Source organism: Mustela nivalis (assembly GCF_964662115.1).
Source record: "Mustela nivalis genome assembly, chromosome: 12".
Classification (NCBI taxonomy): Eukaryota; Metazoa; Chordata; class Mammalia; order Carnivora; family Mustelidae; genus Mustela; species Mustela nivalis.
The window spans coordinates 66875431-66994712 of NC_139031.1; the positions used below are offsets into that span (position 1 = coordinate 66875431).

At 37.9% G+C, this 119282-nt stretch overlaps 2 protein-coding genes and 1 long non-coding RNA gene across 7 annotated transcripts; 1 reads left to right on the plus strand and 2 right to left on the minus strand.

Annotated features, from left to right (window-relative positions):
- Nucleotides 1-14955: 14955 nt before the first annotated feature.
- PEG10 (paternally expressed 10) lies at nt 14956-28414 on the minus strand. 2 transcript variants are annotated; one of them, XR_014301328.1, is made up of 3 exons: nt 28141-28414; nt 23833-23892; nt 21329-21467 (listed from the first exon to the last, which is right to left on the minus strand). XR_014301328.1 is itself a non-coding variant. In XM_082693630.1 (2 exons), exons 1-2 carry the CDS (start codon nt 28143-28145, stop codon nt 20234-20236), a joined length of 1239 nt encoding a protein of 412 aa, XP_082549756.1. In that variant the 5' UTR covers nt 28146-28414; the 3' UTR covers nt 14956-20233. The 2 variants fall into 2 exon arrangements, 1 of the variants encoding a protein (XP_082549756.1); XM_082693630.1 differs by lacking the exon at nt 23833-23892 and having other exon boundaries at nt 14956-21467.
- Nucleotides 28415-28579: 165 nt separating this feature from the next.
- Nucleotides 28580-94600, plus strand: SGCE (sarcoglycan epsilon). Of its 4 annotated transcripts, XM_082693627.1 has the most exons (12): nt 28623-28751; nt 54822-54944; nt 56564-56721; nt 62258-62330; nt 66781-66979; nt 76868-77030; nt 79410-79621; nt 80553-80579; nt 81316-81504; nt 91458-91501; nt 92380-92414; nt 94306-94600. In XM_082693627.1, exons 1-12 carry the CDS (start codon nt 28643-28645, stop codon nt 94354-94356), a joined length of 1383 nt encoding a protein of 460 aa, XP_082549753.1. In that variant the 5' UTR covers nt 28623-28642; the 3' UTR covers nt 94357-94600. The 4 variants fall into 4 exon arrangements, with proteins under 4 accessions (XP_082549754.1, XP_082549752.1, XP_082549753.1 ...); XM_082693626.1 differs by lacking the exon at nt 80553-80579 and having other exon boundaries at nt 28598-28751; XM_082693629.1 differs by lacking the exon at nt 92380-92414.
- A 6191-nt stretch (nt 94601-100791) lies between these two features.
- On the minus strand, nt 100792-118748 carry LOC309845785. The gene is made up of 3 exons (XR_014301512.1): nt 118324-118748; nt 101337-101401; nt 100792-100946 (listed from the first exon to the last, which is right to left on the minus strand). It is a non-coding gene; the product is annotated as an uncharacterized lncRNA (long non-coding RNA).
- Between the last annotated feature and the right edge of the window lie 534 nt (nt 118749-119282).

The window sequence follows — 119282 nt, forward strand, 5'->3', positions numbered from 1 at the left end:
CCCTCTGCCCCTCTTCCTGTTTGCTCTCCCTCTCTCTCTTTTTTTTTTTTTTTAAAGATTTTATTTATTTATTTGACAGAGAGAAATCACAAGTAGATGGAGAGGCAGGCAGAGAGAGAGAGAGAGAGGGAAGCAGGCTCCCTGCCGAGCAGAGAGCCCGATGCGGGACTCGATCCCAGGACCCTGAGATCATGACCTGAGCCGAAAGCAGCGGCTTAACCCTGAGCCACCCAGGCGCCCCTCTCTCTCTCTTTCTCTTAAAATAAATAAAATCTTTAAAAATATCAATTAGTGCAACCTATTATGTCAACAGTTTAAGAAAGAAAAGTCACATGATGATCAATCAATGCAGAAAAGGTGTTTTATAAAATCCACATGCATTCATGACAAAAACTTTCAGCAATCTGGGATTAGAAGGGTGCTTTCTCAACTTGATAAAGAATACCTACAAAAATCCTACAGTTAACATTGTGCTTAATGGTGAGAAACTTGAAACTTTTCTGTTAAGATCAGGCACAAGGCAAGGAACTTTTTTAGAACTTTTTAAGCACTGTACTGGAACTCCTGGTTAATGCAATAAGACATGAAAAGGAAACACAATATATATATATATATATGGATTTTTAAGGAAGAAATAAAAATTGTTCTTGTTAGCAAATGCCATGGTCATATATATGGAAAATTAGAAAGAACTGACAGAAGGACCATTGCCACTAACAAGTAATTATAGCAAGGTTTTAAGATACAAGGTTAATGTACAAAAGGTAATAGCTTTCTTTTTACTGGCAATGAACAAGTGGTATTCTGCTATTCATACTTTGAAAACGAAGTGGTTATATAAGATTTGGACATATTTAATAAAATACCAGGATAAAGATACACTTCAAAGTGTTATGGTTAAGATCATGTGAGTTTTAAGGTGACAGAATTATTTTAATTGCAGGGCATGAAGGACATGTAAGAGTTATCAGGACTTTTAACACAGGGAAGATAAGGAACATCACAAGCAAGCCCAGTCACAACAGTTTGAGTTTAATCCTCAGCTATGTGTTGGAATGCTGGGAAGATATTTCCTTTGTGAAGTTATTCAGCTTGAGTTGATGAGGGTAGACAAAATTTATTTGAGCAATAGATGCTTTCTGAAGACAGTTTTTACTTCATGTCTCCCACTAGGGGTCTGCTGCTATGGCCCCCCACCAAGAAAACCTAAATATGCTAGAAGAGAAATGTCAAACTTTCCCCATAAGTGCTAGGTTTCCTCTTGATAGAAAAGAAAATGGAGCAACCTTAGAAGCAGGTAAATGTAAAATGTAAAATATAAAATGTAAACACTCAACTATGTAAAAAATGTATAGTGTAAAAACTCAACTGGGGAGGTCAAAAAGAAAGAGTTCATGACAGGGAAAACCAAATGAACCATTGAAGGTTTACCCCACTTGCTGCTGCAAAGGGGTGTTAAAAGGGAATATCTTTGATGCGATCAAAGCAGCAATAGTGACTCTAGACCTGGAAAGTTAAGTGTCAGAAGAGTGCATAGAGGAGGCCAGATCAGATTGGTCCTTGTTGGATCACTGAGGATAGGCTTTGGAGCTATCACCAGCAGCTGTAGCTCTCAATTCTACTGAGTTGGATTCTCTGGTTGACTATAGGGTGAGGCAAGTAAGAAACTGCCCCAGAAGATCAGATTCAAAGACCCAAGAATTTCCAGGGCAATAAGAAAAGAATGAAAAATGCTTTGGGAACTTTGTAGGAAATGAAGAAGTACTGACAGTAGGAGATTTGGAGAAAGGAGAAAGCAATGAAATGAATCGTACTTAAATAATTTCTTGATACAAATGTGGAGAAATATGTTCAAAACAAGGTATGGGGCATTGCTCTGATTTAAAGCCCATTCTCAGTTCAGTCCTGGGTACAAACAGTAGAAGGTACAGAAGGGGGAAAAACGTAAATGCTTTAACAATGCATGATAGATCACATGAACAGATCACACTACAAATTTTTTTTAAGATTTTATTTATTATTTATCTATTTGTCAGAGAGAGAGAGAGAGAGAGAGAGAGAGAGCACAAGCAGGCAGAGGCAGAGAGAAGCAGGCTCCCTGCAGAGCAAGGAGCCCAATGCGGAGCTCCATCCCAGGATCCTGGGATCACGACCTGAGCCGAAGGCGGCAGCTTAACTGACTGAGCCACCCAGGTGTCCCCACATTACAAATTTTTGAATTTTTCAAAAACAAGAATGAGTCAAATGAAATTTTTGCACAATAAAACTATGTACAAAGTTAGGTATTATCCCCCAAATATGTTGAAAACGTGGCAGCAGAATTAACATCTTTTTTAAAAAAAATTTTTCCAGTGTTCCACAATTCATTGTTTATGCACCACACCCAGTGCTCCACGCAATACGTGTCCTCCTTTTTAACCACCACCAGGCTCACCCAACCCCCCACACCTCTCCCCTCTAAACCCTGTTTGTTTCTCAGAGTCCACAGTCTCTCATAGTTCATCTTCCCCTCTGATTTCCCCAATTCACTTTTCCTTTCCTTCTTCTAATGTCCTCCATGTTATTCCTTATGCTCCACAAATAAGTGAAACCATATGATAATTGACTTTCTCTGCCTGACTTATTTCACTCAGCATAATCTCCTCCAGTCCTGTCCATGTTGATAGAAAAGTTGGGTATTCATCCTTTCTGATGGAGGCATGATACTCCATTGTATATATGGACCATATCTTCTTTATCCATTTGTCTGCTGAAGGGCATCTTGACTCTTTCCACAGTTTGGCGATTGTGGTCATTGCTGCGATGAACATTTGGGTACATATGGCCCTTCTTTTCACTACGTCTGTATCTTTGGACTAAATACCCAGTAGTGCAATTGCAGGGTCATAGGGTAGCTCAATTTTTAATTTTTTGAGGAATCCCCACACTGTTTTCCAAAGTGGCTGCACCAACTTGCATTCCCACCAACAGTGTAAGAGGGTTTCCTTTCTCTACATCTTCTCCAACATATGTTGTTTCATGTCTTGTTAATCTTTGCCACAGAATTAACATTTTAATAGAGGACTACTTATAATTGAGGTGATTTTGATAGATTTGGGACTCAGAAGATCTGGTTTTGAATTAACTACTGCCATACAGGCAGAGGTCAAACCAAACTGTTTTCTCTCTCTCTCTCTCTCTCTTTTTGTTCCTGATTCTCTTTCCTCACCTTTCTATTCTTAATACATGAAAATCAGAAACAGTGTGGATCTGGACTGTACTATGTGTCAGGACCTGAGTGGTCTACTCTAACTTCATCTGTTATTTTCTTTCTCCTTAGAAGCAGATGCCTGAGTTTTAGCTGCATGTGAAACATGGGAAATGAAATTTTTCTTTTCTATCTTTCTACACTTCCACCCCAACACATAACTAAGTTCCAACCAATGAAGTATTAGTAAAAGTGTGTGTGATTTATAGCTTAAAGGGAGCTGACTCAGCAGAGGGAAGGGCCCCTTCTGTTTTTCTGCCTTTCCACTTCTTCTGGCCAGTAGCTACCTAAGACTGGGAGACAGTGGAGCAGTGGCTGAAGTCTAGGTCTCTACTGATAATACAGAGACACTTAGCAACCCTAGGTTCTTTCTTTCTTCCTTTTTCTTCCTTTATCTTCCTTTCCATCATTCCCTTCCTTCCTTTCCTTCTTTCTCTCTCCCTCCCCCCTCTCCCTTTCTTTCTTGTGTTATTTATTTGAGAGAGAGGGAACAAGAGGAGGGGAGAGGGAGAGAGAAGCTTTTTAGCAGACTTCTTGCTGAGCTCAGAGCCCATCTCCATCTCAGGACCCTGAGATCATGACCTCAGCCGAAACTGTTCAAGACTTGTACGTTAACCAACTGCACTGCCCAGGGGCCTCGAACCCCTGGACTCTTTCTTTTTGATCTTTTATTTAAGAGAGAAATAACCTCTCTCTTGTTTTAGCTACTGTTACTTTGGAGTTTTCTTTTATCTGCAGCTAAAACTAATACTGACTGATGCATACCACACATTTAGGCTTAAGAACATCATTTTGGGGGCACCTGGGTGGCTTCAGTGGGTTAAAGCCTCTGCCTTCAGCTCCGGTCGTGATCCCAGGGTCCTGGGATCGAGCCCCATGTCGGGCTCTCTGCTCAGCGGGGAGCCTGCTTCCTCCTCTCTCTCTCTGCCTGCCTCTCAGCCTAATTGTGATCTCTTTCCATCAAATGAATAAATAAAAAATTAAAAAAAATTAAAAAATTAAAAAAAAATAAAATAACATCATTTTTCTTGGTTAAAATTTAAGGAGTGTGGAGCCTAGTGTGTGTATGTGTCTAACTGTAATAGAGGCGTACCCTGGACATATTATTATCTCCAGACCACTACAATAAAGCAAGTCAAATAGTGTTTCCGTTCCCCAGCGCATATAAAAGTTATGTTTATATTATACTATAGTCTGTTAAGTGTGTGATAACATTATGACTTAAAAAAATGTACCAGGTACATACCTCAATGTAAAAACTCCATATTGCTAAAATGGCGGCGGAGGAGTAAGAGATCTAAATTGTGTCTGATCCCAGGAATTCAGCTAGACAGCTATCAAACCATTCCGAATACCTACAAACTCAACTAGAACACAAAGAAAAGTACAGCAGCAGCTCTATGAACAGAAAAGCGACCACTTTCAGGAAGGTAGGAGGTGCGGAGAAGTGAATCTGAGGCCACGTATGGGAAGACAGAGGGCAGGGAGGGTTGGGGAGGGAGCCTCCGTGAGCCACTTACCAGCAAGTGAGAGGAGCGAGCAGAGGAGCACAAAAGCGGAACTTTTAGAAGTCTGCTCCGGTGAGGGATGTCGCTCTGGAGGATAAGTCGGGGATGGAGCCCTTACTAGGAAAGTGTGGTCTCGGGCCCCGTGGGGTCACAGGAAGACTGGGGTTGCCTGAGTACAGCAGAGCTCCCCGGTATCAGAGTGGGGAAGCTGGCGGCAGAGATGTCACCGAGGAAGGGGCTCTCAACTTGGGGTGGCCATAAACCAGGATCCAAGACATAGTCGGGAGCAGATCTGAAGCAGCAGATCTGGAAAGACTGCCTTTCTTTCCTGGGAGGAGCAGCGCAGGAAAGTGCCACTGGAATCCAGATTACTGCTGGGTTTGAAGACACCAAATGAGAACGAGCACCAGAGACAGAAACGCTGGGTCACAGGCCGGGTGAGCAGGGAGTGCAGTCGGAGGACAGGGAGGCGGGAGTGACTGACTGCTTTTCTCTGAGGGCCCGCTGAGGAGTGAGGCCCTGAGCTCTCAGCTCCTATGGGCTGGAGACTGGGAGGCCGCCATCTTCATTCCCGTTCTCCAGAGCTCTACGGAAAGCGTTCAGGGAACAAAAGTTCCCGAGAGCTCGAACTCAAGCAGATTACTTAGCCTGGCCCCTGGCAAGGGCTGTGCAATTCTGCTTTGGGCAAAGACATTTGAGAATCACTGCAACAGCCCCCTCCCCCCCCAAAGATTAGTGAGAACATCCAACCAAGACCAAGTTTACTGATCAATGAGAACTATAACATTCCAATGCTAGCAGAATACAGCACATAAAATTCATGGCTTTTTTCTCCATTATTCTTTAGTCTTTCAACATTAATTTATAAATTTTTCTTTATTTTTTCCTTTTCCATTTTTTTTGAATTATTCTTCTTTCCTTTTACAACCAACTTCTTATCAATTCCTTTTTAAAAAATATTTTTAAATTTTCATATTACAGTTATATTCTATCTCTTCATTATGTTGAACTTTATTTTTTGAATGTATACGTAAGTTTTTCTTTCTTTAGTATTTTGGTATGCAGTTCTTCTACAAACCAAAATGTACCCGAAATCTAGTGTATGGCTCTGTTCTATTCACCCATCTGATAACATTCTCTTTCATTTTTATTTTTTTAATATTCTTCTTCCTATATTCAACCAACTTATCAATTCCTCTTTTAAAATCTTTTTAAGAATTTTTCTTTTTTACAGTCATATTACATTTCTTCATTTGTATCTAACCTTATTTTTGTATACATACATTTTTCTTTCTTTAAAATTTTGGGATGCAATTTCTCCTAACAGGCCAAAATACACCCAAAATCTAGTGTATGACTCTGTTCTATTCACTGGCCTGATCATGTTTTTTTTTTTTTTCCCTTTTTTCTTTTCCCCTTGGTTTCAGGTATTTTATGATTTATTGATTTGTTAGTGTTATTTTTCCTGCGTCATTTTTACCCTTTTAGATTTTGTTCTCTTATTTATCTATTCTTCTCTCAACAAAATAACAAAATGGAAAAACTCACCTCAAACAATAGAATAAGAGGCAGTGCTATCAAGGACCTAATCAATATGAACATTAGTAAGATGTCAGAACTAGAGTTCAGAATAACAGTTATAAAGATACTAGCTGGGATTTAAAAAAAAAAAAAAGTACAGAAGACACCAGAGAATCCCTTTCTGGAGAAATAAAATCTAACCAAGTCGAAATAAAGAAGACTATTAATGAGGCGCAATAAAAAATTAGGACTCTAACTGCTAGGATAAATGAGGCAGAAGAGAGAATTAGTGACAGCGAAGACCAAATTATAGAGAATAAAGAAGCAGAGAAAAAGAGAGATAAACAACTACTGGATCGCTTGAGAATTCAAGAGACAAGTGATACCATAAAGTGAAACAGTATTAGAATAATTGGGATCCCAGAAGAAGAAGAAAGTGGTGGGGGAGGGAGGGAGAAGGTATGTTGGTGCAAAATTAGAGTAGAGAACTTACCTAATATGGGAAAGGAAACAGGCATCAAAATCCAGGAGGCACAGAGAACCCCCCTCAAAATCAATAAAAATAAGTCAACACCCTGACATCTAATAGTAAAACTTATAAATCTCAGAGACAAAGAGAAAATCCTGAAAGAGGTTCAGGATAAGAGGTTTGTAACCTACAATGGTAGGAACATTAGATGGGCAGCAGACCTATGCACAGAGACCTGGTAGGCCAGAAAGGACTGGCATGATATATTCAGGGCATTAATGAGAAAAATATTCAGCCAAGAATACTAAATCCAACTAGGATGCCTTTGAAAATAGAAGGAGAGATAAAAAGCCTCCAGGAAAAATAGAAACTAAAAAAATTTGCAATCACCAAGCCACCCTACAAAAAATGCTGAAAGGGGTCCTTTAAGCAAAGAAAGAGCCTAAAAGTAACAGACCAGAAAGGAGCAGAGACAATAGACAGTAACAGTCACCTTACAGATAATACAATGACACTAAATTCATAACTTTCAATAGTTACCCTGAATGTAAATGAGATAGATAAATGCCCCAATCAAAGGACACTGGGTATCAGATTGCATTAAAACACAAGACCCATCGATATGCTGTCTGCAAGAGACTCATTTTATTTTAGACCCAAAGACACCTCCAGATTGAAAATGAGGGGGTGGAAAACCATTTACCATGCTAACGGACATCAAAAGGAAGCTGGGTGGTAATCCTTATATCACACAAATTAGATTTTAATCCAAAGACTGTAATAAGAGATGAGGAAGGACACTATATATTATTTAAAGGGTCTGTCCAACAAGATCTAACAATTGTGAATATTTATACACTTAATATGGGAACCAGCCAGTTATATAAGCCAATTAATAACAAAATCAAAGAAACACACCAACATTAATAAAATAATAGTAGGGAACTTTAACACCACCCTCACTAAAATGGATAGATCATCTAAGTAAAAAATCAAAAAGAAAAGAAGTGTTTTAAATGACACACTGGACCAGATGGACTTCACAGATATAATCAGAGCATTTCATCCCGAAGCTACAGAATGCACATTCTTCTCGAGTGCACATGGAACATTCTCCATAATAGACCACATAGGGTCACAAATCAGGTCTCAACCAGTACCAAAAGATTGGGATCATTCCCTGCATATTTTCAGACCACAGTACTTTGAAATGGACTCAAACAGAAGAGGAAAGTTGGAATGAACTGAAATATATGAAGGCTAAAGAGCATGCTACTAAAAAATGAATGGTTTAACTAGGAAATTCAAAAAGAATCACCATAGCAAATACAATAATAATGAAAAAATTTGAAATTTGCAAGAATTACCAAAATGTGACACAGAGACACACAGTGAGCTTATGCTGTTGGGAAAAGGCACTGATAGACTTGCTTGATGTAGGGTTACCACGATCCTTCCATTAAAAAAAAAAAAATACAAGGGCACCTGCGTGGCTCAATGGGTTAAAGCCTCTGCCTTCGGCTCAGGTCATGATCCCAGGCTCCTAGGTTCAAGCCCCGCATCGGGCTCTCTGCTCAGCAGGGAGCCTGCTTCCTCCTCTCTCTCTGCCTGCCTCTCTGCCTACTTGTGATCTGTCTGTCAAATAAATAAATAAAAATCTTTAAAAAAAAAAAAAAAAAAAAAAAAAAACAGTATCTGTGAAGCACAGTAAGTAAAGTGAAGTACAATGGAATGAGGTTTGCCTGTCTTCTTATGTGTTCTCTTGCTTGTTTTTTCAAAGGGACACATGAGAGACTGGGATTGAATCTGAGGGATTCCAAAGAATGTACCAGCATCCCTTCAGGGCCAGACAGTCCAAACGTAAGTGACCCCTACTCCGCTCAGAGGGCAGTGACATCCCATTACATAGACTGAATGGAATAAGAAACTAGGCAGAACAAATTGTGAACTCTTATTCCAAAGGGCATTTCTTTTTGCTTTAATTTCTCCTAGAAGTAGTAGTGGGTTCACACATTCTAATGTGGCTTTCACATCATATGGATTTCTAAATTGTCAATCTAATATAATGTGTGTTTGGGGGGGCATAGTTTGAGGTTAAAATAATAAAGGGAATGAAATTTTGGCCTCGGCTATGAAATGTTTTGGAATTAATTAACATCTTATTATGACTGATTCAGAGATTTCTGGGAATAAAAAATAAACTGTCCACCACTGGGCATAAAATAAACAAAGAAGCAGTCTCCGTTGTTGGAGAGATGCCCAAGGGTAAGTATAGGCTTACCTTGTCAAGCTACTGGTGGCCCCTTCTCCAAATGTTGACAGGCAATCCATAGGTCTGACTGTTAATCCTAACCAGATAGTAGAATGAGAAGCTGGGGAAAGAAGAGGGAAACCAGTCTCCATCTTATCTCACTTCATACAGTGGCTCATCTAACAAGAACTTGCCCTCCTAGGGGCATTCAGGTGAGGAAACTCTCCCCTGTAGTATTAGAAAGATGAAGGTGACAGTTATTACTTCTTCATGACCCAAAACTGAGGGCTGCCGGCAACAGAATGCTATCCATTTCTTTGCTCTAGCTCGTGAATTCCAGAAGTTTCACTCGCATCAATGTGAAGAACAAGTGGTAAAGCTGTGGGGGATTCTATCACCTGTTGTGAACTGTACTATAGATATTCCACTAGTTTTGATATAGAAATACAAACATCAACCAGAAAGAGTGTATTTATATTACTTATATTTGTTTTAGCATAATAAACACCAAATATATGCATATATTTATACTTGTTATACCTATATTTATATTTTTACATTTATTTTAGCATTCTACATTTATATTATGATGTAGAACACATTAAATAACAATAGAATATGACACATAATACATCCTATTTAAAACACTATTTTATGGGATGCTGGGTGGCTCAGTGGGTGAAAGCCTTCCCTTTATTATACAGAGCCTTCATTCCCTTTATTATACAGAGTCCTGGGATTGAGCCCCACATCAGGCTCTCTGCTCAGCAGGGAGCCTGCTTCTTCCTCTCTCTCTGCCTGCCTCTCTGCCTACTTGTGATCTCTGTCTGTCAAATAAATAAATAAAATCTTTTAAAAAAATACTATATTATGCTTACATTTATTATACTCTACTACTCTGTAATTATAATAAATATAACATTTTTAAATATTAAAATTAAAAATTAAAAAATAATAAATATAAAATTTATGGAACATAATATACAATATTCTGTATTGTATATACAATATTATGTATTGGTCTTCTAGGGCCGCCATAATAAAATACCACAGGCTGGGTGACTTAAACACAGAAATGTATTTTTTCACAGTTCTAGAGGCTGGAAATCCAAGATGAGGGTGCCAATAGGATTTGTTGCAGATGACATCCTTCTCCCAGTCTTCACCTGGTCCTTTTCTTTATGTGTATATGCTATCTCCAAATTAGGAGTTAGGGCTTCGACATACGGATTTTGGGGGGACAAAATTCAGCCCATCACGAATATTTCATGTAGATTATAAGGATTAGCCATTTATAGAACACATAAGTAGGAAGTTAATCAACACTTTAAGAATCCAATAGCCCCTGGGGAAAAGGCTTAAATCTAATTCTCAGAATTGGGCATTATTTCAGTGTTGGACAGATGGGGTAATTTGATATGCCAATTTTGTGGTCCTAATGCTAGTAAAATGCCATCACCCTACTGTGAGTAATCTTAAGAACTGCGGGTAGTGTTGAAACTTGGGGTGGTACTTAGATGACTCAAAGTTATAGAAATGAGCAAAACATAGTCTTAAAATAAATTCTGGCATAGAATGTAGGATGTTGTGCTTTTATTGGACTTTAAAATAAGGTTGATGTAAATAAGATTTAAATAAGCTGAAACTTCTTAGTAATAGAATAGAAAAATGTTTTTATTATTTTTAAAAAGAATTTTTAGCTATAATAAAGTTTTATGAGGATGTTTCCATGAGGTTTTTGAGTAAAATGCCCACTTGTTTCTTTCATGGTTTATGACATGCAGTTTGAGAAGGATTAGCCAATAATACAAAGTTATGCAATTGATAATTAATTTGAATTCAGTAATTTTCTTATCTACGGTCTATAAGGCCAGATATAAAACAGTCATTAATGATCGTCAAGAGGTTCTCTTGCTTTCTCTTTGGGATTATTGTCATAAGTCAAAATGGTATTTTGTAAATTATACTGATTTCCTGGAAAGCAAGATTCTAGATGTACCTATGTCACCTATCTCTAGGGATTACCTGGGAATAGAATTAAGGAACTTTATTGTGTGCTAAAAGAGTTCCTTGTGTGGAAAGAGCCATCTAGCCTCCTTTTCTGTTATTGATCCTTTCTAATTCTCAAATAAACACTAATCAAAATACAGGAAAACATTTCAAAAATTTGGTATAGTCCACAAAAATAACTCAAATGCCAAAATTAATAAAGATCCTTTGTTTGCACTAAACAAGGATAATGTAGTGCCTGTTCACAAATGTCCTGGACAACTATGGTACTAAGAGGAGTTGGGGTCTTTGGGCTGGAGAACCCTTGGGTGCTCATCCTTCAGGGTATTAGTCCAAAGTCTGTGCCCAGCACTGTGTCCTCCAAATCCTAGTCTAGTGTTTGGCATAAATAAATAAATAAATAAATAAATAAATAAATATTCAGGCACCCAGACACACTGACTTATTTATTTATTTATATACATACCTACTTATTTATTTCCATCCAGATTTCAGATGCTTTTCTGTGTTATACTTAAGTAGGACATCAATAAACACACATACACAGGCAAACACACACATACTCACTATTTATTTCTTACTTCCATCCAGATTCTTTTCTACATGCACTCGAAGAACCCAGAAATCAATACATACACATACATATACACACTTATTTATTTAATCTCTAGATTTTTTTAATATATTTAAAAAAGCTAGAAATCATTAAATATACAGACACACATATAGACACAGTCATGCATTTAATTAATTACTTAATTTTCACTGAGATTCTTTGTATGTATATTCAAAGAGCCCATAAGTCAATTAATATGCAGACACAGTGGTGCCTGGGTGGGACAGTCAGTTAGGCAACGAACTTTTTTTCTGCTCAGGTTGTGATCTCAGGGTGGCAAGATCAAGTCCGTGGTTGAGCTTAGTGCTCAGCGTGGAATCTGCTTAAAACACTCTTCTCTCCCTGTTCCTATGCCCCTCCCCCTAATCTCTATCTCTCTTAAATAAATCCTTAAAAAATAAATCTTAAAAAAAAAAAAACAGACACAGACACACAGGCACACTGCACTTTCTTTTCTATATGTATTTAAAGAAGCCAGAGATCAATAAATATACAGAGACACAGAGGCACCCTTTATTTATATTTATTTAAAGATTTTATTTATTTATTTGACAGAGAGAAATCACAAGTAGATGGACAAGCAGGCAGAGAAAGAGAGAGGGAAGCAGGCTCCCCACTGAGCAGAGAGCCCAATGCGGGACTCGATCCCAGGACCCTGAGATCATGACCTGAGCTGAAGGCAGCGGCTTAACCCACTGAGCCACCCAGGCGTCCCAATTTATTTATTTATTTATTTATTTTCATATTCTTGTCTGTATATAAATAAGCCAAAAATCAATAAGTATATAGACACATAGATACACACACACACTCACACACACACACATTTATTTATTTATTTATCTTCAAATTTCTTTTCTGTATATATTTGGAGAAGCTAGACATTCACACACACACACACACACACACACACACACACTTATTTATTTAATTAATTAGTTAATTAATTTCCCCATATTTTTCTATATATATATTTAAGGAAGCCAGAAATCAATACATATTCAGATATATACACAAAGACACACAAACACACACACACATTTATTTTTTACATCCAAACAGATTTTTTACATATATTTAAAGAAGATGGAAATCAATAAATATGTGGACACACATGCACATACACTTATTTGTTTATACCTAGATTTTTTCTATGTATATTCAAAAAAGATGGAAAAAGAGTTCAGGGTGGGTGTTGGGTTTGGGTATTTACTTCATTTCTTCAATAAAATATTAGATGCCTGAATAATAAGTTATATCTCATATTTTATAGGTATGTACCAAATATTTCCTTATTATGTTGTACATGTTATTTATGAATCCAAAACCATTCATCTTAGTTTTGATTATTATTCCATGAATAATTTTATCTTTCCCCACCATTATCATTTCTCCCTTCTCATATTTTTGATTTATCTGGAATTTATTAGTGTATTTTTTGATGTATGGGACAAAAGTAATTCTTCTTAACACCCATATTTAATTACTTTTATGTGTTTTTAGAAGTTGTATATTTTCCCATTGTTGTGTAACTTATTTTATATTACTAATATAATTTATTCAAGAAAGTAAGAGCTTTAATCAGTGAAACATAGATCTTTCTCAGGATTGACCAGGGTACTTGGGTGGCTCAGTCAGTAAGTGTCCGCCTCTTAACTTCAGCTCAGGTCGTGACCTCAGGGTCACGAGATTGAGCCCTGTATCAGGCTCCATGCTGGGCGTGGAGCCCAAGATTCTCTCTCTCTGCCCCTCCCCTCCCCCTCTTACTGCTCCCCCAACTCATACTCTCTCTCTTAAAAAAAAAAAATAAATTGACCAATGAAAGGATATTTATGAAAATAAAGTATATTTATGAGTTTTAACTTAAATAGTGTAGTCCTTATTTTAAACAATTGTTTTGATTAATTATTGGCCTCAACTATGCTGGATAAGAGGGATTCTTTATGTAATTCGTACAGCTACAAAACAATTGCTATCTCTCTGGGAAGCCACTTCTTTTGTAAAACTGTTCATGGATTTTAACAAATATTGCCATTGCTGTACAAAATAAGTTTAATGTTCTAGAATACCTTTGTGATCCAGTTGCATAATCTAATTTAATACTAACTGGAGACTCAGAACCTTTTTGTTTCCCCCAAGCTTTGTTTAATCACATGGTTTAGGCAGAGAGGTGGGGGTCAGGATGAGGAGGAGCCTAGGTGTCGCAAAACAGGGATGCATAGGATATTTCCTTTTTTTTTTCAAAGTGATTTGGTTAATAGCTTTTCACCATATTGTTTAAATTAAAGTAACTTCCCATGCAGGCATTTAAGAGGCATCTGGTTGTGCCCCCACTCTCAGTTTCCCCAATTCCACCCACCACTGTGGAAGTTTGTGTACTGGGCTGAATGAACAACTAGCCAGGGTCACCTGCTTCCCAGGGGAGATGATTTTTAATTGTGTATTTTCATCATTAGCTCTAGCTCTTTCCATTTAGTCACCATCTTCTACGTACCATTCTCAATAAACCATCGTGTTTATGTGACCAGTATATCATATGAATCCAGCAACTCTTTGAAACTGGCACATTAATGTCCCCTTTTCAAGTTTTCTATATGCAACCTATTACTGCTCTGATGTCATTATGTTTTGAGATATGCTGAGTGCCTCACAGATCCCACATTTTGTCACTTTTCTTCATATAACTTTCATGATCACTCTTTTAGTGTTAATTGGTATTTTGAAAATCCACACACTCATTTCCAGCACATCACCATCTTACTTCAGTAGTATGTCTTCCTTTCAGCCCTTACTAATGATTGGATAATTTTTCTATTAATAAATATCAAGTAGGCCATGAAGGATTGATATTAAAGGTTTTTTTTTTATTACGTCAATAGAACCACTACTAATTATGTGGCTTTATTTCATATATTAAGGTTTTGCATCTCAAGGATTTTATATTGTATCAATAGAGAATTAATTGTGTTGCTTTGTTTTTATTTTATATGTAGTTTTGAAGCCAGGAATAATTCAGTTGATCCCTGGAATATTTTGGATAATGGATACTCAGTTGTTTGATGTGTTCTTTATACCACCCGCCACTTCCGAACCTACCCCAGACCCTCCCTTTAGACTCCCAGACCCTCCCCACTGTCCCACCCCTATAGCTCCACCCTTCCCTTTCCCTGCCTTCCTCCACCCTCCCCATTATCCCACCCTCATTGCTGGCCCCCACTCCCTTCCTCCCCCAACCCTCCCTACCACCCCACCCTCACTGCTACAACCCCACCTTCCTCCCCCCACCCTGTTCCTTTGATGTTGGTGGAGGACGCTGAAATGATAAGGACACAGTTTGCACTTAACCACTAAATCTTTATTAATTGAATTTTTATTATGACATCAATACAATATTAGTAAATAGAGAGAAATACAGCAATAAAATGGGTAGGGAGGTGGTAGGGGTAGGGAGAAAAGGCAGGGAGAGGTAAGAGGACCACTGACAGGGTTCTTCTTCATCACTTTTCTGTAACTTCCATGAATATTTACCATCCTTCATTATCAATTTCATTCCAGCAAGTCAAAGAGCATCTATCTCCTCATCCTGTAACTCTCCAAAGGCTCTGCTCACAATCTGGAGCCCTGGACTTAATACCCAGGGCAAAGTTAAATTATTTATTCAATCACCTTTGAAGTTTTTCCCACTAGAGTTTTACTCATGTCCAATTTGCCCTAAATAGTTTGATCTCCCTGCAGTTCCCTCTGAGTTTATTTGAAATCTTTAAGGGTAGCAATCATAGGGTAAAGGATCACAAGTAAGTACACATGTCCACTTATAGAGTTATCTAATACCTATCATGCTAACTTTTAAACTAACCCCACCGACTTAATTACTTAATAGTCCCTCCCACCCTAAAATACTTATGATTACATATACCCCCTATTACTTAAACAGATTACATAAAGAAATAAAAACAATGCAATTTCCACAGACCAATTCCATCAATCACATTCTACAATCTGAAACAACAAAGAACTTTCAGTCCCACTAGATGTTCACTCTTTTCGATGAAAATGCAGTGTGGTTCCCACCCAGCTCTTCGTCTCGGCAGGTGGTCCTTCATTTCTGCTTAGGTCTTTCCAGCAGAGTGTTCTCTGTTGCCAACCTTGGAACTGTAGCTGACGTTCGACGTCTGTGGTGGATGACAGGCAGATCAATTCAGGAGCCCAAGAGGTACCTGCAAACTTAAACACAAATCCACACTGCACCATATAGATGTGCCCCTCTTTATTTTGTGCACCTGCAAGTTCCTTATGTCACCTCACATGATTGAATCAAACTAATTCTTCATTTTCCAGCATCGAGTACAAATACCTCATTGCTCAAACTAAATTGACCCTTCAGAGATGTATGTAAACTTCCTCCATTTCAAGATCTTAGCACAACGCCTTTACTAGTTCTCTCCAGGTTTGCCTAACAATGGGAGCTCATACCTTCTTCCTTGATTTAATTAACACTAATAATTTGGGTCAAAAGTCAATCAAAGTTGCCAATTTGTTTTAAAAAGGTTGAATACTGGCTTTAATAATTCTGATGTTTTGATATATGTCCTTTATGCTTTATTTTGCTCCCTTTCTAACTCCCTTAGAGATTTAATTTCTTTGCTCCTTCCTTTCTTATGAATGAAGGCATTTTGTGGAAAAAATGCCAAAAGAAATCTAAAGTATCCAATTAACATAATCAACAAGAACAAAATAAATTCAGTAAAAGGAAACTTATTAAATTCTGATACTATAGAATAAATTTGAAATTACTTATCCTTAACACCTACATTTATAGATAGTATATATAGCAATAAAGCATAGAGCACACTGCCAACAGTTTTTTCACAAGCTTTACTAAACAGCCAAATGTGTGTCAGGGTCTTCATCCATGCGCCGCTGACCCACACCACCATGCTTTCCCTGACCGCTGCTGTCGTTGGTGGACATCTCCAGACTCTGCTTGCAGTGATGGCAAATGTCCGTGTGCTCATGCCGGGGCCACAGACAAAGACCCATTTCTAGGCCCTCTGCAGCTTGAAGATCAAGTGACAACTGTAAATTTGACACAAAACAACTTGAATTCAAATGTATGGATGATGGGTTGATTTGAGGTAAACTGAAGTGACACTTCAAAATAGTCCAGAAGCACAAACGCACCATTTTAAAGGTAATTACTCTAAAACACGTGAGTGACTGACAAGCTTTCGGATTCCATTGAAGGAAAAAAAAAAAAAAAGTGGGGGCGGGGCGCAGGGAGCGGGGAAGTCATTTAGAATCAAATAGCCAATTAGGTATCTTTTTTTGAATTTGTAGATCTTTTTGTGTGATTTTTTTAAAAGGCCCAATTGATAAAATTGATGTCACATATGACATTAACCTAGCAGATTGAAGAAGAAGGGGATGAACTATTACACCAATACTCCAGCTCTGAGGAGCCTCTCATTCACAGTGTTGTAAGAGAAGTTCACAGTAAAGAAAAACTTTATACTATGTTATGTATCAATTTTAATTAGTTTAACAATAAGAATGGGATTGTACTTTGTAATTCAATGGAAATAATTTCTGAAAGCAGTCACCACTTTAAAACACTGTTAAAAGACACTAGTAACCTACAGCTTAAACTTTTAAGTATTTTAAACATGCAAGAATAAGGGTGGGGGATAATGAATGGGTGAAAGGTGATGTGGATGAAAAATGAAACTTCACCATTGGACTCCTCTTCATGATACGCAATTTGAAATCTATACCATGTTGTCTACTGCTCAAACTGTGTTTTGGCAATTGGAGGTTGTGTACTGAAACACAAGCCCCTTGAAGCCTGCCTCTTTCTTCTCCGTGCGTGGCAGCAAAATGGAGTCTCAGCAACCAGGCAGGAACGATGACACAAACCCTGCAGCAGGGATAATGGCAGCAGTAAAGAATTAAACAGAAAGAGAGAGGTTAGACAGTTCAAGGTAGTAGCAAAAGACCAGGCTAAAGAAGTCAGGCAGTCCCAGGTTAGCACAAAGCATCCAGGAGACTAGAGGTTGTCTCTGGACTGAAGACAATGCTTGTATTGTCTGTTGCTTTGAGTCATTTGAGATGCTTTGAGGCCTTTCATTCATTGGCAGCTTCTTTTCATCTCCATCCTCTAGAGGGGACCCCTTTGCACTGTGTGAACTCTGATCCTTTTAAAGTGAGGTTACCCATCAGGTTACCCTCTGGATTTAAAGTTCACTGAAGAAGTCCGTATCTTCAAGACAGTGTCCAGTGCCCCAAGTCCTCTTCTTCAAAGATAACCCTCGCAGGCATAGGAGTGTGGGTCTGGGTGCTAAATTCATGTCCCCTCTCTAAGCATCCTAATGCTACAGTCTAGTGAGGGGACTGATGATGAAATGCCCAGATGTATATGGAGGCAGACGCATGGAGAGATGCTTCCAACACTTCAGGTGATCCTCTTCCAGCCAATTAACAACACTCCTGAGCTTTCTTCCGAAGAACCAGGACAAGTTGGTAACATTAACTCAGAGTCTCTTAAGAGTTGGGTACGGGACTGCAAGGTAGTCACGCCTCATAAACATCTAACATACCTGAAGCCACCAACAGTCTCTGGTTACCAGGTTTAACTTTTTTTGTGGAAGCCATTACTGGCATGATGATGGTAAGGTGTTGTGAGAAAGCCAGAGTTCTTGGGTACATGAGATTTGCACCAGGGTGTGAAGGCACACTCTAAACATGCAAGAGTCCCTTCTGAGAGAGCACTTCCTTCTGAGGCCTGAGGTGTTTCTGTTGCAGGGGTTTTGCCTGCTTCTGGGAGAACCGGTCGAGTTGCTGCTCCTTGAGAATTAACGGAACCATGAATGCAGAGTTTGAAGATGGTGAAGTTTCTAAGGGTGCAGCAAAAAGATCACGGAAGCCGTTTTACACTGCACCAACAATTCTGGCTTCCTTAATAAGGCGTCGGTCCTCCAGTGATGTAAAGAGAGTACCGAGACTGCAAGAAAAGTCATGTCCTCCTCCTCCTCATCTCCCCCTCCATAAAGAAATCAGCATCTCCTGTGTTTGCATCAGCTTCTCTGTAAATGTTAAACGTGGAATCTGGCAGCCTGTTAATTTAGATGGTGACAGAGGTTTCAGCAGGTAAAACCCAGGCTTCCAGGATTCGCTGGGAAGTAAACTTGTCAGGACTTTTAGTTAAATTGGCAGTTAAGGTGGAAAACTGAGAGAGAAAATGTGTTGGTAAATATTCTGTTGCTCTCAGAAAATGGTGGAGGTCTTTTGGTGCTTTTTTAGGATGTGTGCCAGTCCAGGGTGGCCCTGACCATTCCGAAGCCATTTCAGAGAGGGCTTGTGCCTCAGGTTGGCCTGAAGATGCAGTAGCCGAGTTTAGCACACAGTCACTGATTGAGAAGCTGAGCAGGAGTAAATCTGAGGGTAGAGATCCTGAAGGACATGACAAGTGTCTACATGGTGCTGTAAGACGGCGGCGGCGGCGGCGGCGGAGGTGGCGGCGGCGGCTGCGGCGGCGGATACTGGGGTACCGGAGGCTGGCGGTACCAATGTGGGTTCCAGGTGATCATCACGGGGACATAGAGCGATCGTCCATGTCCATCTCGCCCCACTGGGTACCAGGCAAATCCTACTGGGTAGGTCGGGTACGTGGTGTATGTGGGGTAGGTCTGGTATCCAGGTAGTTGAGGTACGTATTCAGTGTACGTTGCCAGGTGAGCCTGGTCATCCAAGTTTGGAATAGAGAGTCGAGGATACTGATTCTGAATGGTGAAGCTGTTGGGAGCTCGGCAGTCGTAGGAGACTTGCAGTTTCCATCCCCTCTTCACCTGGAGAACCTGGGCTCCATTCGGGGCGATTGTCGGAGTAATCAGCCCGTCTTTCACGTTTCTGGCCACAAAATCTCGCAGGGCTGCCATTTCGGGTTCGGACAGTGAGTACACGTGTCCGCTGGGAATACTGTGCGCTCCAGGTATCATTTCGATGGTGGGGTCAACCAGGCGGTGATCCGGGTAGACGTTTTCGTCCACTGGAGTGTACACATTCTGGACATAGTAATACCTCACTGGCTGGTAAACTCTGTATCCATCCACCGGGTAGTAAAACGACGGCTGTGCCGGTGGTGGGAGCGACGGAGGTATTGGGGAATACATCCGGCAGTGGTATCGGCAATATTCAGAATCAAAGACGATCGATCGGGTGCTCCATGTGATGTTGGGATCGTGTGTGCTCAGCCAGCGCACCCCAAGGACGACGGGGAAGAACGGAGACTGAGTCACATCGAATGACAGCACCTCGCGGTGATCTCCCAGGTCGACTATCAGGTCATGCGTTTCGTGGACAACTGGGCCCGATGCTATGGGGCGTCCATCAATCGCTTCCACCAGTATTGGCCAGTCCTTGACCCTCAGAGGAATTCCGTTCTGGGCAACATATTCGTGATCGATGAAGTTGCCAGAAGCACCAGAATCGATCATGGCTCGGACGAACAGGGTGTGTCTGCCCGGGAGATGAATCTGGAGCATCACTTGCAAGTGTGGAGATGAAGCATCATCTTGTGGGGACCTTATTAATTCTGGCCCGGTCGCTGAAGGTCCCTCTACAGCGGGGCCGGGGAGTTTCCCGCCGGCGAAGCCTTTGAGGCCTTGGCAGGACAGTTGTCGGCGTAGTGACCTCCATTTCCGCAGTAGAGGCAGAGGTTCAGCTTTCTGCGTCTTTCTTTTTCCTCCTGGGTCAGGCGCATGCGGGCGCCGCCCACAGGCTCGGTGGGATCTACCTGGTGGTGGCTCGTGATGTGCGGCAACACCAGCGCGCGCGGTGGGGAGCGCGGCTTGCGAGCAGCGGCCGCTCTGGCCAGCCTTCTCTCGATGTGGATGCACTGGCCGATCAGCGCCGACAGCGACTTGGCCACTTCGAGGCGGGACAGCTCTGCCTGAATGTGGTCGCTGAGGCCCTCGTGGTACTGGTCGATCAGGGCGGGCTCGTTCCAATCCAGGTCCTGCGCAATCATCTGGAAGGCGTTGGAGTAGTCGATGACTGACCCCATGCCCTGGCGCAGACGTCTGATCTTGCGTTTGGCGGCCTCTCGCCTCTGGGGGTCTTCGAAGACGTGCTTCATTTCGGTCATGAAGGCTGGGTAGTTGTGCATCAGGTAGTGGGATCTCTCCAGCTTCGCGGAGGCCCAGCGGGCAGCGCGACCGGTCATCATGCTGGTCACGAAGCAGACGCGGACGCGGTCGACTGAGAAATCTCTGGTGCTTTTCTCCATGAAGAGCTGGCACTGGGCCATGAAAGGAACCAGCATGTCTGGGTTGCCGTCGAACTTCTCAGGAAGGTCATCTGGGCACTCTTCCTCTAGGGGAGTGGGTGGGGCAGCCGCCGCCGCAGCACCGCGGAGCTCGAGGTCATCCTCCTCATCCTGAGGGGGGGGCTCCACTTGCTCACGGAGGGTGGTGTTCTCCTCAGTGAGCTTCTGCACCTGGTTCTGCAGGTTGTTGTTCTCCTCGGACTGCTTCATGACCTTCTCTCGGAGGTTGTTGATCTCTTCAGAGAGATCGTCCCGCCTTCGTTCGGCCAGGTTGGGGATGTACTGGCCCCTTTGGGCGCTGCGTGAGGAGGAAGAAGAGGAAGAGGAGGAGGAGCAAGAGGAAGAGGAGGAGGAGGGGCCGTTGGGGGGAGGAGGAGGAGGAGGAGGTGGGCAGTCGGGCCCCAGGGTGAGAGCTGGAGTGGGAGGAGACCTCCCAGATGTAGCTTCGCTCCTGTGGGGATGGAGGCCCGGATCCTGGCCTCCTCTTCCACCCTTTCTTCTTTTTGTTTTCAAAAGCTTTTTGTTTCTGTAAACAAAGATAAAAGTATAAATTTAACATACATATTCAAAGCAGCACATTTCAAAAAACACTTTAGCATTTTAAAGTAGCCACTAAAATACTTTAAATACATGAGTATTTAAAGTATGCCCTAAAATACTTTAAATACATGAGTATTTAAAGTATCCCCTAAAATACTTTAAATACATGAGTATTTAAAGTATCCCCTAAAATACTTTAAATACATGAGTATTTAAAGTATCTCTTTGTTCTACTTGCTTACATTAATAATTAATAAACAAACACAAAGCTTGCAAAAGGGAGAAAGAAGTTAATCAATTAAGACAATAGATAACAAAAGCATCCTACTTTTTCATGTTCAAATGACCTTTTCCTCCTCAAAGGTCACCTGTTTATTATGTATTTAACAATACATAACTATATCAACAGCACGTTTACCTTCCCTAACTATAAAAGAATGCTGAGACATTCTAAGCAACAGTTTTGTACCAAGAGAGTATGGCAAGAAACTTTCAAGTCAAAGATAGAGACCTAATAAAAACACGCAGGTAAAGCCAGAAGGATAACTGTTACTAGACAAGTTACCTGAGAAATAGCTAATATTCCAGCCAAGAGGGAGCCAAAAAAAAGGGCGGGGGGATTAGAATCACAATGCCATATTCATCAATATAGACACTACCTCCAAGGAGGTTGCCAAGTCATTATCAACATTAACAACTGTCACAGAGCCCAAAGGATTGTCTAAATCCAACCATAATCTAACCATAATCTGATTTCCCAAAGAGAATGCCCTATGGGACAGAAGTGGCACTGAGCAGTTCCCTCCTTATTATGCAGTCAATCCACAATTATCAATTGATGCCCCCCAGGAAGAGCTGGGCTATAAAATGGGACGTTCCAAGAGGCCCAATAATAGTACACCTCAAACTTATAATACAGATTTAATTAAATAATGTAAGTAAAGTACTGAATATTCAACAACTGTTAGCTAATATTAATAAAGTTATTAATAACGAAGGTAACTTTCTGTGTAAAGAGGCTAAAATTAAAACAGGGAGGGGCTGCAATTATGGCAATCTAGCCATGCATTTCCCACCTAAAGACATTAATTTATTTTGGATACACTGTTGGCCAAATCCAGGGCCTCATTTGATTTGCAGGTCATCAATTTGCAACTTCTGGTTTTTAAACAAGTTTTTGTTAGCACAGTCCCACCCAAAAGTTTAGAATTTAGAGCAGGACAGGGCTGTACCCCTTGCTAGGTGGTGAGTAGCTATATGGGGGGAGTTGGGGGGATTTTGGGGGGTTGGGGATTAAAGGTCTTATTATGGGTATGGAGACAATAAATCACACATACAATAAATCATACAACAGTGCCTATGTACTTCTTAAAAAGAGGGTTAAATGCATTTATAATAATTTATTTATAGTAATTTATTTATAGTAATTAGTATAGTAATTAACTTTTTAATATTTTTAAATGAGCATTAAATTCTCATATTTGGAAAACTTTAAGAAAGTGCTCCAAAGTTTAAAAACATAACTTAGAAAGCAGGCAGACTGCTTGTTCACCAAATGTTAACTTGGCAGTCCTGGCCGCCTATTCCTCTCTGACCCATCAAGGCAAAAATGGGACACTAAATTAATTATATTAATTAAAAATCACAAAGATAAACGTGTTATTCAAAGAAGCTAGGTGAAAAATACCTAATATTTCAATCAGTAGGGTATAAGGGGAAAAAAAAGGTAATGGTAATCAAACATGATACCTGTACCCTTGTCTCCAGCTATAGGGAAATACCCCTTTCTCCTCCTTCTTTGAAACCCCTCATAATCTTTTAGGCCCTTCCCCTGCACCCCCACTCCCCTGCACCCCCAGCCACTTTATGCTCTGCTCTGTCCTTGGAGTGGCTATACAGCAAGCGGAGTCTTTAAAGGACAGAATTACTGTGCCATTTTAATAGTTTTAATTGGCATTCGAGATAAAATATTCTAAATAGTCTAAAAGTTTAGAAAATAAATCATAACCTGTGACACTGTTTCATTTCTAACTCCTTAAAGATAATTGTATTAGTGACACTCAAAAGATCACAAAATAGTACAATTTTTATTTATCAAAAAGTTTTTTTATTTAATAAATATGTAATAAAATAAAATTAATTAATAAAAATTTTTATTTAAGAAACATCCCATTTATTAAAAGTTTTAATGTCCCATTAAAAACAACTAGTAAGCATAAGTCAGGTGACTCAGGTGCCACTTTTGTCATCTAGACATTAATAGTTTGAAAACTTAGAGAGAAGACTTCTGGAAAGGCATTCAGAGCATGGCCTGGGGCTGCCTGACCCAGGTCATGAAGTTAACAACCTACATGTCAATCACAGTCACTGGGGTGTGCTTTATTGAGGCCCAAGTCTGAAGGTTTTAACATCTGCAAAACACAATAATAGGACAGGTATAACAACATGTTCAGAAATCAGCAAACAATCATTGTATTGTTTAGGGAATCAGAAGATCAATAAATGTTTAAAATTCAAATGCTTTTGGTAGACAGGAAGATAACATAAAAGTGAGAAGAAATTGGAGTTAAGACAGTAAGAAGGGGGCTGTGACTATGTAATGTGGGGATGCATGTCCCCTCCCCAAAACACTGAAATCTTTAACAAATATTTAATTCAGTGCTGGTCAAATTAAGGATCTTATCTGACCTGCAAGTTCACCAGTTTGAGACCCCTGACCCTTATCGAGATCAGGCATCAGGTACCCACCCATGGGATTTTTAATTTTGGGATGGGACTCCAAGTCCTAAAGGAGATAACTGCCCAGAGAAGAATAGTTTAATCTTTAAAAATGGTAGGATAGTGGGCAGGCAGATTAACATTCAGTGTAAATAAAGTTTTAAAATATTTAAATAGTAACTAAAGCACAAGTTAACTTGGAAACAGGAGCAGTGTGACTTTATTTGAATTACAGAACTCTGGCTCCTTCAATCCCCCCTTACTAGGGGCTGGACTGCAGAGGTGAGGTCAAGAGGCCCCATTCCTAAAACCTGAAAGGACGCACAGCACAGAGCCAAGCCCATGGGACAGATGTCACCTTTAGACATGGAAAAAAAAATTCAGTGTTAATCTATATAGGAATTAAATACATTGATTAATCTTTGACTCTTCATGATTACTTCTAAAAACTTCTATTCCCCAAACACACCAAAGAGTAACAGTAGCCAAAAACCACTGCACATTAAATATCTCATTAGAAAATGACACTTCATTAATCAACTCTTAATTGCCTTACATATTCAAACCCAATTTCTTTTTTAGGACCTTGCGTGTTATTTGTGAAATGCAAATTATATTAATATGCACATTTTTACCATTGTTTTGAACTTTAAAAGAATGCAAAAGAAGATAACAAATTTCCAAAGGGAGTGGGGGTGAGGGTAGCAAGGTGGGCCTGGGGAGTAATTGAAAGCTGTAATTACTCTAAATATAAATATGTAAAATATATAAATTATATACTTGTTGGGGGGAGATGACAGATATTTGGGAGTTCAAGTCTTGGCTCATGGCTTATAATATAGGAAACCAGGTTTTAAAATTTCTTCCTTTAGTTAGAAACATAAATGTAGTATATCTAACTGGAGGTAAGGCATCAATTTGTTTTATATGCATGTTTTATAATGCCAGCTAAAACCCTCCAATCTATATTTTGTAATGTTGATGTTACATTATACAAATTTCAAATATGACAATTATGTACCACCATTAAGTATTCCACCATTAAGTATTCACCCCAAATTTAAATAATTAGCTTATGCTTTTCATTTTTAAAAAGCTAATTATTTTGAATATCTTAAATATAGTTTTGTCTTATAATTACAGCTTACATTACTGGAGTTTAAAAATGCACTTTTTTTTTTTTCATCCTGTTAAGTGTGAGAGATAACGCAAGCAAGCAATGCCTGGGACATTCCAGGACAGCAAACACCATAGAAAACAAACCAGAAAACCCCTGCAGACTCCAAAGAAGGCAATGAATAAGCCAATTCACTCTGGTCATTTAATACATATTTAATGAATGCCTACCATGTGCCAGGCACAATTAATAAATATGTAGGCAAGTTAGCCAGGGCTAATCTCCTAGAGTTCCAAAGGAAAAAAAAAACCAAAAACCCAGCTTCACAGGCACACAGATGAACACCTCATCCTTGCCTCAAGACCAAGCCAATAGTACCAATAAACCACTCCTATGAAGCACAGTTCAAAAGTTGTTCCTTATTTTCTGTCCACCAAAGAATCTGATTTCAGTAAGCCACCACAAATGTCCATTAGTGTCTCTAAAAGCCCTTAAATGTGAAAGTATTTAAAACAATTTAATTTCATTTGTAGTAAAAACATTTAGCTGGATTGCCCTTAGGGGCACCAGTCATGTCTGCTCAGTAGCACTTTTCATAACTCACTATCAGGAGTTTAAATTGTGGAATTATATTACTTAATATACAAAGCACTTGTAAAAAATGCTTATAAATCCCAGGTATAATTAGCATTGTTGCTAATTGTTTTGATTTTATTGTTGTTTTTTATTTATTATTCTTATATTTGTTGGACACTAATGGATAAAAAGCAAAATCTGCGCTGCCAAGAAACCGCAGGAGGGAGGGGCTGTGCAGCCAGGCTCAGGCAGTGAAAGCAGTGAAAGCGTGCAGGCGCAGAGGATGTGGGCCTGTAGGGAGGGGCTGGGGGCTCACACTGCGCACGCGCAAGAAGGCTCTGGGAGGCGGGGCCATAGGCCACCTCAGAAGAGGCGGGCTCAGGGAGGGGCCAAGCTTTGGAGAGGCGGTGTCTGGGCAAGCCATCTCAGAGGAGGTGGGCATAGGGAGGGGTGCTTTCTGGGGTATCGCCTCAGAGGAGGCGGGTTCAGGAGGAGGTGGGGGTTCTGAGGGGACCCACCTCAGAGGAGGAGGGCTCAGGGAGAGGCGGAGTCTGGAAGAGCAGCCTCAGAGGAGGCAGGCCTAGGGAGAGGCGGGGTCTGAGGGAGGGGCCTCAGAGGAGGCGGGCCCAGGGAGAGGTGGGGCTTGGGAGAACGGCCTCAGAGGAGGCGGGCTCAGAGAGAGATGGGGTTTAGGGGAGCCGCCTCAGAGGAGGCGGGCTCAACGAGAGGCGGGGCTTGGGGGGGAGCAGCCTCAAAGGGGGCGGGCTTGGGGAGAGGCGGGGCCTGAGGGGGCGGCCTCAGAGGAGGCGGGCTCAGGGAGAGGTGAGGTCTGTGCGAGCCACCACAAGAGGAGGGGGCTCAGGGAGAGGCGGGGCTGGGGAGAAAGTGTCTAGAAGGCGCGCTCTAGGAAGGCGCGCTGCAGAGGAGGCGCGCTCTGAGTAGGCGCTGGGAGGCGCTAAGCACACTCCTAGCGGATACTGCAGAGAAGGCGCGCTAGAATGGGCGGGGCAGGTCTGAGACTGGCTGTTTGCCTCTCCTAGGAACCCCCTCCCCAAACCCCTCCCACCGGCCTCCCCAGCCAGATTCATTTCATGCAACAGCGCAATCACCCCCAGATCCAACCCCCCCCAAACTAAGCAAACCAACAGTTTCCACAAACTGTTGCTGGACGCCAATTCGCGCCACCTTTACAACTACACCGCCACTTCGATCCAGCGCAACTAGGCAAGGCAGCCCGCTCTGCCACCACCAAAAGATTCCCTTTTGCACTCAAGTCAGCGCCCCTCCACTCCACAGCTATAGCTGGAATGGTGTGGGCCGAATGTTAAACACTAATTTTTGCCCGGGGCTCCATTTTGTCTAACAGCACCATCATGCAGACAACCGTCCTGCAGAAAAACATAGTGGGAGCCATTCCAAAAGGTGTGTTAGACACAAAGGGTGGGGTCCCCCTCTAAGACGACAGAGTAATCTTACTCTACAGCTCTTGCCCCTTTACAGCTGGTTTCTTTGTAGCGCAAAACAGTGCAGCTTGTGTACCCCTGCAGCTGTTATTACTTTGTAGTGCGTTTTAGGTGTAAATTCTCTGCAGCTCATGTACCTCTGCAGTTCCTGTGCCTTGGAGCACAATGAAGCGCTGTTGTAGTGCTAGTGGTATCATTCTTGTAGCGCTCATCTGCTGCAGCTCAGGTTTTATAGTGCATTTAAAGCGCAAATCAGTCATCAGTCTGCAGCTCATATACTGCTGCAATTCATAATGGTTTGTAGCGCATTGAAGCGCCCATCAGTTTGTAGCGCAACTGAAGCGCCCGTGCATCTATAGCGCATTTGACGCGCTTATCAGTTTGTAGGGCATTAAAGCGCCCAGTTTGTAGCGCTGTTGAAGCGCCCATCCATCTATAGCACATTTCAAGCGCTTATCCGTTTATAGCGCATTGAAGCGCCAATTAGTTTGTAGCGCCTATCACTATGTAGCGCTTTTGAAGAGCAAATTGCAGATTGGTCTGTAGCTCATGTCCGTCTGCAGCTCATGTCTGTCCGCAGCTCATGTCTGTCTACAGCCCTTATCTGGACTTGAGTCCTGGAAATCAGAGCCCTGAAGGCTTGGTTTCTCCACTCTGTTTTGGGGTACTGCCAGTGAAGGCGTGACAAGATTTGCGTGGAGACATTCAGGGACACTACTCCATCTCCCGCAGCTCCCGAAAAGGACAGGGAAGGAATGTGATCTTAATAAAAGAAACATCCTCACCGCATACTCACCACGCGAGGACTCCTCTGCGAAGACAGGAGGACGGGGTCCCACACCTGCGCCAGGCGTGGGTTCCGCTGGGTGCTCTGCAGCCCGGAGTGGCTCCGGACGCGAGCCCGCTCAGCGGACCTTTCTCGAGGCTTGGTGGACCCTCTTCGCTGTTCTCCCCAGGTCGCAGTCAGGTTTCTTCGACACACACCAACCGAAGTTGAAGCGCGTGTACCAGGAGCGCCGACTGGGAGCCTTATATAGGCTGAACAGAGGAGGGGGGCGCCAAATCCCAGCGTGCTCCGCGGGCTAGGGGGGCGGAGGGGAGCGGGGGCGGAGGGGGGATGGGGGATGGGGGTGGGGGCGATGGCCACGCTACACTGGCCCGCCGCTAGAGGGAGTACAGGATTAAGGAGGGGGTGCAGGATGCTGATGCTGAACTGGCCAAGCTGGGAGGAAAGAAGAAAGGGAGGGGAGGGGAGAATCGAGGACGGCCGGCCTAGCCAGGCCAAGAATGCAATTGCCCCGGTGGTGGGAGCTGGGAGACCCTTGTGCTTGGACGGGACAGGGTCGGGGGACACGCAGGATGAGCCCCGCGACCACTGGCACCTTCTTGCTGACAGGTTAGTGGCCCGCGCGCGACGGGAGGTCCTGGGGCCAACAGGCCGCCGCCTCCCCATCCCCCGCCCGGGTTTTGGGTATCTGGGCGCATTCTCTGGGTGTCAGCCCCCCTTGCTGCCCCTGTCCCCAGTACACCCCTCTTCCAGGACACCCCGTACCCCAATTCTCGGACCTTGTGAGTCCCTTTCCAGGCTTGACCCCTGGCCTTTTCTTTTTCTCTGCGCCCCCGCGGGCCCCTCCCTGCCCAGAGCGCGCAGAAATTCCATCTCCAATTTTCATTCCTACCCGAACCCCCCAATTCCCAGCCCTGGTGATGGACCTCTCCCCATCCCTGCAGCAAAGACTTGGGGGTTGTCGCCCATTTTTCTGGGGGTCGTTACCACACGAAGGGGGCACTGCGGCCCGGAGACAAGCCATAGGAAATGGGTGTCAAGCCGCGTCCCTTTCCACGCAAACACATCCTTTTCTTTCCTTTCCTTGAATCCGATCGGGAGAGAAAACAAAAGTGTGCGTTTGAAACACTTAATTCCCCCTCTTCCTAAGAGCATTTCTCGGCGGCGGAGATCTCGTTTTTCTTAGGGTTTATGGAGCGGGGAAGCAGAATCGTGAAATGCTGGGAGCTAAACAGGGCGTTCAGGTCAGGGTTAACCCCGGCTTGGGGCCAGAGACGCTGCAAACAACACCGTTTGCCCCACCAACTGCACTATTTTGAAAAGCTAAAACAATTAAAAACAGCTGTGGGTGCCTCCAGTGTGCTTGGAGGCTCCGGAGCTCCCAGCTATGGCCTTTTGGTGGTGATTACAAGGTTTACACAGAGACCTAGTTCTCCCTGCAACGTTACATTTTTCTAAATCTTGTAGAGAGAATGAATGCGTTTAGTCACGGTAACCGCATGCTTAATCCTTTCAAGCGTATTGCCGAATTCGGCCACAAATGTTTGTGTGTATTTATGCATATAAACATAAATATTTTACCTTAGATAAAATTGCAGTGAGTTACAAGCCTTTAAAATACTGATGAAGAAAGATGCCTTAAAAAAAAAAAAAAGCCATAACGAGGATTTTCACTTAAGTGCCTTAAAGTGTTAGGTTCTGAGAAAAAGGACAATTTGTTGATGATCTTAGAAAAAGAAGTTTAGTGAAAAGGGAAAACCAATTGTTTACAGCTGAGTGAGGTTCCTGAAATACGGATGAGACACATTTGTATTCCAAGGCTAAAACTGAGCATATTTTAGTAACATTGCTACAGATTGTTTATACGTATGGGAGAATTAAGAATTTGGCCCATTGTCGATGATGCTGGTAGGGTGTCAGGAATTGCACGTGAAGCTGGCTTTTCTAGGAATAAACAAAACTGGAGCACATTTACTGAGATTTTACTTTTTATCAGAAATGAGATGTTGACCATCGGATATATGAAAGAATGAATGAAGTGAAGATTTCCAACAATGAAAGATATTTTTCTAGGAAGTTGGGGTGAGCACAATTATACTTTCTAGAAGTGCCTTTTGCTCTTAAGATGTTCATCCTTTCCTGCAAGTTAAAATAATTTGGGGATTCTTATGTTTGCCAGAGTGCTTTTCTCCTGACCACCAAACTGTCAACCCCTTAGACTTTTTTTTTCCAGTCCAGAAAAGTTACTTTACCTAATTGTTAACTGATAAGATATACTTTTTCTAAAAAGTGAGAGTAAAAACCAGTATAGATGGTAGGGAAAAGGAAGGTTTAAAAATCTATCCCAAGACACTTAAAGTTTAAACCACTTTACTGTTAACCAGCTTTAGTATTATTTTTATCATACTGAATTCCTACTCACTATGCAAAATTCAGGAGAAAAGAACTTCAGAAAACTGGGGAAAAAGCAAGAAAATCAAGATCACCTGTAACCCCTTCATCCTGAGTTAACCTTTGTAAACATTATAGTTTACTTTTTCAGACTTTCTTTATGAATGCTTACGTATCAAAATAATATATATTCTTCATAGAGCTGCATGTGTATGATTTTTAAAAATTAAAAATGAGATTAAAATAATTTTTCAAATTAATTTTTTTCCAAAGAGAGCTGTCAAATAACATTATATTTGCCCAGGTTTTTTTAAAAAAAGGAAATAATATTAATTACTTTTTCTAATTAAAATTTTAAATGAACAACATTGGTACATAAATATTTAAAACTAGAGAACTGAGAATTTCCCCTGACTTCACTATTCTAACATATACAGTTATCATTTTGGTATATTTCCTTGTGTTTTTATTTCTCAACATATAAAATAATTTTTACTTTGTTTAAAAACAGAATTTTCTAAGAAAAAACAATATCGATAGGTAAGTGATTATGATGAAACTTTTAAAATCTGAAACAAGACAATATTAAAAACAAACACAAAAAACCGACTATGATAGGCAAATACTTTAGATAATATTTGTGTTAGCTAACAAAACAACATTAACTATCCCCCCATTAATAGACAAGAATTTTAAACACCTTTTTTGACATTTAGTTACCTAAGTGAATTTTGGATTTTTTCAGATATTTCCAAGTGTTGACTGTTTCTTATCCATTTTGCACAAGATTGCATGTAAAGCAAAGAAGGGTGTTAATAAGCATATTTATTTTATCAGATAATAACTGGGCATTGTATTTGGACAGTTGAAAACATTTTTATGAGCATTTGCTGTGGATCTATGAAGCTGTTGATTTACCACCTGTATTTAACTTCTTATGTAGTGGGAAAAGTGTATTTCAAAAGAAAGTAGAATTTTCCCTTGTCAAGTAGTAACTAGACTTTCTACTTGGACTTTTACCTATTTTATGACAATTTGCCATGTTAAATGTGATACTCTTGACTTACCTCAGGTATTCAGCCTAATTTCTAGGGTGGTAGGAAAATTGTATTTCAAAACAAAGTGGAATTTTCACTTGTCAAATAATAACTAGACTTTCTAGTTGGACATTTAATCTCTTTTAAATGAAAATTTGCTATGGACCTATGAACCTGCTGATTTTCTACATGCATTTGACTTAACTTTTAGCATGGTAGGGAAATTTTATTTCTAAGCAAAGTAACATTTTCAGTTGTCAGTATTAGCTAGACTTAGTATTTGGTTATTTTATCACTATTATAAGAGTTGCCATCAATCTAAAAGCTGTTGGTTTACCTGGTGTATTTAGCTTAGCTTCTAGGACAATGGACAAAATGTATTTCTAAGCAAATTGGAATTTTCACTAGTCTTTCTCTCAAACATTAAAAAGAGCGAGAGACAGGACCAGAGAGAACTAGCGAGAGACCTCAAAGAGATAAAGATAACTGTAGTTCAGATTCTAACACGGGTTTCCTACTGATGAAAACCATGCTCTAAACAAAATGCTGAATCAGTGAAGAAACCCCACATGTTAAAAAACTCTCCATCAAATTTCAGATTGTTTGAGGGTTCCAGTAAGGGCAGGATTTATAGATCCTATTTTCTCCTAAATAACCAGCCACTTTGTTTCTTTTTCTCTTTTACTAACTGTAGCACACACTCACTCTTTCTGACTCCTTTTCTTGAACCTTACCCTTGCCTCAGCTCTAAACATCAGAGTGCAAATCCTATTGCTGATCTTATTTCTTGCTCTTATTGCAAAATAAGGATTCCAGGTGAATAGATGATATGAGTTTATGTGTCCGCTAGAAATTCTCGAGATGGAGCTGTGGTTTAGTTCAAAGCTTCATAGAATTGTTAACATGATGGCTTTTTTCCCCTTTTCATCCTATTGAACTTCCCCAGCAGAGATAGAGAGACAGACATATAGACAGTCATGAACAGACTCTCTCTCTTTCACACACACACACACACACTCACACACACACACTCTCAAGCTTTTTCTAAACTTCAGAATACTGTTCTCTAGTCTGCTGTCTTCCTGATTTCCAGAAATGTTAGCCAAAAACAGGAATGCAAAATTCAAAAAAAGAAGCTGGTGTTCCTAAGGATCAACAAGTCTTTTTAAATGAACATTTTTTGATCGGGGTTTTTAGTTGGTAGGATCAGATGGAGTCTCAATGCTCTTAAAGCTGTTTAATATGATCTGCCTCCAAACAACATTCTCTCTAAGCAGAATTCCTAGTGTCTTCAATTTTTAAACAATGTAACTGTAGTAAAGACAGTATTGAATAAAAAACAATCTCCACAGTCTGACGCTAGAACAGACATTTCCACTGATGCTCCTTTCTTTCTAGTCTTTGTTCTGTGTGCATATGTATTTTTCAAAGACTATAATTTTAATATGTGTAGCTTTGTACACTTTGTTTTGAAACATAAGTGCATCTTGCTTTCAGCAAAGCATTTGTTAAGGCTTTAGATGCTCTTATGCGAGATGGTGTGTAGACTAGCCGGATTGCTTTGTGAGTATGAGACAGGCTAAGCTAAGCACCCACCAGGTGTGTGGGTTACTGGGTTGGGGTCCAAGAGTGGTCCCCGGGGAAAGATCCAAGCCTTTGCCCTGGGTCTTCTCTTTTTCAGTGAATTTTATGAATGATTTTGAGGAAGATTTAAGAGGCTTGCATTAAAATCCAGGGATGGCTTGCAAAGGGGTAACTGTGATAAGTAGATAACAGAATTTAGAGTTAATATTACTTAAACAGGCTGCTGTGCCATGCAAAAGATGTTTTATAGCAGTAAATACATCATAATTCATTGGTATATAAGGAAGGAGGTGACTTAATGTGGTGGCAATTTTTCAGGGAAAAGAAGGTTAATATGAACCAGCGGCTTGATGTGTCTGTGAAAAAGAAAAAAAAAATCAAATTCAGATTCTGAGAATAGTATAGTGTCCATATGTCACAAAAATTAATAGTACCCCCCTCTAATTAACCACATCTGTAGTATTGTGTCCATTTCTGGCTGTCACATTTAAAGAGAGACGTTGACAAATTAGACAACTTCCAGAACAGTCCGTGGGGATGGTGAGGGGTCTGGCAATCCTGTCACAGGAGGTATCCTCAAAGGGTCTGGAAATGTTTAGCTTGAAGACTAAAGTAGACATAAACTCTCTTCTGTTGGTTTCGGAAAGCAGAACTAGCTCCAGTGGGTGAAAGGTAGAGACGGATTTCAATTCCAGACCTTTCTAACAGTTAGTGCAGCTCAGCAAGGGAATCAACCTAATACTTTTACATGGTCTGTTCTTTCAAAATATCAAAAATATTAACCTTTATTGCAATTAATGTTTAATCTGAAGGCTGTATAACATTTTAATGTAGGGCAGCAAAGAAGCTTGTAATGGAAACATTTCATTTGTTTCTGATAAACTGTCTAAAAAGAAGAGCCCTATGTATTGCAAGTTGATCTCTTGCAACTTGAAAGTAGCTGTAATGGGGCAATTTAACACATTCCTTCCTACCCTCTTATTCTATTTCAAACATGAATATCTATCAGAGAAGAGAATTAAAGGGCTTTTGGCTCTGTTTTGGCTTCCCCCATCCCCCTTTCTGCAGAGTGTCCCGGGCCTTAACTTGTTTCCCATAGTTCTTCCTTTCCTGATGTTTCTCGCTGGCTGGGAACAGGCTTCCCGGGCAGTGGCTGCCCCATGCTGGGGCACCCAGGGTTAAGGGGGAGCAGCCGCTGCTGGCTGCTGGTGCAGGACAGCTAAGCCCTTGGCCGCTGGATCCTCTTACCCTGGGGGAAACAGGGGGCAGTTTTCACCCCTCTTCTATGTCCTTGACATACTTGGTTATAATTTTTAGCTTTTCAGTTGAAGATAAAACCTTTCAATCAAAAGTAGTTTCCGACTCTGTGCTCTTTTAACTTCTCTCCATTTCAGGTTAGCCTGGATTCTGACGATCCCAGGGGCACATTCTTTGCGTCTCAAACATGTTTTGTGGCAGATTTTCTTTCTCCTCCATCCACCTATTGATTGTTTATTTTGATTACTATATCTAACTTTGGAAACTTGATTGCTCAAAATTAATCTGTAGAGTATGCAGCAGAGGACCCCATTTCTGAGGAGTGATAACCTGTAACACCATCTGACTCCACAGAAACTCATTTTATGTCCTGGAGCCTTGGAGTGGGGTACGGAGGGGAACTCAGATGAGAGATGTGAAGAAAGAAGAAAATATTCTTCAGGCATCTTTTTTCCCCCAACTTTTTCCCTACTTCTTTTACTCCTGCCTCCCCCCGCCACAATGTTCTCACTCAGATTGTTAGGTCAGGAATATGGTCACTCTAGCTCCGACTGTGTAAAGTATATTTTTCATGTTGAACAAGTTTCTCCTTATTATCTCTCTCTCTTATAAAAGTGCCATGCACTTTTGTGGGATTGTAATAATGTACAGGGCAACTTGTAATGGCTCGCTTCCCAGTTGTTGAAGATGCCACAGGCGTTCCTGCGCTGAGCTCATATTTCCAAGAGAGAAATGCTCAAAGATGAGCTTCTGGCTTGTCACCGCTCGTTCACCTGATCCACAGGCAGCTAGTTGTGATTCCTTGAATGCAATGCTTGCTCCTGCTCCTGGGAAGTAAATAACCCTCAGTGGTAAATTTTAAAACTTAAAAAAAGTTTTAATTAGGTTGTCTCAAAACACAAGTTGCTGTCGTGATTACTAATGTTATATTCTTGAAAATAAATAAATAAATAATGTGGGTAAAGCTAAAGTGCTATTGTCTTCCAGAGTCACTTTGGTAGAAATTTTATTTTTTGGATCTTCCTTCATCTAAGAATTTTTATGCAATATTTATGCAATAGTGGTTTCAATGTGTTTTATTACGTACAAAGCACTTATCTTTAGCACGTCTCACTTTCTACTTAATTGCCTTGGACTAATCAGATTTTTTAGAATAGATCTTCGGCATTTTGTACCCCGGGAATTGCCACGGCATCTGTTGTGACATGGAAGGCAGACTTTTTCTTTTCTGACAAATGAAGCTGCTCATTTCAAAAAAGCTTGGGAGTTAGGCAGCTCTGGTGTAAATTCTTTCCCATTCTTTAATGTTTCACTCATTCATCTGGTCACCATTTTGATTATTATGGAGATTTGGGGTTTATTGCGAATTTGAAAGAAGAAATCACAGTTAATTTTCCTATAGTAGTGAGAGTGAAATATTTTAGTTTCCGGTTTCTTCAGCGATAGGCATAGATGTTAAGTTATTCTTTTACCTTGGAATGCAGATGAAAAGAAAAAATTAGCCGCAAAGGTCTTTTTGTTGTTGTTTTTGTTTTTCCTCTTTAGCAAATTGGTGATTCTTGTTATGCGGTAAAATGACACTGGTTTTTCTCTCCTATGAAATAGCTCCTCAGTGTAACACCTTTAACATTTTCCATTTTCTATAGCTATAGAGTTGATTCTCATCAAAGGCCAGTACTGCAGAAGTGGAAGCAGAACAGATTGCTACGTGTGCTTATCAAAATTTGAAATGTATGCCCTTTTTTTTGTCTAGTCAGTTCCCTTCTAGGAGTTTAGCTTACAGATAGACTTGTGAAAGTGCTCAGAAGTAGAAGTATAAGGATGTTTCATGGAGCATTGATAGCCGTAATGAAAACTTAGAAAACGTAGTAGTCATCTTTACTAAATATTCTTTGATTTATTTATTTCCTGGATGTCAACCTGTTTTGAGACTCCGTGTTGGATGCTGGGGATTGTATGGTCCCAGCCGTTATGAAACTTTTACACTACAGGGGTTGACAAAGATTAATTAAATAATTACACACATAAATGTGCCCTTAGAGCTATAGTAAGTGCTACTGACACTACTAGGATTTCTAAGGAGAGGATCTGGCCGGGCAGGAGGATTAAGGAAGGTATCTCTGAGGATGTACTGAGATCTGAAGCATGAGTAAATGTTAGTGAGGTGAAGAGGAAAGGTGTATTTGAGATTTGAGGTAAAAGGAAGTGCTCTGTAGAGGCCCTGGGGCAGGTTCACTGGGCAAATAGAAGGTGCTGGAAGAAGTCCAGTGAAGTTAGAGCAGAGAGAGAAGAGGGAAGCCATGTGAGAGGAGGTGAGATAGGAGGTCAGGTATCGAATTTTGCTGGACCTGTTAGACCACCTTAAAGAGTGTTATCTGTATCGTAAAACCTCTGTTCTTCTTCGGAGGGGTTTTAAGCGGTACAAGATCAGATTTGCATTTCAAAAAGAGCATTTTGGCGGCTTTGTGAAGAAGAGGTTGGAGGGGTCAGAACTGCTTGCGCACACTATATCCAAGGCTACTTTTGTAATCCCCCCATGGACATGAAGCCCTCCTGAGCAGGGACAGTGCCGGGGAGATGAAGCGCGGAGGGACTTTCTGAGGAGTGAATAGCAACAGGAGTGGGTTGTGGACGGAATTCGCCTTTGCCGTGGAGATTGGCAGGAGGAGATGTCAAGGATGATTTCTAGATTTCTGTCATGTTCAGGAGGATGAATGGGGGTACCATTCAGGGCAGTAGGAATGCCGGAAGAGGCCCAGACTTTAAGGGAAAGAAAGATCAGGAATCCTCCTGGGGACAGGCTGAGTTTGAAGTGCCGAGAAGGAAATTATACTTGAGCAATGCAACCTTCAAATGTGATATCATGTAAACAAGCCCAACATAGATGCTAAGGGGAAAAAGTGTGATCATGTTATGTTAAAAAAAAAAAAAAAAGCACAGTGTGTGTGTATGGGTATGTGCACAGACATTTGTCTGCCTATGCACACACATGGAAAGACGCAAAGTGGCTCCCCTGGGCATTGGAGGGGGGGCCCCAGATAGATAAGAAAGGATCTTCATGTTTTATACCCTCCTGGTTATACTATTCAAATGCGCTGCAATGAGGATATAGGTCCTCTATAATAAAAATAAAAAATAAAAAAAAGGAATGACAGCTCCAACGAACAACCGATGTGAGAGTATTTCTCTTTCAGAGTTTTCTTAATTGGAGAAACCTTGCAAGGATTTTTTTTTTTTTTTTTTTTTTTTTTTTTTACTTTGAACAGAATTCTTCCAAATGTTTAACTTTCCTAACTCAGTAGTGGCTCTTACACTCTGCCTTTTAATCCTTTTCCACTAGATTGCACTATTACACTAGATTTTACATCGTCTATGTACTATTTTGTATTCTGCCTTTTGCTAATTTTATTAATTTCAAAATAGTCCAACATTTTGCAGATCAGGACATTAAATTATAATGGTGCGTATACCTACTGCATATATCAGGGATCTCTTTTGTTAAGGGTCCCACGAGTGCTCCTTATTCATCCAACATTGCTGAGATGGAACGTAGATAGTACCGTTTCCTGGCTGTGGAAACACAGTATACATTTTGCTCGGGCTCTTTGAGCAAAGGAACAAAGCTACCGAGAGAAGAGGATCACCATTCCTTCTCCTTTAGCTATTCTAATAAATCAACACTTTTTCTTTTATTGGACATTGAACCGTGTCCCCCCCCCCCATTTTGAAATGTATGATGCAAAGCTGAATCTTGTCTCCATGCAGTTTTTGCTTCTGTTGCACCATTTCCTCGGGAAAAATTCCTAAGAGTTTATGAGAGTCAGAGATAGCACATATCAATATGACTTGCTTCTTTCTGCATCTGGCTTTCCTCAAAAGGATTACGCTGCAGCTCTCACCCGGCATGCCTGGCCAGTGCCATCCTCTTAGTCCTCCATGAGGCCGCGTGGACCGGGGGGTATTTGCAGCCCCTGGGCTGTTGCCCCTGCTCATTAGCAGCCTCTGGCATTTACTCCACTCAGCTATAGAAATATTATCATTTCTCATGTGTCTTAATGACTGTGAAAACAAAAAAGGGAGTACTAACGTCTTTCATGCCAACTGTAGTCACTACAGTTATTTTTTTTTCATTTAACCTTTCTACAAGAAATCACATCTAAAGGAATCTAAAGTTTCCTTCATATTAGTTACAGATTAAATGTAATAAGAATTCACATTTTTTGAGAACATCATCATGTGCAAAGCATTCTTCTGAAGGTTTTAACTGTATTGTCTTGTTTAGTAACTCATAAAATGTCTCTATGAAGCAAGGCACAAGACTGTCCCTGCCAGATAAGAAAACTGAGGTACAGAGACATTGCATAACAGTGGATAAAAACAGGGATTTCAACCCAGACACTCTGTCTTCAGACACTCTGATAGAAAATACTATCTTTCTGTATTCCGACTTCATTTCACTCTGAAGTCTAATATCTTACCAAGCTTGTGCTAAAATGATAGAATTCTAATAATTTTCAAATGTGTTTAATAATTCCTGATGTTTTGCCCTGCTGGAACTCTAATGTTTCAACAAAGTTTGAAGGCTTCTTATTTTGGCATTCTTGGGTTTAAAATCCCGCTGTTAACATTTCTCTTAGCAGTATCTTTTCCTGAGGTTGGCATAGGCAGTCCTTCTCATCAAAGCTTTCTCCCCCTATAGTTTCCAACTTTTTAGATTTCCTATTTTAATGAAGTGTGTGTGTGTATGTGTGTGTAAATGCATTCATGCATATAATGGATGGAATTAATTTTTATGGGCATTACCTCCTTCCAGATATTTCTAATCTACAGTCAGGGGAAACTCACTTTTTCTAGAAAGAAAACTAAGTTGAAAATGACCTACTAGGAATAACAATATTTCAAATTACATTTAAAAATATGTAGTTTATCCATTGTTTTCCCATTTAACCATTTAGGGTTAGTACTGAAGAGTAGATGACATGGACTGCAGTAAGCCAAGAAATGTGTTCAAAATCCAACTGTGCCACTTAGTAAACACATGACCTGGGGTAAGTTCCATAATTTCCCAAGACTTCTTGTCCTAATGGCAAAATAGAACTAATAATACCTTCTTCACATAGGTGATAATGTAAGGATTGAATCAGTTCATATGTATAAAACTCTGAGTGTATGCTTCACACCTAGCATTCAAACAATGGTCGCTAACAATAATGTCAAAGACTATTTTTTTAAAGAGAAGGAAGATTTCTTAATGTAAGAGACAACTGAAAAAGTATTAAGGATGGTTTCAGAAAGGAAGAGGGTAAGGAGGCAACATAGCGACATGGGGAATGTTGAGCAAAGCGGAGAGATGTTGGGGACGTGAGCTGTATATCCACGTTATGAAAACAAAGTCCGTGTCCCCTTCAAGTGAAATATGAAAAGAGACAGATGAGACAGTGGACAGAGAATGGGGTGACAGCTCAGTTCTAAGGTGAGTGCGTTAATCAGATTAGATTTCCTTTGGCATTTCCTGCTGTTTACTTGGACAGTGATGTCGGAGTAAGTTATTATTTATTATTTCTTTCCTTTGACATTCTGATTAGCTCATCAGCAATCAGTCACCATTCAAAGCTCTTCAGTTGCTTTTATTAAATAACAATACCCTCCTCCCCAAGTCTGCAAATTATTCAGGTTTGGGAAAGAGTAATGTCTCTTCAGAGAGTGCTCACCCCAGGCCAGATGAAATGTCGTCAGTCATGTTGCTACAAGACTCAGAATAAATCATGGAATCTTATGACAAACTTTAAGTATTGTATGGTTTCTAGGGAATTTTAAGGGCATGCCAGCCACCTTTGGATTAATTCAGGCTTTGATGATTTTTGAGAGGGAGTGTTGAGCAATTGGTTAAATTGTATATGCCAGTTGATTGTGTGAATGTCTTCTTAGCTTGGGCTGTGTAAACGCAGTATGTATGTTATTCTTTGCTTTTTCTGTTGGTGAATTAGAGCAAAACTCACATCCAGGTACAACTGCAGCAGAGATTACCATGAACTCAGTGAGCACAGTGGAGTTTCTTTCAAGATTTCTGGGGATGGTCTATTATCTTTGGAAAGAGTCCAAGAACCAGTCTATACACGTTGAAATTTTTTTGCACATTAGATTTAATCTTGAAAAGTTATGTATAGGGCAAATATTTTTTAAATTGAGTTACATTTTCCCATGCTAACCAAGGAAATCTGTTCTCACAGAAAAAGACAGACTCTGGTCCTTTTCTAACAAAAATCAAACTTTGAAATCGTAACATTTTTCAGTGAGTATCTGCATTTGTCATTGCACAGATTATAGTAATTCTCTATACGAGAAGGTAGTGGAGTGGATCCATGATCTTGAACACACAATTAAAAACAAATAGTTATTTCCATGTTACTGAGATTCTTCCCCTGAGGTGCGGGACTTTGAATGTTTAAGCAGACGTGCCATCCGTGATGTTGTGTCTTGTCTTTAGTGACATTGTCTGGTGAATAGAGTCATAAAAAAATTGTCTTTTCTTTTTTTTAGATTTATTGGACTGCAGTCTTCTGTGGTCAGTGGAGAACTTTAGATGGATCACTATGGACTTTAAAAAAAAAAAAAAAAAAAAGAATAATCTCAAAGCAAAGCTGGCCTTAAAGTAGAGCAGTATCAGTGGGGTGTCTTATCCTGCTTCCATTTTTTAATTATTGAGAAACCAATCAGATTTGTCTTTTGAATCCTGTAAAAGCCAACTGGACTATCCTTATAGAGGACCTGGAAATTATGAGTGATGATATGCTTGCTCACCTGGCAAGGACGTCACAGAGGGTTAGACAAAAATATTTCACAGACTTGTTATCCTCGTAAATTTTTTAAATCGTCCATAAAGTACAATATGTATAGTTTTGTGTATATAACTCTGAACACCGATTCTTCTGCATATGCAGTCTGAGAACCACTGGGCTAGAATAAAGGAGGGAACCAAAGGGGTGCTGTCTGGATACTCAAATCATTCTTTCTTTATGATAACTCCCCAATCCATGGGAGAGTGGGGGGCAGAAGTGGAGAAGGTTTTCAGCTCTAAGGTCAGCCTACATTTGGCACATATGATGTGAGACAGTTGAATATCCTATCTACCTTTGGGTTCTATAGTTATCCTCAGTCTTCTAGCATTCATATTTGTGTATGAGAATTGCCTGATGAAATTGTGTAACCCACGTACCTAAACTCTCCATGGTGGAGTCGTGAATATGTGTTTTTAAAATTCTTTTTGGTGATGAAGTTTTGGAGGGTATGAATATGTATTTTTAGAGAGCGGCCCATGTGATTCTTATGGGATCAGCATGTCACCTTTGGAACCCAGTGATCAAGAGAGCCAGGGAGTGGGTATTTTGCCACGAGAGACTACTATGAACATTTCTGCTCCTACTTTAGCATAAATTATTTAGGAAGTGACAACTGTATTTTTCATCTAGATTTAAAAAGGACATAATTTCAGTTGTTAAGCAAATCAAACTTTTATTAGGTGAATCATCCAGAAGATTGATCTTTTAGTAGATATAAAATTAGTACCCTTAAGTTTACCTATTTTAAAAAATTACACACCCACCAAGTCATTTATTTGCTCCAGGGACTAGAACCTTTGATTTCCACTCACAGTATCACTGAAACGATCACTGAGGTTTTGTTTGCTTGTTTGTTGGTTTTTCATAACTTGGGTTTTGAATTGTATTCCTTCTTTTTAATTTTTGGAAGGGAACTTGGTATTTCTCCTCATTTTGTTAAAGCTCAGAATTTTCTACAAAATTCGGTTTAAAAAAGAATATGCATTTCATCTCTGATTTGCTAAGGGGAGGAGCCCTTTCAACACGAACACTTCCTGTGCCTCTGCCAAATTTGTCTTCACTTGTCCTTACTTTCTGAATCAGGAAGTATTTTCTTTGCTTGTATATGCTGGTCTCACCCATTCTGGTTTCTCTTGCATCGCGTCTCATCGATTTTGCTCCTTCTCTTTATCCTCTGTCTGTTTCTCTCTCCCTTTGTCTTTTCCTCTGCTTCTGAACAAAATCTCTTTCCCCACCTCACGTCACCAGCTCTCTCTGCACCGTGCCGTGTCTCAGTCTATCTAGTGTGTCATCTCTTTCTCCCCTATCCCAGCCAGTGTTCTTGAAACATTAACTGTATTTGCTACATTTCCATCTTGACCTTTTGCAGTCTGGCTTCTATTCTTATCCCTTTGTTGGAGCTCCACTTTGAAGGAGACCCCTGTAACTTCTCACTTTACACATCTAGCAGTCTTTTCTAACCTCTCTTATTCTCTTTAACCTTTATGTAGTATGTGAGGGCGCACAGTCCACCCTCCTTGATAGTTCTTCTGGTGACATATGTGACACTTCAGGCTCAGTTGTCCAACCTCTCTGACTGCCTTGTCCCTGATTTCTTTGCTGAATTATCCTCTGTGCTTGCTATATAAATATATTTATTAACATGTTCTTCTGCCTTTGCTGTCCCTCCCACTTTTTTTTTTTAAACATTCCTTCTTACTATATTTCAGCTCCAGAAGCTAGGACCAAACTGTGGGGTGTATCCTGGGGGATTCTGGGACTGAGCTGAACCAAGAGAGAACATACCTGAGATGGCTAGAGGGAGGGAGAATGAGATGGAGACCCAAGGTTATAGTTGGGAAAATGGTACCCAAATCCCATGTCTAAAATGTAAGGATGAAAAATGGGGGAGTAAGCAGTTAGAGTGGTAGTTTGGTTAGTGGGAAATAGGGTAGATGAATGGCTCAAGAATGTGAAGGTGTATGTTCTCCAGATCACTTTGTATGAGAGTGTCTAATACACATTACCTGGGAATATGGTCTGTGTGAAGAATTGTACTGGGGTTTGTCTTCAAACATCATTCCTCTGGGAATGAACATCCAAATCTGTATCTGAAGCCCCAGTAAGTTCTCTTAGGTAGCAGAGTTCTGTTTCCATCTTTCTCTTAGATGATTGCACTGGGATATCCAAGTGGTATCCCAAATTTAAAATGGCTCAATTTTATCTTTCTCCTGATACTGACTCCTTTGGGGAGGGATTCCTAATGTATCACTGTTCTGTGTCCCCCTCCTGGATCAAATATTCAAAGTCATCTTTGCTTCTCCTTTTTAAACTAACCTCCATGCAGCAATTTGAAAACTTTGTTAGTACTCTCTCCATGGTGTCATATAACCGGCCCCACCTTTATTTTCAATTTATAGGTTGACTGCTACCCTACACTCCAGAGATCGCTCCCTATGTATTACCTCCTAACACCAATTATTATGTTCATTTCTGCCAGTGTAATGTTTCCAAACTTCAACTGCGAAATTTAAAAGATACTTTAAACCTATCACAATATCCCTAACCAGAGATAATGGCTTCCCCCCTCAGGGTTTTGTAGTACCTATGTTTTCTATCCCTGTGTGTATGTGTAATTGTTACATTTGTGTGTGTGTGTGTGTCTGTGTGTGTGTGTGTGTATCCATCCTTGTAGATTGTAAACTTGTTAGGGTATAGTACCCGTGTCTTGTTTACCCCGTATCCCCACATATTCCTTGTACTGACATGCAACAAATATTTATCAAATGGAATTAAGCAGCTAGTTGGGCTGGAAGGAATCTAATCTCCATTAATAGTAGGTGACCTGGGATAGTCACTTTAATTTGACATTAATTTCATTTTTGTGCATTTGTTTTATTCTGAAAAGCTTTTTTATTAAGCTGTGCTGATGGCATAAATGGAACAGTTAACTGGAAGACCAAACAGGCCAACAGTTTTATTATCAGCAGAAAAATGACTGGTGGGAAGAAAGATGGTGAGTTTAGGTGGTAAATCTAAATCCCCTTTGGGGAGTCAGTTAAATGTCCGCTTCCAGTATTCTTTTTGCTTTTTTAGTCATGTGTGGATTTTGCTTTTTTTGATAAATTAGTCTGAAAAACTCCAGTTTTGTTTTCCTAATCTTCTAAAACTTCTGATCCTTTATGTTATTAATCCATTATTTTCTAAGTTTTTTTCCTTTGCTGTAGTTTTGCTTTTTTTTTAAACTAAAAATAATTCTTGTTTTTAACCTATTGTGACCTTTATCTAGTCACTAGCTTGACACTTATAAAAATTGTTACAGTGTGGTCATTATAACAATTTATTTATAACATTGAAAAACATTAAGAAGCACATTTAACATAAATTATTTTAAAAACAATATTTATACAACCTTAGAAAAATGGTCATAAAATATTTTGGCTAATTGTGGATGATTTTTTGACTGATTGTTTTGTTGCAAAACCAAATTGATATGTTTTGCTATTAAGTAATTATATGGCATTTATTTTCTATCGGAAAGAGGACCTGACCCTTGGATGATTGATTATTTTTTCTTCCCTATCATAAATGTGTCCATTAGCAATATGCCAGGACCTTTGAAATAACGCATTTCATCAGGGAGAAAAAGACTTAATAACGAAAAGATTAGGTGTTTTCAAAATGTCAATTATCATCATAAGTTTTCACTTAATATTTTTTGATTATTTGCCTTTAAGATCTCTCTGCCCACCATCCTCTGCCCCAAACACCCTCCCCCACCCCAACACACAATTTTGGCTATATGTGACCATACCCATTGACATGTACCCTCATTTCTGTAACTTTGGAGCAACCAAGTATCTATAAAAATAACAACAATTTAAAAATATTTTTAAAAGAACAGTCATTCTGTGTGCCAAAATTGCTGCCATGTAACAAATCCTGGGTACCTTGTAGGAGTGATACCTGGTTTACCTCATTGTTTTCAAACAGCCCTGAAGTTGAGGATCACTAGCTTTTTTCCAGCGCACACCAAATTATTCCTTATGTGGAATCATCCACTGCCATGTTTGTCTCACAATAGGATAGAGGCTTCCGATTGTCCTCTACTCTGCTGTTTTTGAAACAAACCAGCAAACACTGTTGCATTTCTAAGAAATTTTTATTGCTAATACCTATAAGAAAAAAAGGGTTTTATAACAATAACTTTCCATGAGAAGATCACAAAAATTTATTTTAAAAAGCACTAAATGCACTTACTCTAGGTCCTAAGCCCATCATCTCATGGTTTGGAGCCCCAAACCCTCCTTATATATTCTCAAGGGGTTCTCAAGGTTTCTTCAAGGGAATTACCCGGGATGACCACCCGTGTTTGGCAGGTTCCTTAATCAAGTTGAGGGCCCTCAGCTTCTTAGACACATCCACTCTGCCTATGTTCTAATCTTCCTAGTTATGGCCCCAGATGGCCCTCAAGGTTACCATCTGCAGTGTACTAATGCTTTATCATCTCCTGAGGACTTGAGATCTGCCCTGATTTCCTGGTGCTTCACGTGAGATCACCAAAAACTCTCCCTTTGGACTTCACACCATTCTGCACTATATTGACAGTCATCCTTTCTTTTTCTTCAGTTCCTTCTCTTTAACTCTGATCTCTAGAACTCCTGTCGTCTTTGAATATGTCCCTCCATTTCCTATTTGATTTGCTAAAAAGGTGTTCCATAAGAAGCTGTTAAACCCTGTTGAGTCATTCACTCTGGTGTTTTCTTAGTGAAATGTACTATTCCAAGACCTTTGCATACAGTGTTCTCCAGAATCTTCAAGAGATACTTGTCTCTTCCTCTTTTAAACTTCATGCTTCCGTTGGACCCCAGATTGATTTTTCTCCTTTGAACCAGAGTGATAACCATAGTTCTCAAAATAGAAGTGATCAGTACATCTTGAATCTACTGAGGTACCACATCCTCGGTTTCTTTGAACTCCTCTTTAGCTTCTTCTCCCTTCTTGGTCTCCTCATCCAATTTAAATCCTACCATTGTAGTTCTATGTTCAGAGAATATTGAGAGAGTAATACATTTCATTAACTGCATGAAGAGAATTGTTTCTAGTTGCTCATAGAGCAAGGCCATTTTAAATGCTAACCACAGATATCAAATGTTCTTTGGGATGTTCTTGACTATGAGTCCCACTCATCTTTTTTTTTTTTTTTTTTTTTTTTGACAATTTCAAGAGAGCACAAAAGATTATAAGAACATTTATATAGTAAGGTAAGTTTAGTGATTGTATTTTTTTGGTATAACTTTCTTTTAAAATAATGTTCAATTCCAAACTTAGCAGTGGGATGTGTCTTTTCTATAAATAGGATTTTGAGGTATTTGGAGTCTCAGACAATATATTTGGCATCACTCTACCTTGATATACATTAAATACTTAAAAGAATCATAAGAGCTCTCTAAATATGGATTCCCTTTTCTTTTTCCTCACGTATAGACAAACTTAAAATTTACCCCAGAATAATTTAAGTAAAAGAGGATGAATAAGCCTTCATATTACCAGCTTATACACTTCACTTAGATAAATGTTTCTAAACTCTCCTTTCTTACTCAAGACAACTTATTTTCCAAAATGGGTTAGCCTTAGGTTTGCTAAGTTTTCATTGCTTTTTTTCTTAAAAAACAAGAAATGAACTATCTCCTAAGAGAAAGTAAAAAGTAATCATGTACTGATTTCCCATTTATTTTCCACTTAAATATTAAAGTTGAATTTAATGTTCTTGGGAGTGAAGTCTATGTGCTCTGAATAATTTGTAGAGTTCTCTTCTGCCATCATAAAGGAGCTCCTCTTAGCTCACTGACAGTCAAGGAATGGGCATGGCTTGAAGATAGAAATATCTCTCTAGATGTCTTCTGTTTCTGTGTGGTTGGAGAGGAGCAGGAAGTACTTCTAGGACTGAAAATACATGTTCTCCTTTGCCTCTGAAGGTGGTAAAGTTAGGACGAAGAATCACAGAGTTCCAGGACTTCAAAGGACCATCTATGAGGGAGATGAGTTTCTCCTTCTAGGCTCTGGTTATGATGGCTGAAATGTTTCCTTTTAAGCTTCAGGTTTGTTTCTTGCTTTAAACAAAAGAATCTCTAGGTTTGTTTCTTTCTTGAAATTGTGGTTGTCAATGCACTTCTTCCAGTCGTGCAGTGTTATTACAATAACTTCACAAAATAAAGAGTGAACTTGGATTATCTGGTCAAATTCTGGTTTGTAATCAAAAAGAGAGATAATTAAGAAAGCAGAGGTGTTATGCAGCATAATTAGCTTGCTCTAGCAGGTCATAATAATATAATGTACAGCCACCAAATGTATTACCTTGTGTTTTCAAATCAACAAAATAGGTGACTTCCTGGCTTCAAGTCCCCAGCTTTTCCTCTTACTATTCCTGTAGGCTGTGAACCTGCCGTTTTGTCTCTCTGGATTCAATTTTGTTACCTATAAAATGAAGGACTGAGCTCTCCAGGAGAACAAGTGCATGCCAACTCTGATCGGTAGCATCTGTCAGGAATTCTGGGTTAAGTAGAATGCTGAGGCCATATCCAAGTAGGAAGTAATGCTATGACCTGTCTTTGGTAGAGAAATATATTTGGCTCGCTCAGACAGAATGACATCTAAAGCCCTTTTCAACTGCAGCATTCATGAGACTAAGTTTATTGATCACCAATTAACAACGGTTTGCAACCACTTTCCAGCTGACATTTAAGAAAAAAACAGGACAAAACAAAAACGTGACCATTATATGGAAAATCAAGATGTTTAACAAAATAGTTTCAGTAAGTGGCTTTGGTTGGGAGAAAGAGAGAATGAAAAAACTACCTTTTTGCTTTTTGTAGAAAAAGACGTGAATCGTGGTTTGTCTTCCACCTCACATAAAGCACAGTGCCCTTGCCTCTTAGAGGAATGAAGTTTAAAAAGGCAATGTAATGCCTTCCTTGTGATGAATTCTACGGCCTAGGCAAGGTCTGCGAAATAGAAGCGGTCACTGGCCGCTGCCAAATGAATGGCCTACAGCACTTTGATGTTGAGTAAACTCAAAGGTGAAGGGGAGACTGCTGAGAAAAGCTTCCGATTCAAAACCAAGATTTATAAAGCGGGATGGATAAAACACCAGGTAAATCTCAGTGAGGAAAAACAACCCAACAGGTTGTGTGCTTGGCTGGAGACTGATGTCTCAGAATAATCTTCTACAGCAATTATCAGGTTTAGTCATTAAATTTTAACTTGACTATAGAAATGACACATTAAAAAATAGGTTGGGAAGGAAACCATAAATATGTCAGACTCTGAAAACCCTGAAATGAGTTCTCTCAATGCAGAGATAGCAGATGAGATTCATCTCTTTCTTATAACCCATTCTGATTAACTGGTAGCAGCTTCTCAGAGTGCTGTGGATACCAGGGCCTTGAGCCTCAGAAGGAGCTTGCAGCTGTTAAGGCTATAAAATATAAGAAAAGGATTATTTTTTCCTGGAAGAACTTACAATTTTTAATGACCAGGGGTGATCATATAGTAAAAGAAGTTTAGGAATTATATTTTTAATGTAACTTTCTTTGCAAATAATATTCCCATTCTTAACATTAAGATTAGCATAAGGATTCTTAATATAAAGAGGATTTTGAAGAATGGAAGTATCTTGGTGCTTGGCGAAAGTTTGGTCTTCGAAGCTATACCAGATAAATGACTGTTCAGTATTATCTTTCATCTTAAACATTTTTAAAAAAACCTTCTCCATCATTTTTACCCCCAACTCTTTTTTCTGGATAATACTTACTCTCAAGGCAATACTATGAAGAGTTGAGAAATAGGCATCCTCTTACTTAAGTAATTTGCACTCAGTTAAAGCACCCTTGTCATGCTTCCCATTGAACAGCTTATCTCTTAAAACTCTCTGAACATGAGAGGCAAATTAACAAAATTGAAATGCTTTTAGAAATAGGCTTTAATTTCTTATTAATAAATTTCTTATTAATTATAGTGCATTATAAAATTCTTAGGCCGATTTAGCTATTGCCAAGGGTAATAGATCACTTAATCAATACATCTCTTTGTTTAAATTATGCAGTATATTTCCCACACAGCAAATATGTAAGACATTATTTTACACAACACATTAAATCCATTCATTTTGATTTGACAGTTCATGTTTACATAATGTATGGGCTGAATTAAGACTTTCTATGGTACACTTATTTATTTCTAAACGCATTTAATACATGGAGTTTATGCTGCCATCTCAAGTAATGGCTATGTCCCAATTATAGCCAGATCATCTATTCAGAATGACTGCATCAGCTAGGGACCAGGAAATACACCACAAAAGGGTCTTCGGGTGGCCGCAATCGATGCGGCAAACGCAGGCTCCTGTTTTTCACATCTTGCAGAGTCCCGCGTGCGTTAAGACAGAACAAATGTGTTCTTACTTTAACACGCAACGCCACCTCATTTGCTAGTCTGGTTTCTAAACCTGCAGCAGATTAATAGCAGCAAATTAGAAGGGATAGAGAAGCTGCTATAGGAAACATACTGATAGCAATGAGAAATGACAGCTGACAAGTTGTCTACAGATGAGAAAACAGAAAATCTATAAAACACACAACCTTAAAAAGCATTAGCAGACTGGGACCCGCTGGCCGAGGTGTGTGATCAGTAAACGACAATGCAACCCAATGGTCTGAAAGGGTGTCGTTATATAATAGAGCAGAGTGCGGTAATTGCTATGCCAAATGATGGTCCTCTACCAACATGGAAAAGGATTGATTCACTACTTGAGGTGACTCAGCTCCCTGGAATGTTTCCTTCTTGGTTTCGGGGGGCAGGGGGTTCGTGGTAAAGTGAGGATTTACTGTCTTAAACCTTAAAAATTAGCAGGTGATCATATAAATGGATCTTTTGGAATGATTAATTTGTTGACAAAGCATCTATGAGAGAGACATGCACATAATAGGTACCTAACGGAGCCCACCCGGACGGGCCCCGGACGGGCCCCGGACGGGCCCTGGACGGGAATACCGATGCTATTTTATGACTTTCTTCTCAAAGAGTTCTGTGGAGAGACAGCTTTGAGATTTAAATCTAGCTGGAACTTGCAGGGTCTCACACTCAGCAGCTAGTTTCTTTGACAACCATGTACTCGTTTTTGGTGATGCAGGAAAAGGTCTGGTGAGTGTTCTCTGGACTTTTTTTGTACAGAAGGGACTTGGTACGTGCCTGTGCACACGTCTATGCCATTAAAAATAATCATTGTGATAACTGTGAAGTTATATGCTATAAATTCATTAGCAATGCACCACCATAATCCTTTCAAAATTTAATGTTTACTAAATACGTCCAAATTTGCTTTTGTTTTTAAGTAATTGTAAATAAGCACTCAAATGCACACGCTCATCACGATGTGGGTCCCTTAGGAGAAAATTTCAAATGGACTATTAATAAAGGAAGACAGGATGCTATTTAGCTAGCATGAGGTCCCACTTTATTGCTACTGCTATCTCTGTCTGTTACTGGATTCTTGGCTTTCTGCTGTCACATAATTGTTGAAATGGACTGGAGTTTTCTGCACCTTATGACTAAAACATACAAAGAATAGTTTTCATCAAGTTGTTGGTGGCATGATAATGAAGGACATTGAACTACTTTAGGGAGGATGACATAATCACTCTGCCCACTTGCCCATATACCCTTTTGCTCTTCTCAGATATGTAATTTTTCCCTAAAAAAAAAAAAAAAATCTGTTATTTATGACTACCTGTCTTCAGTTTTTAATCTTTGCAAATCTAGCTACCCTCACTGTTTGAAGATGGTGTTTTTGACCCCCTGGGGGTTGGACTTTTGGTTTAATTGTTTTTCCCATTAATGGTGATGGATTTGCACGGGATTTAGCCACACACTGGTTTCCAGTTTCATTTGTATCCAGTGGCATGTGTTTGCAGAGGTAATGGATTTGCAGCTGTAGACAATTGCAAAACCATGCGATACACAGAGAGACCAGACCCTGTGACCTTAGCTTGATTAGCCTGACACTGTACACATGTATATTTCAGAGATGATTGGATTTTAGTACTGCGGCATTTTTAGAGTTTAAATTTGATTGTCAAGATTTGTTTTTAAGGAAGACAATGTGCTTCAAGCTTTCTGTTTGGGAGAACTACTTAGATACATGTGAGTGCAACACGTGTTAGCCAAGTAATTGCAATTGTTGCTGTTGGTGCAGACCATACCAGCATTGTTGATACAGTTCATGTTTAGAACAAGAGCCTGTAACTTCGAATCCTGTGTCATTTGTTGTTTGCAAAAGGAAGTGAGGTGTAAATACTGCCCAAATAGCCTCTGTTGAAGAGTGATTTGTTTTGCAGGTAACAAATGGGGAAGGTAAAGGCAAAGGGTACTTCTCTAAAATGTTGTGTGGGTGCCCATAATTTAAACTGATGCTACAGAAATGAAGTATTATTTTCACAAACAAAACATAGTGGCTTAGTCATTTTCCATTTCCCGATGATGAATGTGCCATAAGTCCATATCATGTTTTTCTCAAAGGGAATGGCATACTATACTTAAAGAGAAGCAGGCTTTACTGTGGAGTTGCCAAGGTAACTGACCAGCAAGGATGCAGCTCGCAGATTGCAAAAAGGCAATTGAGTACATGTGAATAAAGAAATGTGCGTGTCATCTTAAAACCCAGGAGGGCCACAGAAAATTGTGGCTTGGCTCTGCAGATCACAGAAAGGTGTTTTATTTTTTATTATTTTTTTTTTATTTTTATTTTTTATGAAAGCAGAAATGGAGATGTTCTGTACTAGTCCTTGAAGTGAGGTGATAGGCAGGGGTAGGTACCCTTTTAGGGTTCCACTTCAGGCCTTGCCAAGGGCTATATAGAAAACAGAATCCTTTTAATACTGCTTCATATGAACAACCTTTCTTTGGCTTTATAAGCTAGCTTTTACTACGTTATGGCAGCAAAAACTAAGGCAGACTGTTAGGAGTTTATAATGTAAATGGAGGATGATAACCCCTAAACAGCTACACACATGTGAGAATTAATTCAAGTTATAAAACTGAAATTTAAGTGAAGTATTATACACACACACACACACACAGAGTCCACAAACATAACACCTATGTTTACCTCTGCAGTGCTTTTTAACTAGAAGGTATTCATCCATTCAAAAGGCATCAATAAAAGTATCCAGCTATGTCAGACACCTTCTAGGTGCCAAGAAAAAAAAGGTAAAAAAAATTCAGTGCTGGACTTCAAGGTGTTTTAATCTCTAGAAAGAATAAGTTAGATAGGGGCGCCTGGGTGGCTCAGTGGGTTAAGCCTCTGCCTTTGGCTCAGGTCATGGCTCAGGTCATGGCTCAGGTCATGATCTCAGGGTCCTGGGATCAAGACTGGCACTGCATCGGGGCTCTCTGCTCAGCAGGGAGCCTGCTTCCCCCACCTCTCTGCCTGCTTCTCTGCCTTCTTGTGATCTCTGTCTGTCAAATAAATAAATAAAACGTCTTAAAAAAAAAAAAAAAGAATAAGTTAGATAAACTCTGAAGAGATTCCTTTAGATTATTCAAAATGCTCCTGTGCTTTGAAACGTAGGATTGTGATGGGAATTTAAATGCCTTTACATTTAGAATGAAGTAACTTTTCAGTAGGGGTTCACAAAGCTCTGTAATTTGACTCTTCTTACCTGTTTTTCTCCTTTTACCTTAATTATACCCCAGGATCACTGACTTAATTTTTTTCCTTGAAAGGTACCCTGTTATCCCACAGTTGTATATTGTACAAGTTTTCACTGCTGAAATACCCGAATCCTCATCTATGAGTTTCACAATCTTGCTAGTATTTTAGGAGCCATGTCAAATCTACTTCTTACGTAAATCTTTTCCAGATCTTCTCCAGCTTCCATTGCTCCTCGACATCTTTCCAGGTATTGCCAGAGGAGTTTAGACCTCAGGGATCCTACCTAGTTAGGTAGGCGTTGGTCTCCTAAGCCAGAAGGAAGGCAGGGACTGAGTGTCCTTCTCCAGAGAGAATGTGTCACATTCTCCACAGCACCTAGCACTCAGGGGACATTGTGGAGCTCAACAGGAGAAAAAAATCTCAAATTCTCATCGTCACTGTTTTTTTGTGATTTGTTCATTCTTGTTCTTTGGAATGGGACCATTTCCACAGGTGAGTAAAGGTGTTCTTGGGGAGATGAAGCTGGGTCCTCTAAATGCCTTGTACAGACTACTTAGGAAAACTAGCAAAGCAGGTCAAGAAAGGAGTTGTCTCTCTACATACCTAGTTGAAACATAACTTGAAGCTTCCTTCCGTCTGTTACACAGCCTTTGAAGCTGTGTTTTTAATAGCAAAGCTATGGATGCATGAAACTACAAGCCAAATATTTTAGTTCAGTTCCCCATTTTTGGCAGCCATCCACAGAATGGCAGGGACAAGTTTTCACAGATAAAGAAACATTTTGTGGGAGTTCCTATTTTTATGCTGGAAAAACTTACTGTCAGTGATCCTGCTATCTAGGGCTTTTAGTTAATTGTGAGCCTAGGGTGAGCAACCTTGAAGTTCTCAAAGTTAATTACTGCATTTACAAATCCGTTAGTGACTTAACTAAGAAAAAAGAACTGACCTGATAAGATTTATCTATTTAAAAATTGCAACCACTAGCCAACCAGGAAGATAGAAAAACTGAACAAGATTATAGAGGTGACAAGTGTAATGGCAGTAATGTTTTGGTGGAGATGATGATACCACAGAAAAAACAATATGTGGGAACTGATCAAACCAATTTAGCCATTTAAGTGTACACACATCACATATGTTAAGCAATCAGCAAATCATGAAATCTGCCCCATTTCATTTAATAAAATTACTTACCCTGAACTTTATTATCTTGAATGTTTTTGTTTATTTAGAATATAGCGTATTAGAATAGATTATATCATGTGAATTATGAAATGTCAAGATCAGGTAAAATGGAATAGAGGAGAGATACAAGGAGAGATACAAATAATAATACAGAAAACATATCCAATGCATTTTTATAAGTGTATATGAAAGTCACCTTACGTATACTGATGGTACTATATAAAACCATAGTCTGATGTGCTATCTCTAGTGAATAGTTAATACAGTTTAGATTCTTACCATTTAAAAATTACTCTTCAGACTTCACTTTGAAAAAAGGAAAAAGAGAAACTGTAGTAATTATGTAGTTTGTCAGTTCTCATGATATATTTTGTTGGTAATAATGCCCATAAAAAGAAATTACTGAAAAAAATATTACGAATGTCTTCATTATTTAATAACAATTTAAATCATTAAATGTGCCTAATTTTGTTTACATAATATTTGAAAGTCTCTAAACACACCATGTTGAACGAGTTGTTCCATGTTTTGTCCTGAAATCAATTCCCTTTAAAACAAACTTTTAACAATATCTTGCATGTTGCTTTAGTTTTCCCAAAATTTCTAAAGAAGTGAAACCCTTCTTTAGTGTAAAAATTATTGAAAGTATATCTCATTATTTGTCTTTCTATCTTGTGTCTTCCCTCTTTGTTTTCAGTGTACACTATTTTCTCGAAGGTGCACTCTGATCGGAATGTATACCCGTCCGCAGGTGTCCTCTTTGTTCATGTTTTGGAAAGAGAGTATTTTAAGGGGGAATTTCCACCTTACCCCAAGCCTGGTATGTTCTCAGTGGGGAAAAAAAGTGGTTAATTTGCTAAATTTTTCTTTTTGTTTAGTGTCCATAATTTAGATTATTTTTAATCAAATATTATTAACATTATTTGAAATGTTCTGTATATGTGACAAATTGATTGTTGTAGGTCATTTCTAATTTTAAGATTAGAAATTTAATTACAGAAGGAAATCATTTCTGAATTTTTAAAAAAATGCTTATTTCTAGTTTTCCAGTGTTGAGTTTTGTGTATCTGACAAATGACCTACCTACCTATGTTTGCATAGAAATAATTATAGCTGTACAATTATTATTTTCTGTATTAAGACTTAGATTCTTACACAGTACATTAATTTTTGCAAGACCAAACACATGTTTTAGAAGAGAATGAAATATGGTATTAAAGAATTTTCAAGAAGGTTTTACAATATGAGATAATTTTATATAACTTCATAATAATATAATGGAGATTAATTTTCCTTCAAAATAATACCAATTACGATGCTTTATTTAATTCACCATTGTTTTAAATTATGTTATGTTGGTTTATCACAAATGCCATCAAATTAATGAAGATATAGAAAGAATAGCAAGAAAAAAATGTTGTTGTTATTATAACTCATAGGTAGCAAAAAGGAATTTTCTGAAAATTATAGCATAGAATTAATATAAATATTATTTTTGTAGATTATATGATGAATAACCTACCTGAAAACAGTCATAGAAAATAGTTAACCATGTTCTCCATCAGTAAGAAAAAGTAATCTTTTCAGCAGTTATTTAAAAAATGTTTTTTTATGTGGCAGTCTGTGTTTGCAAAACTATGTAGCTGAACCTTTTGAACAGTAGCTCCAACGTTCGGGAAGAAAATATGTAGGTAAGAGCATAGTTTCTGGAATCAGCTGAGATTAAATTCTAATTTCACCATTTGAGAAGTTACTTAACATGAAAAATTACATATCCCATTACTAAAATTAGGGCTAATAATAGTACCACTCTATAGGTGTGTTTGAAAATCAGGTGAAATTGTGTCTGTCGAGGCCAGGAACATTCTAACAAATGATGCTATTGTTACTGTTTCTTAGTTACAGTTCTTTTGGATTTAGCAACTCCTTCTCCAAAGTTTTAAAATTACATTATTTTTGTTTTGATGACCCTTTTATAATTTTGAGCTATCCCTTGAGATTAGCTCAACAGTGTCCAGAGTTTTATGAAAGAAAGTCTTCTCAAGAGAATGAATACATCAGCATGATTAAGGGATTTTCCCAAAAGATAGTTGTCTCATTGGCAGAACTTTCACACTCCTGTGTGACCAAAAAAAAAAGAAAGAAAGAAAGAAAGAAAGAAAGAAAGAAATAGAAGAAGAAAAGAAGACAAAATTTCCAAAGACATTGTAAGACCGTTTTCTTTGTTGCATGAGATTTCTAGGCAAACTAAATAACTAAAAAGATTTTTTTCTTTACTTGAGGCTCTAATCTAAATTCCCAGGTGGATTTTTTTTTTTTTGGTGTGTATTTAATTTGCTACAAATGTAAGAAAAGATTTTAGAAATATTTTGATTGAAATGATGAAGGCAGTATGTGTAAAAGTAAATTTTATGTCTTAACTCTGTGCTTCTTATCTAGGTGAGATTAGTAATGATCCTATAACATTTAACACAAATTTAATGGGTTACCCAGACCGACCTGGATGGCTTCGATATATCCAAAGGACGCCATATAGTGATGGAGTCCTATATGGGTCTCCAACAGCTGAAAATGTGGGGAAACCAACAATAATTGAGGTAATTTAATTAGAAACAGCAGAATTATATTTTGGGGTTTTTGTCATTTTAGTTTCAAATGTTGAAATTAAAATTATATCACAGAGGTTTTTAGTATTTTGTGCACAGAAACATATTAGGTAACATTTGGAAATGTACCATTCCTTTCTGTTCATCTACAAAGGTCTTTGTTTTAGTTTTTATATATAAAAAAGAGCAATCTAAATTAGGGGAAACCATTTAAAGACATTTTGAAAAGGTAGATTATTATAATAAGAATTCCATTTAAGAAAATAAATACAAACTTAAAACACTTATTTGCTTTATATATTAATTTCACATTTTCATGTTCACTGAAATAAAGTCTTTATACAGAGATCTGATGAGACTCTACCATGTGCTAGGTATTATGATAACTGCTGGTGGTAGAAAGATGAGTAAGAAGTGAGCCCTGCCAGGAGTCTGGTCCATTCATTGAAGCACTGGAATGGAAATCCATTGTTAGCCAACATCGTTATAACCATTCTAATTAGAAGATACTGTTTGATGCAGAATCGTAAAAGGGTAAATAGGAATTCACTTCACACGTAGAAGGAAGGCTATCTTAGTCAGCAAAACAATACATCAAAATCTTGGAGGTATGAACAAAACCACATGATCTCTAAGAACTCTAATTGTGGCTGGTAGGCAGGACACACCCCAGAGGGCAAAATAGAGGTGTTGATGTTGGTAGGGGTAGATCTTTGAGGGGTTTCTAAGCTATGCTGAGAGGTTTGACCTTTATTCTGGAGGGATGGTTGGTATTAGAATTCATCAGATTCTAGCCTAGCACCTAACATCTTACCTAGAAGGTATTAGAAATTAGAAAACAATATTAATATTGAGCCTTTAATGGGAATTAATATGTTTTAAAAAATAAGTGGATATAAAATCTAGATGTGTTTCCTCGTCTATTCTACCCACCAAAATCAGAATTATAATGGTAGTTAATGGCAGGAGAGTCCTTTATGCCCTAATGCCTACAGGAACTTAGATTCTAATTTAACTGATCAATTTCATAAAGGTTTAGTGGTAGTGAGCAGGGAAGCACTATAGGAACTATAAATGGAATTTCCAGGAGCTTGTACAGGTCCTGAGTGGTATGTTTTCTCCCTCGTATAAATCCTTAGGGAATTACATGTGTTGAGTTTTTCTCCAGAGTTTAAATCAGCCATAGATTTCCACGTCCGCCAAGAGAAGGTGTTTCTTCCTTTGAGTTGAAGTTTGTATTAACACGACTTTTCCATGATTTCTATTAATAAATCTGATTCCTTAAGACAATATATAGATACAGAAATAGAATATATAGACCCCTGCATCTATATAGATATAGAAAATATAGATAGAAGAAAGAAAGTTATTTTGAGTTATTGTAAAAATAATTTTTAAAAATATTCAGTGAAGTTATATGTTATTTACCTGAAATAATAGCAAATGTCATTTTTTAAATGGGAAAACACAGAGGAATTCTGTTTAAATTGAGGAGCAAAACAAGAATGAACCCCTCCACCACATCTGTTACAGAATATATTAGAAATCCTAGCCAGTGCAGTAAAAAAAGAAAAAAATATTAAATCTCTAAGTATTTAAGAAAAGAAGTAGAATAGTCAATGATACAAAGAGTCTACAGACTAATGAAATTTTAAGAAAGTCTAGCAGTCAGCTATAGGCTCAATATAAAAAATTTGGTTTTATTTCTGTACATGAAAAACAAGTATTGAGAAAATAAATGTTTTTAAAAGATACCATTTTTAATAACAAAATTATAAGGTACTAAGACTAAATCTAACAGAACGTATGAAAAGTTTGTATGGAGAGAGTCATAAAACGTAAGTGACACTAAGATTATATAAGTGAAAAGGTAGTCATCTCTTTAGGGATAGAAATACTCGAAATCATGAGGGCATCACTTCCCCCTAATTGATCTATAGATTTGATGCAATTCCAATAAAAATTGCAATAGGATTTTTCATGAAATTAGTGTCAACTAATTCTAAAATTTGTAAAGCTGATAAATGGCCAAGAAACAATCAAGCTACTTCTAAAGAAGAAAAAAAGGGGGAAAGGTTTCTTTCCTTTCCAGATATCAAGATTTACTGTAATTATCATAAGGTTGTATTGATGCAGAGATAGACAAATTAACCAGTTGCTCAAATAGAGAGCCCAGAAACAGATATATCAATATAAGGAAGAACTATGTATATCAGAAGCAATGATACCACAGATGATTACGGAAAAGGACATCTATTGAATGGTGCTCAGAGAACTGGTTTGCCCTGGGGCAAACATAAAATTAGATTCTTAACTTCATAGGAAATGCAAGACTCAAGTCCAGATAGTTTAAGGATCTGAACATGAAAAGCAAAATTTTAAACCAGTATATGAAAATGTTGAAGAATATTTTCCTGAGTTTGGGGTAGGGAAGTACTTCTTAAATAATACCAACATATTTTTACTTGAGAAAAAAGATTGAGAAATTTTACTACATTAAAATTGGCATTCATCAAAACAAACCATTTAATAAATAGACAACCTACAAACTGGGAGAGGTTATTTTAAAAGTATATAGCTGGCTAATGATGTGTATCTAAAACAGAAAAAAGGACTCCTATAATAAGACATGAAAATCAGAAACAAGACATGAACAGACATTTCACTAAAGACAAAAATGATCATAGGTAAAGACACTCTCATCAGTAATGAAAAATGTTCAAATTAAGACCACAATGAGAATTTTACCCTTGGTAAAAAGTCATTGAGGGTGGATATGAGGATTGGAAAAGTATTTTGGAAAACAGTATAGTATTGAATATTTCACATAGCTGAGTATCATTGTACCCTATGATTCAGCAGTCCCACTTCTAGGCATTTCCCCCAAAAGAAACATTTACAAACGTCCTCTGAAGGCATGGACAATCATGCTTATTGAACAATGTTTGCATAGCAAAATGTTGGATATCCACAGAACAGTGGAGACCCAAAAGTCTCTCAGCACAAGAACAGATACAAAAATTCATCAGCAGAATATATTTTTTAAAAATGGGGCCTTTTCAAACAGTGAATTTTTAAAAATTTTTTCTTAGTAGAGTTGACACACAATGCTACATAGTTTCAGGTGTACAACATAGTGATTTGACAATTCTCTAGTTATGCTATACTCAGCACAAGTGAAGTACCATCTGTTTCCATACAACTCTATTACAAGTCATTGAATGTTTACAACAACAATGAACGTCAGCTTGCCCAACAACATAGATAAATGTTGTAAACATAATGTTGAATAAAAAAACAAATCCCAAAAGACTACACAGAGTTAAACATTTTTCTGGAGCTCAAAAAACAAACTAAATAACGGATTATAAGCATACAAGCATTTATAATAAGACTATATTTAAAATAAATGGGATGATAAGCATGAAACTCAAAATGGCTACTTCTGGTTGAAGAGAGGGATAGGAGAGACACACCTGGATTGAGCCAGGATTCTGAGGGGCTTATGATGTTTTTGTACCGTACTACTAACATAATGTTATGAATATGTCAAATAATATGCTAAAAAGCTAATGATGAAAATTTAGCATCTGTTTCATTTAATGTAAGTGATTTATCTGTAAATAACATTTCTTTATTCATATATAGTAGCATATTTACAGTATTTCAAAATATTCTATTAATATAGTCAAAAAGAGTTTGGTATATCTTAAACTCATATTTAATCAGATAACACCCTGATTAATTTATTCAGTAGATATTTATTAAGCATCTAAAATAGATCAGCCACTGTTCTAGAAATGAGGGATCAAAAAAATGTACACACATGATACCTCTATGCTATGAAGGGCTTCACATTGTCATGATATATAAAATTTGATTGAGAATGTTACTGTATTTAAATATCTCATTAAATGTGATAGAAGGACTGCATTCTATTATAGCTGTTAAAATTAAATTTTAAATATAAATTCAGATAACAAAATTCTCTTCCTAATTTGTGAAACATACTTCGCCCTTTTTAGTAGCCTGTGACTTTTTAAAAAATTAGAATTTATGAATTTATAATAATGAAATTTGTGATAATTATGGCTAGACATAAAATCTTGCCACTATCTAGAAAATGTCTGATGTTTCTGAGTTTTAGCCATGAGATCATCTAACAAATAGTAGAAAATGGATACTTCTTAACTTTGAGAGTACGACTAAATTTTCTGCAGGGTAAACCTTTAAAATGAGGAGGATTCTCAAGTCCTTTTTGCTTCGTTTCAGTTGCTTCTTGGTGAACAATAGTTCCTGATTTATTTTAATGACTAGTCTTAATTTTAGTGTTCTTGGTGACCTCGTTGATTATGTGTCCTAACAGATAGCAACAAGGAAGTCATTAAATTCAACAGAAATTTGACAAATTGTGGACAGAGAAATCCTTTTAACTTTGTGCAATAATATGCTTTTCAGAATATGTACTTTGAAATATTTGGAATATTTGAAATATTTGGAGCATGTCCAAATATTTATTTGTTTATTCCAAAATTCTGGTGTTTTATTTTTCCTTTCAAATCTTATTTCCGATAAGTGTGATTTCTTTCATTTAAAGCTCAGATATGACACTGTAAAAATCTTGGATATTTATTTTTAAACGGGGAAGATTGTTCTTTTTTATTTGAGTCAGTTTTGTCCTGCTCTCTCGTCTCAGTGCTCACTCCAGCTGGAGTCACTGCCAGGAGGCTGGTGTTGGGACGCTGAGACTATTACACGGTCATTTGTTGTTTTTGAGGTATTGCAGACCTATCTGAGTGATTCAATATCTGTTATGAAGTTAATTATTCCTTAATTTTTGAAGCCATATCCTGTTGTTGGCCTTTGCTTTGTTTGTTGTTTGCAGTGACTGTTTCTGAGTTGACTTTGATGTAAGTTCATTGGCTCTGCAAATGTTTACTAATATTGGACTCTACAAAGGGATTGATTTGTGTTTTGGGGCATAAGCCTTATCGACTATGATCCTTACTGCTCTACTCCCATCCTAAGGGAGATAAGATTTCTAAGGGGTCATTCATGCATATTTTGACTGGATGGTGTGCAGTTTGGTACTGAATACAAGCAACACAGAAGATAAGCTTTTTTTTTTTAAAGGCGCTTCTTAGCATAATCCTCAAGCTCCATTGAAAAGTACGAAAATGTATTGTGTTTTTGAAATCTTAGACTGGCAGCGGTAAGTAATTTCTAATGGTTTATCCATTTACTAATGACGCATCTGCATTGCTGCTAGCACTTAACGGTCTTCTGTAAAAGGGTCTTCCTGATTTTAACTTTTTGTTTGAGCATGTTAAATAGACTTGCCTAATTATTTATTTTCCCATAACATTGCTAAAAGCTCTGAGTTGTTCTTGCCTGGAGAAGGCACATTTTGTGAGTACATAAATAATGAAAATGGAAAGAACGACAATTTGTTTTCATTTTGTCCTTAATGAATTCTGTTTCCCAAATAACATTTCACTTCTTTAATATGATTTTCTTTTTCTAATAGATAACTGCCTACAATAGGCGTACCTTTGAGACTGCAAGGCATAATTTGATAATTAATATAATGTCAGCAGAAGGTAGGTATGGAAGATATGTGGCTGATTGTTTTCTTATTTGCAAGAAGTATTTCATTATATCTGTGCAAAATACAGTAAAGGGTTTTCAGGTACCACATACCTAATGTCACTAACAAAATGGTAATGTGTAGAAAAGAAACCCAAGCAATCTGTAACTGGTTATAAAATATCATGATGGGTGATGGCGCTGAGAAGCTCAGACTAGAGAGCCAAGCGCATAGGCCACTTATCTCTGCAGGCTTTCATTTCATCTTCTGCAAAACTAGAGTAAGACTAGCATTTCTATCCAAGTCTGGGGTAAGGAAGCAGTCCATGAGTTAAGGATTGAAATGTGCTTAACACAGGGTAGAGCACAGGGTGCACAATCAGTCCTTAGTAGCTAGTTTTATAATTTTATTTTGAAACTGATCATTGGTAGTGGTTTAACTGTATGTGAGGACAGAGACTTGTTGACGGAAATAAACTGGAATTTGGGTCGCAGTCTCCTTCCTAAATAGCTAATCATGCATTGTCTGAGTCCATCAGCAATTTGCATTACATATACGTGAATGGTAAGTGATTCCCAAGGATTTGGAAGGTTATTATATTCCAAGAATCGTGCTCTCAAATAGTCTGATCTGATTTTGGCATTTGATTGGGAAAAATACATACTGCTAAAAACTTTGTAGTTAAAATTTACATATCACGGGATATGCCTCTCTGGCCTAGATACCATTTCTGAGGGTAACAGAAGGAGAACGGACACAGCATTTTTACCCCCAAAATTAGTAAAACAATTATGCACCCTTAACAAGTAATTCCGAGTTCTATTTGCTAGTACAATTAAATGAGCGAACATGAAACATTTTATTAGGACCTACTAATTTGGAATTTGTGGTAGTTCAGTAAAGGTTGACTTAAAAATTGCCTTTATTCTATATGAAGGAAAGTAATTTCTATAGACTTGATACTGGACAACAACAAGCAACCTGGTAGATTGCTTTGAGATTTCAAACCCTTTTACTTGAGTTTTTCCCCAGGTATTTTGACATTATCAATTGCAGACCACAAATATGCCAGTTTAAAGTTTAAAGTGGCCTTCATATATGAAAAGCAAGTCAAAATGCCAGTTCTGTGGGCCTGGACAGAAGATTCTCTGTCCCCTTTTCTACTTCCCAAGGGCTTTTGGTAGGTATTCCTGCTTGGAACAGGAAGACTTTTGCCCCCACCTTCAATTGTAATTAGATGCTTGCATCTAGTATCCATAGTGGGATCCAGAGAGGGATACCACCAATGATCAGAATCATCACAAAACTCCCTCTCTTCTTAGGAGTTCCTCAGTGTAATGAAACAGTTACCTGACAGTACACTTGGATCACTAATGTCACCATTATGCTCCCAAGTGGGAGAGGGTCCCTATTCTCAGGTACAGGAGCCCCTACAGACAGAAGGACAGGTTGGTCTACAGTCTGAACTTCATCCTCAAGTTGATCTCAGTTCTGGTAGATCCAGAATACAGAATACAGGTGTTTGATATGCAGGGACCCGTGTTCAAGCAGATACTAATGGAAGACTGCTAGACCTCTGCAGGATTGGAGGTTGGCTTTACAGGCTTCATCTACTTCTGGGATTCTGAAGGTGGGCTCGTCAGGGAGGGGATGGGATTTGGAAGCCTCTGCTTTTATCTCAGAGCTGCCCTGCTGCCTTTCATATATAAGAACCAGTGAACCAGAAGGCATGCCTCTATCTGTGCTGGTCTGGATGGACCGTCTTCGGGCAAGAGGATGGACACATCTTTAAGCAGGGCCTACACGCACACCATTTTCCCCAGATGAGGGTAGGAAAAGAAACAGCAAGAGTGGCATTTCAGGATAATCATGCTCCGTCTGACTCCCTGCCCAGCTGTCTCCTGCTCTGGGAGACCTAATGGGAAATTAGTCATGTAGCATCACAGAGCACAAAGCTCAAGGAGAGGACATAGAGTGATTCTCTAAATTGGGTTGAGAGCCTCAGAGGCCTGCCACCAATTTGTTGGCCTACTGTTCCCTTGGCCCCTGTGATGTCCAAATATAGCAGGCATGGGATTTCCCCAAAGTTAGAAAGCTCCTATGACTCATCTTTGGAAGGGTTGGCAGTAGCGCTTGGCGCAGTAGACGGCCGGCAGCTGCTCGGCCCAGAGCCTCTAAGGGTGTGGCGGCAGCGGGTCTCAGAGAGGAGCCACGAAGCAGGGTCACATGGATTAGGAAAAACCAAGTAACAGTTCTCCAAAAAGGAGCATTGAAAATAGGAAAGCTGTTTTGCATGCTTCTTTAGAAAAGTGGGTATAAAACACTGAGTGAAATGAATGGATGATAGACTTCTAGCACACTCAAAACTATCTTTGGTATTATTTATAAATATTATTTATTGCCAGGAAACTGTTATTCATGACATATTTATGCATGGCTGTTTTTCAGTATGGAGAAAAATGTGGCATGATTAAGCTACTGTTTATCTATATAAAACAGGAAATGTATCTGTATAAAACAGGAAACTTATCTACATAAAATAGCATAAATATATCATATTTTAGAAGACTGCAGATGGGACATACATCAAACAAATCTAACAAAATCACAAGCAGGATAAATGGCAGTGTAGAAGATGAAGGAAGAACCTTCTGTGATTAGAGTCATGAAAAAATCTTTAGGAAGAGACACCGCACTCCAGAAAACTCTCTTGAAAATTCTAAAGCCTGAATCTCTTCTCTTCCCTGACTTCAGCTCTGGCATCAGGCATCCTTTAGTATTAAGAAGGCTTCATAAGAAACAAGGTCATCATGATTTCAGTTATTTATTGTGTAATTTTTAGTTTTTACTTAATTATCGAATAAGAGTGTAATACTTTACAGATCTATGAGTTTTAAGGAACTACATCAGAGGATAAATATAAGCTTTAAATGTGTGTATAGTCCAGAAACAATTTCTTTTCCTTCTGAGGTAAACAACTTGTTCATATTATTTATCATAATTGCTCAAGTTTACTATTTTATAGGTTCTTATTCTAGGCTGGGAGCTCCACTGAGCACTTTGTATACAGTCCCCTTTAGCTTAGATAAAAATCATCTGAGGCAAGTTTAAATGATGGTAAAATCCTGGGCCCCTCTACAGATTGGTTCCTCCTCTGAAAGTACAGGGCGAGTACTGACTCACCTTCGAGTTGTGAGTATTAAATGGGATGGTTCATCGCAATCCCTTTAGCTTGGCCCACCTCATGGTAAGTATTCTAAAAAAGGTAGCCTTTATTATTATGGAAATATTAAAGAAACAAAGCTATTCCTTAATAGAACAATCAGAATGTAGGAAATGATTTTTTTTTTAATTTTGTATTTTACATATGTATTATATGTATTATTATATACTGTATATTATATACTGTATTCTTGTAACAAAGTGAGCTAGAGAAAAGAAAATTAAGAAAATCCTAAGAGAAGATACATTTATAGTACTGCATTATATTAAAAAAATCCACATATAGGCGGACCAACAACATAGAGGCGGTTCCAACTCTGTTGCTCAAGGTTCAACTCTAAATTGTTTCTTTCCATCCTACTTTGTTATATCCAGAGTCTGAATTGGACATTGGTTTCTTTAAAATAAATATTAATTTTAAAAGTTTTAGAGGGAAATTTTGATGAGATACTGAAGAGGAAAAAAGCTAAATCTCTAATGACATGAGATGTGGAATTTCGTGGGAAATTAAAAATATAATTCTCTAGAATATTTAATGATGAAGTGATCAAAAGGGTGAAATCATGATTTCAGATTTCTTTTGGAACATAGTTTGTTTTAGCATGCTCTAAAAAGATCAGTAATATTACAGATTAAAAAGAAGGTATTTCAAATTATACATAAACAACTCACAAGTAATTACAGATATTTTGTAATTGTTGAGGCACAGAGCAACATCCTTCCCAAATAGAGAAGTCTTATCTGGGAAGGATGTTGCTCTGCGCCTCAACTTTCTCCTGTGTTCAAATGAACACAGCACTACCTAAGGTTGTAACAATTAAAAAGACAATGTCCTTGAAACAAGATCTGTCAATTTGAAAGCACTGTGAATACAAAATATTGTCCCTACCCATGGAGGGTTCTGGAAATGCTTCTACCTGGGTACCATGGCAGAGGAGGAGACTGACAGGTCACTGGCAAAGTGGAGACAGATTTGGCAGTTTTTTCTTTTGTGGCCAAATCCTATAATTATAAATTGCCCCACTATCCCTTGGATTTGATTATACTGTAGGTAAAATTTTGTGTTAAATGTATGTTATGTCTTTATATCCTCTGTTGTACGGAAAGCCTTTAAAATCAATATTAATAGTGTTCTCCAAAGCCAGGATTGTGACAGAAATCAACAAATCTCAAATTGTTCTTTTGTTTCTCTTTCAAAAGACTTCATTAAAGATATGCATACCCTTTTTCACCAAAATTAGACTTCCCGTTACCATACCAAGCAGAATTCTTCATTAAAAACATGAATGTAGAAGAAATGTTGGCCAGCGAGGTTCTTGGAGACTTTCTTGGGGCGGTGAAGAACGTGTGGCAACCAGAGCGTCTCAACGCCATAAACATCACTTCAGCCCTGGACAGGGGCGGCAGAGTTCCGCTTCCCATTAATGACATGAAGGAGGGGTAAGCAGACCTTTATCTCGTTCCTTAAATATGCATTTTGAACTCTGGTGGTCTTATCAAATTTATTATAGATGGAAGATGGCCTATTGCATTCTTTTTAATAAGAAGTAGGTGTTGTAAAGATAGGGGAACACCAGCAATTTTCTATATTGACAAAGAGATTATATTAATGGTTCTTTATATCTGACGTTCCAGGTCCTATGAATTCTAATTGTAGATCAGGATCAGCATCATAAATTATAGCACTGAGTCTTTTGTACCTTCCTTAGAGAAGCTGATTATTTAGGGCCCTGCATTTCAAAGGAAATTGATGCCCTAGTTATCAGCTGCAGGATACTCAGGCTGCTGTAACTTTATTCTAGGAAACTATTTCTTCGCCTTTAACATTCTTTCCACCATGTGTCGGTGATGGATAGCTGGAGTGGATTTGAAACCTATTCCTGAAGCCTGGCCTTGTCACTCATGGGCTGGGTGACATTGGGCAAATGCTGTACTCCTCTGTGCCTCGATTTCCCCCTTTGCTCCAAGGGGTGCATTTTTCTACTCCATATGTTTGAGATGGATTTGTCTGTTCTCATGTCTTACAAAGTATTGACCCTTGTAGGGTTTAAGAAACAATTTTTATGCCTGGGTACATTGAGAGGATTGAATGTCAATGTCGGATCAAACTTTGATCTTTAATTTTTAACGTGTAGGTTGAAGCAGATCTGCCTTTTTTTTTTTAACCCTATAAATGTATGGAATACAGAATAAATCACAGTTTATATAGCACATCCTTTTCCAATCCCTCCTTTGTCCATGTACATGGGAACATTTTTATACAGATGACATCTAGAGTACCTGGATTAATAAGAATTAAATTTAAGGGCAGCGTTCAAGGAGAAATGTGTTGGAAATGAGGGAAGATACCACAAACAGACATAGATGAAGTATGAGAGAGTACGCAGAAGAGGGATAAGGGATAAGCAGTGAGCTGTGAAGTTCAACTTACAAATTTCAGAATTAAATTGTAGCTTGTATGTTACAGTAATGGATTTTGAAGTCAGTCAAGCACGCATAGAAGTGCTTCAAGAATAAGAGTTGCTTTATCTCTTGGTCTATCTGTTGGTTGGTTTTCTATATGAAACCATAATTTTAGAGCTTACATTTATTTTTACTTCAGCTTTCCAACATGAGTCTCTGTCCCACTGAGTAATTAAAGCAGAACTGTGGGAAATGAGAAATGATGAACAGGGAATCTCCCCTGAAAACATTCTCCCAATATGAAGTCTTTTCAATAGTTTCTTAAAGTCATATATTCCACGATGATTGTTAAAACAATGACCAAAAGATGGTGGAGGAGAGCAGCCTGAAAACCAGGCACTGGTAGGGTTTTGTCTTGTTGTGCTCTCTTCTGAGCTTCCTCTTCCCTATTCTGTCATACACACTGCACTCACAGAGGGCCTTTTAGAGACAGATGAACTAAACAACTCTCAAAACCAGACTCTGACCTAAAACAGTGCTTCCCAACCACGTCTTGCCTAAAAGTTGCCAGTAGTGCTTTTATAAAAACATAGCTATGGCTGCCTATCTATAATCTATAATATGATCTATAATATATTAATGTATAATATGTTTTTATAGGTAAGTTATAATATATAATCATCTATTAAAGAAATACATTAATTAAATAAATAAATTGGTTAAGTATCCGGTCTTCATCTCAGCTCAGGTCTTGATCTCAGGGTTGTGAGTTTAAGACTGCGTTGGGCTCCACACCCAGTAATTACAAAATATAGATAGATAGATAAATAGATACATACATACATACATACATAGGTAGGTAGGTTTGTTGGTTCCTGGCTTCTGCTTCCCCCTAGAGATTCTGAATCTTTGAGTCCAGGGCTTGGCCTGAGCATGCGACTCTAAATTAAGAACACAATTTTTGTCCTCCAAGTACTTGCTAAAGAATTCGGTCATTAGCTGATCCCCCAGCACCTGCTAGAGGGCGGCATGTGCTGTCAGATATTTGAGAGAGTCAGTCCCATGGCATTTATTTGGACCCTGTTGTCTCAGATCCCTTCCCAACGTGAAATGCTTTCCATGAGTTTTAATTTAATGGTAAGCCATAACCTTTACAAAGTATTCATATGATAAGTCTTTTAAAATAGTATTTCTATAAATTGTACCCAATACCAACCCTACTGCTCCAGTGTCCCTATATGCACACCAATGAAACAAGATCATACTTGAGTATAGTTCCAGAAGAAAAAAAATTGTCCCCGCGAACGATTTTGCACATTTCCTTCAGTTGTTATGTAATGCCATGGTAACAAAACTAACTTTTTGCCCTATCGCTTTAAACTTAGAAACAAAATGCTGTGCTTGGCTAACTAATCTCTTGTGTCGTGCTTTCTTTTTGTTAATGTATATCGTAATACTTCATTTACTTAATAAACTTTTGTCTCCCTACTTTGTTTTGAAAATAACGTGGGCTATAAATCCCTTTTTAAAATGAAATCTTGAAGAAAATAAAAAGCTAGTCAGACATAGCCAAGGAATTCCATCCCTCTCTTTTCTAAGATTTTATTTTGAAAGGTTATCATATGCTTCCCAGATATTAATTGAACACCTGACAGAGTATCCTGCTGAACATTCAGTAACAAAAGTCTCAGGTCTCTGATAAAAAAAAAAACAAATGAATAAAACCTCCATGAGTTTATCTCCTATCACTCAGGGAGGCCACAGTCTCCTAAATGAAGATTTTTTTCCATAGTTGATCTATGTAGTCAAACACACAGCAGAGGAATAGGAGAAACTCTCAGTGGTAGACCATCCGAGAGGGTGCCCCGGCCTTCCCCAGCCCAAGGGGCCGTTCAGTGTCCATCATCAGGAGCCCACTCTGTAGCATCCCACGTCCTCATCCCTTCCTCACGTGCATTCGTTTACCTCTGCGCTCGCTGACAGCTTTCAGACTTCTCCTAAGTCTAACAGAAAACAATGAAAAAGATTTACTTCAAAGTCCGTAAGCTCCTGCAAAGGAAGGCTGAGCCTCCTGAAAAGACTGGCCGTCCCCTGCCAGACCCATAGCCCCGGCAACTGTGCTCCCTCTGGGCGCGGTCTCTGTGCTGCTTTTGCTCCAGAGACTCTGCCAGAGGCTAAGGACGGGTGGCTGCTTTTAGCCTGGGATGAAGCCAGTGGAAAGAGGAGTAGGTTCATGTTTCATTCTAGGCACGGCATCGCCGCCAAGCCGGGGTGAGTGATGTGGTGTAAACGGCGGCTATTCAGGGAATGATGGGGTGTGAGGATTAAAGAATATACTCACTTTTCATAAGAGATTGTCAAACCTGCCACGATTTCCTCTGGTTACCAAAGCGTGTGGGTCTAGCCTCAGTCAGCAAAGAGAATCCTCGTTTATTCGTTAGACAATCTCACAAAATGCTCCCTCTAATTAATTGTTTGCTTTCTGCCCTATAAAGGCCTCCGTGACAAATTAAACTTGAGGAAGAGAATATAAGTCAGTGGATGCCAAATACTGCTCTGATGCAAGGTCATGATCCTGGGCCAGGCTGTAGTGCTCTGCTGAATTTGCCCCCGTGTTTGGTGACTTATAAGATTGTCCTTTATTCTTAAAGAACTTTTCTCCCACACTTCTGGTGCAAATATTCTTTTATGGAAGGATGGTGATATAGGATAGGAACTTCTAAAAAGAGCCTTTAATAATGTAAAAATTGGAAGCCCATATAAATCCACTTTTTAAAAAAAGATTATTTATTTATTTGACAGAGAGAGATCACAAGCTGGCAGAGAGGCAGGCAGAGAAAGAGGAAGGGAAGCAGGCTTCCCGCTGAGCAGAGAGTCCGATGTGGAGCTCTATCCCAGGACCCTGGGATCATGACCTGAGCTGAAGGCAGAGGCTTGTACCCACTGAGCCACCCAGGTGCCCCCATATAAATCCACTTTTAAAAGTATAAAAATAAACTGATGAAATCAGTGTGACTATATGTCTAAACTCTATTCTGTGTTCTACACATAGATTCACATATCAAGTATTTTTATTGGGGAGTAGTATATTAATCTTTGTGTATAGTGATTTAAAAAACAATTGACCAGACAGGTAATTGGATAATTAAAAAGCCATGTAGTACATACCACTGTCGAGGTATTCACAGAGTGTTTCTTCCTCACTTCAGGTCCATGCCTGCAAAAGGTTCATAGACTAGGTAAAGATCTGAGTTTTAAGCATACAAATTAATTTGCTCAAAAAATAACAAAGAGAGATTCTAGATAAAGGGGTTAGCTTGGGCAAAAGCCCTGAGGTAGGAACAAGCCTGATGGATTTGGAAACCTATTTCATATGGGTTTGGGAGACAGGGATCCAGAAGTGGTTGTTACAAAGGAGGCAAACCCCAGACCAGGTAAGGCCTTGCATACCAGGAAGAATTGTTCAGATTTTATTCCAAAGCATTAGGGACATTTGCAGAAAATAGCACATGGTTGAAAGAGTAGACAAAACCCAAATGCCTCCTTTCTGCAAGCAGGAAGCTCTCTCTCTCTCTCTCTCTCTCTCTCTCTCTCTCTCACACACACACACACACACACACACACACACACACACAAACTAGAAGGGTCTGACCCTTGCAAGCCAATTCCCTCTTTAAATAATGTATTCCTTCTCCAAGGAAGAGGAGCAAGCAAGTAGCAGAACTAGAGTCTGGAACTGTCCTCTCTTTTCTTTTTTAATTCTGCATTCGATCTTTTATTTAGTTTAACTTATTCTTTATTTTTCATCTTACCTTTGGTCGATTGATCGCAGATACGCACAGAAGTGGTGTGGGGGACAGAGGGCAGGAATCTTAGTGCATTTTCTTCTAAGAGCTCAACCGTTCCCAGGCAACAGGTAACACGTGGACACATTCTTCTCTAAACTGTCTTTTATCTCCACAAAATCAAGAATCAACCACTTTCGTTGCTTGGACAATAAGGTCAAATATGCAATCATTGAATCCATTGATCTGGCAGAGATCTGGCTAAAAAAGGCAGAGTTTTGACTTAATCTTTTTTTTTTTTTTTTCTAACCTGTTACTTAGTTTTCAACATTGTATGTATAGGGGCCACAATGAATGTGTTCTACCTCAGGGGAAGTTGAATTGTTCAAATTGGAAGAAAAGACTCCTTCGTAAGGAACAAATTCCACCAGTGTGAATTAATTCTTGGGGGTCTGCGGCACCATGTTTCGTCAACATTGCTTGAGAGCCTTGAACTCGGCAGCATGTTCCCATCTCATCTGTTTACACCTTTGAAAGTTTGAAAACACATGGCTAAGGTCATAAAGATAACAATCACCTTTGTTTCGCTTTATAAAAATTTTAAGTTTCTTCATGTCAATAAGCTAGCTAAAAGGAAAAACAGATTATGAAAAATGTGATTTTAGTGTGCATCGCATTAGGTTATTATTCACAGCCACATACAAAAATTCTTTTAAAGCCATCTTGTTGAAACTTACTGGCTCTACAAAAGAAACAGTAAATACACAATTTTTTTTTTTTTTGGAGCCTGCAAAGCAAATCTAATATCTCCTTCTCTCAAGCATGGCATTTATAGTCTATTTGCATTTTATATATTAACTTACAGATTTTCCCAGTATTCTGGAGATATAATTGACATATGGCATCGTACAAGTTTAAGTTGTACAACATAATGATCTGACGTATGTACATATTGCAAAACAATTACCATAATAAGTTCGGTTAACATCCATCACCTCATGTAGTTACAATTTTTTTCTTGTGATGAGAACTAAGATCTACTCTCGTGGCAACTTTCAAATATACAGTGACTTGTGTTTTAAAACTGATATAATGCTTTTTATTCATTCATTTATTCTTCAAATAGGCTCCCTGAGGACAGTGAGAAAGAAAGGGTCCAAGGAGAACCCTTAAGGGGCTGTTGCTTCATGCCCTGTGGAAAGCAATGGTGATCAGAACTAGGGTTCTGGAAGGGAGATGGAACAAAGTGGACAGGTGCATGTGAGAGTTCTTTTGGGGTAAATGTCAGAGACTGATGATGGATTGAATATGTGGAAAGAAGGACAGGAGTCAAATACGATGGTGCTTGAGCATCTGGCCATGCCAGTCATGGGGAGAGAAGATGGAAAAGGAGGAACAGGTGAAGGTGGGGTGGGGTGACGATGAGCTCAGTTCGGAACATATTAAGTTTGTGAAGCCTATGGATCATCCAAGGAGAGTTGAAAGTAATTTGGCAGTATGTGTCAACTGTCATAAAAATGTTTCTACTTCTAGGCGTCTCTTTTAAGATAGTAACATTAAAGAATTGCACAGAGATAGTCTTTGCAATATTATTTATAACATAAAAAAAATTGGAAGCAACTTACATGTCCCACCCTGAAGTAATTGTGAATAAATCGTGTGCACTTAAAAAATTACATTGCCATAAATCTATAATTACAAAGACTGTACAATATGGAAAATGCTTATGATGCATTAAGGGGAAAAAGCAGGGTACAAAATTGTATTTTGGAGATGATTGCAATTAGGTTAAAATATATGCATTTGAAAAATATTTTGCAAGGTACATTGGAAAATGAAGATAGTTATCTTAGTAATATAAATTAATTCTGTTTTTATATCCTAGGTTTTATGTAATGTTTTTATATTGCTTTCATAATTTAAGGGAAAAAATAAAACATTTCAAAGCATCAAAACTCTAGCCCAGGGCGCCTGGGTGGCTCAGTGGGTTAAAGCTTCTGCCTTCGACTCAGGTCATGATCCCAGCGTCCTGGGATGGAGTCCCGCATCGGGCTCTCTGCTCAGCAAGGAGCCTACTTCCTCCTCTCTCTCTGCCTGCCTCTCTGCCTACTTGTGATCTCTGTCAAATAAATAAATAAAATATTTTAAAAAAAACAACTGTAGCCCATTTTTGTTATCTTGAAGTGAATTAATTAAAAATCTTACTAGTTGTAAATGCAAATCAATGTCATGTTAAAGCAAGTTAACAGTTGTAAAAATACTCATTTTATTTCTGTATTTATAAGTATAATGTCACAATTATTAAGGAGATATGTGGTCTTGGCAAGGCAGTTAATAATAGAATTTGACTTTATGTGAAGCTTACATTTAAGAACTTGTTTTAAATGGAATATATTTATATTCACTGATCATCTAAACACCTAACCAGTTGTTTCTCATATATACTTTTGTTCTGAATTTTTTATTTTTATTTTCCTCTTTAGCTTTAGCCCATTATATACTGTTTATCTACTGAAGGCACCATAGTTTTTGAAAAAAAAGTTCCTTCAATGAATCTCAAGTCAAAATATAAATTTGACATAAAGAACAACCAAATGAGTTTGTGTAGTCAAACTCTGGGACACAGTTGTCAGCTCAAGGTGTGGGTTCATACTTACATTGACAAAGCTTTGAATTTTTGTGATACACTTTCACTTACTAGCAGTTTTAAAAATAAAAGATTTATTGAGATGTAATTCATATACTATACAATTCACCTATTTAAAGTATGTAACTCAATGGATTTTAGCTTGTTCACAAAGTTGTGCAGTCATTATCACAATCAATTTTAGAATATTTAAATCATTCCAACTCCTCCATCCTATACCCATTGGCAGCCACTTACCACCACCACCACTCCCCACCCCACCAGCCCTAGGCAACTACTGTTTACTTGCTTTCCTTATAAATTTGCTTGCTGTGAACATTTCATATGAATGGAATCATACCATATGTGGTCTTTTGTGACTGACTTCTTTCACTTATCCACAGTATTGTTTTCAGGGTTCACCCCTATTGTAGCATGTATCAGTACTTCATTTGTTTTTATGGTTGAGCAATATTTGGTTGTTTGGATGTTCCACCTCTTATTTGCTCATCAGTGAGTATTTAGATGGTGTCCACTTTCTGACTACTGTGAATACTGTTGCTATGACCACTCACATGCAAGTCTTTGTATAGACATCTATTTTCATTTCTCTTAAAGTACATACTTAGGAGTGAATTGCTGGTTCATATGGTAACTCTGTATTCAACCTTTTGAGGAACTTCCAGACTGTTTTCCAAAGCAGAGGCACCGTTTGACATTGCTACCAACAGAGTAGGAGAGTTCCAGTCTCTCCACATCCTCTCCAGAGCTTCTTATCTGTGTTTTTTCTTGTAGCCGTCCTAATGGATGTGAAACAGTAGTTTTGATTGTGGTTTTGATTTCTCTTTTGCTGAGGGCTGAGGGTGTTGGACATCTTTTCACACACTTATTGGACCTTGGTGTAATTCTTTGGAGAAATGTCTATTCAGGGCCCTTGCCATTTTTAAATTGGATTGTCTTTTTGTTATTGAGTTGTAAGAGCCCCTTACGTATTGTACATACAATTTCCTTATTAGATATATGATTTGCAAATATTTCTCTTATTTCATGGATTACCTTTTCACTTTCTTGATAGTGACCTTTGGAGAACACTATTTTTAATTTAGGTAAAGTCCAGCTCATCAAGCTTTTTCTATTATTGCTGAAACTTTTGGTATCGTAGTTAAGAAAACACTGCCTATTTCAAGGTCATGAAAATGTACACCTTTTTTTTCCTCAGAGTTTAACAGTTTTAGCTCTTATATTTAAGTCACTCATCTATTTTGAGTTAATTTTCTTCTATGGTATGGGGTAGGGGCCCACTTTATTCTTTGGCATGTGGATACCCTGTTGTGTCAGGACCATTTGTTCTAAAGACTGTCCTTTCCTCCATTGAACTATCTTGGCACTTGTGACAAAAATCAGTTTACTAAATGTAAGAGTTTATTCCTGGACTTTGAATTTTATTCCATTGATCTACTTGTCTACCTTTAGGCTGGGTTACTATTGCTGATTGTTCTGATTATTGTTGCTTTGTAGTAAGTTTTAAAATCAGTAACTGTGAGTCTTCCAACTTTGTCATTTTCAAGAATTTTTTGTAGTTATTTTTAGGTTCCTTGAATTTCCATATACATTTTCGGATCAGCTTGTTAGTTTCTGCAAAGCAGACAGCTGGAATTTTGATGGATTTATTTCCTAAGTAGCTGTAGTATTGTCACTAGGAAAAGAAACATTTAGAGTAATTTCCTGGTTTTCTCTCTTCTTTTGAAAGACCTATGAGATTCTCTTTTCTCAGGCTGCTTCAAGATTATTCCAATACTATTATCACTAACTTCTTTTTTGTGTGTGTGAAACTCTTCCTGACTAATTAAGTAGAGTTCTTTCCCCTTAAACACTAAGATGCACACCAAGAAAATAAGTTTTGCTTGCCTAATTTGTGCTTACCAAATAATAGTTTTTCTCTTAGATTGACTTCTTAGATAAAAGAGTGAGAGACCTTGTAGTAGGAGACCTAACACTAGGGGTCTGTGCAGTAGAAAAGCTGATAGAACTCTTGAGCGAAATAACTAAATGCCTAAAGTTCCGGAGATGTAATTTCCCATCTTATTAAAATGAAATCAAGGAAATTCATTACCTACAATTACTTATTGCTTTAGTCAGAGTTTTATTTCTAAATAATTTACTTTCAGGGTAATCTTTAAAGGTAAGTCATCTACAAAACATAGTAATCACAATATGGCAGACACATGCTTACTTTGAGTTAAATAGGATGAAAAAAAATTTTTTTTAGAAATTAACTTAGAATCAAGAGAATGTCTGAAACACCAAAGCACTCAGTAAATATTGGTTGAATAAAGGAAGGACTGGAAGGCAGCTCCTACATGAATCACTGCTTTTAAAGCCCAGGTCCCTACCTTAGGGATGATTCTAGATAATCCCTCAATTCAAAAGGATAAATCCTGCTTTCAGGGTAGATTGTTTTTCAGTGTTTCCAATTTTCTCAAAGGATAACCTGAGAGTTTCACATTTTTGCAGCGTTTATGTCATGGTTGGTGCCGATGTACCGTTTTCTTCTTGTTTACGAGAAGTTGAAAATCCACAGAATCAATTGAGATGCAGTCAAGAAATGGAACCTGTGATAACATGTGATAAAAAGTTTCGTACTCAGTTTTACATCGACTGGTGCAAAATCTCATTGGTGAGTTTTTATTTTGTTTTTGCAAATGTAATTGGAAGTGATGGGGCTGGAGTTAACATTTGACTAAAAGCTGAATTGCTTTTAGGAACAAATCCTGGGTTTACTTTGTTAACGCAATTGACTTCCCTTGGCTTTAAGAATTTGGCACGCTTGTTGACAGTGCATCCATTTAGGAAAGTGTTATCTCCACTTTTGTCCTCAGTCAACCCTTGATTAGTTTTGGGGGCTGCATTAGTTTGGCAGGTGGTCCAAATGACCCCTCCTGGATATCCTGGTGGTTGTTAAGCCATGATAGAGTATGGAGTCCGTGTGACGTATGAAGAAAGTCTCAAATATGTTGCCATTACCACCTTGGAAGGAGAGACTGGGGTACCATAATACATCTGAAAATAAGCAAGTGTGCTATGAGTTTCTGTCCTAAAAATGCAAATTGTAGGGCAAGTTCAAGGAATAACAAAAAACTCCAAGTGAACAAAATTAGAATCTTACCCACAGCCCCATAAATATTAAATATCTCTTTCTAAATTACTTTTTAACTAGGATGCTAAAAAACTTAAGAAAATGTAGGTAAGGTTTCATATATACTTGATATATATATAATATTTCTTATAAAATTTATATTATTTTTTGATTTTGCTTTCTGGAAGATTGGTAAGTTGTTTTACTTCTTTAGTGACCTTTAGATTTAACTTCTGTCAACTCTTGATGATTGGTGGTGAGTGAATTAGATCTAAGTTTAAAGTTGACATTTAAACAAAGTTATTGACACATAAACACAACTGTCACTTCATGGCTTGGAGAACCAACTGCAGGCAACTTTCCCAGATCTCCCAGGACAGGATAACATAGTATTCATCTTATAACACATGTACCTGTGGCCCTTGGCCCTAGACTCCTTTTTTGATGTGACTGTGTCTTAGGAAAATAATTTTCTTTCTTTGTCTTCTTAAATCAAGACAAATATTGAGCTGCTGTGGTTTACATGTATTATAGATAAATGCTGAGTTTGCAAAACTTACTCTTCCCATCATCGTCCTAATCATAACAAGGATGCCAAAGACTGAGTGACTGTAGTTGTAACTTGAGTAGGTACCTGTAACAGGAGTCAGCAGACAGCCGGCCCTAACAACACCATATTACTTGTGTTCGTGCTGTAAATTGTTTATGTTTAGGAATATGACCTAATTTCGGAAGATTTAAAAATGACTTATGTTTTGAAGCTTTTAGTTTCTATGGTGAGATTTTATAAATGGGAAGAGTACTGGGGTTTTCATTTTTTATTTTACATGTATTTATTTATGTGTCAAATCTTACCACAGAAGATATCAGGAGGCATAACTGAAATAGTGAAGCAATAAACATAATAAATAAAGTAGAAAAGAAATGGATGATCAGGACCTAAACTTTATTTAAAAAATAAGCCTAAGGTCCAGTTTGATAATAAGCTTCCTGTGTCCAGGATTAAAAGAGTTACTTAGTTCTCCTTCTTAAAAGAGTCAGAGCATTGATTCCTTCGCAGAAAATGAAGGTTCACTGGCACTGTACTCTTGACAAAATTTTTCAAGTGGGTATTTTTTGAAAGGATACTGAGAAATGCCATGAATCATTCTCCCCAACATATTTTGGGGGGAGGGTGTTCTGGGGGCAAATGTAGTGACAAATTTCACATGGACATTTTTACAGTGTTCTTCAATAAAAACCGCAACATAATTAAGTACAACTCAGTAAAACAGTTCAGTGAATGTGGAGGTAAATTAATCCAGTGCCAATGTGCATTTTTTAAGTTCTGGGTTAGAATTTAATGAAACTATAGTATTGGCTGAGTTATGTGTTCCTTGGGCTGTCCTTCCCCCACATCGCTTCTGTCAGCTCAACAGCAGAAAGAAAGATCAAGTTTGTAATCATTTAGAAATTGTCTCTCATTTTATTTTTCTTTCGTCTTTCACTAACCTTAGAAACCATACCCGTACACCTGGTTGTCTGCCAGTTCATGGCTTGTTAGCATCTTTTCTAGAAGTTTACCGGAGGAAACAAGAAATGTACACGGTAGAATTAAGGGCTTCTGTTTTGAAGGAAGGAAACTGGAAAGAACAGCCACATACACACATACACACACATTATGTGTGGATTCATGTACATATATATCTGTCTGTTGTGGAAAGGGCCCAGAAAGTGGGCCAACACAAGCCCTTTAATGTTACTTTTGTTCATTACTTCTTCCTAGCTCCCATTAACAATGGCAAGTTCAAGATGATAATGCAGTTGGAAAAGAGGGCTTTTTAGAAATGTGTCAAAGAAAGTTTTGATATATCTGGTTCTTCCACTCTCGTAATGTTTATAGTTATTAATTCAATGTGTAATTGTCTTCTTTTATATCAGGTCGATAAAACAAAGCAAGTGTCCACCTATCAGGAAGTGATTCGAGGAGAGGGGATCTTACCTGATGGTGGAGAGTACAAACCCCCTTCTGATTCTTTGAAAAGCAGAGACTATTACACGGATTTCCTAATTACACTGGCTGTGCCCTCGGCGGTAGCACTGGTCCTTTTTCTAATACTTGCTTATATCATGTGCTGCCGACGGGAAGGAGTGTGAGTACTTTAAAACACTAATAAAAAATTATTGAGCCTACTGGATAACAACATATAAGATTCCATTAAAAGCCAAGTTTCATTTGGTTCATAAAACACTTTATAAATTAATTGAAATTGTGTTCAAGTCAAACTCTAGTACTTTATTCTTTTAAAATGAATTAAAATAGTTTTGAGTCTAGTAAATCAAATTAGGGGATATAATGACCTTATTCAACAATTATTAAGGCTAGATATAAATTCATGCTGGCAAAACAGTCCCAAGAATAACTGAGGTTAGCTCTTTTGGTTATATAAGCCATTTTGTGCAGAGACTATGGGATCTATAGACATGGTAATTGCACTTTAAGTAGATAAATTGTCTTAGTTTGATCAGAAGTGATGGTCAGAATTCTCCTTGAAATCCTTGTCAAACGGGTGACATAATCTATATGTTTAAAAGATACGTATATATACATATAAACCTAGGAGTAAATTAGTGAAAAAAAGAGCATAATTGGAGGAAGGAGAGTTCACTTCATGATTAGATAGCACTTTCAGGACATCTGTGTCAATTAAAATAATCTCCCCAAATTATCTGGAAGTCAGGGCAACAAAGTGAAAGGATAAAAAATTAATAAAGCAGCAAGTAACAGATTCTTCCATTTTTTACATGTAGCCTGATTTCATTATGTCATAGAATTTATTTCCAAGAGCTTGATGCTTAATCTCCATTTTTTTCCATTTTTCTGTGTGTTTCTCATCAGTATTCCATCTCTGTATGTGTACTCATCCAAATAATGTCATAAACCTGGTGGCAAATGCTGCCTGGTTGCATTTAATGGTAACAATGTCAGCATTTCCACATCATGCAAGATCCCATGAGCATATAGTCTTAATGTTCCAAATATCAATGCTATTATTTAATTCATAAATTTTGTTTTGTTTCTAGGGAAAAGAGAAACATGCAAACACCAGAGTAAGTGTCTTCTTTCCTGTTATTTTCTTTATCATGTTTTTTCACTTCTCAGTTGCTCCTCGTGCTGCATAAATGTGTGTCATGCTTTGATTTTGTCATTCGTCATCTTTCATAGTTTATTTCATAAATGTGAACGCTGCTTTCTAAATAGAGATATTGAGGATGGGTAGAGACTAAACATAAAAAGGGTTTGAAAACTAAGATTATGTAGATAAAAATTAAACCTAAAACTTCAGATTCAGAATATTAACTTGCCATTTATATGATGTGATTTCCCAATCTGCATTTCTATAAACCAGAGAACAGATGAAAAGACCTTTCATACACGTTTTCCTGAATCTACAGTAATAATCTACCATAAAATGAAACTTCTGTGAGTATTGATAAATGCCCCATCAGAAGAACTATATAAAAGCTATGGTAGTTTAATCTTAATCCTAGACATTAAATAGCGTACTAGTTTGTTACTTAGGGCTATAATATTAACACAATGCTTTATAGCTTAGTTTTATGCAAGACACGTTTATTTTAAAAATTGGTTTACATTGTTCAGTTTTTGCTGTGTTAAAAGCATGTGAAATGTATCCCTTTCAGAGATAACCTTTAGAATACCCAAAGTGCAATAATATCTTACTTTAAAAAGAAAAAAAAAATTCATAATGTTTTCAAATTTGATGACCCATGGGGCTAATATTGGATTTTAAATACGCGTGTGTTTTATTTCTTTTCGATCTAGCATCCAGCTGGTCCATCATAGTGCTATTCAGAAATCTACCAAAGAACTTCGTGACATGTCCAAGAATAGAGAGATAGCATGGCCCCTGTCAACGCTCCCTGTGTTTCACCCCGTAACTGGGGAGATCATACCGCCTCTGCACACAGACAGTTATGAAAGCACGAACATGCCACTGATGGAGACGCAGCAGTAAGTATCCACGTGCTCCTGTCATTATTAATATGCATGAAGATAACCACTTACTTTTCATAAAGACCAGAACTTTTCATTATTGCTTTCATTGTTTGTTTGTTTGTTTACAACTCTAAAGAGAAAATACCAAAAGGACATTGATAGTAGATTCCCAACCCCGTGGTGCTGACCCAAATACAAAGCATTACTTTCAGGAGATGCATCTTTTTTTTCTTCGCTAATTGAAACAAGATGACATTCACCTTAATAGTTAAGAAATTGACACTGCTGATAAACTAATGTGTGCTCAAAGAAGAGGTAATTGTGAAAAGAAATGCATATCCTGAAGCATTACACATTGATTATTTTTTAGAGCTATAATTAGAATTATTGGGTTCTGTTAACCTATTTGTTGATATTAGTAACACACATCTACTTAATGTAATTTTTTGTGCCTCAGGATAAAAGCTTTTTATGTGATTTTTTGTGATCTGCTTGTATATCAAAATGAATAGTTCTAATTTTGACTCTAAATACAATTTATTAGTGCCCGCCTTTGTAATGCTGGAAGGACTATGATCAGAAAGCCTGGAAGAAGTCTTTTGTAAGGGGTACCTATGGGGGTTGGGGGAAGGGGTTGAGGAAATTGCCCATATTATATACCTAGAAGCTCAGTTTCAATATAAGGGAATTGTAGGTAAAATTGTCATTTATTTTTAAGAATGTGAATCTTTTTCCCCCTTATTTTAACCATATGTTAAAATGGGCTAATTTCAGTTTCCCAGTGAAGTCACAGGTAGATTTTGAGATTCTCCTTTTTCTCATTTTACTTTTATGAATATGATGGATACAGAGAAAAATCTACCCCTCCTCACCCCATAAACTTTAGGGTATGGTATAAGGTAACCTCTTACTGATTAAAGACTTCTCTGGGAACCATAGTGGATGCAAACATTTTCCCACTGCAAATGCTTTTTTGTAACCATGAAAAATGTATGTGGTGATTTGGAGATTAGACAGTAATTAACATGAGTAGTATAGATAGTCAGACTTGATAAATTTATCCAAAATACTTCAGAAATCTAAAAGTATTGTATTTTCCTAAACTTCTCTAGCATCTACTTATTGTTGAGTGGCTAAGGTGTGTGTTTGCGTGTGAATGTATGTGTAAGTAATTGATTGAAGCCTGAATGACAGTGGAGAAATTTGCACACATTATCATTTTGAGTTTTCGAAACGTTAATATTCTATCAGGGATGTGAATATTAAAGCCTCACAAAATTTAGTTGTACTGAATGGAAGGGATAGATTTCTAGGTTCTTTGATGGCTGATGGGTCATCCTAAAACCCACTTTACCAGGATTAGATACTGATGAAAAAAATTAGTAAAATTTTAAGAATACTTTAATAGCTCACAATTTAGCAATTTCTCCTGCTTTTTAAATTTTTTTTTTTAAATTTCTTTTCAGTACTACAGAATTCATTGTTTATGCACCATACCCTGTGCTTCATGCAATACATGCCCTCCTGCTATTTTTTTTAGATGAAAATTTGAACAGCCTTATCATTTATTTCTAAATGGAAAGAACTTTTAAATTCTTTTAGGTTTCCATTCCGTATTGTCTGTATCCAAGAGTACTAGTGAAATGTGGGTATATAGTCCTCAAATGTTGATATATAGTCTCCAAAATGAAATGGTCAAATACACTTGAGAAACAGGTTTTTTTTTTTGTTTGCTTATTTGTTTGTTTTAAAACAGTTCTCAGAGGCCTTAAGTGTTGCTCTGCTTCATGAATCCATGGAAAAAGTCCAGAAGAAGTAGCTCTTCATAACAATGATGTCAAATTTTGCAATAGAGAAATACTCATTATAATGAGTAGGGGGAACTTAAATATGTTTGTAAATCAGTAAAACTCTGTCGCTGGTGAAGTTTAAGGGAAAGAAAAAGGCTGTATCATTTAGATAAGCTTTCTAACTATATATGTTGAGAATGAAAGTCGCTCCTTAAAAAGTATATTGATTCTCTGTGGTTAGGGTTTTGCCATGTTTCTATTTGTATACAAACACAACAAATTTTTCTATCTAGTTCACAACCAAATACATCTTCCTGGTCCTCCCGTAACCCCATCAACTCTCGTTATGTTGATGACATCTCTCTATTTGCAAATGCAATAGGTTATTCTATTGAACTTCTGACAGTTTGACCATATATGTATTTTTAAGTCCAGAAAACCTTCACATTATTCAGATTTCTGCTAATGGAAAAACTCCATTAACTAGCACTTCTATATAAATAGGGTAGATAGATAATTGAGGATGTGCACAATGATTATTCTCAGGCACTGCGAGATCATCAAGTACGTCTGACTCATCAGAGGGAAATTAAATTACATTCGGTGTAGTTTCAGTGTTGAGTGTATATTATCTTTCTTTTATTCTTGGAAATGGATAATATGTGCACTGTCTCTATGGTAACTCCCTATAAGCCAGAATATGTGATTAACCTCATTTTCCAACCATGCCAGATAATAGGGAAATTCATTGTATCAGGTTTGTCACAGCTGTCCTTTACGCAAATTCAGCTTTTACTCCTTACCTTAAAAGCATGGCCCTCTTTTTAAAGTTATATTTCAGCACCAAGTATACACATACATACATACACATTTTGGTCATTTGGATTGAATTGAATCCTCCACATTAAAATGAGATATTCTATTTGACAAGGCATTAGAGTACTACTGATAACCAAGTACGTGCTTGGAGAATGCTGCCTAGTATTTGTTAATTAACCCTTCCCAAAAGGGCATACATTTTATCTTCCCATATTCATGCTAACCTTACTGATTCATAAATGATTTGGCTAGCTACAGGATTTCACGTTTATTCTTCAGACTCAACACCAGAAATATTCAGGCATAAGGACATTGGCTTCCAAGCAAGACTCAAGGACATTTAAAGCTTTCCTTCAGAGCTACGTGGAAATTTGCTCAGGTCTTTTAAACAAGTCAGTCTAGGAGGTCTAGAGAACCTTAGAAAAGTGCGACGTAAAGGGAACTCCGTAAAGGGAACTCGTAACAGTTGGATGATGAGGGGCTGCGACCATTATTTGTCAGTTACATAGTAACATTTTCTTCTTGGTACTATACTTCACAGGACTTAGACTGGCACCATACCTTAGACAGTAAAACAGTATTTAATCATTTGCAGATGATAAAATTGAGGCATGGATAAGAGACAAAGCTAAATTAGGTCAAAACTGAGATTAGATTGTTTGCCTATCTTGCTATTAAGTCAAAGATAATGTAGTTATTGAACTCAGAAGGATCTCTGATCCAGGTTACAAGCAGTGGATTGAATAGGTTGTGGGAAGGGAAGCTGGAGAGGGACCAGGAGATGGAGCACATGCTCAGAAGGGACAACTTCATTTTGTACAGAATTCCCTCTATATTCCAGATTGCAGAGACAATATAAACAGCCTCTTAAAGTTATCATAGTATAAAAACGTAAGGTCAATTTTGTTTGATCTTTACTAATGTATTTATTAATAACTTTTATTTTGGAATGATTTTCAAGGTTCAGAGAAGTTGCAAAGATAACACAGAGGGTTTCCAGAGATTCCCTCACACACTTTTTTCCCGTTGCACATTTGTCACAACTAAGAAACCAACATTGGTGCTTTACTATTAAGCAAACTTCAGATTTTTGTTTTTAATAATTTGAGATTTCACTAGGTTTTTTTTTTAGATTTTATTTATTTATTTGAGAGAGAGAGAGAGAGACAGCATGAGTGGGAGGGGCAGAGGAGGATGGAGAGAGAGAGACTCTCAAGCAGACTCCATGTTGAGTGAGTGTGGAGCCTGACTTGGGGCTCGATTCCAGGACCCTGAGATCATGACCTGAGCCAAAACTGAGAGTCAGAGACATAACTGATTGCACCACCTAGGTGCCCTTTGAGATTTCACTAGTTTTCCCCTTTATGTCCTTCTGTTCCAGGATTTTTATAGAAGACACAATAATTGGTGTATCTCCTTACTTTCCTCTGGCTTGGGCAGTTTTTAGATGTTCCTTGTTTCCCCATGACCTTGACAGCCTTGAAGGGCACTAACCACATATTCTGTAGAATGTTCCCCATCTCCTAACACAGCCAGGCATTTTGTATCTTTACTTAATCAGTTATCTTTGCAATTCAGTGAGGATATATTACCATTAACAGTAAGAACTTTTCTCTATAGGCTGTCCCCTTATTACCATTCATTGCTAGAGATTACATTATAAAATAATTATTTTGTCTTAATTTATTTTTTATTTTTTTGAGAGAGAGACAGAGAGAGAGAGAGAGAGAAAGAGAGAGCATGAGCAGGGGCAGAGGAAGAGGGAATGAGAGAATCTTAAGTAGGCTCCATGCATCTCTCGACCCTGAGAGAGTGACCTGAGTGGAAATCAAGAGTCGGATGCTCAACCAACTGAACCACTCAGATGCCCCATAAATTCTTAAAAATAATTTTGCTTTGCCCAAAGAATCACTGTTGTGATTAAGGGTTATGTTTTATGCCAAAGATTTAACTTAAAATATATTCTTACAGATTGACTGATGTACCTTGGAAACAAACCTTTGTAATGATTTAAATGAAGAAAATCAAATTTCAAGTCATAGAATTCTAGGTCCTAAAAGGTAGGTTGAGAGAGAGAGTCTAGCCTGATTGTTTCCAAACCAAGTTGCAGAGCACACTCACTCTCAGAGCCCTTATGACGCAGATCCCAGGGCCCTAATTCTGTGGGTTTGGAATCTGGTGGACCTGTGAGTCAGGTGGAGCAGGAAAAAGTGCTGAGAAATTCCTGAACAAAATACTTGAAGGAGCTGGGTTTGAGGATTTGGGAAAGCCAGTGTGGTGGTTTCTTGGGGGGTGGTGGTGGGGAAGGGATGGTTATTCACACTCCTCTAACTGGAGTTTTAAAATGGGAACAGTGTCTCTGGATTCCTCCCTAAGAGGTATGTATAAAAGAAAAGTGTGAAAGGGGGTGGTCCGGGTGCTTGACCTAGACTGTGGGGACTGTTGGTGGGTTTATACTTACCGACGTCAAGACTTTTCGCTCCTCCTTCAGCTGTCTGAGGAAAATGGTGTTAAAGAAGTGAGAGAGGAGTACTGATTGGTATTGAATGCTAAGCCTCAAAAAATGAAAAACCATTGGGAAATTGTAATTTTGCTCTTTTATGGGAGGCATTGGCTGGAGGATTTCAGATTTTCAATTTTCTTAAAAAGAATTTATTCTAAAATTCGTGATGTATTATGTGTTTTTTTTAGGGAGTAGATCTGCTTTCTTGTCACTCTTTTTCTCATACCAACATCCATATCAGTTGATTTTTCCTTAGTGGGAGACATCTTCATAGAAGATTTTATGCAATGAATAATAGGGAAAAGTGCCCAAACATTTTCTAGGATGATTTTAATTGTCTATATGAAAATTTTCCTTATTCATTGTTCTAAACATGATACCTAATCCAGAGTAATTGGGTCTCCCTCAAAACAGGAGGTAGGTTGTGCTTAATCTTTTATAAATTAACGAATGTAAAACTAGAATCAAGTCTTCTAATTAAAGATATAGTAACAAATCATTTTAGCTGTTGTCTAAAGTATTTTTCCATTTGTCTTCCCCTTGTAATAATGAAAACTATGATAAATTTTCATAAATAAAAAATTAGATTTCAATGAAAGTTAGTATCAGTTAAAGAGAATGTTTTTGGGGAGGGGACCAAGATAATGGTTTTCTGTTGACAAAAAGTGTCAAGCAGTCAAGGATATTTCAGAGCCATTGATTTTTTTTTTCCATTTAATTCAGCAATGGATGCAATATCTCTTTGATGGCTTTTGGTTCTATAGGTTTGTACAGCTTCAGTTTAAAGCCATGGTAGACTTGCTTTGGGCTTTATACAAGTAGGAGACAATAGCCGAAAGAAATAAGTGAATTATCTCCTTTCTCATTTATGTTCTATGTATGCTCTACACTGATTTCAGTGAAAATTAGGTTTTGAAATTAAAAATTATAGTGACATTTTCCAATTTCTCTGTGTCCTTCCTTCCTTAATCCAAATAATGGATGGTTCTTTACTAAAAGTAGGTAAGGGGTTAAAATTGGCATTTTGTTAGAAAAAATATTATAGAAAATTCAAGGATTAGGCAACATCAATTGTGCTGAAATAATTGGGAAATTCCAAAAATATACTACTCTTGTTAAATTTTTTCCTTATTGTGAAGTGACTTCACACTAATTCAAAAGAGAAGTGTTTTATATTATGCATAGCCAAACTAATGTCATTTATTTTCAACTCTGGCACAGATTCTGTGGCTTAATGCAAATCACTTAACCTTTCTCTGCTTTTGAGTCTTCCAGCAAGTTAGAATCTAATGTGTTGATAATCATCCACCTAACTCATAGAATTACTCTACAGGAGATCCAAGAATGTCAAATTACCATAAAATGGTTGTGCAAATAATAAATAATTGTGTCCTCCCCCCGAATCACTTATTTATTAATTTGTACATTATTACCTTTGCTTCCTTAAAAATTAAGTTTGTGCAATGGCTAATTTACATAATTGTCTATTTAAATGCATGTAATTAATGGCAGTACAATTAGAAAATAATTAATGCTAATAATTTAGAGAACTCCAGTTTTCTTAAATCTCTTTTTCTGTGTAATGTGGTTTACACATAATAATCTTTCCATTAGTCCATTAATAACATAATCATTCTAAATAGTTGTATGACTTTATAGAGGTCCTTACATTGAAGGATTAGTGTACCTCCATTTGAAGTCAGCCCCACTCTCCTGTGTAATTGCTTTCAGCGGTGTGTTTTCATTGAAGGTGGAAATGCTTCTTACTGTCCAGTCTGCTTGACTGCAACAGGGTCACTCCTAGGAATTGGGAGTCTCCAGTATCTCAGAAGCAGTGCTCTCATGAGGTACCTCCCTTCAATTTTTCAGTGGAATTCACATTTCAAGTATGTCCATCATGGACATTTGAACCCTCTCACATGCACAGGCTCACCTGCACTTGGTTCTGAAAACAGAACCAAGTCTGCCCACCCTGGAGATGATGGGGATGTTGCTACTCCACACATTTCTTGTCGAGCCCCTAAAAAGATAAGAAAAACAAAACCCTTTTAGGCTCCCATAAGATTAAAGTCATACTGACTCGCACATACTGAACACATAGAAGCACTTTCATAGAACTCATCCATATTGCGGTTGAAGTTGCAAATAGTGCACGTACATCGTTCAAATAAACAGTTGGGACATGCACTGCAGGTAATTTTAAATTCCTAGACCCAAGTCATACCATTGCTTTCTCACAGATCTCCAGATTTCTTGCTACCTTCTGTGTGGCACTTTCTCAACCAACACTTTCTCCTCAAACCTCGCCAAGTCCATTCCTGCTTAGACAGTTTAGTGGTGTAGTGGAGAGAAAGAAAATCAGGGGCTAAAGAAGAAATGACAGGGTGGAGATTAATCAGTGGTTTTCAAACTGTGTTCCACAGAAGGGTAAGTTGGGCTGGCCAATGGGAGTGAGGGGGCTTCCAACTACTGGCCAAATACTGATTTTGAATTTGGGGTGTCCTTGATTTGGGGCTATTGAAAGGCTTTCCTTGTTATCTTCAGTATTTTTGTTTTGTTAAAATGTATCAATTTAACCCATTAATCGGCTACGTAGAGCTAGAGGTGATGGCAAATGAATGTGTGTGTGTGTGTGTGTGTGTGTCTGTGTGTGCTATGTGCTTTAATAGCCTCTTAATATAGAACAGATAGGCTCACATTAGTTGTACCTGAGAAGTTAAAACAAAAACCCCCCTCCCAAATGCCCATGAAATTGCTTTTTGACTTCTGTATTAAAGATGTTTGTTTTCCCATCTTTAAATCTAGAACTTATTTCTTCTGTGGTTTATAAATTAATCTTTTTACTTCCATAATCAAAACCAGTATAAATACATCGTGTGAAGTACTGAAAGAATAAACAGGAAAATAAAACACTCCATAATTTCACACAAGGATAAGTAGTGTTGATAGGTAATAGCAAACAAGAATGTAATTATTGGGGTGAATTATTAAGTAACTTCCTCAAATTGAATTAGAATTGATTTTGCTATTTCCTTAATAATATATTTAAAATAGAGCTGAAAGTCTAAAAAAATTACTCAGAGTCATTAACATTTCCATAGATTAATTTAAGAGTTTAAATAGTATTTAGCAATATAGCCTTCCACTTTAGATTGTTATATTTTGAACCTAATATTTGCCTGGCTGAAATGATTCAGATCAGTGGTTTTCAAACTCTGCTTTTTGGAGGTTTCTTAGAAATGCCTTAGGGGCCAGCATGTAGGGCAAAAGAAACAAAGCAGGCGGGATTCCGGCTCCCTTGTTTCAACCCAGGCAACCTTACATTTATCTCTTTTGTACATCAAGAGTTCTGCTTAGGATTTCAATTAAAAGGAATTCCACTGCTGAAGAGAAACAAACAAAAAAAAAAAATCTGAAAACTGCTGGCTTGGATCTAGCCCTACTCTGTAGCAAGGGGCTGACTCCTAGTACAGAATCTAAACTGTACTTTTTTGCAAATGAATTTTAATACTAAAATTTGAAACTAAATGAGTATGAACATTAATAAATGTATGTATTTTATGTGAATCTTTCTAACTATCTGCAGTTGTGCACGTGTTCATTCAAAATCTATTTATTGCATGCTTACTGTTGGGGAAACTGAACAAAATAGGGGGTTCTTACTAGTAAGGCACTTTGGGGCCAAGAAACATGATGTGATGAGAAATACAACAACTATCTGCATGTGTATGAAACCATACTATATGGTAACCTAGTAGGGAGGCAGTGCTTTGAGGGTGAGGAGGCTAGAACAAGTGGTACTTGAGATATTTTTTAATTAAAACAAATAATAAGTTAAAACTTTTTAATTAACATTCCTTGTGGGATAGTTTTAAGTTACAATAGTAACTCGTGTTTATTGTAACAAACTTTAAGTTGAGTTTGCAAGCACAAATGGGAGCAGTTGGGTACAAGAGATAGTCATGGCCATGATGCCAGTGGTTCTATTTCAGGCAGTCAGGGTTGGGGGAGCTCCATCTAGGGACTAGATATACTGATGGTCTTTTGAGCCAGACTTAATTTGCATAAGGAAGTAATGAAATGTGTGTTGCTTGAATGACATAATCAGAGTTGTGTCTTAGAAGATTATCAGAGAACAATGTGCACAGCTGATCATAAGGGAGCAAGAATGGGACTAAGGAAAAAATTCAGTTCAGTTGCAAAATTCCAAGTAAGAAAGGGTGATGGCTTCAACTAACACAGGTGGGAAGAGGACAGATACAAAGAGAGACTGTGGAGCATCGTCCAGAGATCCCAAGATTGGGATGTAGGAAGGGAAGGAGGGGAGGGTCAATGAGGACTTCTGCATCTTCACTAGTACAGTTTGGGTGGATGGCCAGTGTCATTGCCTGGGCAGGGATAGAAGAGCATAGTTTTGGCATAATGAATGAAGATGGTATGTATGTGTTCGGGGAGAGGGTGTGAGTGTGTTTATATGTTCTAGACCTGGATCTGAAAGTATACATGTTCTAAGTGCAAACCCTGGGGTCCCTGGGTTCATATCTTTATCTGCCACTTCTCAGCTATGTAGCCTTGGACCTCTAAGCCTGTTTGTATGTTGGGAAAAATAACACCTACCTCATAGGGTTGTTGTGAGGTAGACCATAGTGTTCAGTAGGAGCTTTCTGAATGTTATCAAATATTATTTATCTTCCTCAGACCTTAGGTTTCTCATGCATGAACTCATGGTGGTAGGCTGGGTTAGATGATTTCTGGGATCTTAGCTATAAAATTTTTCATTCTAGTAGGTCTGCTGCTGTCTGTTTGTATGTGTATAAACAAATACCATTTTACTCAAAAATGTCAATCATTTCTAGGAACTTGCCACATCAGACTCAGATTCCCCAACAGCAGACTACAGGTAAGTACTAAAAGTAGTAAGTTGATATTAATGTATGAAGCTAACAGATTAAGAGACTATTACAGTACCACATAATTTATGAACCTTTAGCTGCATTGACTAAGGCAAAACAGTTGTGTCATTCCTTAATCAGAGTTAGAACCTCAGAATAATAGCTTAGATTATTGCATAGATTGTCATCAGAGTGATAAACACAGGGTAAATGATCTTAGAGCAAAAGCATCCATGGAGGTCCTGTCTAATTAAGGAAGACTGAATAAAATTCCCTTCCTTCAGCGAAGCTCCCTATTCTTCCCCTTGGTATGAAAGATTCTTAGCTTGGATGCATCCAGGATTTGTCTCAGTAAGTGAGCAGCTTGAAACTGACTCTTACAAAAGGAAACCATTGTGACTAATCACTGAGGCTTCAGGGGGATAAATGAGAAATGGTTGGCCTGGTTTTAATGCCACTTTAAAAAGCTGTTATAACATGACCGGTGACAACAAGATGGCGGACGATTCTCCCTTGACTATTCTATTTCCCTAAGACTTGCTTTCTTTAAGTTTATTTCTTTCAAGTGTCCCTAAAAAATTTCCACAGCCAATTATTTCATTCATCTATGTACAAAGTAGATAACTTATTCATGATTGTCTTCTAATTAGTGGTTGATTCCTAGTTCTAATTGCCAGGCAACCGGTAATGCCTTTTGTGGCTCTCTTGGAAAAGCAAGAGAAGTTTTAAAAATGTAAGTTGGATGTGGAATTCTGAGTGTGAATAGTGGTATTGTAGTAGGGAAGCTATTAAGTAAGTCTCTTAAAAACTTTAGGCATATATAGAAATTTATTGGGTGTTTTCATTCAAAAATTATTTTCTCTATTACTGCTTTCGGGAATTTAAGGAGATTTTCGTTTGACAACTTTTCAAAGATTTGAGGCAAGTATAATAAAATTGTTCTTCAGATTTTAATTACGAGATAATGTTTATCAGAATTTTCCCCTACAGTTTTGATCACTTGTTTTAATTAAATGCTAACATGTTTCAACAAGGGTGTTCAATATATTGATGTCGTGTGATGCTACTGTGTAAGCATTCAGGAGATTGATGAAGGAACAAACTTAGTTATAAAATATCTGTTACCTAAAGAGCAAAGACAAAAAACAAGTCCCTATTAGCACTAATTGCCTGTTTTTTTTTTTAAGAAGAAAACATTTAAAGGAATATTTCTACATTTCCTTCATTAAATTCATAAACTTTTAACTCTTCTAAGATGCCTTTCCTCTGATTCTTAATTATTTCATGCAAGGCGTGAGTAGAAGGGAGACAGTTTCTAGTAAAACAGTAAATAATTTATTTGTGTGTTTAAAAAATCCAGATTTTACTTATTGGCCCTTAGAGGAAATAAGGGAGCCTGAGTGGATGATATTAGAGAGACATATTTGATAGCGGTATAGATTTTCAGCAAGTAGACTTGTTAATGTGCTAGTTTTTAGTAATAGGCAGCATTTATAACTACAAGGACAGTTTATGCTTGAGCAAATGGGGTAAGAGCCAAAGAATTTCCCTGGGGGATTTTTAGGTTGTTCCACCCAATTTTTTAGATTATTTTTCTGAAACAGATTTTGGGGAGCAGGCGTTTTTCTTGAGTCAAGGAAGCTTTGATCTCCTTTTTAGTTAATGCGATAGCCTATTACCTCCTTGTTTTCTTATATTTTTCTGTAATTTAGAGCACATTATTGACTAAAGTGCACTATCTCTTCTTGGTTGTTTTCTTCTTGTCATTGTTGTTTTTGATGAGTCCCCAAAGTATCTAAGTGCTAAAGGGAGAGAGACCACCCTAGCATTTTTTGTTATTATGATAGATTGTTGTGTTTCTGTCTCTGATAAACGTATAACCAAGTAGAGTTTTGCTTGCCGGAGAGAAGAGCTGAATGGGCAGGTTACATTCCTTGTTCCCATTCTGTTTGTTTGAATGAAAAAATAATTTTTTTTTCAGTTTTCAAGTTATTCTGCTCTGTATGCACATCCATGGACTTAATGCTTTATGTATTTTCCTGGGTACAACAGCTTTTCCTGGTCATTCCAGTACCACAAAGAGGCACCTACATTTGAAATCATAATTTGCTCTTTCCAAGTACCTCAAAGCACTATGCGAGGTCACAGTTTTCTTTATGAAGACAATTTAAACACAGGGTTTGTCTCTTGGATACCAAGTAATTTTATTTGTAGCTACTCATATGGAATTTGCAGGAAGAGTATATTTTGAAGTTTGTTTTATTTAATTTTTTCTTTTTCTTTTTTCTTTTTTTTTTTTAATGATCATCAAAAGTTTAAGAAATAAACTAGCTGCTGGTGTTGTAATCCTGGACTTAAGCTCTTGCTGGGATAATAGAGCAGTTACAGGCCAACAATAGCACTGCCTTTTGGACGAGGCCCAAGCCATTAGGTTTGATGCCCCTTCAGGTTTTCTCATTTTCTTTGCCCTTCCAGCCCACACGATATTTTCTAAAAAGCCACGATCAAAAGGTACAGTCCTACGTCCTGCAGTCAACCCCATTCTTTTTGTTTACTGTGGGAGAAATTTTCAGACCATACCTTCTGAGAGGTACAAACCATTAATGGCTTTGGCCTAAGAAGGAAAGGACTGATTTAGAATTTTTCTTTCTTTCTTTTTTTTTTTTTTAAATACAGAAGAAGAATGTCAACATAATTCCTTTAAATTGCATTAAGAAGATAGAAAATTACTCCTTGTCATATTTTGTTTTGCTCAAAGTCTAAAAGTGTCTGCACCCTAACTCATGCACATGTTTGTTCTTCCACACTCCAGGTAAATGGTATCCCTGAAGAAAGGAAACTGACTGAAGCAATGAATTTGTAATCAGCCAGCAAAGCAGTTATATCTCATTTCTTCTCTTTTCCACTAATGCATGAGCTTTTCCGAAATATGGTGTGCATGTTGACAGTATTACGTCTGTAGCAAATAATACAATATAACTTTCATTTTACTAATGTATTTTTTTTGTACTTAAAGCATTTTTGAGCAATTTGTAAAACATTGATGACTTTATATTTGTTACAAATAAAAAGGGACCTTTAAAATAAATATTATTAATGAAGCTTAATGTTGGGTAAAATTTATTTCAGAAAATATTTGATTGCCTTCTATATAGTAGGAATCTTCTGTTGCTAGGAACAGGTTCATGTGGTCATTCTTTATTCAGTAAAATTTTATTAAGCATATTCTATAAATACAGAACATATCTATGCTCTGGGTTCCAGGTGAGCAACCCATTTAAATAATGCTGTATCCTTATGGCATGTCTCAATATGTTCTTTTATATATTCTTTCTGGAGTGTTTTAAGGTAGATTTGGTCTTAAGGTAGACTTGGTTATGGATCTGATGATACCCTTGTTTATGAAGGATGGCTGGGCTGCATAATTACCTGGTTCCATGATCAGATACTTGTTTTTATGAGCAAGCCTGGAGCTGTTGGTGGCATGAATTAGATTCAAACCCCTGAGCTTACCTGTAATAACACTACTTTCAGGAGTTTCCTCATACCACAGTGGTCTGCTTCATATATCGTGAATACTATTGGTTAAAATGCAGTTATCAGACCAACTCACAGGGCTACTCTTGTAGGCTAGACCAGCTAGAAAACCTCCTACTCTGCTCTGGGCAGATTTCTGTGTTACTAGTTAGTCAAAGGATACACAAATGCTATGTTAATCTGATTCCAAAATCTAAAAAGACTCCCTGTTACCACTGTATGCAACAAGGTGTCTTTCACTTAGGGGTAATAATCACTTAGGGGCATTGGAACCCCTCCCCCTCCAGCCCCAATGCCAAGGACATGATAACTTAACAGAAGGTATAGGAATAAAAATGTAAGATAAATCTTTAGGTTCTTTGATTTCCTCAAGATTTATCTTATGTTTTTATTCCTTCCCAAAACAAACAGAGGGTTGCCACTTGCTATTCTTCAGGACCTAACAGCTTGAGGTTGTAAATATAATAGGTGAGGTTCAAGTCCTAGCCGGAAAGGTTACCATGACTCCAGATGACCTGATTGTGACACAGTGGCAAAGAATTAACAAACTGTTGCTCCTTTCACTGAAATCAAGCAGGATCTGGGAAGTCCAAGTAAAAAGGAACAATAATAAGTGATGCACAAATCTAGAGACTAGAGATCAAGTGTTAGGAACTTTATTCATCTCTTCTAGGAAAGAGATCACTGTGAAGGTTGGAAAATGCAGTTGGAGTTAGCACAAGTTTTTGCACTGACCATATTAAGGAATTGAATGGGATAAAAGTTATCAGTCAGCATCTCACAAATTGGCAATTATTGCTTTAATCTCTGCAATTCTCTCTGAAAAATGATCTTGCCTTTGACTTAATATTTTGATGGGGACTAGTGATGTTGAACATTTTTTTCATATGTCTGTCAGTCATTTGTATGTCATCTTTGGAGAAATGTCTGTTCATGTCTTCTGCCCTTTTCTTGACTGGATTATTTGTTTATGTGTTAAGTTTAATAAGTTCTTTATAGATCTTGGATAACAGTTCTTTATCTGAAATATCATTTGCAAGTATCTTCTCCCATTCTGTGGGTTTCCTCTAAGTTTTATTGACTGTTTCCTTTGTTGTGCAAAAGGTTTTTATCTTGATAAAGTCCCAATAGTTCATTTTTGCCTTTGTTTCCTTTGCCTTCGGAAATATGTCTAGCAAGAATTTGCTGCAGCTGAAGTGGAAGAGGTTGCTGTCTGTGTTCTCCTCTAGGATTTTGAAGGATTCCTGTCTCACATTTAGGTCTTTCATCCATTTTAAGTCTATTTTTGTGTATGATGTAAGGAAATGGTCCAGTTTCATTCTTCTACATGTTGCTGGCCAATTTTCCTAACACCATTTGTTGACGAGACTGTCTTTTTTCCTTTGGATGTTCTTTTGTGCCTCATTAAAGAGTAGTTGACCATTGAGTTGAGGGTTCATTTCTGGGATCTCTATTCTATCCCGTTGCTCTATGTCTCTGTTTTTGTGCCAGTACCATATTGTCTTGGTGATTATAGCTTTGCAGTAGAGCTTGAAGTCTGGCATTGTGATGCCACCAACTTTGGTTTTCTTTTTCAACATTTGTCTGGCTATTCAGGATCTTTTCTGATTCCATATACATTTTAGGATTATTTATTCCAGCTCAGTGAAAAAAGTTGATCCACGAGCATGGAGTGTTCTTCCATTTTTTTGTCTTCCTCAATTTCTTTCACGAGTGTTCTATAGTTTTCTGAGTATAATCCTTTGCCTCTTTGGTTAGGCTTATTCCTAGGTATTTTATAATTTTGGGTGCAATTATAAATGGGATTGACTCCTTAATTTCTCTTTCTTCTATCTTGTTGTTGGTGTATAGAAATGTATCTGATTTCTGTACATTAATTTTATATCCTCCCTTTGCTGAATTCCTGTAGGAGTTCTAGCAATTTGGGGGTGGAGTCTTTTGGGTTTTCTAAAGAGTTTCATGTCATCTGCAAAGAAAGAATTTTGGAGAGGTGGGGTGAGCTTGGTGGTGGGTATTGTGGAGGGCATGTATTGCATAGAGCACTGGGTGTGGTGTACAAACAATGAATTTTGCAAATTTTAAAAATTTTTTTAAAAAAAATTTTTTAAATGAGAGTTTGAGTTCTCTGATGATTTGGATGCCTTTTATTTCTTTTGGTTGGTCTGATTGCTAAGGCTAGTACTTCTAGTTCTCTGTTGAAGAGTAGTGGTCATAGTGGACATCTCTGCCATGTTCCTGACCTTAGGGATAAAGCTCTCAGTTTTTCCCCACTGAGAAGGATATTCATTGTGCACTTTTCATAGATGGCTTTTATGATATTGAGGTATGCTCCCTCTATCCCTACGCTGTGAAGAGTTTTAATCAAGAAAGGATGCTGTACTTTGTCAAATGTTTTTCTGCATCTATTGAGAGGATCATATGGTTCTTGTCCTTTCTTTTATTAATGTAGTGTATCACACCGATTTGCAGGTGTTGAACCACCCTTGCATCCCAGGAATAAATCCCACTTGGTCTTGTTGACTAATTCATTTAATGTACTGTTGGATCCTATTGGCTAGTATCTTGGTGAGAATTTTTGCATCCATGTTCACCAGGGATATTGGTCTGTAATTCTTTTCAGTGGGGTCTTTGTCTGATTTGGGGATCAAGGTAATGCTGGCCTCATAGAAGGAGTCTGCAAGTTTTCCTTGCATTTCTATTTTTTGAAACAGCTTCAGAAGAATAGGCATTAATTCTTCTTTAAATGTTGGGTATAATTCCCCTTGGGAAGTCATCTGGCCTTGGGCTCTTGTTGGGAGATTTTTTATTACTGCTTCAATTTCCTTGCTGGTTATGGATCTGTTCAGGTTTTCTATTTCTTCCTGTTTCAGTTTTGGTAGTTTATATGTTTCTGGGAATGCATCCATTTCTTACAGATGGCCTAATTTGTTGGCATTGAGTTGCTCATATTATGTTCTTATATATTGTTTGTATTTCTTTGGTGTTGGTTGTGATCTCTCCTCTTTCAATCATGATTTTTATTTATCTAAGTCCTTTCTCTTTTCTTTTTGGTAAGTCTGGCCAGGGTTTTATCAATCTTATTAATTCTTTCAAAGAATCAGCTCCTACTTTCCTTGCTCAGTTCTACTGTTCTTTTGGTTTCTAGTTCTTTGATTTCTGCTCTAATCTTTATTAATTCTCTTCTCTTGCTGGGTTTAGGCTTTATTTGCTGTTCTTTCTCCAGCTCCTTTAGGTGTAAATTAAGGTTGTGTAATTGAGACCTTTCTTGTTCCTTGAGGAAGGCTTGTATTGCTATATGCTTTCCTCTTCGGACCACTTTTGCTGCATCCCAAAGATTTTGTACATTGATGTTTTCATTTTTGTTTCCATGAATTTTTAAAACTTTTTAAATTTCCTGGTTGAACCCTTCATTCTTTAGTAGCATGCTCTTAAACTTCATGAAATACAATTAAAGTATAGAATATAACTGTAAAAGTGAAAATTAAAAGAAGAATTTTTAAAAGAGTTGATAAAATAAATTGGTTGAGAAAAAAAATTAAATTTGAAAGACTAAAGAACCATTGGGGGAAAAATCATGAATTCTATGTGCTATTTGTTCCTAGCACTGGAGTTTTGTAGTTCTCATTGATTGGTGAACTTGGTCTTGGCTGGATGTTCTTGCTGATCTTCTCAGGGAGAGGCCTATTGCAATGATTCTCAAGTGTCTTTGCCTGAGGCAGAACTGTACTGCCCTTGCCAGGGGCCAGGCTAAGTAATCTGATTAGGTTTGCTCCAGGTAACTTTTGTTCTCTAAAAGCTTTCTGTACAACTTTGGAGGATGAGAATGAAAATGGTGTCCTCCCATCTCTGGCCCAAGAGCCAAAAACTTGGGGCCCACTCCTCAGTGCACTCTCAGGGAAAAGCAGTCAATCATCCCTGCATCCCTGGTCTCCATCAGTATTCCATGCTCATTTGGCCTGTGACTGAGCATTTCTGTCTCAAGCACATGACCTTGCTTTGAGTCTCCAAATCCTGTAGGCTGCTGTGGTGCACGTATGGACTTCTAAAAGTTCTGATTTTGTACACTGTTGCCCTAACATTTGCTGGTAGCCACCTAATGGAGGCTCCATCCTCCCATGGTCTATCTTCCCATATATTGCCTGGGATTCATTTCTCTGCACCTCCAACCTTGCAGAAAGTGGTCACTTTTCTATTTGTAGCATTGCAGCTCGTCTTTTCTTAGATCTCTGTTTGAGTTCACAGATGTTCAGAATGATTTGATAGCTATCTAGCAAAATTCCTGGGGCCAGATGAAATTAAGGTCTCCTGCTCCTCTGCCATTTTGGACTCCAACTAGATCATCTCACTTTACATAGACTGTAGTTCATCTTGGGTAATTTGCCATGTAGTTTTCATACTGGTGTTTATATTTGTTTTTTTTTTTTTTTAATATTTTATCTATTTATTTGACAGAGAGATCACAAGTAGGCAGAGAGGCAGACAGAGAGAGGAAGAGAAGCAGGCCCCCTGCCAAGCAGAGAGCCAGATGTGGGGCTTGATCCCAGGACCCCAGGATCATGACCTGAGCCGAAGGCAGAGGCTTTAACCCACTGAGCCACCCAGGCGCCCCACTGGTGTTTATATTTGTAAAACTGTGGCAGCCATGGGGATGTGCTGCTTGAATCTTCCTTCAGGGAAGAATTTACCATTCAACTACAAAAAGAATGGTTAACAGCCAGCTGCCAGTCGTTAGCACCTTCAGGATCTGCCATGTCCTTTGAACAGAGGAACACTTTTCCTGGGCAGCCACCCTCTTGCCTTGGCTGAGCATGGTGTCAGTACTAGGGCCTAGGACTCCTCTAATGGGAAATCTTTACTCTGGAGCTCCCTGGTAGGTTGGCTGAGAGCCTCAGGTTTGCATTGCAGTTGGATGACCTCCTTGCCTAATCTTGCTTCCTCTCCACTAGCAACCCTTTTAGAGAGCTCAGATCCCCAGCATGGATTGAAGATTTCCCTTCAGTTCAAAATAATAACAAGAGCTGATTAGAGCTCCTTTACAAATATAGAATAGAAGTTTCTGTGTCCTAGAACACATGGTTTTTTTGTTTTTTGTGGTTTTTTTTGGGGGGGGGTGAAGATTTTATATATATAAGAAGCCAAAATAGGAAAGTGTCAATCTTTAAAGTGTATTTTATTGAATCAAATCTGTTTACTAGTTACCACCTCAGTAACTAATGTATTGTTTGTTTTTGCACCATTTTCAAGCAATATGTAATTCCTTTCTAATCAACTGGGAATCCAGTTGATTGCTTTTATAGAACAAATTCATAAAAGACAGCACTCCAATGGAAATTTTTAATTCGTTTGGTTTCCCTAAAACAGTTTATAAATTTGGGCATGATCCCAGGAAGCCACAGTGTGAAAGCAGAAAGATTGAGGAGGTGAAGAGAGGTTCCAGAGGAAAGCCAACATAGAGTATGTTATTGATCTGGCTATTGTTCTAGAAAGTAGAACTCTGTTCTACTGGGGATATGCTAAGGAACTGTGTAGAATACACCTCAGAGGGGTGCCTGGGTGGCTCAGTTGGTTGAGTGGCTGCCTTCAGCTCAAGTCATGATCCCAGAGTCCCAGCATCGAGTCCTGTATCAGGCTCCCAACTCCATGGGGAATCTGCTTCTCTCTCTGACCCTCCCCCTTCTCATGCTCTCTCTTTCATTCTCTCTCTCAAATAAATAAAATCTTAAAAAAAAAAAAAAAAAAGAATATACCTCAGAATTTCCCTTCAAAGTGATAAGAGATTTAGATTTTCATCCATGGACTCACCATGTGTAGCTGAGTTGCTCCAGGGGGCATTAACTCTTCTGTACTCCTGGGCTTTTGTTGTGACTGGGCCAAAAAAGATCCTGGTGCTCTGAAGTAAATCCTGGAGCAGGGAAGCTGAGACATGTTATGGAAACTCAAGGTGAGAAAAGAAAATAAGCTGTTAGTCGGATGTCTTGATCAAGCAAGGGACACTACTGGATTTTGCACAATATCATTGGTATGCAATGTTAAAAGGCAATTACTATCATCTGAACTTACTGGTTAACATTTCAATTTGCAGTGGGACAAAACCATTGACACATAACCTATAAGTCAACTTGTGATATACATGATGGTCGCACTTAACAGAGAATGGCTTGATGAATTTTTGCTCTATGCTAAAAACTCATGCCAGGAGAGGATGGATTTTTATTTGGGGAAGAATTATTTGGTAGGCTGTGCTGATATGACAAAAATATCCCTGAAATCACAGTGGCTTAACACAATAAAACACTATTCACTCACATCACAGGTCAGTCTTCCTCCATCCTGTATACCAAATGATCTGGAGCACATGGTATCCAGGATTTCTATGGGAAAGGAAATGAGAGTTGACGTGTCACATGGGATGTTTTTCAGAGCTCGTCTTCAAAATGGCTCCCCTCATTTTCATCTATACTCTATTATCTGGCAATGTCATGTTCTCCAAAGGTAATGGCTGTGGATGCTGGGAAATATAGTCTTCCTGTGCACTTAGGAAGAGGAAATGGTATGGTAAACATGAGCATTGTTTTGCCACACATGTGGACTGGGAAAAACATGTAATTAGTGATTATGAACTAATTGATGTATATAACAATGAAGGATATAATTACACAAATAAATAGTTCTATCATTCCCAACAACCTCAATTATGAGTTAGAACTTCCAATTGGAAATAAAAACAACAGCTACTACAAAGAAACGGACTAGATACAATACACTAGATAAACAAATTTTGTTGAAATATTGCATTAAATTCTTGTAGAAAAACACATGATTATAGGTTCACAATCCCTTATCTGCAACTCCTAAATCCAAAGATTTCAATTTCTTCAATAGTTCACAGCAAATCTATCTAATGGTAGAATCTGACCCAAACAAAAATGAAGTTTATTTTATCTTTCTTAATCCCACTTGGTGTGATGCTTTGCTATAAAACATTAACATTTTGCTACATAGTATTGCCCTTACCCTACTGAGTATGTTACATAATGTAAGTATTACATTTATGAAATCTGAAAATAATTAAATACCCAAATACATGTAGTCCCAAGAGTTTCCAGTAATGTATTGTAGACTTATACTACTAGTTTTGTAAATGCTATGTTTAATTCTTATATGATGTTTATACAATAAGCTTATTTTTATTAGCTAAATTTGGGGTTCCGTGTGTGTTCCTAAAGCAAATTAATGGGTTAAAAAATGAGAGAAGATTGAAATAAACTGGTCTAACAGAATAATATACCTCCTACTTCTATCCAATGAGAGGACCTAGAAGCAATAATATTCCACAAAAACAAGCACTCAAATTTCGGTTTCTAGGAGACAGGGCTTCAGAAAAGAAAGGATAGATGAGCCCAGAACCCAGAAAATAAGAAAAAGAATAATGGAGATTTATCAACAGTATTCAGGAACCAGCTAGATGGGGCTTAGCTCACACTGGTCAAATATGGGACAATTACTAAATACAGTAATATAATCTATAGATAAAGTAAGATTCCTGAAACTATTCTGATTAAATGAATAAATGAGTAAACAAATGATTACCACTGTGGATAAACACTTTTTCCCCATAATGTTCTGGCCATCTTCTTCTTATTATTATTGTGGTAAAAAAAAAACATTAAATTTACCATTTTAACCATTTTTAAGTATATATGAATGTTGTGCAACAGATCTCTAGAAATTTTTCATCTTTCAATTGAACCCATTATATACACTGTATATACCACTAAATACTGATTTATTCTCTCCCTTTGCCCTTGGCAAACCTCTTTCTACATTTTGTTTCTACAGTTTTGGCTATTTTAGCTAATTCCTATGATGGGAGTCATATAGTATCTGTCCTTCTATGACTGGCTTATTTCACTTAGCCTAATGTCTTTGAGGTTCAACCATATTATAGCTTGTGACAGGATTTCCTTACTTTTTGGTGGTATAATATTTAATTGTATGTCTATATTACATTTTCTTTATCCATTCATCTATTAGTGGACATTTGGGTTGCTTCTACCTTTGGGCTATTAAAAACTAACTGGCCTTACTCTTCAAAAGTATCAAGCTCATGGAGATACAGACAGAAACTCCACATTTAAGGAGACTAAAGTGACATTACAACCAATGCAATGTTTGATTTTAAACTAGAATTCTCAGCTTTTTTAGAAAATAAATTGTATACATAGATGAATGGATATATTGATAGACATGGTAAAGTATGTGTGGTAAAATATTAACATCTGGTAAATTTGATTATATAGGAATAGTGGTATTATATTTAAAAGTTTTTGCAAATCTGAAATTAATCTAAAAAAATTCTTAAAAATAACATGTTAACTAAAATATGAAGAATGGATAAAAAGGCAAGAAATTAATGCAGAAGAAAAAACAGCAAATGTTCAGGAATACAACAGGGAAGAGGAAACGGCTAGAAGGGTTTTGTCTTTGAAAAATATTTTACACACAGAATTGATAGGATTTGCTGACAGATTGGAAATGTGGGGGAAAGGAAGAATCAAAATGACTTCCAGAGTTATGGTCTTAGTTCCTGGGTCTATTTTTGATCCATTTACTGAGTTTGAGAAGTCTGGGCAAAAAATACCTCAAAGATAAAGTCAAGAGTTTAGTTTTGAACTTTTTTTTTCTAGTTACAAAGGCCGTCTCTTACTAGGGCAAAGAGCAGTGTTGATGTGCCATCTCAGGAATTTCCACTGCCATGTGCCAAATTTTTGTGTATATAAGTTTGTGCCAAGCCTCTAAAACAAATTTTATTGGCTACAACAGAGAATATTAGTAAAATGTTAACTAGTATGTATACTAATGCTTGGTAATGTCTATATCAGTGCAAAGTGTTCAAAGGTCTGCCATGGATAAAGATAATGAAGTTCAGGGGTCTTGTTTCAGGTGAATGTGTAACACAGGGCTATCTTAGACAAACCTAAAGAGGAGCAAACACATTTCAAAAGCAAATAGAATTATGCCCTGATTTGTTGGTGGTGATAGCTCATCACTGAAAATGATTGGAAAATTGAAGTGAATAATTAAAATCACTTCCTCTTTGCATTCAGAGATTTGAATGTTGACATCATGAGCTCCCAGGCCAAGCCAAGAAATCAGGGTCACTGAAATAGAACTCTTTATTGATTGTCTATGGAATTCCCAGTGAGAATAGCAATGTACATTGACACCACATCTTGATAGATGATAATCATGGATTAGATACCTAAGGTCTTTGTGAAAAGAGCTCAGATCTATCATGTCCACACACTGCATCAGAGTGACTCACAAGCCTATTAAGTTTATTTTCTAAGAAATGCCAAATGCCTAAAAATAAAAAATGGGATGGAAGGTTTATCTTTCAACTAGATAGATTATGCAATGTAACTTATTCATTGATATGTTATTTATCTGCTTCAACTGGGCTATGTAACACCTCCCCTGCCCAAATAATGGGAGTTTAGTTTTGTTTTGTTTTTAGTTTCCTATGGGTCAACTATTTAGACAGGATTTGATTAGAAGTATCTTCTAATCTCAGCTGGCTTTCCTCATTATGTCCAGCTAACTACTAGATCATCTTGGATGACCTCTTTTTGGATGATGGGAGAACTTGGTTTCCTCCAAGTTTATCTCATTTAATTAGGCTGGCACTGATGTGTTCTCATAGCATGGCAGAAACACAGAAGAGTAGAACTCAGTCATGCCAGAGATTAGCAGACACATGCATCTTCTTTCAGAATATTCTCTGTGACACATTTGCTGATATCCCATTAGCCAAAGCAGGTAAACTGGCTGAGTCCTAAATCAGAGTGGGAGAAAAATATAAGATAATGGGGCAGACTATGACGGTGGGGTACCTACTACTATATGGGGCCATTAATGCGATTGATTTTCTATAGTCTGCACACTGGTCCTAATTATTTATGTTCTTTCCACACACAAAATACACTAGACTCTTTTCAAGACTCCAAATTCTCATTCAAACATGGCAACAGACTTACTTTCTTGTGATTTACATCAGGTTCAGATGTTTCTCCTTCGATGTGGCTTCTTTTGATATGGAGACACATACTGAAACTGTAACTGGCCCCACTCCCACAACTCAACATAGAATGGTGACATGCAAATTTGATAGATACTTGTGGGTTTTTTTTTTTTGAACAAATATATATTTTTAAAGATTTTATTTATTTATTTGAAATCACAAGTAGGCAGAGAGGCAGGCAGAGAGAGAGGAGGAAGCAGGCTCCTTGCTGAGCAGAGAGCCTGATACTGGGCTTTATCCCAGGATCCTGGGATCATGACCTGAGCCAAAGGCAGAGGCTTTAACCCAATGACCCACCCAGGCGCCCCTAGATATTTGTTTTTAAAAGAGTGAAGCATTGGAGACGTAGTCATTGATTTGTTTTCAATTACTGTAAATTAAAAATATTATAAAAATAAAAATGATCACAAAATGGATCAAAGACCTGAACTGATATCTAAAATTATAAAACTCTTAGAAATACAGACAAAATGGACTTCATTAAAATGAGAGACTTCTGTGCATCAAAGGACACCATCAAGAAGATGAAAAGACAGTACACAGAATGGGAGAAAACATTAGCAAATTATATGCCATAAGGGATTAATTTCCAAAATTGTAGAGAACTCCTACAACTTAACGACAACAAAAACAAACAGCACAATTCAGAGTGGTCAAAGGACTCGAACAGACATTTCTCCAAAGAGATATAAATGGCCAGTAAGCATATGAAAAGATGCAAGTGCACCTTCAATATTTAAAAATATTTAATGTATTTTTATATTATAAAATACTTAATATCTTAATTATGTTAACTGATTGGAGAAGAAAAATGAGATGATCATCTCCATGGAAGTTGAAAAGTCATTTGACAAAATTTTCAAGTCCAATTTTGACCCCCAAATACTCTAAATGAATATTTGATTCCTACTAACTTAATATGATATACCCAGTCCACCTTGTGGAACACTACAGGCACTCTGACTAAATCAGGAATATCTTCTTTGAAGGCTCATGACAAGACCACATAAAGACAATAAGAAACAAACCAGAATAAGATAATATAAAAGCATTAGAGGCAGAAACTAATAAAAGGAGGAGGCCCAACAATCAATATTTAGATGATATGATTGCATATCTGAAACCTTAAAGAATCAACTGAACGAACTATTACAAATGAGTAATAAAAAATTCCCTGGGGCACCTGGGTGGCTTAGTGAGTTAAGCATCTCATGGTCCTGGGAATAAGACCTGGGGCTTCTTGCTCAGCAGGGAGCCTGCTTCTCCCTCTCCCTCTGCCTGCCGCTTACCCCCCATGCCACTTGTGCACTCCCTCTCTCAAATAAGTAAATAAAGTCTTTTTACAAAATTCCTTAGAATAGAGAGGATATGGATTTAATATAGAGACATCTTCATATACAAACAATTACCAGGAGAAGCTACAGTGATAGAAAAGACCCCACTTAGAGCAGCCATCAAAAAGAGAAAACATCCAAGAGTGAACTTAACTGCAAGAGAGCAAGTCTTATTGGAATGGAAACTTAAATGTGTCCAAACTGATGTAAAAGACAACTTATGCAAATGAAAAGGCACATACTAGTTTTAGACCAAAATTATAACCAAAGGATATTGTTTATCCTAAATGACTTTATGAAGTGATATGATTCCAATATAGATACTAACAGGGTTTTTAGAAACAGACTAAGCTGATATTTAATTTCATTTAGAAAAAAAAAAAAAAACAGAATAGCTTAAAATTTGATTAAAAAATAGCAATAGGGCACTTTCACTAGACATAAAACCATATTATAACAGACTATGACATAATAGAACATATGATAAACCTTTATAATTAAAACTGTGTGAGGCTGCTGCATGAACAGCTATTGATCCAGAGTAAAAAAGTACATAAATTGTCCCATACACATTTATAAATTTAGTATGTGTTACAGGTAGCATGTAATGTTAATGGTGGAAAAGATGGACTCTTTAATAAATAGTATTAGCAATAGGTAGTCATCTGAAACAAAATTAAGTTGGATCCCTACCTCCCATCATAAGGTATGGAAAAAAACACAAGTGATTTCCTTTATGATTCTGGAGTGAAGAAATCTGTAACTATTCAAAAACTAGGGGTGCCTGGGGTTAAAGCTTCTGCCTTCGGCTCAGGTCATGATTCCAGGGTCCTAGGATCGAGCCCCAAATCGGGCTCTCTGCTCAGCAGGAAGCCTGCTTTCCAACCCCCCTCTGCCTGCCTCTCTGCCTGCTTGTGATCTCTCTGTCAAATAAATAAATAAAATCTAAAAAAAAAAAAAAAACTATTCAAAACCCAGAAGTCATAAATGAAAAGCTTGACAAAACCTCTCTTTCTGTAAAAACAAAACAAAACAACAACAAAAAACAAAAACTTCCACAAAGCAAAAACACCATAAGAAAGCAAAAGATAGACTGAGAACAAGTATGTGTATCTTATATCATAGACACAGGGCTAATCTCCCAAACACATAAAGAATTCTTCAGAGCTGACAAGATAAAGACCATCCATAGATAAATGGGCAGACGGTATAAGCAGAGTGTTCACAGAAATGGAAATATTAATTGCTTTTAAATATATGACCAGATGGAAGTTGATACACCCTGAGGATGTGGGGCTGCTGGAGACAAGCACAAATGCATTGCTGGTCAGGGGTAGAAACTGCTGGGGTCCCTAAGGATGGCAATTTTCCTGTAAATACCAAATTAAAAATGCATATACCCTCTGAGCCAGTAACCCCATATTGGGGAACTTACATACATACTCCCATTGGTGGAGAATGACATGTAAATAGATATTACAGTATTATTTGTAATAGTAATTGGTTGGAACTAATTAAAAAGGGAATGTGGATCAACACAGGAATCAGTGAGAAGGTGGTGGCTTGACGGTGGAGCCCCAAGGTCACATAACACTATGGTAACAAAGAATGGGAGAAACTCTACATTGATGAGGAAATATCTCCAAGGAATATTATGAAGTGGGAAAAAAAAGTACACAAACCTGAGTCATATGGTATCTTTTATGTTAAAGAGAGCAAAAGTAGGAATGTATATGCCTATTTCTTTATACTATATAAAGGAACTTCGTAAGAACACAGAAAACGCTAATAAGTACAAGCCGCAGGTAGCTGTCCTGAGAACTAGGTAGAGGAAAAGTAGAAGTTTTCACTCTCTGCCTTTAACATTTTTTGATTTTTTGAATCATCTAAATTTATTTCCTATTCAAAAATAAACAGATAAAAAGATTTATAGTGAAGGCAGTTGACCTTGATAGAGGAAACTTGAGGACACGGGCTGGCGCCAGTATACATTCCTATTTCTGTTATCTCCACATATCTTCCCTGGTATTTTAAAGACGACCAGAATGCTGAGAGAGACGCTTGCCAATCCTCTGGTGTCTTCTTTCTGATCTCCCCTTATAACTCCATTGGTATTTTCAAGGCTAGCACCTTGCCAAAAAAGAAGTGTGCACATGCTTCATGCGAGAAGTGATGGACCATAGCAATTTTTGCTCCAATAATATGCTTGTTCTTTTTACATGACCCCGATCAGATAATATTAGAATTCTGAGGAGAGAATTAAAGATAACCACTGGAATGGTAGATGCAGGGGATAAAAGGTTTAAATCAGTAGAAAAAGAAAAACTGGATGACGGCAGCATGTTAGAAAAGAGAAAAACAAATCACAACAATAAAGAGTAATAAAATAAGATAAAATGAGATGGGAGGAGCAAGACCAAAAATTACAGTCAGAAAAAATATGAAAATGTCAACCCCCCTCTGACAATATCTGGACTGCAGCTGTTTTGTTTGATTTCCAGTACAAACTTAAACATGAGCTGACAGGGGAACTAGGGTGAGGGAAACATTTTCTCTGCATATTAAAAATCAGAACCATCAGAGTGCCATGCTGTGGGCAGTAATGACCTGGTAAGATGCTCCTTGGGAAAAAACTTGGAAATGGCTCTTAATCACAGACAGATGGACTATTGAGGACCCAAATTTCTGCTCCATATAGCACAGACTCAATAATTTTGTTCCTTAAAATGTTTAAGGAAGGCATAAATAAAAGCCCACGGCTCACATTAAAAAGAGAGAGAGAGAGAGCACGAGAGAAGAAAAAGGAAAAAGAAAGAAAGAAAGAACGAACAAGGAAAAACTCAATAAAGCTCCCACAGAATGACCAGCTTTGAGCAGTGTTGCTTCCTGATGTACCCTCCAAGTTAAACTATTTATGTAATGTAGTCCAAAGTAATGGAATGAAGTGATATACTATATGGAATCGTAAACTATAAACCAGTCATAAGCTGGAGAAAATCTTGTTTAAAAAAAAAACTGTAAGACTTCTTTATATATATATAGATATTGAGTAGTTCTATTGGTTTTTAAAATACTTTTTCCAATTTGCTATTTATATATGGCCTTTCCTTTGACCAAGAGAAATATTTCTGTTATATGAGTATTAGGATTGTATGCATTTTGCTTTCCTCTTTTATTTATATGTTTAAACTATCTCTGTATTAGAGATTAGCTAAAATCAAATTGTAGGGCACCTGGGTGGCTCATTGAGCAGCTGCCTTCTGCTCAGGTCATGATCCTGGAGTTCCAGGGTTGATTTCCACATCAGACTCCCTGCTGAGCAGCTTCTCCTGCAGACCCCTCTCCTCTCGTGCTCTCTCTCTTTCTCTCTCTCAAATAAATAAAACCTTTAAAAGGAATCAAATTGTATTTTCTTCTCCTTTCCTTGCTTATTTAAAATTCTATGTTCACCAAATTATGAATTCATATATATGTATACACACACACACACATACACATACATACATATGTATATAAATGACTCTATTCCCATTTCTTTCTTCTGGTCTCTTGATGTAGCACATGAATTTCATTGTAAATATCTGGGTTTCTTTATTATTATTATTATTGACTGCAAATACTTCCCTTGTCATTCTTTGCACTGGGTGTGGAGGTGAGCTGCCCAGATCTCACTTCAGAAAAATTGACTGTGAGGTCCAGCACGCAAGAAACAAAAACAGTCACCATTTTGGAAGGGGCAAATGCTCCTGATTAGCTAAGGGAGGTAGGGCTGCTTGTGCATGATGGCAGCTGTAAAGAATGTGCGTGAAACTGAGGTGATCCACGTAGGTTCTGCTTCCTACTCCTGTGGTCTCCTGGGACTGTGAACGAATATGTGCATCGAACTCAGCTAATGAGCGTGATCACCAAGAGCTCAGTGACCCTTCCAGAAGGAGAGTCCGGATCACAGTTCTAGGTAAGCAATCAAGAGCGGCAGAGCTAAGGGCAAGAGGGATGGAAATTGAACTAATGGTGGAGGAGGGAGATGGGCCCATTGGTTGTGTCTAGAAGGCTCACAGCACAGACATGGACCGTAACTTGTCTTTTGCCCTGGTTAAGACTCATCTTCAGAAAGAGGCCCATGAAAATCATGGAGGACAAATTCCCTGAAGATGTATGGATGTGTGCCCAAGACCAGGGGTGAGTGGTGACACGTGCAGAAGTGCCCTGTTCCCATCTCCCAGTAAGAGAAGCTGCCCTGAGAGGGGAATAGACAGTCTGCAGATACAGCACTGTTTTATCTGCCTCACTGTTGATGTCAAAGTCTTAATCTCCCAGGGCTGCTCCCAGCCAGCAATGAGGGGGGCCAGGGTCCATTGACCAGGTTATTCCTCTCCGGCTCCAGACTCCTCTGAATCTGTCATTTTGCTCAAGGACATCACACAGCCTGCAGGAGACTTTGTCAGAATTTCACACGAGAAAAAGCCCCTCTGGCTCAGATTTCCATCCTTTCCTCTCTCCTTTCACAGGTGTCCCCAGAGTCTCATGCTTTGAGGGAAACAGAGTAATCAAAATGACCAATACATTTGAGCTTGAACATTTATATGTTAAAAACAAACAAACAACAACAAAAAAAACAGGGCACCTGGGTGGCTCAGTGGGTTAAACGCCTGCCTTCGGCTCGGGTCATGATCTCAGGGTCCTGGGATCGAGCCCCACATCGGGCTCTCTGCTCCGCGGGGAGCCTGCTTCCCCTTCTCTCTCTGCCTGCCTCCCTACTTGTGATCTCTGTCAAGTAAATTAATAAAATCTTTTTAAAAAACCACACAAATATTAGCAGTCAAAACAGAAGACAAATGGCAACTGGGGGAAGGATTTGCAACCTTTGAGAAGGAGGCTAGTAAAAATATTGAAGGCCAAAGTGTCCTGATTTTAGGGATGAAGCACAAATTTGGCTCTAGCTTTTTATCAGCAAACGTATAAAGCCAACTCACAGTGTCCGTAAGATAGTAGCAGATGAACTGTTCAGGAGAAGCACAGATATTCCAGTACGAGGGCCAGGATGAAATAACTCTTGAGAGTCCACATAAAGAGACCATTGTGTAACATAATCAACAACATTCTTACAGTTGACACAATGATGAATTTCATGTAACTGTTTTGTAGGGTGTCCTGCAAGGCTGACCAACAGCCTCAAACTAAAGAGAGATTCTAGGGTTACATAGGGAAAATGTTGTACAGGTGGTCTTTGCTAAATACTTGACTGACTTACATTTTAAAGGATCTGAGGAGGTGACAAAGAGCAAATTCTTAATGTTCCTTTATAAATACTGTGCTGCATACCCATAGCTAACAGATATTAAGTAGCTGGGAGTTCAATGCTGCATATCCCATACCTTAAGTTAGGCTGTTCTAGGGATCTAGGGAAAAAAGTGGTCTCAGTAGGACACTAAACTAGTGTAGGAGCGACATCTTTTGGGGAAATTTAAATCTAATGATCAGGAGTTTCTGAGGGAATACAATAGAGTTTGGCCAAGATTCTCTTTAGGAAAGAAACAACATTGAATATGCACTCTCAGGCAGATGGGCCATTAGGTTCCAAATTTCTGCTCAATATAACCTAGTCTTAATTAATATTAGTCTGGAAAATGTGTAAAGAAGGCATAGCTAGACATAGTGTCCATTAAACCCACCCCCTGGCTCCCAAAAAGCAACCATAGAAAGCCTAGCTTTGAGTACTGTGATTTCCTGATGTTCTTCCAAGCTAAATTATTTGAGTAATGTACGTCAAGGTAGCTGAATGAAGTGACCTTCTGTATAGAATTAATCAGGAACCAACTGAAACTTGGAAAATATTTTGGTTTTTCTAAATTTCAGAAGCTCTCTATATACTCAGGATATTACTTTTCTGTCAAATACTCATGTTCTAAAAATTTCCAGCCTGTATTTTTCCTATTTATGTCTTTTGGTATATTGGTTTTAAATTTTTATGTAACAGGATGAAGCGATTCTTGTTTTTATCCTTTGCTTTATTCTTAATGGGTCTTTTCTCATCTTGAGATATCCACTTACACTTTCTACTTATTTTATGTCTCTAAACCCATTACTCATCTTAAATGTCTTCTGGTATATAGAGTAAGAATAAGTGTACTCTTTCCATACCCATGGTTAAGCAGTCATCTTGGGGCTATTTAAAGGATATTTCTACCTTTCCCTAGAAAGTGAATTCAAACTATTACCTTACCCAATTATCTCCTGAATTAAAAATCTGTTTCTGTGTTTGTTATTCTGTCCATTAATCTATATATTGTGCCATCTACTATGCCACACTGATATAGCTATAAACTTAATCATGTGTCTAAACATCAAATTGTCCAAGTTCTACCCTTCTCATTAGTCTAATTTTTTTCTTGGCTCTTCTTGTCCATGTATTCCTTCTTTATAGGTTCCAAGTTAAATTTTGTAGTCTCTGAGAAAGGGCTCCAGCTCCATGTCCCATGTGTGTGTGTGTGTGTTTTGAAAGTGCTGGGCCCCTCAGACTTCAACTACATGTTTTCTATGACAGGTGGAGGAGATGGAAGGAGGTAAAGAAGAGATGGCTTCTTAGTTCCAGTTCGCTCTTTCTAGACCAGAGCTGGCTGTCACTGCTCTTCTCCTGAATTACGCAAGAGAAACACATCTTGCCCCTCCACACATTAACTATCTTCTGAAACCAACCTCTTGTATTCTCACAGAGGAGGATCTACTCCTTTTATTAGCAGGACTTTGATCTGATGACTTGTCAAACAAAACAAAACAAAACAAACAAAAAACATAACTGGCTTGTTTATGAAAAAGCTATAGTCAAAATGAAGTACTTACTGTGATGACACACAGGGCTATGAAGAGGGCTAAGAATGAAAAAACAAAACCCCACAAAACTGCCAGATACCGAATAGAGCTTTGTTTTTACTGTATGAGAAGCCTTTAATATGACAAACATTTATAAAATTGGAATATTTTAAATTTGAAAATTTTAAAAAGGGAAAATAAATTTAATTAGGACATTTTTCTCTCTTGAGATAAGAATCTTGATGCCATCTTTTTACTAAGATGTAAATGTCATGTTTTTCATTGTGATACTAAGTACGATTTTACCTTTGACTCCTTCAGAGACAAAGGATATGTCATTTCATTCAGTTTTACAGTCTCCCAAATTCTTCATAATTGTTACTTCTGAACATAGATAAAATATCTGCATACTAGTATTCATATTCTAAGGCCACTATTCCTAAAATCTATGCAGAGTTCAGGTATTCCAATTTTGTCATGTTATTAATTATAACTTGATTAATATTAGCCTATATCAAACTTTAAGATTTTTTTTCAAGCAAATTGATCAGTAATGAAGCTGACATAGGTATGGTTCTGAATCACTTGGTAACCTTAGAATTTTCTCTGAAAGTACACATAAATATAGCCAAGTAGGTGGTATTATTGATACCTGGGCTTTCAACTACAATACAAAATGTCACAAATGAACTTTTCATAAATTTTTCTGTAAGTTCTCTAGTGTACCTTGATATACTGAGGAAGATAAGAGTTTTCCCTATTTTCAAAAGCTTATTTCTTTTTGGCATGTGATTTCTGCTTATTTCTTTGGGCATGTAATTTTTGCTACATTCAGTAGATATGCTTTTAAAAGTTACCATCTGTTAAATGTTTTGATGAAATTTTTTCACTTAATATATATCTGAATTTCACAGCATTATTATTTTTAAAATTTTTTTATTTAAAATCAAGTCCTGTTGAAATGTCAGGCTCATTTAATTCATTAATCTTATTTTATTTATACTGGCACTCACATATACGTTTCTAAGTACTGGCAATGGGTTTTAGCTTAGTTTATTTCATAATGAATTTTTAAGTTGTGTTCTTTGACACAGTTACATTTTGCCTATTAAACACAGGGGAATATTTTTGACTTTCACAAAAAGCACAATCTCTCTCTCCTTTTAAAATACATGGCTTTCTTACTTCCAATAGAGATAGGAGTCCAAATAAATAATACTCTACTACAAGAAAAAATAATCACGTAAGTGCAATGGCAAAATGGCTGTTGACAGATGGGCCCAGCATAAAGCAAGAAAATGAGGAATGACAGGATGGACCCACAGTGAGTAAAAGACTATATGGTATGGATGGGGCTCAGTTCTGCAGGTGGTTGCAGTGGAGGGCAGAAAGACCCCTACCCTGTTGCCAAGTCACTATTTACCTGGCTGCATGAGTGAGTTACATTTAAAAAAAAAATAATAACATTATGCAAATCAACATTCTAACAGGCAAAGATAGTATATCTTTAGCCTCTTGTCCAAATGGCTAAGGAAAAGTTTTTTTCCCAGCTGCCTCACCCTTGCATGACTGCCTACCTGTCTCAAGTGGGGTTAGCACTTGACACCATTTCTTGTGGAGTTCATGAATTCACCTAGCAAATAACTAACAGGCATTGTTCTAAGAATTGGGGATACCATGGTGGATAAAACGGAAAAATCCCTGTCCTTGGAAAAATCAGGTTCTCATGGGGAGAGATAGAAAATAAAAAAATAGGTAAGCAAAGGTATAAATGAGTCATAACTGTGGGGCAAAAAAAAGAAGCCATTACAGTATTCTAGGAAAGAGCTGGTGATCACATCAGAGGTGACGAAAAGTGGCTGAATTACTGAAGTATTTTGAAAATGAAGCTGCCAAGATGTACCAAAAATTATGATGTTAAGGTGTAAGAAAAGAGGAGTTAAAATTGTTTATCTGAACAAGTTGAAGGATGTAGCTACCATTTACTGAGAAGAGGAAGTTTGTGGTGTTTTTGTGATCAGTATTGGGAAGCTTGGTTTTGGTTTTGACTTGTTATGTTTGATATATGTTTTACATATTCAAATGAAGATGTTAAGTAGGCAATTGGATATTTGAGTCTAAATTGTAGAGAAGAGGTTTAGACTGAAAATATAAATTTGGTAGTCCTCAGAATATAGGTAATAAAGACATGTGACTAGGTGGTATCTCTAAGAAGTGAGTGTGGAGTTCTAAGGTCTGAGTTTTGGGGGACAAGGGAACAAGACTGGAGGAATGGCTATTAAGGAGGAAGACAACAGGACATGATGATGTCCTGGAAGCATAGAGAAGGTGGCTGGACGGGCATGCAGTAAATCAACTGTGTCAAGTACTACTTATAGGTCAAGTAGGGTGAAGATTGAGAACAGATCATTGGATTTGGCAATATGGAAGTTCTTGATCTTGACAAGAGCAGCTTGGGTCTGCAAGATAAAATAAATGAGGCAGTAGCTCTGGGAACACAAGAGATAAAGAGGAGTTTTGTTTTTAAGATGGGAGAAATAAAGCCAGAATCCCTTGGCTGATGGTTAAGCCTCTATATGTCCACTTTGCGTCTAGCTCGTTAATAACCGGTAAGAAATACCCTCTTGACCCTAGAGTTGTAACCTTACTGAAGATTAGTGCTAGAATAGTTTTTTAAAAAGTAAGGCAATAAAGTATTGTTTTCACAGAGATGGTGGAGTTCAAATTCTTAAATTCTTAATTCTTGAAATAAGTTGGATTTAGGTAGACGAAAAGAGTGGGAACAAAAGAAGAGTATGATATTTGGGAATAGTAAGATTGTCCTGGATGGAATTCATATTAAGAAGAGATGGGGTGATAAACAGAGAGAGCTTTTACTAGTAGTTAACTCCAGCTTTGTTGTTTTGGCAATGGAGAGCAAAAGAATTAAATAATCCATCTGCAGCAGCTTTAGCATTAAAAAATAAAGTCTTGTTAATAGTTTCCTTTTTAGTGACTTTATTATTAGAAAATTCTCTCAAATGTTTCCTCAATAAGGAGTAAAAGCTAATAAAACTAGCTGAATTTTAAAATATTGTAATAATTACTTTTAAGTATGAAGATTTTGCCCTCTGGAAGACAAAAATACCTCTAGGCAACCACAAATTTCTTTTTAAAATGTTCATCGATCCCATGTTTATGCTCTGGAATGGTATTTTAAAAATAAGAAATAAATAAGTCACTTCTAATTAAACCATTAGATATTTTACAGTTCATGATATCAATTCTACTTTTGGAAAACAGTCTCTTATTTATATAACTTTATAGATCTAACTTTTAAGTGAGTTGGGGGAAATCAGAGGCAGAGACAAACCAGGAGAGACTGTGGACTCTGAGAAAAAACTTAGGGTTTCTTGGGGGGTTGGTTGAGCGTGGTGGGTATTGTGGAGGGCACATATTGCATGGAGCACTGGATGTGGTGCATAAACACTGAATTTTGGATCACTGAAAAAAAGCTTAAATTAAAAAAATATATAAAATATTTCTAATCCGCACAAGACACTATAAGGGATTCATTAGAAGAAAGACAAATATAGATTTAATGGAGCTTTTCAAACAGGCATATTTTAAGTTTTCACCAATCCTCAAAAGCACTCTTAATAAAACCAGACTTAGTTTTTGGAAATGTCTGAAGTAAGTTCTGAAGGTAACTACCTGAGTTATCTTTTACAAAAGGGAAGCAGTGAGGTTGAGCTATAAAAAACTGCCATTATTTTATTTTTTAAAGATTTTTAAAAATTTATTTATTTGACAGATAAAGATCACAAGTAGGCAGAGAGGTAGGCAGAGAGGAGGAAGCAGAGAGCCTGGTGTGGGTCTTGATCCCAGGATCCTGGGATCGTGACCTGAACTGACGGCAGCTTTAACCCACTGAGCCACCCAGGTGCCCTGAAACTGCCATTTTTATAGGCTAAAAATGAGTGTTGTAATTAACAGCTCAACATAAAATTCCAACTTGACTCTCCCAGGATTTGTTAAAAGTCCCAACCTCAAGGTGGAGGGACAATCTAAAGGAAGCCACACATTGTCCTAGAAATTGCACATTCTTTGGAGAACTGTTTGTTTGTTTGTTTGTTTGTTTGTTTTCGGCATAACAGTATTCATTATTTTTTCACCATACCCAGTGCTCCATGCAATCCATGCCCTCTATAATACCCACCACCTGGTACCCCAACCTCCCACCCCCCCGTGACTTCAAACCCCTCAGTTTGTTTTTCAGAGTCCATAGTCTCTCATGATTCACCTCCCCTTCCAACTTACCCCAACTCCCTTCTCCTCTCTAACCCCCCATGTCCTCCATGCTATTTGTTATGCTCCACAAATAAGTGAAACCATATGATAATTGACTCTCTCTGCTTGACTTATTTCACTCAGCATAATCTCTTCCAGTCCCGTCCATGTTGCTATAAAAGTTGGATATTCTTCCTTTCTGATGGAGGCATAATACTCCATAGTGTATATGGACCACATTTTCCTTATCCATTCGTCCGTTGAAGGGCATCTTGGTTCTTTCCACAGTTTGGCGACCGTGGCCATTGCTGCTATAAACATTGGGGTACAGATGGCCCTTCTTTTCACGACATCTGTATCTTTGGGGTAAATACCCAGTAGTGCAATTGCAGGGTCATAGGGAAGTTCTATTTTTAATTTCTTGAGGAATCTCCACACTGTTCTCCAAAGAGGCTGCACCAACTTGCATTCTCTTCCCCTTTCTCCACATTCCCTCCAACACATGTTGTTTCCTGTCTTGTTAATTTTGGCCTTTCTAACTGGTGTAAGGTGATAACACAATGTGGTTTTAATTCGGAGAACTGGCTTTTATTGAGTATCTATTACATGAAGGTTCCGCCCTTGGTCCTATAGTTTATTTATTTACATTAATTATAATCTAGTAAAAAAATTAAATATAAACACAGATACACATTAAATTTTACTATACTTACAAGCTTCCTATGCTAACATTTGACATAATAAGGCCCTCGTGGAGAAAAAAATCACTCACCTTTAAAATTGTATCTGGTTAACTTACCTTACAAGGGAAAGGTAGGGTGCAAATGTTATTTTATACCAGCACCTAAAACAAATCATAGAATCTAGCTTAGAGGTACAGCGAATGGTTTTAGGTCAAGGCTATGAATTTTTAAGGCTATGTTGGCTATCCATAGAAATGGGAAGGTTTGGCAAAGGAAACGGAAGGATCGAGATAGGTTGGAGTCAAGCAAGTCCCTTCTGGGACCAGATGGTAGGTGTCTCAGTGCAATCTATCGTAGAGAAAATCTGAGTCTAGAGAGCCTCTGTGGCTTTTATCTCAATTTTAGTGTGTCGAAATATCCCGCGAAACATCTTTTTCTGAAGAATGGTATGAATGAGCCAGGCTCATGGATTCAGCATCTCAACCAATGCAGAAAGGGTATTAAAGCCTATACCATAAAGACATGCCATCCTTATGGCGGCTTCCACCACAGTCACCTCTTACCCATAAGACTCATTAAGACAATTAAATGTAAACAGAATATACTTTAATTACAAAAGGACTATCTTGCATTTATTATATATAATAAAACAGTGGGGGCATATTAAATGAGATCACGTGATGAAGAAAGGGCTTGCTAGTTAAGTTTGAGGGTTGAATTCGAATAGGAGAGAAAACATATTCATTGGGCATCACTACTGGAAGACATAAGTGCTTCCAAAAAACAGAAATGCTGGTCATCTTTCTTTTTCAATTGTTTCATCAGGAAGAATCTTTTTTAGGCAATAAAACTTACAAGCTAAATTAAAATGCACTCTACTCATTGGCAAGCTACACCAGCAAGAATAATGTGATCATGGTACTTGGAAGTTTTTGATTTATAACTATACTATCCTCTACTTATAAGGCTGCAGTCTAGGAGGCAGAGCAATGAATCATTACAATTGTCTATCTGGGAAATGTCAAAAGATTAAGTAAGGGCAGAAGAAGAGAGAAAAAGAAAGAACACACATTTC

Excerpts from the sequence above, each read along its gene's own strand:
- SGCE (XM_082693627.1), top strand. The coding sequence starts at position 28,643 with ATGCAATTGCCCCGGTGGTGGGAGCTGGGAGACCCTTGTGCTTGGACG. Across the intron at positions 54,945-56,563 it reads TCCACCTTACCCCAAGCCTG|GTGAGATTAGTAATGATCCT; the intron begins GTATGTTCTCAG and ends CTTCTTATCTAG. Across the intron at positions 92,415-94,305 it reads CAACTTTTCAAAGATTTGAG|GTAAATGGTATCCCTGAAGA; the intron begins GCAAGTATAATA and ends TCCACACTCCAG.